Below are 144,179 nucleotides of genomic sequence, written 5' to 3'. Positions count from 1 at the left end.
TTGAAGGTATGAGATGAAAGGAAAGTCTGATTTCATCAAGAGGTTTTGGTTTATTTAATTATGCCTAAGGGAAGGGATGCTTTCGTGGAGGACTTTCTAAGGGAAACTGGCTCGCATACACGTTACATATGGGGAAAACCACGAAAACGCCCATGCAGACAGCCCGTTCGCGGGATTCGAACCTCGGACCGAACTACCAGTGTTCAGCGATTTACGCTCAGCCGCTTCTTTAGGTGACATCCACATACGTCACTGGATAAACTCCTGAATCTTCAAATAATTCGACTGAGAAAATCATGGGATTCTCCATTTATGATACGATATGACGTTCTATAACGTAATTTAAATTTATACAATCATATAGTCTACAACCAGTCGCTCTTCACTTTAATCTGTAATGATATCGTTTTTGTCTTTTCTGTTAACACAAGCTCAATTGATGGTATTTGGTGGTGGTGGTGTACACGTCCAAGTGTTATCTCTTTGAACACCTAAATTCTTTGAGACATCCTGAAGGTATATTCAAAAGCTTCCAACTTTTTGAAACATCTTGGTATGTCTAACAGCCAAATTTCCCTGCAAATTTTTTCTTACATTTCTCCCTAATTTTCTTCTTTCCTTCTACAGTTATTTTCAGCGCTCACACACACAAAAAAAAATATTAAGATTTTTCGATTCCTAGACTTCCACAAATTTTGCATTCTTGTAAATTTTTTTAAAATATCAATTGAATCAACTGTGTTTCAGCTGAAGACAACTTTTCATTTTCTAGACATTTTAACTATAAACAAAGTATAGAGCAAAGTCCAAAGCATAAATATTTTAATTAAAAATTTTTGCTAAGTGACAAAGAAATAAAACAGTCCAGCAGAGCTTATTCTGTACCACCGAGTAACCCGATTCTTATATCGGCTAAAACAATCTAAATCATATTAAAGATCATGTTTTTTTATACAATCAATTACGCGAGAGAAAAATTAGCTTCTTAAAACATTCTTTCTAAGAGGATTAATATAAAATATTATATTTAAATATATATATTTTTAAAGCTTGGACTTGAACCAAACTGTCAGACTTTTAAAGTTTAATTTACATGGTGATTATAATTAAAGTTCCAATTTGAAATGGTCATAAAAGGAAAACTACTGGACCAAATGTTATCAAACTTGGGAATCGTGTAAAGGAGGTTATGGGAATTTATTTTCCGCGGGGAAAAAAAAAAAGTTCAAAAACTCACCACCAGTGGAAAAATGGCGCTGTATACAATATTGGTAAATGAAATAAGACATGAAAACATCTGTTTAAAATGTGTTTAATAGTTTCCGAAATGTGTTACAAAGCATGTTCAATGTAGCGTCCAGCATTTTCCAAGAGCAAGTTAAATCCTGGTACTGCATTCTTAACAGCAGTTCTTAGCATATCAGGAGGAATGTTATGGACATTTTTCATTTCTGCCAAATTGTTTAGAATATCACCATAAACAGTGCTTTTGAGATAACCCCATAGCCATAAGTCACAGAGATTGAGGTCTGGTGGGAAGAGGGGAATTGTCGGCCTATAAGACGTTCATTCGTGAAATGTTTCCTAAGTAACTGTGCGACACACGTGAGGTGAGGCCCAGCCCTGCATAAAAATCGTAATATCTAAAATTCCATGTTACTGCAGTTCCATGCATTTCATGTATCACGAAACATTTTAACATTGACTCTAAGTGAGCTGCAATCACAGTGGTCTAGCTGTCGCATGCTCTTCAGAGAAAAATGGTTCAGTTATAAAACTAGCTGTCATTCAACACTAAACGGTGTGGAATGACTGCTATGCAATCGAATGCAGTAGGAGAATGCAATGGAACTAGATAGATAACATGAGAGATTTCTTTGGACCAAATCGATTAAAGGCGTTTTGAATCAGTATCTTCATGTTTTAGTGCCGAATTCAGGCTTCAAAAATTACAAATTAGCGATCTGTAAGAAAACGATTTCCAGATTATACGCACTTATGCGAGTGATTTGCGATCTCACATTTTCTAATCGCTAATTCGTGGTTTTCACGGACGAATTTCTCACTTACACGGATGGCGCACTCGACTTTTATCGAATTCAACGCTTTTAAATGGTAATTTGCCTACTTCAAAGTTTCTTAAGGGTATGCAACATGTTAAAGCTGTGTAACAAAAGGTTAAGTTAGATTCCGACCCATATTTCGTTTAACAATATTGCATACAGCGCCATTTTCCCCCTGGTGGTGAGTTTTCCAACTTCCTTTTTTTCGCGGAAAATAAATTCCCATGTACTCCTTTACACGATTACCAAGTTGGATAACATTTGATCCAGTAGATTTCCTTTAATGACCGTTTCAATGTGGAACTTTATAACCACTCTGTATATTATTAAATTTAAATTTGAAGCTATGCTTATATGTATATGTAGCTTATATGTATACCAAGCGTAAATTTTTCGCTTTTATGGAAAAAATAAAGAATCAAAGCAAATATACTTAGGATAATGGACCAAAACTGAAAAAATTTCCTCTCCCTCCGAAAATAAAATATTGAAACTTCGACCTTGAATTTATTGGATTATCGAAATATTTAATTTGACTTATCTTCTAAGTCCTAGTTTCGACAACAATTCCGTCAAAACTTCCGAATTGCTTAAGCTAAAGTAAAAGATTTAGTATATATTCACTGTATGTTAATAAAGTAATCAGAGTGGAATAAAAATTGATTATAAAATTTACGCTGATGCAACTTTTCGTCTGACTGCAAACATGTAATGGAAGAGAAGGCTTGTAGAGATCTGTTTTTGACATGCCTCTAAAAGTAGATGTCATACTCCTTTTGTCTCTTCAATGTCAAAGAACTTTCCTTTGAGAGGCAACTTTAATTTTTGGGAAAGAAAAAAATCACAAGAAGACAAATTTGAAGAACATGCAGGACGATTGAGTACACATACTTATTTTCTGAGCACAAGCGGTTCTCCGACTGGTCGTTGAATAATGAAAAGATGCATTGTCATGCAATACAAAACATTCGGAAAGGTTTTCTGACTGAAAACGTAAGATTAAAAGTCATCTGCTTAATTCACAGTCATTTACAAGTCAACTACTCGGGCAATTGCAGAATCGTTTTGATCCTGAGCTTGTAAGACAAACCTAATATCACTGGATTTAAACACTTCTTTAATCTTCCGAGAACGTTCCTTCTTTAGCTCATATTCCAAGAATATTAAGTGAATACAATTATTGCAAAAGCAATTGAATATTCATTTGCACTACGGCTCACCAGTAGTGCCTCACCAGTTGCCTAGCATTTGAAGATTGTTAAATACTAATTGTTTGTTGCGAAGTCTAACCCAGGCTGCATGGTTGGTTTTCGTAGTTTTCTAGGTTCTCTTTACAAAGGTTCTCTATGAAAACATCTTAATCAAATAGCTCCCATGTTCTTTCTATGTTCAAATAACCAACTAACCTAGTTTAAGCGCGATTTCCAAGGGAAGTTACTAGCAAAACCCGAATACTCATTAAAAATCATGTAGCTTGCCAATCGGGAGTAACATGAAAGATGCGGCGCCAATAATTGAATTCCTGCTACGGTACGCTGTTCTTAAACTTAGATGTTCGTTCCTTAATTAAATATCTCACCAGCGGCCGAGCGGTAAAGACGCTGAACACTGGTAGTTCGGTCCAAGGTTCGAATCCCGCGAATGGCTGCATGGGCGTTTTCGTGGTTTTCCCCATGTGTAACGTGTATACGAGCCAGTTTCCCTTAGAAAGTCCTCCACGAAGGAATCCCTTCCTTTAGGCAGATAACCCTCGTGTGCTTTGCGATAATTAAATAATCCAATTCAATCCAATCCAAACCTTAATTAAATGTAATTGATTTGTAACTTCTACTAGAGCTGACGGTTAGAATTGAAGTGTAAATAAATAATATCGTGTGCAATATTTGCAATTTATAAGAAGGATTTATTAATAACCGTAATAATTACTTATTATATTACTAATGATTAGGATTCAGTTCTTGACAATTACATTCTAAATTAGAATTTTAAGAATATAATGAAAATACGCTACGCACAAAAATACATTTTAAGTTAAAAAAATGAGTTGATTTTTTATGTTTTAAAACTTCTTAAATTCATTTAATAAACATCATATCCTCGTTGTTAATTGAAATCCAGAATGCTGTGTGTCGTTTATATAATTATTCTTACTTATCCAGCCATTAAGTAGCTGCAAATCATTTCTACACAATCACCGAACTTTTATTAATTCAGTCTCTAGAGGGTTGTATGTTTATATCATAATTTGACTTTTATAAAAATGATTATTCTAAATCTTATGTTTCTATAAAAATATACTGTGCTTTAAAAATATGTATCAGCCGCTCTTTCAGCCACTTCAAAAGCAACAGTTTGTTTTTAGAAATAAATTATGCAGTTACTGTCGTAAAATTCAAATAAACATCAAACAAAAATTCTCAGTTTTAGACAATTCGATTTAAACGAAGTAAAGCAGCAGACGATAAAACGCCGAAGGTAAAAATTTACTCATACAGAAATTTACTCTTATTTTTAGAAATAAATTATGCAGTTACTGTCATAAAATTCAAATAAACATCAAACAAAAATTCTCAGTTTTAGACAATTCGATTTAAACGAAGTAAAGCAGCAGACGATAAAACGCCGAAGGTAAAAATTTACTCATACAAAAATTTACTCTTATTATTTTTTTTTTTTTATTATTATAGAGAAATTTAAAAAAATAGTTAAAAATTTGAATAATATCATATAGAATTTTAAAAAATAGCTTTAAATATAGTATTAATAAATATTTATTACGCATCATTGAGGGAAAAAAATGTCATATAATTCATTCTCCGTAAAATTTTACTTGAAATTCAAGGTTAAAAATAGCTGTGGCAAAGCAGTGTAACAAAAATCCATAGACCACATTTGGCGTTATTATCGCTCAAAAAAAGCTGCCAAATTTCAAAACGCGAAAATATGTAAATTCGTGTATATCTTAGAAAATTTTGAATAAAAAAGCCTAATTTTTTGCAGATATGCTTAAAAATACACCTACTTTAAGATGATGGTAAAAATTTTATAGGTTATAATTCAAAATGTTTTTCGAAAAATTTATAAAAATTATTTTAAAATAGAAATTTTAAAAATAAAACACAAAAAAAATGGGTAAATTTTATTTGGAATGAACCTAAATTTCGAAATGTGAGAGAAAAAATCAAAAACGTTTAATAAAAAAAGAGGTATTAATAAATATTTGCCAAATTCAATTAACATTGAGGAGCTAAAATTTTGAGAGCTAATATTTTAAAAACTACTCGTACGATTTTTAGAAAACTTGGTATTCTGGCATAATTTGAGTCGTAGAATCGAAATATGGAAAAAAAATTGGTATGTTATTTCAGAAAAAGTCCGATTTTGTGTCAAAATACCTATGTTAGAATAGTGCTATATATAAATCTAATATATATCCTAAGTCGCGCTTTCGAGACATGAAAAACGCAGGTTGAATTTTGTCAATCGGCCCAGTAGAACGGGAGATATAGCACTGTCCCATTTTTTTTTTTTTTTTTTTTTTTGAGCAGTGTACATGTGAGTCTGAATATTTTTCGTTTGCTTCAAATAGAGCAATAGCAACTACATAATGAGAAGTTATAAATATTCAAGCATTTTTAATTTTACTGAATCAAGTCATCTTACGGAAGATCTAAAAGAGCTAGAAAGTAAACTGAAATATATTGTTCTGTTTCCTCTCACACAAAAATCTGTCACTAAAATAAAATATTATAATCACATGCTAGCATCATTACTTAGAGTTTAAGAATTTTAAAACTGGCATTGTAATAAATCGGCGCCTTCTGGACTACAAACGATTTAACTAGCATCATTAATAATGCGCTTGGAAAACGGAAGCGACGGCTTTTCGCACCAAACGTCAGTATTCTAAATATTTTCGTTTGCAAAATATTTCATAACTTAGCCTTTCAGTTTTTTAAAGACTATCTTCGTGACAGATTTTAAAATTATTGAGACAGTAAAACTATGCTTAAAGCAGAGAATTTTGATATGTAACGCTCTTTTAAATTTAAATTGGTGCTTCCTTTGCATTATTCTCTAATTTTAGGCTGTCAGAAGAGATATTTGTATTGTTCAAAAAATTAAATGGAATTAGTTAGGCAAGCGTTCCGACAGTATTTGATGAAATATGATAGAATATGAATTCGTAACTACTGAAACATTATTCAAACAACTAATGAAAACTGTTTATTACCAAATAGTATACTACAAGTAATTAATTATACAGAGTAGCAAAATTTTTTCTAAAGAAATATAATAAAAACAATCTGCTGTATCTTTATTTGCTACGGGGTTGCTGCTTTATAGGCGATAAGAAATTTAGTACCAATGCTCTTCGAGAATTTAGTGTACCACTACATGGCAACGGCGAGGAGGATGGTAAGATAGTTAATGATAGGAAAGAAACACAGGCATTGGTTAGTTCACAAAAGGTCTCGAACTTTAAATGGTCCACACAAGGTTCACAGGTGAGCATGTCTTCATTTAATCAGATTTAACTCCAACTCGCCTTCCCATTACTTCGTTTACCTGAGGGAGGAATAAGATAATATAATGTTTAAATTTCTTTAGACGCGGCTCCAACCAGTTTTGGAATAGTGTTGCATAGCTATTTCAGTTATAAGTTATTTAAATGGTAGTTTAGTTGTACATATACCAACTAATTGCATCACTTCTGTTTTTGGCTACTTCAACGACCAGAATGACTGGACATACGACAAAAGCATTTGAAACGTTTTAATTTAATTGCAAGAACTTATTACTTTAAAGCTATCACGTAGATTTATAAAACAGAATTGGATTAAAATGAGTAGCACCAAATTACAGGACGTAATTCGCAGTGTCACATAGAATGGAAGGATCAGGAATTTGAAAGTTCTGTAAATGGATTGGAAAAAATTAATCTTTTGTTACCAAGGATTACACTAACCGATTACTTCTTATTGCAATGTAAGGGCGTATATGCAATTTAAGAAGGGTATTAGATATACGTATTAAAAAAAGTCTTAAGGTTTATGGATATTTGATCTCAATATGGGCAAAATCTTGCGCTTTTAAGCCTGTGCACTTAGACTAACACATTTTTCACACTAATTAATACGGAATTTGCGCCACTAATGACCGAGTGGTTAATACCGCTGAATACTTGAAGTTCGATCGGGCTTCGATGACAGACGAAATGGCTGGCTCCATAATTTTTTTTCGAGGTACTTTTCAAGTTTTTAGTGACAACGACCTGACGTCCTGAATGCATTCCTCTTCTTAGGCAGCTAACTACCGTGAACTTTGAGCTACAGAGGGAACACTCAGGACTATTGAATATTTTACTTCTGTTCACTAGGGAGGCCAGGCGCTCATATCCAACTGCAAGTCGGAAAGGAAATACCACACTGTGTTGAGGGCACTCTGGTAAATCACAAAAATCGTTCTTCTAGGCTTTGTTTATAATATGATTTTAAAAGATACAGATAAGGGAAATTTTACTTTTTTCTTTATGATCTTGCAAGTTGTACTTGATGCACTTTGAATAATTTTGGTAGTTTTCTTTGCAAGATCATCCGCTACCTCTTTCCCAGGTACTTTCCCTGTATTTAGACTGTAAGGCAAATTTTAATTTTTTAACAGTTACTTTAATTGAATTGTGCTTTCTTATCTTTCCTCATTTTAACTTATAACTCCCTAGCAGAATGAGGTTTTAGAATCGGGATGAATGCAAATGTGCAGGAAGTACTATTTAAGGAAAGTTCAACTTACTTTGAGAGAGAACTAGGAATCCAAAAAAGCGCGTGTTTGCCTCCAGGATATCCGGAGTCTCGTGAGAAGTTATTACGTTCGGCCATATATTACATGCCGTTTTGATATTCGCCGTCTAGTTTAAAATTAAGAGCCAACTACGTTTGATTTTCGTTACCTTCAGCTAAGTCTCTTAGTTAGTGGTAGTTAGTTCTCATTCCTTATTTTTAAGCCCACGTCGAGGCTTTGTTGTAAGCCCGAAGAAAGGGGCCGACAATCTCTCTTTGTAAGTTGAGCAATAAAGAATAAATGTTTAAAGACGTCTAATATATAAATTATTTATTATCAGAGCTCTGGAGGCTAAACTGTCGGCTTATCTCATTTTAACAGTAAAATTACAGCAGAAAATATTCTTCCTATTAAAATTACTGACGCGGCCAGTGTAAATTAATTTGCGTGAAGGTTAAAATGAGTCTTCTGAAAAAGAAGGAAATATGCATAGGTTATTTGCAACATAATCCAAAAATAAGGGTCGCTTCAGCAGTATGTAGCAAGGCAATTGTTGCTGAGTTATAAAAAAATGCGAAGTATGTTTATTTTGCTAACATAACTTTGTAAAGTCACTTACAAATGCCAATTTTAATTAATAACTAAGTGCAAGTGATCACATAAATTTATTTATTTATTTTTCATTGCTAAATTAATTCTTTTAAATATGTTCTTTCCTTCCATTTAAATTTTAGCTGAACACGTGCAGTCAGTTCACTTTAGAAGAAAATGCACAGAAGTTCTCGTGGGGTATGAATATAAGAAAAACCACATATATGATGATGCCACATTTATTTCCATTTAAATTAAGTAATATTACATCGTCCGAATGTATCGTAGTTAAAATTACTCTAACCTTATTGCTAAAATTTTAATGAAATATCGTGATTTTTCGATTGCAAAATTCTGCATAAGCAAAGTGCCATACGGAAACAAAGTGCATAGAATTGGATCAATATAATCGGATCGGTAATAAATGCTCTAAGGGAAGCGAACCGATACCATCGACATAAAATCTATACAATTTCGTGAAAGAGAGAGCAACACCGTAGTTGAAAGTTCCTTATAACATTCGCCATACTGCTCTTTTTTGCTTCTGCCTTCAAAAATCCAGTTCACCACAGTAATAATATTCTGGTAAAACATGTATTTATTTAATTTCTGCATTCAGTTTGCGATTTCATATACATGCAAAGCAGTGGAAATGGGAATCTGTACCGTACGCTGCTGAAAGTTTTCCTCTAAAGCTGAAGTATTACTTTAACTTCGTCGAATGCATCACTTATGCAGAAAATCAACACAAGATCGAACTTAATCGATATGTTGAAAACTTTGGGGTGCATGTAATATCATAGGCGATGTTGTGATCTTGTATCTTGCAGTGGACATTGCAAAATATCATCAAGCTATCATAAATTACAGAACAAAATGTTTGCTTCTGAGTTCTAACAATCTCGTGCCATCACGAAAGTTCAATTTTGGTATTTCCGTGATATGGATATGTTAATTGTAACTGCGGTGAGTTTCCTGACTTGTTCACATATATCACTTGCGCATGTTTCTTTGACATAGCCTTCAAAATTTCGTCTTTTTTCTAGATTCCTCGTTTTCTATGGTTTTATGCCACTTTATTTGTCGATTCTTTTCCTAATTACATTGTATATAATCAGGTAGGTTTGGTTGGTTTATGCGATTACTGCAAAACTTCGAGCTCTTATGCTATTACTCGAGTTATTAGTCTCGAAGGGAGGGATGCCTTCGTGGAAGACTTTCTAAGAGAAATTGGTTCATATACATGTTATAATACATGGTGAAAACCACGAAATCGTACATGGAGTAAAGCGCAGCACTTGTGTTCAGCGACTTTACCGCTCGGCCGCTGGTGGGCCATGTATCTAACAAAAGAGAAGTTTAAAAGTTTAGAAATATATTTGGTAAACACGATGATCCTAATGTCTTTTCCTCATTATAAATATGTATTATTCCTAAACTATTATAATCAGACATATATAGTTTTTGTAATTGGTAATTACAGTAATTGAACGTTTTGATGAAAATCATTAAACCAGTAAATTTTAGCATCTACTTCTTTTATACCTTTTAGAATCTCAAGTTGTTATTTCAGTTCTCGCATTTTTCAGCATTTATTTTTGCAACATTCTACACCACACCTGTTATTCTGGATTTCAAAACATCAAGATCAAGAACTGGCTGAAAAAGACTGTCTTTAATTTATTTCATGTCAGATTCACAAATGCCATAAACAAATTCCTTACTTAAAGTAAGTGTTACTCCTTGCAAGGTTACCAATTTTACTATTTCCTTCAAAACTTTTCACATGACCTCTTAATGATGTTAATATCTAGAGGGTTATGTCCCTACGAATTTTTGAAATGCCGTTGGTAGGCGATTTAGTTTCATTGATACCACGAAAGACACGTAGCTTTTTATAGCGAATTGTTAATAATAAAAGTCATTTCATTATTAACAATTTGCTGCTTGCAACAAATCCCAAACCATTTACTTCAGGGGAAAAACAGAACAAGAACACTATCGTAAGATATAAAAACAGCAGCGTTTACTTAACAACGCCGGCTAGTAGACAACGCTCGTATAATCATCTTTGCATAAAAAATAAATATCTGAAAGCATTCACATTTTACATTTCACCCAAAGGGGCGTTTTTTAACGTTTTGTAAGTTACATTTATTTAGTAAATATCATGCCTTCGAACTTAAACCATATAATTCAATTCGATAGCAATATTACAAAATATTTAAAAGAGCATACCTTTAGAATTTCCAATACACAGTCTCCGCCGCGCGCTGGAGAAAATTCCAAATTTGGGCTTCCAGATGCGCATAATCGGGTGGAGAAGTACATTTCACATGTTATAATTACGCACAAACAGGAGTTATTCGATGTTTTGTGTGCTACCTTTATTTATTAAATATCATGTTCTTCGCGCTTTAACCATAAAGTTCAGTTCAATAGCAGTATCACTAAATAATTTTAAAAGAGCATATCTTTAGAATTTCAAATTCACAATCTCGATAAATCTGTAGATAAAAATGTTTTTTTTTTCTTATAGTGTTGCCATTGCTCGCTTTATAATTATTGAGTTTTTTAATCAAAAATGCGTTAAAGATTCACAAAATATGTAAAAGGCAATAAAGAAAATTTCAAATTCCAAATATGGGCTTTCAGATGCTTATATTCGAATGAAGGACTACGTTATTTAGAATTTAATGTCTATTGATATTGCTGTATTTTACAATGCTATAAACATACATACATTCATGCAGATCCTTCATTATTTAATTTCTTTAAATATAATGCAGGACTCTAATATTTGGTGGCAACAATTGAAAATCGAAACGCCGTTTTAAACTGGTCGATGCAAAATGCCAAAACGACATTAATTGCCCTTCTGAGCAAAGTGTTCCTCTGGGCTAAAAATAGGCTATAAAAATAAGACAAAGCAGAAAAATTCCTATTTCCAATTAATGCGCGATTATTCACAATTTGCACTATTATTACTAAGCGGTTTTTTTTTAATCACAGAAAACATTTATGATCATTTTAACTGTTTTAAATGGCAGAATAAAAAAAAAGAATTCACAAGTTTAAAATTCTATTGTAATTCGTCACAAAAGTTTACTTAAGTTTTTCCTAAGGTATATCTCCCATAATATATATCCTTAAAATTCCTAAGTATTAATAATTTATGACATTTAATAAATTTACGTTTAAAGAATTTACGAAGTTGTAGCTATAATCTTACATATTTGCAATAATTCATTTCAATATTCAAAAATCTGTTTGATTGGAGTGATACAAACTTTTCAAAAATGTCAAGATTAATGAAACTTTGAAACGAAGGCTTCGCGATTTATGATATCCTATTTATTACGAGAGACATCTCAAACGATTTCTGATCTTGAGGGCTAATATTTATGATGCAATATTTAACATTAAAATGGCAAACTTACTTAGCTCTTTTCTTAAATCATTTAATGTACAGGATATATTTTAAATTTGCTGCATATGTTGCCGAACAGTTTCCAAAGATTATTTGAAAAGAGCGGCTTTCCAGGATTAAATGTCATTTCACGAAATATAATAAACAATGAGAAATTTTGAAAGAATAATTTAGATCTGAGCTAGTATATCCCGTTACTTGCTTTCACTGTTTGAATTTACAATTGGTTTCATTATATTTTTGTATGAAGCATGTTTTTACATGTTTACATTTTATGCATTTTTACACCTCAAAGTGATGTGTTATAGAAAAAGCAGAAAAATCATTTTCTCATTGATAAACAGAATTTTAAGCTATTTCCAAATAAGAAATTTTAACTTTCGAATTTCTTAACTTTCTTGTTGATATTGCTCAGGTCTTATTTGATGAGAATTTCAAAAATCATAAGCTGTGCTACCGTAGACAGATAAACGCATAAGCATTTTATAGGCTTTGGCTACTATTAAGACCGGAAGCGGTTGTCTCTATATTATGCAGGCAGCTAACATGTGGACAACTGTTGCTTTCCATGAAGGGACGGAAAAATTGCATTACATGCCTGTTGGATTCTCTGGAATTCAAACTCGGGCCTAATGGCTTACTTAAATCTTGAAATTAGGCAACTCTATAAACATTGGCATATTAATAATTAGATGTATTCAATCGTAAAAATACCCGAGGAAGGTAGTAGTTTAAAACAATTTTCTTCTGACTTTAGTCCAGATCTAATTCTCGGAACAGAATTAAGCTTATAATTCAGGGTTTTAAGTTCACAATCCTTACAGAGAAAGAGGTCCTTATCGGCAGCTAATAATATGTCACAGGGCTCGTTACATACCGCTCGAAGTCGAAAGTTTAGGTTTTACGTTATCTAAGGTCGAAAATTTACGAAATTACACGAAAATAACGAATTTAAAAAAAATCATCTTCTTTGAGGCAGGAGGACTTACACATACTAATATCCAGTACCTCAATATTGCACTAGCATGATCTTTGTTCTTTTCTGTACTAACATTTTCTGTACTAGGAACAGCAAAATAATCATAGGCTTACTTCTTCCCGTAACGTTTTAAAATCATAGTTTAAAGCTGTCCGTATGAAATCTCTCATACGCAAGAACCGTTTCGCTGTTCTTTCAGGAAGCATCATTTAAAAATTCTTCCAATAAATCTCCATAATATGTAAGAAAACATTTCACGATCTGGAAAATGTAATCTCCAGCAATGCAGTACCAAGCTGTTATTCAACATTTTATAGCAATCTAAATTCTGAATCCTAAAAATAGGTTCTATTTTGAAACTTTTAAAATAGCTGCATGTCACAACGTAGTTCAATTTATAACATTCCATAATTATTGTTTTAAGAGAGTTTCTATGAAGTCTTTTAGTAGTACTCACTCCATCCATCAATTAAGCTTGCGTTTCTATTATTTCAAAAATAAGGTAAACTTTCAAGATGTTTGTCTCAAAACTTCATTTTATGAATGTCCCAGTGTTGCAGCCCATGACCAAATATATTTTTAGTATTGCATCAAGAATGTAAAAATTATATTTTATACATATCTTCACTTTTGTGTTATCTTACATTCTTGAATATCTGAGATCACCAATCATTTCTGCTGGAGATTAATTGAAATTATAGTGTATTACAATAAATGTGATAGAAGAGGAGAAAGAAATTTCTTCCATTTTATCAGGCAGCGTTATAAATAAAATTTTTGTTCACTATCATAAAGAAAAAAAAAACATTTAATGTTTCTTAAATAAACATTTTGCTGAAAAATTATTAGTTAGTGTTTTATTAATTCGCCGTCAAAATTAAACTCTGTGTTTACTGCACAAAATTAAAAAATATCTAAATTATGCATTTCAAACATAGTAATATCATACGCAGCATAAATCTGTAAAATTGGTACATATTTAAAGTAGTTAAAAAAGGATAAATTTTTCAATTAATTAATACAGTAAATCACATGCACCATTTGCTTTAAAAAGTAATCTTTGTCCAGAACGGTTTGAAGTTTATTCATCTATGTTTATGTATTGCCTAGTTGATATCACGAAAATTTTCATGGGTAGAAAAATCAGCAAAAATAATGTTCACCTTTCGAGATCTTCCACGAAAGATCGGGAAAAAAAGTAAAAAAGTAACGTTCGCAGATTAATGATACTTAAGTTTGCAGTCAGCAGCTGTAAATATAAAGCCGTATCATGCTTTCCTAACCACACTCCGATAATTCACTCCGAAAAGGATCGTGAGAATAGCGGTTTTTGTAAAGTCAAAATTATAGTATTTCAATCTATTCATCAAGAATATTCTCTAACAAAAAGGGTTTTCTTTCATATATTTATTTTCATGCTTCAAAACAACAACTATGCATCAAGAGTGTTATTCCTAACAAATATTGATTACGGAGAGGAAATTAAATTCGTATGAAGAACTATCACTCAAACTTTATTTTAATATTACCCTAGCTATCTCCTTTCTCAATAATAAAAAAATCTATTTCCGAAATGTTTACGTTGAATAATGATAACAGTTAGCTAATATCCTAAGTTACGACTGTCATTTTAAAAAAACTGTTTTTCTAATCTAGAAGATTAAAGCTTTGTATTTAAGAAATACAAAATTGTAATCTTTATTCAATGGTTTTGCTTTATTATCTATTCATCGGAACACTCATGTAAATGCTGAAACTTTTCTTGAAGAAACTACTGATGGACTAATCGTATGTATATTTTTGATTTGATAAAGGACAAGAGGGAGTAAGTAGCTTTAGTAAATGAAACAATTAAAGAACTAATTAGATTCAAAGCTATAAATAATTGAGTTTATATATAATCTTATGAACGAAAAAGTAATCGTTCTTTTTGAATCCACGGCTACCGTATCAAATTGCATTCTTCTGCCATGAAAGCTGAACATATTGTTGGCCACAGAGGTTAGTGAGATATATTGTTGGCCACAGAGGAGGTTAATCTTAACATACGACAAATGTATCACAAATTAAATTAAATAGGCTGCTTAATAGATACGAATACTACATTAAAAGCAGCAGCTGTTTCGTCTGCCCAAGGCACTAAAATGTCTTCATTCGTTGTCAACTGCAGCTTCCCTGTGGAATGCCTAGTAAAAAATGGTTGTTTTGTTATTCAGCGGCATTAGGCGTTATCTACTCTTTTCCAAGTAATAAAACATTTTAAAGTAAGAGCATTTTTAAAATTCTATAAGACATTTATCACCATCTATATACTGTTAGCTAAATTTAAAAAGAGCAAAATTGGAATTCTAAAAGTTGAATCGTTTTGTAAGGTAGATGCTAATTTCATAAGTCATTTTAACTTCGAAACCCTTTACTCAGTTCTTCTTTCCGCTTCCAAGTTCCTACCAGAAGGAGTGTTTATAATCGCGTTGATTGCAAATGAGTTAGAAGAAGTATTTAAGGAAGGTTCAACTAACTTCGATAGAGACTGCTAGGTGTCCTCAATAGCACGTGTTTGCCTTCTGGCTAAGTCACTCTTGAAGCTGAAGCTGTTACGATCGGCCGTATTATACGAGCCTATTGATATTCGCCGGCTATTGTAATTTAAAGGCCAACTTGTGTTTAGCTTTGGCTAAGTCTCCTTTACTGCTGACCATTAAAATTGCGGCACCATGAAGGAAAGCAAATAGAAAAAAGGTATTTATTGCACGTAAACAGTATGCCAGGAAGACAAAAGGATTAAATTTGTAAGCACTTTGGAGGTTTACAGGGGTGCGAAATTAGCAGAAACAGCTGCCACCCATGGCTGCTAAACCGGCCCTTACCCCAATAGGCATGGAGTCAAACTGGGCTTGGATGTCAGAATGGGCAATTTAATCCATGCTGCTTCAACTCTACGCCACATTTCATCAATCATATTAGCTGGAGATGGGTGGTGAGACAGTCTCTCAGCAACCCATGAGCAGATGTTTTCAATGGGGGACAGATCTGGTAACCGTGTAGGCCAGGACAGCAATCCAATAGTCGAGGAATGTCAGAACACGACGTGAAACATGTGGTCTTGCATTATCTTGTTGGAACAGGGCGTTTGGGGGCCTCCAAGAAAGGCCACAAACACTGGACGTAAGATATTAGAAATGGAGCCATCTCCCTTTAAATAACCGTCGATCCGAACTAAAGATATGAGTATCGTGTACCCAATGCCTGCTTAAACCATTACACCAGGTGCAGGGCCCTTATGCCGATATCGAATGCAAGCAGACGACATGCGGTCTCTTTGGACACTCCAGACACGTATATGGCCATCAAAATATTGCACATTGTTACGAGACTATACTTGAATTTTGTTAATTCAGTCGGTACTCCATTAAAAGAAACTTAAAGAGAGAGTTATAATTAAGTAATACGGGCAATCCACCCAATTCATTAACTATAAAACAGGCAATCCACCTTAATGCAAAATAATGGTGCATTTTTGTATTATTCTAAAACATAAAAACGATACAATGTTGCCAAACCGTAAGACTTAACCTTTAAGAAATTACATTTATACAACCGTTGAGCTGCTCGCGACACACAAAGAACCGGGAATCGCTTGAAAAGGTTACATTGTGCCTCTCCTGTACCCAGCTTTGTCGTTTGGCACACCAGAGTCACCGTCTCTGTCTATGCTGCATTGTCAAAGGAAACCGAAGTAATGGTCACCCTGCTGGTAGTCCACGCTGCTGGTAGTCTGCCTAAAATTTATTCTGCGTTAAACTACTTGCAACTGACCAATATGAAATTCTCTAATAGGCTAAAAGGGTTCATATTTTCAAGTTTTACTGTTACGTTTTTCTACCTTATATCGTCCGTGTGTATCTAGAAAATTCCATGTATCAGCATGCTGCACAACGAAAACATCAGTTAACTAAACAAATCACATTAAAATGCTCTTAAATGCGATAGATTTTAGACAGGTGACAGAAATCCCGTAGGTGCACTTCTTTTTATACGATAAAGGAGGGTTAATATTCAGCAGCACTAAGATTCATATCTGAAAGACATACATTATGATGGGGCAAAATATAAGAGTACAATAGTGGATGCTGCAAATATTTTATAATGCAAAAGCTTAAAAGTGCTATTAAAGATACATTCACATATTAATAATTAAGTTGCCGGTCTCTGAGTAATTTGGGGGAGTTATAATAAGCTGATGTTATTAAAGATGTACTAATTAATATTATCTTTATGTAGTAATTATTGATTGAATAATTAGATTAAAAGTGATTAGTCGTCTTTATAGTAGTTTACTTCTGGACGAAATGTGGTAGACTATGCTGAAAAGAACAACAACAATTATAATTCTCTGATGGGGCTTTTCATGGGTAAACGATGTGATATTGATGTCAGAAATGGGATCGATAGGAACAGTCTTCAATAAATCATATACGAGGCAAATACAGCATTAAATTTCGGGATGTTAATTTTAGGGGATTTGAAGAAGTGTGAATTTTAATACAGTGTACGTGAGATTTAATACAGTATACGTGTGAATTTTAATACAGTGTACGTTTCAGCTAATGATTCATTGACACTTAAGCAAAAAAATATAGATAATTTTGTGAAATAAATCGAGTTTATAAAAATATTAGTTAATAGGCAATATGTTTCAACGAAAAAAAATATGTTTCTCTGATTTTATATCAATTACCTTATAAGTTATTTTCTCCCTTCTTCCAGCATGCCTTGGTGGTATAAAGATGCTACACTCCACGCGTATTCGAGAGTCCAGGTTCGAGTCCAGGCGAGGGCAATGCATTTTGCCCATCTCCTGCATCAAAAAGCCTAATGATTCTACAACCTAGATAAGAGTTTCCTGCTGTATTGCTAGTGCTGTATCACTGCCGTATCACTATCTGTATTGCTATAAGTATTGCTAGTATGACCTAGTAATTTATTAATTTCAATTACGCTCGCATATTTATATGTAAAACTGCACTCATACCTAAACTTCCAAACTTATCTTTAAATGCACGAAATCATGGATTTTTCAGACAGTACAGCATGTAAGTTTAGGAAATTATGTGGAACGATATATAATGTAAGGTTGTGCAAGTCATACCTTTTAAATATTATTAGGCGTAATATTATGCCAACTGTAGTCTCTTCCGAGAAAACAAGTTACCCGCCAGTCAAGTGTACTGTTTCACATCGTTTTCATCTCCCTGCAATTTCATTGAGGAAGAGCAGGAAGCGAATATGATGCAGTGTCTAAAATGCGAAGGATAGGTACACGACTTACTATGTTCTGAAGTTCGCGACCATTATTATAATTAACTATATAAATAAATTAATTAAGAAAAAGAAAATTTAATTATAACTGTCCAATTTTATACATAATACGACTTAAGCTATAGGTGATATGACTTACAATACTGCTTATCTATGTCATATTGAGTTCGTGTTCATAAATTTTCTAAATATTATCTATGAGAGTAGACTATATAGACTTTCATTTTAATAAATATCAGCAGCGACAAAACAAGGTATTATTACCATACATAATTGTGTTTTGTTTTCATTAGAACCTATTATTTAAACTATTTTTTCTTAGAAGGTACGACTTGCGCAACCTTACCCTACCATCACACATAAATTCAAAGAAAAAATTATATGCGTATGATATAAAACTAGCATGGAGCAATTAAAATGGAAATAATATGTTACAAGAAGAGTTAAAAAAGAATAGTTCATAAAAATTTAAAATTGCATGAATTTAATATAAAACCTGATCTTCTTTAGCTTGTACATCCATATGATAACGTAGCCTCATGCTTGAAAGAACATTCTTAACCATACTTTGGGAAGTTAAGTTCCACTGCTCCAGCAATGCTACCTTCAGAACATTTAAATCCCTAAGAGGCAGATGTTTCCTAGCAATTGGTTTTCCAAAGTATTTCTGTTAAGTAACTTTATTTGGTGTAAATCAGGAGATTTTGCTAGCCATTGTATTCGATATATGCTTTACATTCAGGGAATTTGTGAAAGAGCTTTTCCCAATGTGGACGAACATTATCATCTATAAATAAAAGATCAGATCAATATGCCATTTTGAAAAACTTTGCATAAGCTTGTAAGATTTCATCCCAATATCTCAGACCAACCACGAATCCGCCGTAGGGATAGAAGCGTACTTTCATGTATCATTATTACTGTCCAAAATATATTAATAACGTTCGATAATGTTTGAAGTACGATTTAGCGTTCCTAACTTCCTCCAGATATAAACAGACTGATAATTAGGATAAAAGAAAGATAAAAGACAGAGATCCTTCTTTTGTTGTTAACACAATGAAAGATGTACCCTTGGTTTTCTGGTATAAAGAACTTTTCCATTAAACCTTCTGTATACAGTATGACATGATTTAACAGCAGCACAGGCTGCAAACTATTTACTTAACTGCCGAGCAGTAGACTTCCTGTTACTATGGGCAGCTGTTAACAGATATCGATCTTGAAAAGCAGTTGTTATCCATTCAGGACGTTGTTTAACCTCCTTACGATAGTTACAGACTTCGGAAACTGAGAAATTATTCCCATAGCGTAGAGACTGAGTGTCTTAAATGTTCAAGACATCTTACTACTTCAATAATTATTCATGATTTCATGTCCACTACATCCATGCCTATGATACTATAGAACCATAGCGAACTGTATTGAGTCCTTACACACTGAAATGAGATGCCGTACTGCAGGAATTAACTCAGCTGTTAGCTTCGCGCAAAGCATTTAATTCATCATTAGATGACGTAACACTTTGATTTGCGTATCAAAAACCGTTTCATCACGTATGCTTGGGAAGTGCTAATCATACTTGTTTTTCACGCATTCCCCACATCTCAGCTTACACTGAAAGTCTGAAAGTCTTGAAGAATGCTAAAGTTACATTAACGTTTAAAAAATTTCAGATTAAAAAATATAAAACAAATATGCTAAAAATCTTTAAAAAATTACGTAATAAGTACATTATTTACAGATATTAAAATGCATGGTCCTAATATGCTATTCTACTAAAATATTGTTACGAATTTGGTATTTAAAAAGCTAATGTTAGTTCAATTATAAATTAAATGGTTTTATTTCTCGCGCAGTGCAGCGCGTGACGAATATTAAAAGAAAGCTAAGCCGGAAAAATTGAAAATACAAGAGCGCGTGCATTAAATAAATAAATATCTCTTTTTGATTTCGAGAAAGTACTGGAAAATTCTAGCGCGTGATTTTAAAATCTTATAAAAGGAGGAAAACATCTCAGTTTGTAGTAGTTGCTTAGTTTGTTGTTGTTTAGAAAACTACTGTTGTTGATTGTAGCGAATTCGCGGATTAGCGTTCTTTAGCTGTTTTGAATTGCGTTCTATTGGATATTTGAGTAGTTAAAAGATAACTACTGTGAGATATTGTAATACTGCATGATAATTTGAGAAAATTTAAGCATTTTTGTAGTGATAATAATAAATTTTTGTTCCTTTTTCATCGGACTTGTGCATTCATTTCATAGCGAACCCGTACGCACGCAACAATTTTTGGTGTCAGAAGTGGGGTTTGAATGCCAATCACAAGAGCGATGGAAGAGCAATTAAGACAGCTGATATCAGCGTTTGCCTCGTTTAAAGAAGAAATGAAAGCAGAGATGAAATGTAATCAGGAAAATATTGAAGCAGGACAGGAAAAGATTGAAGCAAGACAAGAAGAGATGAAAAGAGAAATTACCAGCGTAATAGAAAACAAATTCGAGGTTATGGAAGGCAGAATTGACGCAGTTGAGAATAAAGTTGGAAACCTTGAAGAAAAAGTTTCTTCGGTAAAAGAAGAAATAGAAGAGAGAGTTTCTGCCGTGGAACAACAAATTAATGATAGAGTTTCTGCGGTCACCAAAGAAGTTGATGATTTAAAGAAATTCGTAGCGACGGCAGGTAGCAATCCGGAAGGTTTCAAATTTTTATCGATGCCTGCTCGTTCCGTTCTGAAACTATCTACATATGATGGGAAGACCTCCTGGCAGGTGTATAGGACACAATTTTCTATCGTTGCGGATGCGAATGGATGGGATTCCCAAGCTAAGGCCTGTCATCTCGCCGCTTCTCTGAGAGCAGACGCAGCGAATATCCTGCAGACGCTTCCCGAAAATCAAAGGCTAGATTTCGAAGCTCTATCCGGCGCTTTGGAGCTGCGCTTCGGCGAGAAATGTTTAAAAGACTACAGCAGGCTCCAATTAAAATCTCGTCAACAGAAGCCTACCGAAACACTTCAGGAGCTCGCCGCGGATGTTGAAAGGCTGTCCCATCTCGCCTTTTCGGAATGCCCGACAGAAACGAGGGAAATCCTGTCCCTGCAATATTTCATCGATGGCATCCGGGACCCTGAAATACAGAAAGCACTGCGAATGGCGGATGTTAAAGATCTGAAAAGCGCTTTAGTGTATGCCATGAAATTTGAGGCAGCCCAGCAAGCAACTCTTAGGGATAGCTACCCAGTCAGAGCTGTGCGAGTCCACGACCCAGGGGACCAATTGATGGCTCGTTTAGATGATTTATCCAGACAAGTCGATGCTTTGATACGGAGTAGCAGTGAGAACAAAGTGGCTGTAAGATGTTGGAGATGTGGTTCTGAAGGCCACCTACGACGGCATTGCAGAACACCCCAGGGCACGGATAATAAAACGGATGAGTTGACAAGACCAGTGAATGCTTTAAGACGGAATAGTGGTGAAACAAAACCGACCCTAAAGTGCTGGAATTGCGGTGTTGAAGGCCACCTACGAAGAAACTGCAGAACTCCCCAGAGCACGGAAAATAAGGCATACGATTTAAACAGACAATTAAATGCCACGGCAAGGAAAAGGACTGACAAGAAACCAAAGTGCTGGAACTGTGGAGCTGAAGGCCACGTACGAAAGAATTGCAGAACACCCCAGGGTACGAAAATTGAGACAATTTCTGAGCAACGACGCAGGAAACAAATTAATGACCATATCAAGGAACGGAGGTTGCCAGATAATGAAAAACCCTGTTTTAAAGCGCTTAAGATCTCTATAGTGAGTGGCAACAATAACGGACTGTCCATCAATGGGAATATCGATGGAGTTCCTTGCAATATGATCATTGACACAGGAGCTAATGTTACCATCATTAGGAAAGATTTAGCTGAACAGTTTAAAGATAAACTTATTTGGACGCCATCCTGTGTTACCCTTCAGACTGCGTCTGGTGACAAGATCGACATAACTGGGAAGTTAAACGTAAACATCACGTTTGGAAGTGCCGCCTACCATCACACGGCATATGTGGCGGATATTACAGATCCATGCATACTCGGATTGGACTTTTTAAGGAAATACAATTTTTCCTTAGATTTCAAAAACAATAAGCTGCTTTCAGCATCTGATGGCATGACTATCCATCCTCAAAAGGGATCCTCGCCTGGAAATGTCGACGCCTTGTCCGAAAGATCGAGCTCGGGAAGCTGCCGAAATCATACCAGGGTCGAAAAGAAACGCAAGACTACCAGCTATTCTCCATCCCAGAAGCTCTTCTGGCGAGACCTTCGTCTGCCTTGTGACCGCCTGTTTAGTCGCCCTACGGATGCGCCTTCATCGCCTGAGGAACACATCCAAGATGCCCAGGCCCGGTTTGAGGGGATGCACCGTTCTGCACGAAAGCGAGTCAACTTGGCGACGGAGAAAATGAAGATCAGATGCGACACAAGAACTACTAGACAGAGATCCAACAAAGGAGACAAGGTGTGGTTGTGGAACCCAATTCAACGAAAAGGACTGAGTCCTAAATTACAGTCACCTTCGGATGGTCCATATACAGTGCTGAACACGAATGACGTCGTGGTTCGGATCCAGGAGTCTTCGAACTCTTACGACAGGTTAGCTTATTACTATGGCCATAGTACGTAATGTAAATAATTGTAAATAGTATCAGACCATGGTCCTTTTTGTTTATAAATGTGTATTTGATTTGATTTGTATTTAGTATTTGATTTGCATTTAGTATTTGATAGCATTTGATTTGTTTAAGTTAGTTATTGCATTTATTGTTTATATTGTTTGATATTGTAATGTAATGTTTATGCCTCAGTTGCATTTATGCCACAGTTGTAAGTTTAGCTTCCTGTCCAGGGACTGTACTGCCCGGGACGTGCAGTCCTTGGGAAGGGGGCAGTGTTACGAATTTGGTATTTAAAAAGCTAATGTTAGTTCAATTATAAATTAAATGGTTTTATTTCTCGCGCAGTGCAGCGCGTGACGAATATTAAAAGAAAGCTAAGCCGGAAAAATTGAAAATACAAGAGCGCGTGCGTTAAATAAATAAATATCTCTTTTTGATTTCGAGAAAGTACTGGAAAATTCTAGCGCGTGATTTTAAAATCTTATAAAAGGAGGAAAACATCTCAGTTTGTAGTAGTTGCTTAGTTTGTTGTTGTTTAGAAAACTACTGTTGTTGATTGTAGCGAATTCGCGGATTAGCGTTCTTTAGCTGTTTTGAATTGCGTTCTATTGGATATTTGAGTAGTTAAAAGATAACTACAGTGAGATATTGTAATACTGCATGATAATTTGAGAAAATTTAAGCATTTTTGTTGTGATAATAATAAATTTTTGTTCCTTTTTCATCGGACTTGTGCATTCATTTCATAGCGAACCCGTACGCACGCAACAATATGTATACACGCATTATTGAACCAGAAAATGCGGCTATTAAACTCAAAGCTGGATTAAAATATACATTAGTTTCATTAAGTATAAAGAAGTTCTTTATTAATGTCACAATGTATGGATCTAATGCCTTATTTCTATACATATTAAGCCCATTGCATTAAATTATTCAAGTTCATTTTTCATAAACCAGAAATTAGAAGAGATATAAAGTTCAAATATGGATGAATTTATGTCTTAGTCTCATTAGGTATTAAGAAATAAAATATTTATCGATATAAACATGAGTAGTTATTTATAATGATCAGAATATGCTATTCATTCCAATAAGGATTATTTTTCATCTTTTATTAGTTTTCATCTGAAAAGAGACTCGAGAAACATTTAGAATTGTGTATTTATTCTCAATAGAAAAATAAGAAAACAGTTACTCAGAGAATAACCGGAAACACGCATTATCTTTAGCTTCTATTCTCTTCCCATCAATTTTAAGTCAGATTGCTTTTGTGTTTCGTTCTCGCTGCAGTCCAAAGAGTGTACTTGAAACGCAATCTTGTGCAGGTTCCTGTAACACTAGCATTCCTTTTCATTAAAGTTCTCAGGGAAAGGTACCACCTGGGAAGCATTCTCGATATCCATTAAGAATCCTTGTAAAATCGTTCTACTCTATTTTAATTTCATTTCCTGTTTTATGTGTATAGTATTGCGTGACTTGGAACTTTTTAATCAAATCTGACTTTGAAATTGACTTTTAAGCTCATGAAAAGAGCTTACACCTTCCCAAACAAGATTAAAAAAAAAGAATCGACTCTTTAGCAACACATTACTTGTGGTAAACGAGATTATAATAAGAATGCTAAGAATGTACATTGTAAAGATGCAGAGAAGAGACAAGTTAGAAATATTTAGTAAGTGGATTTTTCTTAAACTGAAATTGTTTTACTTTGTACTGTAGAGAAATAAGGTAATTTCAAGCAGGAAAGATGAAAAATATGCAAATGCCTTCGCCGGGAATCAAACCACTGACCTCTGGAATACCGGCCCAGCGTGCAGAACCATTAGACCACGAAGGCACTCCAAGAAGGTGGGAGAAATACCTCATAATACATTAAAATTTAAGTACAAGAAAAGAGCAAAACATATTTGGAAGATTTGAGAGTAAAAATTGCTTTTGAAAAGAAACATGTGTAAACACGAAAAATCGTTTTATTTAAGTATAGGGGGAAAATTTATATTAAAACGGTAAACTAAAATTGCTAAGTAAACTTAAATTGTTATAAATAATACTAACTTAAATGAGCATAATTCAAATAGCATTAAACGTGCATTACTAATGTCTCTACTTTTAATTTTGTTATATTGTTTTGGTAGATATTGTCAAATACATATGCATTATATTTTTATCAATATATAAGATATTTCTCCCGCTTTCCCAGCGTGGGTGTATTGGTTCTGCACGCTGGGCCGGTATTTCAGAGGTTCGTGTTTCGATTCCCGGCAAAAGCGTTTGCTCAATTTTCATCTTGCCTGCTTCCAAAAAAAAAAAAAAAAAAAAAAAAAAAAAAACCTTAATGTCTTTACAGTGGGGCCCAAACTAAAAGGGTGTTGAAAGAGGATCCTCCACACCCAGGGTTTGGTGATTGGGTCCCCTAAAAACCCCAGTCGCCGTTTAAAAGGGGGATTATATAAGGTATTTATCTCGCCTTCACAGCGTGCCTTCGTGGTGTAGTGATTCTCCACCCTGGGCCGGTATTCCAGAGGTCCGTAGTTCGATTCCCGGTGAAGGCGTTTGCTCATTTTATATCTTGCATGCTTCCAAAAAATCCTAATGTATCTACAAACATAATAAAACTATTTAAATTTCTGATAAGTTATACTGATTTAAAAATGTATATTAAACTTTTTAAAAAAATATTTGGCTTTTTCATTTTTTGTAGAAGCATATTTTTATCATAATAATATTCTTAATCAAAGATATATATATGTAATAGAAATTAAAGACATTGTAGAAACAGTTGATGACTTTGAAATGTAGATAACCCACGAGCACACGCACCGATCTGACGAACACGAGAACACGCGCCGGGTATGTCATACCCGAATAAAAAGTTTGTAATTAAAAATTTTCCGAATAAAATTAATCGTTTTTTAAAAGAAATTAAAATGTAAAACCAAGTTAATATTTCATTTTACACAAAATATGAAAGAATAAGGAGAGGTAAAATTATTTACTTACAATTTTTTGAACATTGTTTACAAAATCAGGTCATATGTTCCATACATATACTTTCGCTACAATTTTCACAAATGAATCTTTTTTGGGGGCTATCTTTTTCTTTCTAACTTTCTATCTTTTTTTTCGGGGGGGGGGCACTCTGTACACCTTTTGTAAGTAATTTTAGGTTTTGGGGGGGGTTCATTGTTAACATGTTCATCGTGGACAGTGTTTGTCTAGAATCAGGAATTACAGATGCTCGTCGTCGTTCATTTTGAACACTTTCTTATTAGCTGCATCCCTAAGACTTTGAGAAAAGTACGCCTGGTATGGTATTCCGTTGGTGGTTCCTTCTTTGATAGTAGAATTATTCTTGCATTAATGGCAGCCACGTTTAACACTGAAAAGAAAATCACCATACGCCTTCGACGTGCTACTTTTGCTGTAGAATACGCAGCTGGCATCTCATCTACAACATCGACTGCTCCTTTTGTCATGTTATAGAATGTAATGATTTCAGGCTTTTTAGATTCCCCAGTAGATTCATCGATTTGATCGCCGGAATGCATTGCATATAACAGGATCACATTCTTATTTTTTTTTTTTCGGCACATAAGATACAAGTGTTGCTTCTATCTGAAAACCGTAAATTGAATATACTTCTCTTTTCTTTGCCAGAAACTCAGGTGGGATTTCTCTCTTATTTTTACGCATTGTACCTACTATCGTAATTTTCTTCTTTAGGAGACCTTGAGATAATTCATATCCCATATCATTTTACCCATACCAAATTATCAACTGTTAAATTTCGACCAGAGTTGTATAAGGGCCTTATTAAACGTTTGACAACTTCGCTTGTAAAATTTTCAATTTGAAATGGCCCATCTGGTTGTTTACTAGCATAAATTTCCATACTCCAGGTATAAAATATCCTTGCGTCTACAAGAGCAAATATTTTTACGCCAGATTTTGCTGGCTTGTTGGGCATATATTGTTTGAAGGAACAACGACCTCTGAATGATTCCAACTTCTCATCAATGGTCACATACTCTCCTACAGTATAAGCCTTTTGGAAATTTGTGACAAATTTCCAAAAAATTCTCTGATCGGAGCTAATTTATCAACGTCTCTTCTACTGGGACGATCTCTAATGTCATCAAAACGGAGGCATCTTAAAAGAAAGAGGAATCGGTTGACTGACATTGTTTCCCGAAATATGTCCATTCCCGTTCCGTCGGTTGCCCACAAATCTCTTACGTTCACATGGAATAATTTATAAACTCCACATAAATACAGCAATCCAATTAAAGCTTTGATTTCCAACTCATTTGTTGCTTTCGCATTCCGTTCACGAGTGAAATTTTCACGTACTGAATCAATATAAATATTTGTATTTTCGACTACATGTTTTAACATATCTTCATCGATAAGCAGTGATCAGGAATCTAAAGGTGTTGAGACGTCTTTAGAATACTTCGTATTTGCAGGGAGTTTAGTTATAATATTTTTGGCGCCAATTCTAACATTATTCGGAATTTATTTTTGTTCCATTTTCCTCCATTTTTTCCAACATAAAACTCATTGCTACATTCCAAAGTTTCATTTTCTGTTTCTGTATCTGAATCACTACTCTCTATGGATGAATCATGATTACTATTATATTCTTCGTCATCAACATCTTCATCGTCTCACTAAAGGAATCCTCATCAGAAGAAACTGTTTCAAGACGATTTCTCAATTTTTTCATCTCTTCATCGTAAGGAATATACAGCGCCATGCTTACAACTCAAGAAAAGCCTATACTAAAAGCTTGAAAACGAGAAGTGCGAAGTGACTCACTGAGAAACGCGAGTACACGCTCGGGTATGACATGCCCGAACAATGCTGTTCCTAAAAAACCGTGGCACCTGTCACCTCAGGAATTTCCCCCATTTAAGTATGTGACCTTGAACTCAGCTACACCAAGTTTCGTCCTTTTATGAAAGAATGGGTGAGAAATATACAAAAAGAATAATGCACATGTTTATGACACACCCGTTGCGTGTCCTCACGGGATAAAAAAGAATGTAGAATATTAAATCCGTAATGAACAGAAAGTTGGTAGCCGAAGCAGATTGAATCTTCATTTTTTTCAGTAAAAATGTTTCGAGCACAAAGAACGTGCCCCGTTACTTTTGCATAGTTTAAAATAGTGTTACGAAATGTACAAGCCCGGTGAGATAGCTTCCCCGCAAAGCAGTTTTAGGGTTGCCATAAAATAGCATGAGGGCAAGGTTGCCACATTTGGTGAAAAATCGCCCATTTGGCGACAATTGGCGCCAAAATTGGAGATATACCATAGACGGTTGGAGAACCTTCTGGAACGAAAACTTACCGATTTAGTCCAGAATGTCCCGAACACAAGCCGAAGGCTATATAAACCCTGCTGGTTCGCAGTCAGTCAGTGTGCTTCATCGAGAGGGAGTGTGCGTCTCTCATCGAGTGAGTGTGTCTCGTCTAACGAGTGAATCCCTGCGGAAGCGATCGCGTTGACAGCCGGCCAGCGAGTACCGAGTGGGTCGTCGAGTGCACCGAGACTCGTAGAGCATCGCGGTTAGTGCATCGTCGAGAGAGAGTGTTTAGCTCCTGAAACGACTGAACCGAGAGTCAGGAGCTGTGCTCTGTGTGTCGTCGAGTGCATCGCGAGTTGTAGCAAGGAGAGTCTCGAGAGTACGTGGAGTTCCGAGAACGACCAAGCAGAGTCGGGAGCTGTACTCCGAAAAGCAGAGTCGGGAGCTGTACTCCGAAAAGAAGAGTCGGGTGCTTTGCAGGAAGCTTGTCTCCACCGTCATTGCCTGACAGTGTGAAGGAGCCGGCCAGCGAGTGCCGAATGGGTCGTCGAGTGCACCGAAAGAGTCTCGTAGAGCATCGCGATTAGTGCATCGTCGAGAGAGCGTGTTGAGCTCCGGAAACGACTGAACCGAGATTCAGGAGCTGTGCTCTGTGTGTCGTCGAGTGCATCGCGAGTTGTAGCGTGGAGAGTTTCGACAGTACGTGGAGTTCCGAGAACGACCAAGCAGAGTCGGGAGCTGTACTCCGGAAAGCAGAGTCGGTAACTTTGCAGGAAGCTTGTCTCCACCGTCATTGCCTGACAGTGTTAAGGCTGTGTCGCTGATTGTTCCAGCGTGTTTATAGTAGTTCATAGACGACTGTAAAACGTGTTTTGGAGGTGTCCTGACAATACTGACTAATAAAGTGTGTTTCGATACTTCATCAAGTGTCGTCGTTATTCACTCCAAATCTACGAACTCTTTACGAACGTGAATGAAGAAAATAACGTAACAATTGGTGTCAGATGTAAGAAAAAAAAAAGTAACAATATTTAAATATTTTATAGCTTTGTAATAAAAAGAGAGCAGAAGGTAGCAGTGCAACTAGGCTAAAAATGTAAAAGGCAAGAGCGTTGTGTTCAAGATAAAATTTTAATTGAGGCTTAGTTTTAGTTCTCAATGCATTTTGATAGGTTAATTAATACTGGTGCAAAATTATTACTGCCTGTTTGAGATGCCATTTACATCAACAGTGTGATGCAAGAGTCGTGCACTCTTTATGCACTCGAAATGACGCAGTGCACATGAAGTACACTCATGTTTGTTAATTTCTGTAGGTCTTATTAAATAATGTTGTGTTTTTCTGCTTTTATTATCTAAGTTATTATTAAAAGTTGAATAAACTACTCTGGGGTAATAGAATTGCTTGTAGGCAAAGAATCGATTAATCGATTTTTAAAAAGATTGTTTATCGTAAATTCAAATAGCATGTCTCAGACGAAGCACAGTCCACTCAGTGTCTTTAAAGAAATCTTAATCTGAAACGCTTGAGGCGTCTTTCGATTTTAGCGGAATGTTTTTAGCTTGATTGCCAATTAATTGTTGTTTGAAAAGTATCAAACATACCAAATAATACAAATTACTTATTAAAATAACTTTCATTCGAAATTTGTCTTTAGAAAAATAATGCGCGCTAACAACAGATGTATGTAAATAGGTTAGCATTTGAAACTGCTAAAAGAAGGATAAAATATAAACTGGTAGAAAATTATTTATAAGAAGTTATGAAAATATTTAAACCATTTCATTTAAGCTTTTTATAAATTACATAATCGAAATATCTAACATCTTAACGTAACTTTACCAATCTCATTTGCAAATAAATCCTAACAATTAGCTGCAAAGGTAAAATGTTTGTGAGCATTTGAAATAAATTCTTTAGACACTTTTTTTTATTTTATAAAAAAGAATTTTATAACGTACCGTACATCATAACGTTTGATCGATGGACGCTGCTAATTTGACTCCCCCTCAATCCCGACGATCTGAACTAAATTCAGAAGATAAAGTAAATACGATGCTATGATAAAGGTAAAAAATTGACAGTTTAAAAATGAAGAAATAAACAGATGGAAGACAAAATAATAAAAACACCTATGAAATAATGGAAAATCTTTATTAACAGCGTGTTGGACCACACTTTGACTGAAGTACAGATTGAATGCGACATCGCATAGATACATAAAGGTCATGGACAATATTTAAAAGGAATATTAAGTCATTCCTCCTGCAGATCGGTCTCTACTTCTGTATGTCCGGATGGAGGGGGAAATCGGGAACGAAATTTAGACTCCAAATATGACCATAAATGTTCAATAATATTAAATGCGGAGACTGAAGGGGCCAAGCGAGAAGTAGTTCAAATGCATCGTCATGTTCTTCGAATCGTTCTTGAATACACCTAGCAGTGTGGATAGGGGCGTTGTCGTCTTGAAAAAGCGGTCGCTCCCCAGGGAAATCAGTCTGAACAAAAGGATGGACATAATCCCCTAGAATGCTTAGATAGTGATTTGGAAGTGACCCTCCCATGAGAATAACAAATTGCCCAAGCCCGTGCCGAGATGTCATACTGGTGGCCATACCATATTGACGCCATCCCCATGCTTCACTGTTGGCAAGAGGCAGTCAGGATGAAATGCTTCTTTAGGCGTTCTACAGACATAAACGCGTCCGGTCGTCTGAAATTTCCTTTTGACAGTTTTTGTTGAAACGGGATTCTCGAGATGAATGTTTATTTCGGATAATAATTGTTTGTGCTTTCGGGCTACTATGCGCTTCAAGAACCTTCTAACCCTATCAGCCAGCTTTGACTTTCAGCCTCTATTGTGCTTTGAAGTTGTCGTCTTACCCTCTTTCGTGTACGCTGTCCGCTGATACCGTGCATTTTGCACACCCCACAAGGTTTGCTGTTTCCGTAACCGATGCTCCACTTAAACGCGCTCCAACTATCATTCCTCTTTGGAACTCTGACATGTCTGACTTTTCAACTTCTCACAGACAGTTCGATCGAAGCATGCAACGCAGGTAACTGCTGTTGAGAGACTGATACCTTCCTCTTCACTAGGTGGCAAATGTCTGTTGTAGGTGGCGCGGCTGTACTGCAGGTGTGAAATACATCATACTTTTTCACAGTAGTTCGCACTATTTTGTCCTCCATCTGTATATTGCTAATGAAATTAATAGAATTTGCTGTTTGCATATCTCAGTTTTTATAATCCTTAAATGGCGCATATAAAATGAAAGGTAATATGATAAATAAAAGGTAATATGATATGAAATTCAGCTGCAACTGAAATATATTATAAGAATTAAAAGAGGACACACTGTTTAATAATACTTTTCCTCCACCCATTGGTGATTGCAAAAACGTACACGCTGTATTTTACTAAATTGGCAAGATGCAGTCCATATTTTTAGAAATTTGGTGTTCAGTTATGCTTGAATTTTTAAGAGGATGAAATATTTCTGTATCCAGACAACTCCATTAAAATCAGTAGAACAATTTTTCTTATGCAGATAATGTATTTACCCGAGAAAACCATATACGTTTTTTTCTGGAAACAAAACAAAAAATGCATTTATGTAATAAATTCAATGCATGTATGTACATGGCGATGCTAGGCTTTGAAGCCATATCTGAAAATAAATACCATAAGCATACATTTATAATCATATGAAGATAAGAGCATTTCATGAAAACTTTAGGAAAAATGTTGGAAGATTACTTTAAGTGCACATGTCAGACATGACGATATTTTTTCGGTTAGAAATACATACCTACTTACGAAAAACGTCTGATGAAATTTTAAATTTGAGTTTCGAAACCAAAATGTTACACGAGCTCTGAAAATAAAAAGCTCTAAATTAAAGCTTTATAAATGTCTAAGTTAAAATATCATTAGATGAATTCGGGGTTACTAAATAATGTTACGTTATTTTCTTCCTTCACGTTCGCACGGGGTTCGTGTTGATTTGGAGTGAATAACGACGACACTACTTGATGAAGTATCGAAACACACTTTATCAGCCAGTATTATCAGGACAGCTCGAAAACGCGCTTTGCAGTCGTCGATGAACTACTATAAACACGTTGAACGATCAGCGACACAGCCTTAACACTGTCAGGCAATGACGGTGGAGACAAGCTTCCTGCAAATCTACCGACTCTACTTTCCGGAGTAAAGCTCCCGACTCTGTTTGGTCGTTCTCGGAACTCCACGTACTGTCGAGACTCCACACTACGACTCGCGATGCACTCGACGACACACAGAGCACAGCTCCCGACTCTTCGGTTCCGTCGTTCCCGGAGCTTAACACACTCTCTCGATGATGCACTAACTGCGATACACTAAGAGACTCTTCGATGCACTCGACGACCCACTCGGCTCTCGCTGCCCGCTGTAAACTCAATCGACTCCGCACGGACTGACTAACTCGCACTCTAGACGAGGCACACTCACACTGACTGCGGGCCAGCAGGGTTTATATAGCTTTCGGTTTGTCTTCGATAACATTCTGGGCTAAACCGGTAAGAATTCTTTCCAGAAAGTTCTCCATCCGGCCATGGTATATCACCAATTTTGTGGCCAAATGGGCGATTTCTCGCCAAATGTGGCAACACTGCCTTCCCTTGCCATTTTATGGCAACCCTAAACTTTCTTTGCGGGGAAGCTATCTCACCACGCCTGTACATTTCGTAACAATAATAAAAATATTAAGTTTCTTCATATGTTCTTCATATTCTTTTCTGTACTTTTTGTGATTGTTTAACACATTATGCAAATTTTACAAAATTTCTTACAGACTTCCAGCACCCATAATTTAAGGATCTAATAAATTATCATCTATTGTATACAAGCAGCGGAAACTTCAGGATTGGTCGGAATTCTTTTTAGGGCCATTTATTATTTATTATTTAAAATAAGATAATTAACTGGAAACAATGAACTTCTTTCTTTCCCAAATGTACGAGTTTTGATTTTAAAGGGTTCTGTTTGCTTCGTTGGTGATAAATCGGTAAATCATAGCTGATAATATCTGTCCTGATACTTATTCGTTTTGAAAACCTGTATTCTTCCTATTCGTAGTTATGGAATATGAGTTAAAATTGATTTTGACGAAACAATATTTTTGCAGTATTTGGTATTGTTACTGAAATAACCCAAGTAATGCCTATTAATAATGCATTATTAATTTACTCATTAAATCATTTTATTCAGTAAATGCCAATGAGATATCAATCAACCGTTCAATAAGGCAGCATAAAAAATTTTTCAAATGCCCTAAATGCTGCGAATTTAAACAAAATTATGTTTTAAGAATTAAAGGGAAGTTATTTAATTATATTTATTGTAAATTAAATCCTAAATCGAATAATAAAATGTTGAAATTCAAGTCAAAAGCAACATTTCTCGAAGACACAAACATATATTCATTTCTACAGTAAAATGTTGAAATTAAATTCCTAATTGATACTTTCAAGTAAAACAAAATTCCAAGGTTTCTTTCGGAAAGGCATTCACATCAAATGGCATCATCAATTTAATATTATAACTGTATGATGCATGGAGTACGTCGTTTCTGGGAGAAAATATGTAAAATAAACTTCATGATAAAATGTTCTAAAATTCACTTTAACATTACCTAATAATTCACTTCTTTTGACATGTGTAAATACGAAATTTACTAATTTGAAGCTCTTAACAAAGTGAGTTACTTAATTAGTTTTGTAATTAATATATCTAAAGTAATTAAATAATTATTATAACAATATTTAATTTTCTGCAACTGACTTAAGCTTCTCAAATTTCATTATCCATTGTGTCCTGTTTTATAAAATTGTACGACTCTTCTTCAGTATAAATATAGGTATACTTCTTCTATATTTATACTTCTTCAGTATAAATATAGTATAAAAAATAGGCATAATACTATTGATATTCATTTAAAATATTGCAGTTGCAGCTTCTGAAATAGGATAGTTTTTTACTTCCCTACACAAGGTAAAGAGAATATTGTAATCAAGGAAAAATTTTGGGTATTATATTTCATCGAAAATGTTCATTTTGATCGCTCTCGAATAGCTTTAGACTATTCCTTTGCGTGATATCTGCACATATGGACTATCGTTTCCAAACTGAATTGTCAAATGGATTTAAAATTGATTCAGAAGGGAATTTTTCTTGACGTCTGTGTTCTTACGTACGTATGTGCGAGACACATATATACAAACATACGTCATGTATGTACCTCGCATAACTCAAAAATAATTAGCCGTAGAAATATGAAATGAATTTGGCATATGGGACAACTAAAACATCTAATAGTGCTTCTCCATTTTACGTTGCACGGTGAAGTCAGTTTTTTTATACATATACTAGCGGAAGTACCCGATGCCATTAAATTAGATTGAGAATAGTATATCTAACAAGAGAGAGAACGATACCGCTGTAGTCCTTCTCCCATAACGATGCAAAAATACGACTCATAGTCATACATGTTTCAGTCTGATGCAATATGGAACCCACAAAAAACATTTCCATAAAAAACAAACCAATTGTCTCTCATTATATCAGCAACAATGACATGCAGGTTTTAATGATTTTCGTAGTTCTAATCAAATGGTCGTAAAAGCTCACGTTCCGTCCAATATTTCACCTATATTCAATTTTAGTCGATTCAATGTGGCAAAAAAAATTATCATAATTGATCAGAAATCAATAACGCGAACAAGCACACAAACAGGCATTCGTCTTCATATAGGTATATATATACCTTTTGTAAAACTTACAAATTTTTGATTAACAAACTCTACAAGCGAGCAGTAGGAGCACGTTTAGAAATAAAGCATTTTTTATCTCCGACGCACGATACTGTTGCCACTCGGGAAAATTAATGAGAAAGTTAATGTTTTCAGAGTTTTTAATTAATATCTCGGCTGATTAACGCCATACGAAGATGGGGAAAGTTGAAGTGGCTTTCCAAGAATTTTGGGAATGGCGACTAACGTATTTAATGTTTGGCAAAGCTATTTTTATTTAAATGTAAAACTTAAGAATTCTTTTATTAACAAACTCTACGATTTGAAAGCGAGCAGTAACAACACTTCTCGAAAACAAGCAGATTTTTACCTCCAGGGTGCGAGACTGTTACCACGCGGGAAAAATGAGGGCAAATATTAGCGTTTTCAGAGTTTTCAATTAATATCTCTGTATCTTGCTGTAGCAATTTTTGTTTTGAAAAAAGTGAACGTCGTCCTCTCTCAGGACCCAGAAAAGAATTGTAGAAAGTTTGGCGACGATAGCTATAGTAGTGACTGAGTTAATCCCGAACAAACAAACTCACAGACTTTCTTGTTTATATATATATAGATGGTGGTAAATTGTACATTTTGAATTATAGTTTAAAAGTTTAAGTGGAACTAGACTTAATGAGGCCGCCATTTATTTACATTAGTCGAATATTGAATTAAGTCAGTTGGCACATTAACGAACGTGCCTTTTTGCCCATTGGGATCTTTCAGTGGAAACTTTCGATTTTTGTGGACTGAAATTTTTTTCTTCCTACTCGTTGGGCGAATAACTTATTTTGGGGTAGGAACTCTATTTTTAATTGTATTTTTTGTAAACTGTTTTAACCGGGTGTTTTTTTTTTTTTTTTTTTTTATGAAATTGCTTTGATTCTTTATGTATTTTTGCTTTGCTCCGAAGTGAGATCTGAATTGATACAATGAGAAATTTACCTCTTCTAAAATTCCAAGAAATTAGTTTAAACGAAATGAAGCGAAAATTATGTATAATTTAACACCCGTACAAGGAAATCATGTATTGTCCTTATCACATTTCTTTCAGTAAAATAATTCTAAAACTAGATGATTAACTTTTACATGCGTACTTAGCATTTGTTTGAATTACTAAACGTTTTTGCAAAAGTTTAATTATTTTGTAATAAAATTATGATTGCTTAATACATTCATACTAAGATTAGTTATAATTGAGCACGTATAACTACTGCATTTACCCTGGATTACAATTCGTGATTGCACACAAGAATAGAATTATATTTTTATTTGTAGAATAAAAGAGAAATTGGGATTGACAAATTGGGATTTCATCTTTTATAGAAGTAATCCTACTTCTATAAAAGATGAAATCACAATTTGCTTAACAATAAACTTATGAGTTTTTTTCATCGAAAAAATACGAAACTTCGATTATGTCCTCACCGAGATTTAAAACACTGATCTTCGTGTAACTAAATGGGTGCTTTAATATTTACAGCATGCACACAGAATTTCGATAATTCGTTACATTCTCCTTTACATAAACTCATCAGTGTAGTGGCACGAGCGCCAGTCACCAAATCCAAATTTCGATTGGTCATCATCCACAGGATTACAGTTTTAAGAAAGTTATGAATTTGGCTGAATAATACCAGAAAATATAAATAATGAATACCTGAAGGGCATAAACTACGGATCTTGCACCTGCTATATAGACGTGCTACCCATTCACACCAGAAATGCTCTCAAAAGGGAATGCGAAACACGCTGCAGATTTATGAATTGTGGATTTCAATTCACAAGTTATAGAAAATGTATGCTGGATTTTGACAAGAATATTAATAGTTTTATGGGCCCTATCTGGTGCTTACTACTGTTATCAACATCGCATGAAACCTCATTCATACATTTACTTAGGTCTTATTATTTGTAGAGTGATTCTGAAAAATAAAAATATTTTAATTTTGTATTCCTTTTTTTAGCATTTCAAGGTAAGCGAGGTATGCAATTAAACTGCAAAGATGTATAATTTGCTCTTAAATAGTTATATGAAATAATTTCCTAATATTTAATTAGAATTATTGCTTATGTCTTATTCGCAATAAAATTATTTTAAATATAATTATTATACATATGTGATTTTATGTAATTTCAAAACGTCGCTAATTTTAAGTAATCTTAGTAAAAACACGAAGTGGTATTGAATATATTCATTCCTTTAGAAATACATTAAATTCTAATTGAAATGTTCAAGCTAATTCATAAATTATATGCATCGTAGAATAATAGAATAATAAATGCATACCCCGTGAAAATTTTAAATGCTTATTACTGTATTCAAGAGAATACTAAATGCATTCTGTGTTCTATCATAGTAATAGCTATCTAATTCATTCATCGACAGATGAATACATGTTTACAAGTACAAACATGTAAATACATGTTTTACAAGTTCTGGAAAGCAAAAAACTTTAACATTGCAGTTTTTTTTTTCTACAAAGTTTGAAGTTTTTAATTAGATTACGATCTTCCACTGAACACTTTGCTACTCCATGTCTAGGCTCAAATCTACCTATATGAATATATATCGGTAATATGTAAAATGTAAGAAAGCATATTATCGAAATAGTGAACACGGCATGTATATCCTGAACAAGAGCAAATTGTCTGTTTCCTGATTTAAAATCGCAAACCGTTATGAGCATTGATTTCTTATTCATTTTGAATGCATAATTAACAAGAATTCACAGGATTTTGCATGTGTATCCTCCACGATACCACATGAAGCAATATACAGCAAAACTTTATTTCAACGCATATTTCTCTGAGCAGTCAGTCATGATGAAAAGGATAGATTACAACTTCTAGAAGTAGTTGGGGCCGAGTATAAAATAGAGGAATTTATCGGAAGCGCTAAAAATCAACGTTTCGTGAACATTAAATTGCATTTGAAACAAACTAGTCACATTCATGGATAGGAGGAAATGGAGCATGGTAGACTCCCTAAATGCCCGCAAAAGCAGCATTCCATTATTTAGCCTGTTTTATACCCATGTCAGCGAGTTGCTGTAACAGAATGTCCCTTCCCGTGGAAGTTTAAGCAGGAAAACGGAAACGGGAGTCCAGACAGCTAGGAGATACGGATTTGTGGAATAGCTGAGATGATTGATGGACTTTGTAACAGGTCAGCGCCATAGCTCCTGGTTGGGATCTCCTGGCGTAAGTACCAGGATGGGTTTGCACACGGTTTTCTCTCAACAGAAGATGCAGCGGAAGGATATTGACGAAAACCTTTTGCATGGAGTAGGAATCATTTGTCATATGTTTCTTCGGGTTTTAGGAGGCGTTCGATTTTCTGTCGGGGAGGAATTGAAAGTGCGCTTTGCTGTAGCTGAGATCTGTAAATAAGATGCAAAGCTCTAAAAGCAACTGACAGTAAATCCAAGAAGTATTTGAAAGCAAATAAAATGAATAAAATAATTTCACAACATTGCAGTGAACTGTTGAATTATTTTGCTGCTCTGTATTACAGCTATTATTTTTATATAAATTATGCAGATTTTAAATTGCAAAAACTGCAAATCCGAAAATCAGTTAATTAATAATTATTGAACAACATTTTATAAACTAATTTTTATGAGCACAGTATTTAGCAAACATGCAGTTATTGAGAGGAAAAAACACGCCGCATATTGAAATCAAACGATATGAAAGGCAAAAACACTTAAAAGTACATATTTCTGTGAATCCTGTAAGGTTAACCAGAATCAATTTCGATAGCGCTAACACTGACTTCAATTTTTAAGGCTATATTATTCAAATGTCCCAGTAGCCTTTGATTAAATGACATTTATTTAATTATTTTTGAAACCAGATTTTATTGAATGTTGTTATCAATATAATGGATGGTGCACAAATGTACGCGCAAAAATTATTAAATATTTTTTTTAATTTTAAAGGGTATTATGAAATAATATTTGAAATGAATTCAGTGACTACCCTGTTTTAGTAATTTTTAATTTATTATTTATTTCCATAAAAATAAACCAATTTTTAACTGGTGGTTATTAATTTATCCGTACTGCTAATATTAATAAGCAATATTTAATAGCAATAAATTACTAATAAATTTGTTATTTATATTTTCTTTCTATTTACTTAACTTGAAGAAGTGTTATATTAAAAGAGTTTCGACACCATGGTTAAATAGTTTTACTTCTAGGTACCATGTTATATCTGAAATTCCTATATTGTTAAATGTTAAATATGAAACTACTTGCCGTTAAAGGGAGTGATCGTATAGTGAAACGTGTACAGCATTTTTGCGTTGTGAAACAAATGCATTCCGGGACCGCGCCGTGAGAGGATCGAAAACATAAAACATATACAAGATATAAAGGAAAAGTTCATATTAAATATATAAAGAAAACATACTGTAAGAGGTTCCAGATTAAATATCAGTTTATTCAATTACAACACAATAAGAAAGATCTTAACCTCATCTGAGAGTCTGTTCATTTAAATTCATAAAAAAACTTAAGGTTTGTCTGGTGATTTAAAAGAAAGGAAAGGGAAACAATTTATGGCCAGAGAGTTAAATTTTAGATTCGACGTTATTTTTACTGCTAAGGACGTTTTTGAAAAACTTGCCTAAAGTTCAAACACACCAAAAAAAATGATACTTATCTTGAGTGGACATCTTGAAGTGGAGGAGAGCTCATATCTTAGCTCTATCCTTACGTCACTTCGCAAATCCGCAAGACAGAGACTCGAACGGCACGACAATAAATTACATCAGCTATACCGTCAAATCTTACGCCGGCTACTGGTTTCCATAGAAGAAAATTGTTCCCACTGGAAGCAAGAGAACAGCTTACACCGCACGGCTGTCTGCCTAGACTCTCAGCTCCACCAAGGATCACGTAGACAATTAAGCTAGGCATTTTAGAGAACGGCTAACGCAGGCTTCCAGTTGTCTAAGGTGACATAATTCCTTCTGTTTTCAAGTCGGAGTTCAGAGGACATCGTCCTGACTTTTGCCGATACAGATAGAGACCCAAGTCTCTGTTAATTTTTTTGTTATTCGCTCAACAGTTTTTTTTCTTCGCATTTTTGAGAAAACCCGCGGCCGGGGAGCATAATTGCCGCTCCCCGCCGGAAGCACTGTTCGATGCCGACTAAATCTTTTCCTTTCTCCTTCGCAACACCCACAAGTTTTTTTCTCAGTCTCCGTCAACAAGTCCGTCAAGCCCGAAAGTCAGCGAATCCAAGCAGTGAGTGCCTAAGCGAGTCCAGAGTAAATGTGTAAGAGAGTCTCGCCTCTTAACCAAAACGCGGCCGGGGAGCATATTTGCCGCTCCCCGCCGGAAAACACCTCTCGGAGTCACTTACATTTTGTCCAGCAAGCCCAAAAATCAGCGAGTCAGTCCGAGAGTCAGCCAAAAGTAAGTGTGTCCAACTCAAATTTTCTTCTTGTCCTTCACCAAACGGGCTCCCACTATGGCTTCACTTATCGCCCGCTTAATTATGGCAAAATCTTCGTTTTCAACTCCAGAATGCGGAAATAAGGGTGATCGCGCATGCGCGCCCTTCTTCACTTAGCCAACAACCGGACCCTCAATCGCCAAAACCTGAATGACTTACATTGAAAGACAAGTAGCAACCTTTGACCTTTCCATCACGTACTTTCCTCTCTTAAGGTCAACTAACAATGAAAATTCTTTCTCGAACATTCTAAAGCGCGCGAAATCATGACTTGGCGAAAATTGCCTCCCTTTCCCTGCTTCTTTCACAATGAATAAAAGTTTGTACAAGATTTACAAATAGAGGGAAATAAATAATACTCTTTTAAATTAAGTAATATTCCCAGAAGCATCTGTCTTTCCCCAAAAATTAAAGCCTTTAATTCAGAATCAAAATAAAATTTAAATTTCCATAAATCATAAAATCATTCACCTAATTTTTTTATAACGCTATCCGGTAATTTCTCTACATAACATTCCTTTCCCCTAAGGAATTAAATTTTCGTTTACCAAAATTTAGCAGACAGACACTTCTTGAAATACCATGACTCATACTGTGCAATAAGGCTAAAGGATAACATAATGTAACAATATTTCACACGACTCCTTGGTAACAGTGACGTTACTGACACATTAAATTTCAAGTCCAAAATGTGCAAGTAAAACAACAAGATTAATCAAAGCAATTACTAATTAAAATACTCAAAGAAAATTATCAAAAATAATTAATCAAAAAATCAATTAAATCACTTAATTAATTACATAGAAATATTCAGAACACATACAAAAATAAAAATAAAAATAAGGCGCTAATCACCAACAAAATATGTCTAAGATCAATCAATAATGACAAAAAGAATTTCTCTTTTTTTTTTTTTTTCAGTTCATTACATCACACTAGTGTTGCAGTCTCTGTGTGGCCACATTTCTGAACGTTTATTTATCTATTCATTCCTTTTCAGTCCATTAATGTAAACAATTTCACCTGAGGTCGAACACATTCTACTATTGCGACAATTTCTGCTGAGCACAATCATGGAGTACATTAAATGAGTACGGAGTTGTCAATGCAAGCGAGGGAAAACCCTGTAGTTAGAAATCATTGTGTTAACAACTCCCCCCTGCAGCCTTCAACGCGAGAAAATGAAAGCAACCAACCCCGGAATGTGAACTCAGCACCACAATACTCCTTAGTAGAGGAACTTGACCTTAAAAGAAACCAGATTTCACCCTCCTACGTCTCACCTTCGACCAAGGAAGAACAATCACTCTTTCAAAGTTGAAGAAGACTTTATCTTTCAATTTTTGCCTTACAATAGATAAGCCACTGAATGTGTTCGGATACTCACACCCGAAGAAGGAAATAATCTAATCCAATTGTTCACACCAAAAAAATGAAATAAGTAAAAATAAGATAATTAACGCGCCGCAGATACATAAAATAAATTCCTGAGAAAAATAACACACTAATAATTCAAACAATTCCAAATAAAATATGTCACATGAACGTATTCAAATAAGGAGTATAGACCCCTTTTAAGTACTACGAAATTGAATAACTTCCAGGAATGAATCCCAAACAATCACGTCTAAGAACAGAAGCGGCCTGATCAGGGCCAAGCATTAGAAAAGAAAAGAACGTTACAACACAAGGAACCTCGGAACCAGCCGAAAATACCCCACACAAAGAAATCAGAAAGAAGGAAAACGTGATTGTCCAAAAATTCAGTTCAACCAAAATCAATTCCGAGAATGAACATAACGAATACGCTGTGCAAATACCAATTAGAATTTTATCCAATACACACACAAAAATAATACTAATACCCAATGCATGTACAAAATAACGTTTGGCCAAAAATTTACAAATACTACCAACATACGCATATACACATAAAATGAAAATACAATTAAACTGTAAAAATTTCGTACATAATTCAAATGAGCAATGAGATCAGCGATACTTAAAAAAAAATTTTAAACTGCAATACCTAAACAAATACACAAATAGTCATTACGTTAAACCATATCAAGTTAAAAATATTTCACTGTAATTCAAATCAGGCCAAAAAAATCAACCAGCAAGAGTGAAGTGTCGCTAAAAATTTCAAACCTCAAAGTAAACACTAGTGAGTAACAACACCTATTTAAGTCCCCTTAGTTAGACAACAAAAAAAAAAAATTCAGTAATTCTAAAAATCCATTAGGTCCACAAAAAAAATTTCAACTAGTCAAAGAAATCAATCAAAGCTGGACTGAAGCACATTACTAGAACACTAAATAAAATATCACAAATCTAAAAAAAGTGTTCAAAACAAACCCCCAATTTAGGCAAAAACTGAGATCTATTCTGCATCAGACTTTTTCAAAACGTTGTATAGTAACCTAAGTAGCAGCCTTCAGCAACAGCTCCACCCAAACAATAGAAACAAAGTAACTCTTTACCGCGTCCATGTAAGCTGAGAAAAGCGCTGAATTATAAATGACAGACTCAAACTTTACGTATCAAGCAAACCCCCAGACACGTTGAAAGAGAACATAAGATCTCTTATCTCGGAAAGAAAAGTGCGCAGACTGAAACGTTACAATCCTGAACCAACACAATGAAAAAGATACAACAATAGTTTTCTCAAATAACAAGTTCCTGTTTGTCCCCGGTGTAAGAGGTCAAGTGCCACCATGAAGTGCAAGTATTTACAAGAAAACGAGCTTTCAGGACATTACAACTTCACGCAAGACCTAACTGCAAGCAACAAATGAAAAGTTCTCAAAAGTGCTAAACTAAAAAAATACTCAGAACTCAAAATCCCTAAAAATCTCACAATCAAATCCATAACTCAAATTCTACTATTTTCCTATGACCACAGAAATCTCAATTCTTCCACAGAAACTAAACATCAGAGAACTTACATTTTACGGACCTTGGCAGAAACCACCAGAAACAAAACAAAACCTGATACAACTATCTTGATACTACCAATTCAAATACAAAACTTAAGCCAAAACAAGAATTAACCCCAAAATCAGCAACAAGTCCAACCAAGAAAGAAAATTCAATAACTCAAATCAAATCTATTACGATTCACTAGTAAATTCAAGACTAACTACTTGTAATCAACAGAAAATTCCCACACATGAGTACAGAGCATAAGTAACTAATCTTCTCAAACTTATTTCAAACATTTTCACAAAACAAATTCCCGTTGTCACAAAATTCTCATTAAAATTCACTTTCTACAATTCACAAGACTAAATTTCTACTGTTTAAACAATTCTCACCTGACAACTTTTCACAAACTTAAAACTCAGAAGATAACTAATCTCAATTACTCTGACTCATGAAACTAATTAGAACTTCACTCAAGCTGATGAATGCAATACAAAAAAATTAAATAACCAAACATCACTATTGCTGATCTCAGGCAAAAATTCAAATCTAACCCATGTTCACTTTAAAACAGAATTTTGCAATTGCAAAACAACCTTCAATTTTGTTTTTAACTCATTCATTTGTATTATTATGCCTTCAGAACTTATAAAATTCATTGCTCAATACTAAATTAAATTTTCTAACACATTACACAATATACTGGAATTATAACAAAACATTGTAAATCAAAACGCAATAATATACTACGCTAGAGAATCATGAAAACATTACATACATTTCACAAAATATTATTCAATTAAGTCAAAAAAATCAAAATTTCTCTAACGTTACCCTCACAATTATACATTTCACAAGATTCTAGGTTAAATAATTAGCAAAAACACACACAAAAAAAATTTCTAGCTACGCATAGCTATGGCTTGTCTCATTCAGTAAAATAATTAGAGTCTTTAATCTCTTTCTCTTAGAAGTGCTCAAAAAATGAGTCCAGTTTTTACCGACAAGCACTCGAAACTTGATACAAGGATACACAAATAGCATAGGATTATCGTGAAATAATTCATTTTCCATCTTGTATCAGAAATCAGAAATCAAAAGTATACATCCAGAAAACACTCAAGGATTTTCTACAGTAAAAATATACAGTATCTATTCTCCTACATTAAAAATATATATTTTTCTAACTTTAAAGTTCAATTCTGTGTGCCTAACGTTAAAGTCCAAAATTCCTGAAATTCACACACATTTTCAAACTTTATCACTCTCGTATTAACAAATAAGCAAACACAAATCAAAAACTCTAATTAATCCTAGCACCTAAAATTTAACACCACCTTAAAACAGTAAGTTATACGAAATAAATAAATTCACAAAATCAGTTACTGATTCGATCCTTCACTAAGCAGAGGTCACGGCACCAATGTTATATTAAAAGAATTTCGACACCATGGTTAAATAGTTTTACTTCTAGGTACCATGTTATATCTGAAATTCCTATATAGTTAAATGTTAAATATGAAACTACTTGCCGTTAAAGGGAGTGATCGTATAGTGAAACGTGTACAGCATTTTTGCGTTGTGAAAAAAAATGCATTCCGGGACCGCGCCGTGAGAGGATCGAAAACATAAAACATATACAAGATATAAAGGAAAAGTTCATATTAAATATATAAAGAAAACATACTGTAAGAGGTTCCAGATTAAATATCAGTTTATTCAATTACAACACAATAAGAAAGATCTTAACCTCATCTGAGAGTCTGTTCATTTAAATTCATAAAAAAACTTAAGGTTTGTCTGGTGATTTAAAAGAAAGGAAAGGGAAACAATTTATGGCCAGAGAGTTAAATTTTAGATTCGACGTTGTTTTTACTGCTAAGGACGTTTTTGAAAAACTTGCCTAAAGTTCAAACACACCAAAAAAAAATGATACTTATCTTGAGTGGACATCTTGAAGTGGAGGAGAGCTCATATCTTAGCTCTATCCTTACGTCACTTGGCAAATCCGCAAGACAGAGACTCGAACGGCACGACAATAAATTACATCAGCTATACCGTCAAATCTTACGCCGGCTACTGGTTTCCATAGAAGAAAATTGTTCCCACTGGAAGCAAGAGGACAGCTTACACCGCACGGCTGTCTGCCTAGACTCTCAGCTCCACCAAGGAAAACGTAGACAATTAAGCTAGGCATTTTAGAGAACGGCTAACGCAGGCTTCCAGTTGTCTAAGGTGACATAATTCCTTCTGTTTTCAAGTCGGAGTTCAGAGGACATCGTCCTGACTTTTGCCGATACAGATAGAGACCCAAGTCTCTGTTAATTTTTTTGTTATTCGCTCAACAGTTTTTTTTTCTTCGCATTTTTGAGAAAACCCGCGGCCGGGGAGCATAATTGCCGCTCCCCGCCGGAAGCACTGCTCGATGCCGACTAAATCTTTTCCTTTCTCCTTCGCAACACCCACAAGTTTTTTTCTCAGTCTCCGTCAACAAGTCCGTCAAGCCCGAAAGTCAGCGAATCCAAGCAGTGAGTGCCTAAGCGAGTCCAGAGTAAGTGTGTAAGAGAGTCTCGCCTCTTAACCAAAACGCGGCCGGGGAGCATATTTGCCGCTCCCCGCCGGAAAACACCTCTCGGAGTCACTTACATTTTGTCCAGCAAGCCCAAAAATCAGCGAGTCAGTCCGAGAGTCAGCCAAAAGTAAGTGTGTCCAACTCAAATTTTCTTCTTGTCCTTCACCAAACGGGCTCCCACTATGGCTTCACTTATCACCCCCTTAATTATGGCAAAATCTTCGTTTTCAACTCCAGAATGCGGAAATAAGGGTGATCGCGCATGCGCGCCCTTCTTCACTTAGCCAACAACCGGACCCTCAATCGCCAAAACCTGAATGACTTACATTGAAAGACAAGTAGCAACCTTTGACCTTTCCGTCACGTACTTTCCTCTCTTAAGGTCAACTAACAATGAAAATTCTTTCTCGAACATTCTAAAGCGCGCGAAATCATGACTTGGCGAAAATTGCCTCCCTTTCCCTGCTTCTTTCACAATGAATAAAAGTTTGTACAAGATTTACAAATAGAGGAAAATAAATAATACTCTTTTAAATTAAGTAATATTCCCAGAAGCATCTGTCTTTCCCCAAAAATTAAAGCCTTAAATGAAATAATTCAGAATCAAAATAAAATTTAAATTTCCATAAATCATAAAATCATTCACCTAATTTTTTTATAACGCTATCCGGTAATTTCTCTACATAACATTCCTTTCCCCTAAGGAATTAAATTTTGGTTTACCAAAATTTAGCAGACAGACACTTCTTGAAATACCATGACTCATACTGTGCAATAAGGCTAAAGGATAACATAATGTAACAATATATCACACGACTCCTTGGTAACAGTGACGTTACTGACACATTAAATTTCAAGTCCAAAATGTGCAAGTAAAACAACAAGATTAATCAAAGCAATTACTAATTAAAATACTCAAAGAAAATCATCAAAAATAATTAATCAAAAAATCAATTAAATCACTTAATTAATTACATAGAAATATTCAGAACACATACAAAAATAAAAATAAAAATAAGGCGCTAATCACCAACAAAATATGTCTAAGATCAATCAATAATGACAAAAAGAATTTCTCTTCTTTTTTTTTTTTTTCAGTTCATTACATCACACTAGTGTTGCAGTCTCTGTGTGGCCACATTTCTGAACGTTTATTTATCTATTCATTCCTTTTCAGTCCATTAATGTAAACAATTTCACCTGAGGTCGAACACATTCTACTATTGCGACAATTTCTGCTGAGCACAATCATGGAGTACATTAAATGAGTACGGAGTTGTCAATGCAAGCGAGGGAAAACCCTGTAGTTAGAAATCATTGTGTTAACAACTCCCCCCTGCAGCCTTCAACGCGAGAAAATGAAAGCAACCAACCCCGGAATGTGAACTCAGCACCACAATACTCCTTAGTAGAGGAACTCGACCTTAAAAGAAACCAGATTTCACCCTCCTACGTCTCACCTTCGACCAAGGAAGAACAATCACTCTTTCAAAGTTGAAGAAGACTTTATCTTTCAATTTTTGCCTTACAATAGATAAGCCACTGAATGTGTTCGGATACTCACACCCGAAGAAGGAAATAATCTAATCCAATTGTTCACACCAAAAAAATGAAATAAGTAAAAATAAGATAATTAACGCGCCGCAGATACATAAAATAAATTCCTGAGAAAAATAACACACTAATAATTCAAACAATTCCAAATAAAATATGTCACATGAACGTATTCAAATAAGGAGTAAAGACCCCTTTTAAGTACTACGAAATTGAATAACTTCCAGGAATGAATCCCAAACAATCACGTCTAAGAACAGAAGCGGCCTGATCAGGGCCAATCATTAGAAAAGAAAAGAACGTTACAACACAAGGAACCTCGGAACCAGCCGAAAATACCCCACACAAAGAAATCAGAAAGAAGGAAAACGTGATTGTCCAAAAATTCAGTTCAACCAAAATCAATTCCGAGAATGAACATAACGAATACGCTGTGCAAATACCAATTAGAATTTTATCCAATACACACACAAAAATAATACTAATACCCAATGCATGTACAAAATAACGTTTGGCCAAAAATTTACAAATACTACCAACATACGCATATACACATAAAATGAAAATACAATTAAACTGTAAAAATTTCGTACATAATTCAAATGAGCAATGAGATCAGCGATACTTAAAAAAAATTTTAAACTGCAATACCTAAACAAATACACAAATAGTCATTACGTTAAACCATATCAAGTTAAAAATATTTCACTGTAATTCAAATCAAGCCAAAAAAATCAACCAGCAAGAGTGAAGTGTCGCTAAAAATTTCAAACCTCAAAGTAAACACTAGTGAGTAACAACACCTATTTAAGTCCCCTTAGTTAGACAACAAAAAAAAAAAGAATTCAGTAATTCTGAAAATCCATTAGGTCCACAAAAAAAATTTCAACTAGTCAAAGAAATCAATCAAAGCTGGACTGAAGCACATTACTAGAACACTAAATAAAATATCACAAATCTAAAAAAAGTGTTCAAAACAAACCCCCAATTTAGGCAAAAACTGAGATCTATTCTGCATCAGACTTTTTCAAAACGTTGTATAGTAACCTAAGTAGCAGCCTTCAGCAACACCTCCACCCAAACAATAGAAACAAAGTAACTCTTTACCGCGTCCATGTAAGCTGAGAAAAGCGCTGAATTATAAATGACAGACTCAAACTTTGCGTATCAAGCAAACCCCCAGACACGTTGAAAGAGAACATAAGATCTCTTATCTCGGAAAGAAAAGTGCGCAGACTGAAACGTTACAATCCTGAACCAACACAATGAAAAAGATACAACAATAGTTTTCTCAAATAACAAGTTCCTGTTTGTCCCCGGTGTAAGAGGTCAAGTGCCACCATGAAGTGCAAGTATTTACAAGAAAACGAGCTTTCAGGACATTACAACTTCACGCAAGACCTAACTGCAAGCAACAAATGCAAAGTTCTCAAAAGTGCTAAACTAAAAAAATACTCAGAACTCAAAATCCCTAAAAATTTCACAATCAAATCAATAACTCAAATTCTACTATTTTCCTATGACCACAGAAATCTCAATTCTTCCACAGAAACTAAACATCAGAGAACTTACATTTTACGGACCTTGGCAGAAACCACCAGAAACAAAACAAAACCTGATACAACTATCTTGATACTACCAATTCAAATACAAAACTTAAGCCAAAACAAGAATTAACCCCAAAATCAGCAACAAGTCCAACCAAGAAAGAAAATTCAATAACTCAAATCAAATCTATTACGATTCACTAGTAAATTCAAGACTAACTACTTGTAATCAACAGAAAATTCCCACACATGAGTACAGAGCATAAGTAACTAATCTTCTCAAACTTATTTCAAACATTTTCACAAAACAAATTCCCGTTGTCACAAAATTCTCATTAAAATTCACTTTCTACAATTCACAAGACTAAATTTCTACTGTTTAAACAATTCTCACCTGACAACTTTTCACAAACTTAAAACTCAGAAGATAACTAATCTCAATTACTCTGACTCATGAAACTAATTAGAACTTCACTCAAGCTGATGAATGCAATACAAAAAAATTAAATAACCAAACATCACTATTGCTGATCTCAGGCAAAAATTCAAATCTAACCCATGTTCACTTTAAAACAGAATTTTGCAATTGCAAAACAACCTTCAATTTTGTTTTTAACTCATTCATTTGTATTATTATGCCTTCAGAACTTATAAAATTCATTGCTCAATACTAAATTAAATTTTCTAACACATTACACAATATACTGGAATTATAACAAAACATTGTAAATCAAAACGCAATAATATACTACGCTAGAGAATCATGAAAACATTACATACATTTCACAAAATATTATTCAATTAAGTCAAAAAAATCAAAATTTCTCTAACGTTACCCCTCACAATTATACATTTCACAAGATTCTAGGTTAAATAATTAGCAAAAACACACACAAAAAAAATTTCTAGCTACGCATAGCTATGGCTTGTCTCATTCAGTAAAATAATTAGAGTCTTTAATCTCTTTCTCTTAGAAGTGCTCAAAAAATGAGTCCAGTTTTTACCGACAAGCACTCGAAACTTGATACAAGGATACACAAATAGCATAGGATTATCGTGAAATAATTCATTTTCCATCTTGTATCAGAAATCAGAAATCAAAAGTATACATCCAGAAAACACTCAAGGATTTTCTACAGTAAAAATATACAGTATCTATTCTCCTACATTAAAAATATATATTTTTCCTAACTTTAAAGTTCAATTCTGTGTGCCTAACGTTAAAGTCCAAAATTCCTGAAATTCACACACATTTTCAAACTTTATCACTCTCGTATTAACAAATAAGCAAACACAAATCAAAAACTCTAATTAATCCTAGCACCTAAAATTTAACACCACCTTAAAACAGTAAGTTATACGAAATAAATAAATTCACAAAATCAGTTACTGATTCGATCCTTCACTAAGCAGAGGTCACGGCACCAATGTTATATTAAAAGAATTTCGACACCATGGTTAAATAGTTTTACTTCTAGGTACCATGTTATATCTGAAATTCCTATATAGTTAAATGTTAAATATGAAACTACTTGCCGTTAAAGGGAGTGATCGTATAGTGAAACGTGTACAGCATTTTTGCGTTGTGAAAAAAAATGCATTCCGGGACCGCGCCGTGAGAGGATCGAAAACATAAAACATATACAAGATATAAAGGAAAAGTTCATATTAAATATATAAAGAAAACATACTGTAAGAGGTTCCATATTAAATATCAGTTTATTCAATTACAACACAATAAGAAAGATCTTAACCTCATCTGAGAGTCTGTTCATTTAAATTCATAAAAAAACTTAAGGTTTGTCTGGTGATTTAAAAGAAAGGAAAGGGAAACAATTTATGGCCAGAGAGTTAAATTTTAGATTCGACGTTGTTTTTACTGCTAAGGACGTTTTTGAAAAACTTGCCTAAAGTTCAAACACACCAAAAAAAATGATACTTATCTTGAGTGGACATCTTGAAGTGGAGGAGAGCTCATATCTTAGCTCTATCCTTACGTCACTTGGCAAATCCGCAAGACAGAGACTCGAACGGCACGACAATAAATTACATCAGCTATACCGTCAAATCTTACGCCGGCTACTGGTTTCCATAGAAGAAAATTGTTCCCACTGGAAGCAAGAGGACAGCTTACACCGCACGGCTGTCTGCCTAGACTCTCAGCTCCACCAAGGAAAACGTAGACAATTAAGCTAGGCATTTTAGAGAACGGCTAACGCAGGCTTCCAGTTGTCTAAGGTGACATAATTCCTTCTGTTTTCAAGTCGGAGTTCAGAGGACATCGTCCTGACTTTTGCCGATACAGATAGAGACCCAAGTCTCTGTTAATTTTTTTGTTATTCGCTCAACAGTTTTTTTTTCTTCGCATTTTTGAGAAAACCCGCGGCCGGGGAGCATAATTGCCGCTCCCCGCCGGAAGCACTGCTCGATGCCGACTAAATCTTTTCCTTTCTCCTTCGCAACACCCACAAGTTTTTTTCTCAGTCTCCGTCAACAAGTCCGTCAAGCCCGAAAGTCAGCGAATCCAAGCAGTGAGTGCCTAAGCGAGTCCAGAGTAAGTGTGTAAGAGAGTCTCGCCTCTTAACCAAAACGCGGCCGGGGAGCATATTTGCCGCTCCCCGCCGGAAAACACCTCTCGGAGTCACTTACATTTTGTCCAGCAAGCCCAAAAATCAGCGAGTCAGTCCGAGAGTCAGCCAAAAGTAAGTGTGTCCAACTCAAATTTTCTTCTTGTCCTTCACCAAACGGGCTCCCACTATGGCTTCACTTATCACCCCCTTAATTATGGCAAAATCTTCGTTTTCAACTCCAGAATGCGGAAATAAGGGTGATCGCGCATGCGCGCCCTTCTTCACTTAGCCAACAACCGGACCCTCAATCGCCAAAACCTGAATGACTTACATTGAAAGACAAGTAGCAACCTTTGACCTTTCCGTCACGTACTTTCCTCTCTTAAGGTCAACTAACAATGAAAATTCTTTCTCGAACATTCTAAAGCGCGCGAAATCATGACTTGGCGAAAATTGCCTCCCTTTCCCTGCTTCTTTCACAATGAATAAAAGTTTGTACAAGATTTACAAATAGAGGAAAATAAATAATACTCTTTTAAATTAAGTAATATTCCCAGAAGCATCTGTCTTTCCCCAAAAATTAAAGCCTTAAATGAAATAATTCAGAATCAAAATAAAATTTAAATTTCCATAAATCATAAAATCATTCACCTAATTTTTTTATAACGCTATCCGGTAATTTCTCTACATAACATTCCTTTCCCCTAAGGAATTAAATTTTGGTTTACCAAAATTTAGCAGACAGACACTTCTTGAAATACCATGACTCATACTGTGCAATAAGGCTAAAGGATAACATAATGTAACAATATTTCACACGACTCCTTGGTAACAGTGACGTTACTGACACATTAAATTTCAAGTCCAAAATGTGCAAGTAAAACAACAAGATTAATCAAAGCAATTACTAATTAAAATACTCAAAGAAAATCATCAAAAATAATTAATCAAAAAATCAATTAAATCACTTAATTAATTACATAGAAATATTCAGAACACATACAAAAATAAAAATAAAAATAAGGCGCTAATCACCAACAAAATATGTCTAAGATCAATCAATAATGACAAAAAGAATTTCTCTTCTTTTTTTTTTTTTTTCAGTTCATTACATCACACTAGTGTTGCAGTCTCTGTGTGGCCACATTTCTGAACGTTTATTTATCTATTCATTCCTTTTCAGTCCATTAATGTAAACAATTTCACCTGAGGTCGAACACATTCTACTATTGCGACAATTTCTGCTGAGCACAATCATGGAGTACATTAAATGAGTACGGAGTTGTCAATGCAAGCGAGGGAAAACCCTGTAGTTAGAAATCATTGTGTTAACAACTCCCCCCTGCAGCCTTCAACGCGAGAAAATGAAAGCAACCAACCCCGGAATGTGAACTCAGCACCACAATACTCCTTAGTAGAGGAACTCGACCTTAAAAGAAACCAGATTTCACCCTCCTACGTCTCACCTTCGACCAAGGAAGAACAATCACTCTTTCAAAGTTGAAGAAGACTTTATCTTTCAATTTTTGCCTTACAATAGATAAGCCACTGAATGTGTTCGGATACTCACACCCGAAGAAGGAAATAATCTAATCCAATTGTTCACACCAAAAAAATGAAATAAGTAAAAATAAGATAATTAACGCGCCGCAGATACATAAAATAAATTCCTGAGAAAAATAACACACTAATAATTCAAACAATTCCAAATAAAATATGTCACATGAACGTATTCAAATAAGGAGTAAAGACCCCTTTTAAGTACTACGAAATTGAATAACTTCCAGGAATGAATCCCAAACAATCACGTCTAAGAACAGAAGCGGCCTGATCAGGGCCAATCATTAGAAAAGAAAAGAACGTTACAACACAAGGAACCTCGGAACCAGCCGAAAATACCCCACACAAAGAAATCAGAAAGAAGGAAAACGTGATTGTCCAAAAATTCAGTTCAACCAAAATCAATTCCGAGAATGAACATAACGAATACGCTGTGCAAATACCAATTAGAATTTTATCCAATACACACACAAAAATAATACTAATACCCAATGCATGTACAAAATAACGTTTGGCCAAAAATTTACAAATACTACCAACATACGCATATACACATAAAATGAAAATACAATTAAACTGTAAAAATTTCGTACATAATTCAAATGAGCAATGAGATCAGCGATACTTAAAAAAAATTTTAAACTGCAATACCTAAACAAATACACAAATAGTCATTACGTTAAACCATATCAAGTTAAAAATATTTCACTGTAATTCAAATCAAGCCAAAAAAATCAACCAGCAAGAGTGAAGTGTCGCTAAAAATTTCAAACCTCAAAGTAAACACTAGTGAGTAACAACACCTATTTAAGTCCCCTTAGTTAGACAACAAAAAAAAAAAGAATTCAGTAATTCTGAAAATCCATTAGGTCCACAAAAAAAATTTCAACTAGTCAAAGAAATCAATCAAAGCTGGACTGAAGCACATTACTAGAACACTAAATAAAATATCACAAATCTAAAAAAAGTGTTCAAAACAAACCCCCAATTTAGGCAAAAACTGAGATCTATTCTGCATCAGACTTTTTCAAAACGTTGTATAGTAACCTAAGTAGCAGCCTTCAGCAACACCTCCACCCAAACAATAGAAACAAAGTAACTCTTTACCGCGTCCATGTAAGCTGAGAAAAGCGTTGAATTATAAATGACAGACTCAAACTTTGCGTATCAAGCAAACCCCCAGACACGTTGAAAGAGAACATAAGATCTCTTATCTCGGAAAGAAAAGTGCGCAGACTGAAACGTTACAATCCTGAACCAACACAATGAAAAAGATACAACAATAGTTTTCTCAAATAACAAGTTCCTGTTTGTCCCCGGTGTAAGAGGTCAAGTGCCACCATGAAGTGCAAGTATTTACAAGAAAACGAGCTTTCAGGACATTACAACTTCACGCAAGACCTAACTGCAAGCAACAAATGCAAAGTTCTCAAAAGTGCTAAACTAAAAAAATACTCAGAACTCAAAATCCCTAAAAATTTCACAATCAAATCAATAACTCAAATTCTACTATTTTCCTATGACCACAGAAATCTCAATTCTTCCACAGAAACTAAACATCAGAGAACTTACATTTTACGGACCTTGGCAGAAACCACCAGAAACAAAACAAAACCTGATACAACTATCTTGATACTACCAATTCAAATACAAAACTTAAGCCAAAACAAGAATTAACCCCAAAATCAGCAACAAGTCCAACCAAGAAAGAAAATTCAATAACTCAAATCAAATCTATTACGATTCACTAGTAAATTCAAGACTAACTACTTGTAATCAACAGAAAATTCCCACACATGAGTACAGAGCATAAGTAACTAATCTTCTCAAACTTATTTCAAACATTTTCACAAAACAAATTCCCGTTGTCACAAAATTCTCATTAAAATCCACTTTCTACAATTCACAAGACTAAATTTCTACTGTTTAAACAATTCTCACCTGACAACTTTTCACAAACTTAAAACTCAGAAGATAACTAATCTCAATTACTCTGACTCATTAAACTAATTAGAACTTCACTCAAGCTGATGAATGCAATACAAAAAAATTAAATAACCAAACATCACTATTGCTGATCTCAGGCAAAAATTCAAATCTAACCCATGTTCACTTTATAACAGAATTTTGCAATTGCAAAACAACCTTCAATTTTGTTTTTAACTCATTCATTTGTATTATTATGCCTTCAGAACTTATAAAATTCATTGCTCAATACTAAATTAAATTTTCTAACACATTACACAATATACTGGAATTATAACAAAACATTGTAAATCAAAACGCAATAATATACTACGCTAGAGAATCATGAAAACATTACATACATTTCACAAAATATTATTCAATTAAGTCAAAAAAATCAAAATTTATTTCTCTAACGTTACCCCTCACAATTATACATTTCACAAGATTCTAGGTTAAATAATTAGCAAAAACACACACAAAAAAAATTTCTAGCTACGCATAGCTATGGCTTGTCTCATCCAGTAAAATAATTAGAGTCTTTAATCTCTTTCTCTTAGAAGTGCTCAAAAAATGAGTCCAGTTTTTACCGACAAGCACTCGAAACTTGTTACAAGGATACACATATAGCATAGGATTATCGTGAAATAATTCATTTTCCATCTTGTATCAGAAATCAGAAATCAAAAGTATACATCCAGAAAACACTCAAGGATTTTCTACAGTAAAAATATACAGTATCTATTCTCCTCATTAAAAATATATATTTTTCCTAACTTTAAAGTTCAATTCTGTGTGCCTAACGTTAAAGTCCAAAATTCCTGAAATTCACACACATTTTCAAACTTGATCACTCTCGTATTAACAAATAAGCAAACACAAATCAAAAACTCTAATTAATCCTAGCACCTAAAATTTAACACCTTCTTAAAACAGTATGTTATACGAAATAAATAAATTCACAAAATCAGTTACTGATTCGATCCTTCACTAAGCAGAGGTCACGGCACCAATGTTATATTAAAAGAGTTTCGACACCATGGTTAAATAGTTTTACTTCTAGGTACCATGTTATATCTGAAATTCCTATATTGTTAAATGTTAAATATGAAACTACTTGCCGTTAAAGGGAGTGATCGTATAGTGAAACGTGTACAGCATTTTTGCGTTGTGAAAAAAATGCATTCCGGGACCGCGCCGTGAGAGGATCGAAAACATAAAACATATACAAGATATAAAGGAAAAGTTCATATTAAATATATAAAGAAAACATACTGTAAGAGGTTCCAGATTAAATATCAGTTTATTCAATTACAACACAATAAGAAAGATCTTAACCTCATCTGAGAGTCTGTTCATTTAAATTCATAAAAAAACTTAAGGTTTGTCTGGTGATTTAAAAGAAAGGAAAGGGAAACAATTTATGGCCAGAGAGTTAAATTTTAGATTCGACGTTGTTTTTACTGCTAAGGACGTTTTTGAAAAACATGCCTAAAGTTCAAACACACCAAAAAAAAATGATACTTATCTTGAGTGGACATCTTGAAGTGGAGGAGAGCTCATATCTTAGCTCTATCCTTACGTCACTTGGCAAATCCGCAAGACAGAGACTCGAACGGCACGACAATAAATTACATCAGCTATACCGTCAAATCTTACGCCGGCTACTGGTTTCCATAGAAGAAAATTGTTCCCACTGGAAGCAAGAGAACAGCTTACACCGCACGGCTGTCTGCCTAGACTCTCAGCTCCACCCAGGAAAACGTAGACAATTAAGCTAGGCATTTTAGAGAACGGCTAACGCAGGCTTCCAGTTGTCTAAGGTGACATAATTCCTTCTGTTTTCAAGTCGGAGTTCAGAGGACATCGTCCTGACTTTTGCCGATACAGATAGAGACCCAAGTCTCTGTTAATTTTTTTGTTATTCGCTCAACAGTTTTTTTTTCTTCGCATTTTTGAGAAAACCCGCGGCCGGGGAGCATAATTGCCGCTCCCCGCCGGAAGCACTGCTCGATGCCGACTAAATCTTTTCCTTTCTCCTTCGCAACACCCACAAGTTTTTTCTCAGTCTCCGTCAACAAGTCCGTCAAGCCCGAAAGTCAGCGAATCCAAGCAGTGAGTGCCTAAGCGAGTCCAGAGTAAGTGTGTAAGAGAGTCTCGCCTCTTAACCAAAACGCGGCCGGGGAGCATATTTGCCGCTCCCCGCCGGAAAACACCTCTCGGAGTCACTTACATTTTGTCCAGCAAGCCCAAAAATCAGCGAGTCAGTCCGAGAGTCAGCCAAAAGTAAGTGTGTCCAACTCAAATTTTCTTCTTGTCCTTCACCAAACGGGCTCCCACTATGGCTTCACTTATCGCCCCCTTACTTATGGCAAAATCTTCGTTTTCAACTCCAGAATGCGGAAATAAGGGTGATCGCGCATGCGCGCCCTTCTTCACTTAGCCAACAACCGGACCCTCAATCGCCAAAACCTGAATGACTTACATTGAAAGACAAGTAGCAACCTTTGACCTTTCCGTCACGTACTTTCCTCTCTTAAGGTCAACTAACAATGAAAATTCTTTCTCGAACATTCTAAAGCGCGCGAAATCATGACTTGGCGAAAATTGCCTCCCTTTCCCTGCTTCTTTCACAATGAATAAAAGTTTGTACAAGATTTACAAATAGAGGAAAATAAATAATACTCTTTTAAATTAAGTAATATTCCCAGAAGCATCTGTCTTTCCCCAAAAATTAAAGCCTTAAATGAAATAATTCAGAATCAAAATAAAATTTAAATTTCCATAAATCATAAAATCATTCACCTAATTTTTTTATAACGCTATCCGGTAATTTCTCTACATAACATTCCTTTCCCCTAAGGAATTAAATTTTGGTTTACCAAAATTTAGCAGACAGACACTTCTTGAAATACCATGACTCATACTGTGCAATAAGGCTAAAGGATAACATAATGTAACAATATTTCACACGACTCCTTGGTAACAGTGACGTTACTGACACATTAAATTTCAAGTCCAAAATGTGCAAGTAAAACAACAAGATTAATCAAAGCAATTACTAATTAAAATACTCAAAGAAAATCATCAAAAATAATTAATCAAAAAATCAATTAAATCACTTAATTAATTAATTACATAGAAATATTCAGAACACATACAAAAATAAAAATAAAAATAAGGCGCTAATCACCAACAAAATATGTCTAAGATCAATCAATAATGACAAAAAGAATTTCTCTTCTTTTTTTTTTTTTTTCAGTTCATTACATCACACTAGTGTTGCAGTCTCTGTGTGGCCACATTTCTGAACGTTTATTTATCTATTCATTCCTTTTCAGTCCATTAATGTAAACAATTTCACCTGAGGTCGAACACATTCTACTATTGCGACAATTTCTGCTGAGCACAATCATGGAGTACATTAAATGAGTACGGAGTTGTCAATGCAAGCGAGGGAAAACCCTGTAGTTAGAAATCATTGTGTTAACAACTCCCCCCTGCAGCCTTCAACGCGAGAAAATGAAAGCAACCAACCCCGGAATGTGAACTCAGCACCACAATACTCCTTAGTAGAGGAACTTGACCTTAAAAGAAACCAGATTTCACCCTCCTACGTCTCACCTTCGACCAAGGAAGAACAATCACTCTTTCAAAGTTGAAGAAGACTTTATCTTTCAATTTTTGCCTTACAATAGATAAGCCACTGAATGTGTTCGGATACTCACACCCGAAGAAGGAAATAATCTAATCCAATTGTTCACACCAAAAAAATGAAATAAGTAAAAATAAGATAATTAACGCGCCGCAGATACATAAAATAAATTCCTGAGAAAAATAACACACTAATAATTCAAACAATTCCAAATAAAATATGTCACATGAACGTATTCAAATAAGGAGTAAAGACCCCTTTTAAGTACTACGAAATTGAATAACTTCCAGGAATGAATCCCAAACAATCACGTCTAAGAACAGAAGCGGCCTGATCAGGGCCAATCATTAGAAAAGAAAAGAACGTTACAACACAAGGAACCTCGGAACCAGCCGAAAATACCCCACACAAAGAAATCAGAAAGAAGGAAAACGTGATTGTCCAAAAATTCAGTTCAACCAAAATCAATTCCGAGAATGAACATAACGAATACGCTGTGCAAATACCAATTAGAATTTTATCCAATACACACACAAAAATAATACTAATACCCAATGCATGTACAAAATAACGTTTGGCCAAAAATTTACAAATACTACCAACATACGCATATACACATAAAATGAAAATACAATTAAACTGTAAAAATTTCGTACATAATTCAAATAAGCAATGAGATCAGCGATACTTAAAAAAAAATTTAAACTGCAATACCTAAACAAATACACAAATAGTCATTACGTTAAACCATATCAAGTTAAAAATATTTCACTGTAATTCAAATCAAGCCAAAAAAATCAACCAGCAAGAGTGAAGTGTCGCTAAAAATTTCAAACCTCAAAGTAAACACTAGTGAGTAACAACACCTATTTAAGTCCCCTTAGTTAGACAACGAAAAAAAAAAAGAATTCAGTAATTCTAAAAATCCATTAGGTCCACAAAAAAAATTTCAACTAGTCAAAGAAATCAATCAAAGCTGGACTGAAGCACATTACTAGAACACTAAATAAAATATCACAAATCAAAAAAAGTGTTCAAAACAAACCCCCAATTTAGGCAAAAACTGAGATCTATTCTGCATCAGACTTTTTCAAAACGTTGTATAGTAACCTAAGTAGCAGCCTTCAGCAACACCTCCACCCAAACAATAGAAACAAAGTAACTCTTTACCGCGTCCATGTAAGCTGAGAAAAGCGCTGAATTATAAATGACAGACTCAAACTTTACGTATCAAGCAAACCCCCAGACACGTTGAAAGAGAACATAAGATCTCTTATCTCGGAAAAAAAAGTGCGCAGACTGAAACGTTACAATCCTGAACCAACACAATGAAAAAGATACAACAATAGTTTTCTCAAATAACAAGTTCCTGTTTGTCCCCGGTGTAAGAGGTCAAGTGCCACCATGAAGTGCAAGTATTTACAAGAAAACGAGCTTTCAGGACATTACAACTTCACGCAAGACCTAACTGCAAGCAACAAATGCAAAGTTCTCAAAAGTGCTAAACTAAAAAAATACTCAGAACTCAAAATCCCTAAAAATCTCACAATCAAATCCATAACTCAAATTCTACTATTTTCCTATGACCACAGAAATCTAAATTCTTCCACAGAAACTAAACATCAGAGAACTTACATTTTACGGACCTTGGCAGAAACCACCAGAAACAAAACAAAACCTGATACAACTATCTTGATACTACCAATTCAAATACAAAACTTAAGCCAAAACAAGAATTAACCCCAAAATCAGCAACAAGTCCAACCAAGAAAGAAAATTCAATAACTCAAATCAAATCTATTACGTTTCACTAGTAAATTCAAGACTAACTACTTGTAATCAACAGAAAATTCCCACACATGAGTACAGAGCATAAGTAACTAATCTTCTCAAACTTATTTCAAACATTTTCACAAAACAAATTCCCGTTGTCACAAATTTCTCATTAAAATTCACTTTCTACAATTCACAAGACTAAATTTCTACTGTTTAAACAATTCTCACCTGACAACTTTTCACAAACTTAAAACTCAGAAGATAACTAATCTCAATTACTCTGACTCATTAAACTAATTAGAACTTCACTCAAGCTGATGAATGCAATACAAAAAAATTAAATAACCAAACATCACTATTGCTGATCTCAGGCAAAAATTCAAATCTAACCCATGTTCACTTTAAAACAGAATTTTGCAATTGCAAAACAACCTTCAATTTTGTTTTTAACTCATTCATTTGTATTATTATGCCTTCAGAACTTATAAAATTCATTGCTCAATACTAAATTAAATTTTCTAACACATTACACAATATACTGGAATTATAACAAAACATTGTAAATCAAAACGCAATAATATACTACGCTAGAGAATCATGAAAACATTACATACATTTCACAAAATATTATTCAATTAAGTCAAAAAAATCAAAATTTCTCTAAAGTTACCCCTCACAATTATACATTTCACAAGATTCTAGGTTAAATAATTAGCAAAAACACACACAAAAAAAATTTCTAGCTACGCATAGCTATGGCTTGTCTCATTCAGTAAAATAATTAGAGCCTTTAATCTCTTTCTCTTAGAAGTGCTCAAAAAATGAGTCCAGTTTTTACCGACAAGCACTCGAAACTTGTTACAAGGATACACAAATAGCATAGGATTATCGTGAAATAATTCATTTTCCATCTTGTATCAGAAATCAGAAATCAAAAGTATACATCCAGAAAACACTCAAGGATTTTCTACAGTAAAAATATACAGTATCTATTCTCCTACATTAAAAATATATATTTTTCCTAACTTTAAAGTTCAATTCTGTGTGCCTAACGTTAAAGTCTAAAATTCCTGAAATTCACACACATTTTCAAACTTTATCACTCTCGTATTAACAAATAAGCAAACACAAATCAAAAACTCTAATTAATCCTAGCACCTAAAATTTAACACCTTCTTAAAACAGTAAGTTATACGAAATAAATAAATTCACAAAATCAGTTACTGATTCGATCCTTCACTAAGCAGAGGTCACGGCACCAATGTTATATTAAAAGAGTTTCGACACCATGGTTAAATAGTTTTACTTCTAGGTACCATGTTATATCTGAAATTCCTATATTGTTAAATGTTAAATATGAAACTACTTGCCGTTAAAGGGAGTGATCGTATAGTGAAACGTGTACAGCATTTTTGCGTTGTGAAAAAAATGCATTCCGGGACCGCGCCGTGAGAGGATCGAAAACATAAAACATATACAAGATATAAAGGAAACGTTCATATTAAATATATAAAGAAAACATACTGTAAGAGGTTCCAGATTAAATATCAGTTTATTCAATTACAACACAATAAGAAAGATCTTAACCTCATCTGAGAGTCTGTTCATTTAAATTCATAAAAAAACTTAAGGTTTGTCTGGTGATTTAAAAGAAAGGAAAGGGAAACAATTTATGGCCAGAGAGTTAAATTTTAGATTCGACGTTGTTTTTACTGCTAAGGACGTTTTTGAAAAACTTGCCTAAAGTTCAAACACACCAAAAAAAAATGATACTTATCTTGAGTGGACATCTTGAAGTGGAGGAGAGCTCATATCTTAGCTCTATCCTTACGTCACTTGGCAAATCCGCAAGACAGAGACTCGAACGGCACGACAATAAATTACATCAGCTATACCGTCAAATCTTACGCCGGCTACTGGTTTCCATAGAAGAAAATTGTTCCCACTGGAAGCAAGAGAACAGCTTACACCGCACGGCTGTCTGCCTAGACTCTCAGCTCCACCAAGGAAAACGTAGACAATTAAGCTAGGCATTTTAGAGAACGGCTAACGCAGGCTTCCAGTTGTCTAAGGTGACATAATTCCTTCTGTTTTCAAGTCGGAGTTCAGAGGACATCGTCCTGACTTTTGCCGATACAGATAGAGACCCAAGTCTCTGTTAATTTTTTTGTTATTCGCTCAACAGTTTTTTTTTCTTCCCATTTTTGAGAAAACCCGCGGCCGGGGAGCATAATTGCCGCTCCCCGCCGGAAGCACTGCTCGATGCCGACTAAATCTTTTCCTTTCTCCTTCGCAACACCCACAAGTTTTTTTCTCAGTCTCCGTCAACAAGTCCGTCAAGCCCGAAAGTCAGCGAATCCAAGCAGTGAGTGCCTAAGCGAGTCCAGAGTAAGTGTGTAAGAGAGTCTCGCCTCTTAACCAAAACGCGGCCGGGGAGCATATTTGCCGCTCCCCGCCGGAAAACACCTCTCGGAGTCACTTACATTTTGTCCAGCAAGCCCAAAAATCAGCGAGTCAGTCCGAGAGTCAGCCAAAAGTAAGTGTGTCCAACTCAAATTTTCTTCTTGTCCTTCACCAAACGGGCTCCCACTATGGCTTCACTTATCGCCCCCTTAATTATGGCAAAATCTTCGTTTTCAACTCCAGAATGCGGAAATAAGGGTGATCGCGCATGCGCGCCCTTCTTCACTTAGCCAACAACCGGACCCTCAATCGCCAAAACCTGAATGACTTACATTGAAAGACAAGTAGCAACCTTTGACCTTTCCGTCACGTACTTTCCTCTCTTAAGGTCAACTAACAATGAAAATTCTTTCTCGAACATTCTAAAGCGCGCGAAATCATGACTTGGCGAAAATTGCCTCCCTTTCCCTGCTTCTTTCACAATGAATAAAAGTTTGTACAAGATTTACAAATAGAGGAAAATAAATAATACTCTTTTAAATTAAGTAATATTCCCAGAAGCATCTGTCTTTCCCCAAAAATTAAAGCCTTAAATGAAATAATTCAGAATCAAAATAAAATTTAAATTTCCATAAATCATAAAATCATTCACCTAATTTTTTTATAACGCTATCCGGTAATTTCTCTACATAACATTCCTTTCCCCTAAGGAATTAAATTTTGGTTTACCAAAATTTAGCAGACAGACACTTCTTGAAATACCATGACTCATACTGTGCAATAAGGCTAAAGGATAACATAATGTAACAATATTTCACACGACTCCTTGGTAACAGTGACGTTACTGACACATTAAATTTCAAGTCCAAAATGTGCAAGTAAAACAACAAGATTAATCAAAGCAATTACTAATTAAAATACTCAAAGAAAATCATCAAAAATAATTAATCAAAAAATCAATTAAATCACTTAATTAATTACATAGAAATATTCAGAACACATACAAAAATAAAAATAAAAATAAGGCGCTAATCACCAACAAAATATGTCTAAGATCAATCAATAATGACAAAAAGAATTTCTCTTCTTTTTTTTTTTTTTCAGTTCATTACATCACACTAGTGTTGCAGTCTCTGTGTGGCCACATTACTGAACGTTTATTTATCTATTCATTCCTTTTCAGTCCATTAATGTAAACAATTTCACCTGAGGTCGAACACATTCTACTATTGCGACAATTTCTGCTGAGCACAATCATGGAGTACATTAAATGAGTACGGAGTTGTCAATGCAAGCGAGGGAAAACCCTGTAGTTAGAAATCATTGTGTTAACAACTCCCCCCTGCAGCCTTCAACGCGAGAAAATGAAAGCAACCAACCCCGGAATGTGAACTCAGCACCACAATACTCCTTAGTAGAGGAACTCGACCTTAAAAGAAACCAGATTTCACCCTCCTACGTCTCACCTTCGACCAAGGAAGAACAATCACTCTTTCAAAGTTGAAGAAGACTTTATCTTTCAATTTTTGCCTTACAATAGATAAGCCACTGAATGTGTTCGGATACTCACACCCGAAGAAGGAAATAATCTAATCCAATTGTTCACACCAAAAAAATGAAATAAGTAAAAATAAGATAATTAACGCGCCGCAGATACATAAAATAAATTCCTGAGAAAAATAACACACTAATAATTCAAACAATTCCAAATAAAATATGTCACATGAACGTATTCAAATAAGGAGTAAAGACCCCTTTTAAGTACTACGAAATTGAATAACTTCCAGGAATGAATCCCAAACAATCACGTCTAAGAACAGAAGCGGCCTGATCAGGGCCAATCATTAGAAAAGAAAAGAACGTTACAACACAAGGAACCTCGGAACCAGCCGAAAATACCCCACACAAAGAAATCAGAAAGAAGGAAAACGTGATTGTCCAAAAATTCAGTTCAACCAAAATCAATTCCGAGAATGAACATAACGAATACGCTGTGCAAATACCAATTAGAATTTTATCCAATACACACACAAAAATAATACTAATACCCAATGCATGTACAAAATAACGTTTGGCCAAAAATTTACAAATACTACCAACATACGCATATACACATAAAATGAAAATACAATTAAACTGTAAAAATTTCGTACATAATTCAAATGAGCAATGAGATCAGCGATACTTAAAAAAAATTTTAAACTGCAATACCTAAACAAATACACAAATAGTCATTACGTTAAACCATATCAAGTTAAAAATATTTCACTGTAATTCAAATCAAGCCAAAAAAATCAACCAGCAAGAGTGAAGTGTCGCTAAAAATTTCAAACCTCAAAGTAAACACTAGTGAGTAACAACACCTATTTAAGTCCCCTTAGTTAGACAACAAAAAAAAAAAAGAATTCCGTAATTCTGAAAATCCATTAGGTCCACAAAAAAAATTTCAACTAGTCAAAGAAATCAATCAAAGCTGGACTGAAGCACATTACTAGAACACTAAATAAAATATCACAAATCTAAAAAAAGTGTTCAAAACAAACCCCCAATTTAGGCAAAAACTGAGATCTATTCTGCATCAGACTTTTTCAAAACGTTGTATAGTAACCTAAGTAGCAGCCTTCAGCAACACCTCCACCCAAACAATAGAAACAAAGTAACTCTTTACCGCGTCCATGTAAGCTGAGAAAAGCGCTGAATTATAAATGACAGACTCAAACTTTGCGTATCAAGCAAACCCCCAGACACGTTGAAAGAGAACATAAGATCTCTTATCTCGGAAAGAAAAGTGCGCAGACTGAAACGTTACAATCCTGAACCAACACAATGAAAAAGATACAACAATAGTTTTCTCAAATAACAAGTTCCTGTTTGTCCCCGGTGTAAGAGGTCAAGTGCCACCATGAAGTGCAAGTATTTACAAGAAAACGAGCTTTCAGGACATTACAACTTCACGCAAGACCTAACTGCAAGCAACAAATGCAAAGTTCTCAAAAGTGCTAAACTAAAAAAATACTCAGAACTCAAAATCCCTAAAAATTTCACAATCAAATCAATAACTCAAATTCTACTATTTTCCTATGACCACAGAAATCTCAATTCTTCCACAGAAACTAAACATCAGAGAACTTACATTTTACGGACCTTGGCAGAAACCACCAGAAACAAAACAAAACCTGATACAACTATCTTGATACTACCAATTCAAATACAAAACTTAAGCCAAAACAAGAATTAACCCCAAAATCAGCAACAAGTCCAACCAAGAAAGAAAATTCAATAACTCAAATCAAATCTATTACGATTCACTAGTAAATTCAAGACTAACTACTTGTAATCAACAGAAAATTCCCACACATGAGTACAGAGCATAAGTAACTAATCTTCTCAAACTTATTTCAAACATTTTCACAAAACAAATTCCCGTTGTCACAAAATTCTCATTAAAATCCACTTTCTACAATTCACAAGACTAAATTTCTACTGTTTAAACAATTCTCACCTGACAACTTTTCACAAACTTAAAACTCAGAAGATAACTAATCTCAATTACTCTGACTCATTAAACTAATTAGAACTTCACTCAAGCTGATGAATGCAATACAAAAAAATTAAATAACCAAACATCACTATTGCTGATCTCAGGCAAAAATTCAAATCTAACCCATGTTCACTTTAAAACAGAATTTTGCAATTGCAAAACAACCTTCAATTTTGTTTTTAACTCATTCATTTGTATTATTATGCCTTCAGAACTTATAAAATTCATTGCTCAATACTAAATTAAATTTTCTAACACATTACACAATATACTGGAATTATAACAAAACATTGTAAATCAAAACGCAATAATATACTACGCTAGAGAATCATGAAAACATTACATACATTTCACAAAATATTATTCAATTAAGTCAAAAAAATCAAAATTTCTCTAACGTTACCCTCACAATTATACATTTCACAAGATTCTAGGTTAAATAATTAGCAAAAACACACACAAAAAAAATTTCTAGCTACGCATAGCTATGGCTTGTCTCATTCAGTAAAATAATTAGAGTCTTTAATCTCTTTCTCTTAGAAGTGCTCAAAAAATGAGTCCAGTTTTTACCGACAAGCACTCGAAACTTGATACAAGGATACACAAATAGCATAGGATTATCGTGAAATAATTCATTTTCCATCTTGTATCAGAAATCAGAAATCAAAAGTATACATCCAGAAAACACTCAAGGATTTTCTACAGTAAAAATATACAGTATCTATTCTCCTACATTAAAAATATATATTTTTCCTAACTTTAAAGTTCAATTCTGTGTGCCTAACGTTAAAGTCCAAAATTCCTGAAATTCACACACATTTTCAAACTTTATCACTCTCGTATTAACAAATAAGCAAACACAAATCAAAAACTCTAATTAATCCTAGCACCTAAAATTTAACACCACCTTAAAACAGTAAGTTATACGAAATAAATAAATTCACAAAATCAGTTACTGATTCGATCCTTCACTAAGCAGAGGTCACGGCACCAATGTTATATTAAAAGAATTTCGACACCATGGTTAAATAGTTTTACTTCTAGGTACCATGTTATATCTGAAATTCCTATATAGTTAAATGTTAAATATGAAACTACTTGCCGTTAAAGGGAGTGATCGTATAGTGAAACGTGTACAGCATTTTTGCGTTGTGAAAAAAAATGCATTCCGGGACCGCGCCGTGAGAGGATCGAAAACATAAAACATATACAAGATATAAAGGAAAAGTTCATATTAAATATATAAAGAAAACATACTGTAAGAGGTTCCATATTAAATATCAGTTTATTCAATTACAACACAATAAGAAAGATCTTAACCTCATCTGAGAGTCTGTTCATTTAAATTCATAAAAAAACTTAAGGTTTGTCTGGTGATTTAAAAGAAAGGAAAGGGAAACAATTTATGGCCAGAGAGTTAAATTTTAGATTCGACGTTGTTTTTACTGCTAAGGACGTTTTTGAAAAACTTGCCTAAAGTTCAAACACACCAAAAAAAATGATACTTATCTTGAGTGGACATCTTGAAGTGGAGGAGAGCTCATATCTTAGCTCTATCCTTACGTCACTTGGCAAATCCGCAAGACAGAGACTCGAACGGCACGACAATAAATTACATCAGCTATACCGTCAAATCTTACGCCGGCTACTGGTTTCCATAGAAGAAAATTGTTCCCACTGGAAGCAAGAGGACAGCTTACACCGCACGGCTGTCTGCCTAGACTCTCAGCTCCACCAAGGAAAACGTAGACAATTAAGCTAGGCATTTTAGAGAACGGCTAACGCAGGCTTCCAGTTGTCTAAGGTGACATAATTCCTTCTGTTTTCAAGTCGGAGTTCAGAGGACATCGTCCTGACTTTTGCCGATACAGATAGAGACCCAAGTCTGTGTTAATTTTTTTGTTATTCGCTCAACAGTTTTTTTTTCTTCGCATTTTTGAGAAAACCCGCGGCCGGGGAGCATAATTGCCGCTCCCCGCCGGAAGCACTGCTCGATGCCGACTAAATCTTTTCCTTTCTCCTTCGCAACACCCACAAGTTTTTTTCTCAGTCTCCGTCAACAAGTCCGTCAAGCCCGAAAGTCAGCGAATCCAAGCAGTGAGTGCCTAAGCGAGTCCAGAGTAAGTGTGTAAGAGAGTCTCGCCTCTTAACCAAAACGCGGCCGGGGAGCATATTTGCCGCTCCCCGCCGGAAAACACCTCTCGGAGTCACTTACATTTTGTCCAGCAAGCCCAAAAATCAGCGAGTCAGTCCGAGAGTCAGCCAAAAGTAAGTGTGTCCAACTCAAATTTTCTTCTTGTCCTTCACCAAACGGGCTCCCACTATGGCTTCACTTATCGCCCCCTTAATTATGGCAAAATCTTCGTTTTCAACTCCAGAATGCGGAAATAAGGGTGATCGCGCATGCGCGCCCTTCTTCACTTAGCCAACAACCGGACCCTCAATCGCCAAAACCTGAATGACTTACATTGAAAGACAAGTAGCAACCTTTGACCTTTCCGTCACGTACTTTCCTCTCTTAAGGTCAACTAACAATGAAAATTCTTTCTCGAACATTCTAAAGCGCGCGAAATCATGACTTGGCGAAAATTGCCTCCCTTTCCCTGCTTCTTTCACAATGAATAAAAGTTTGTACAAGATTTACAAATAGAGGAAAATAAATAATACTCTTTTAAATTAAGTAATATTCCCAGAAGCATCTGTCTTTCCCCAAAAATTAAAGCCTTAAATGAAATAATTCAGAATCAAAATAAAATTTAAATTTCCATAAATCATAAAATCATTCACCTAATTTTTTTATAACGCTATCCGGTAATTTCTCTACATAACATTCCTTTCCCCTAAGGAATTAAATTTTGGTTTACCAAAATTTAGCAGACAGACACTTCTTGAAATACCATGACTCATACTGTGCAATAAGGCTAAAGGATAACATAATGTAACAATATTTCACACGACTCCTTGGTAACAGTGACGTTACTGACACATTAAATTTCAAGTCCAAAATGTGCAAGTAAAACAACAAGATTAATCAAAGCAATTACTAATTAAAATACTCAAAGAAAATCATCAAAAATAATTAATCAAAAAATCAATTAAATCACTTAATTAATTACATAGAAATATTCAGAACACATACAAAAATAAAAATAAAAATAAGGCGCTAATCACCAACAAAATATGTCTAAGATCAATCAATAATGACAAAAAGAATTTCTCTTCTTTTTTTTTTTTTCAGTTCATTACATCACACTAGTGTTGCAGTCTCTGTGTGGCCACATTTCTGAACGTTTATTTATCTATTCATTCCTTTTCAGTCCATTAATGTAAACAATTTCACCTGAGGTCGAACACATTCTACTATTGCGACAATTTCTGCTGAGCACAATCATGGAGTACATTAAATGAGTACGGAGTTGTCAATGCAAGCGAGGGAAAACCCTGTAGTTAGAAATCATTGTGTTAACAACTCCCCCCTGCAGCCTTCAACGCGAGAAAATGAAAGCAACCAACCCCGGAATGTGAACTCAGCACCACAATACTCCTTAGTAGAGGAACTCGACCTTAAAAGAAACCAGATTTCACCCTCCTACGTCTCACCTTCGACCAAGGAAGAACAATCACTCTTTCAAAGTTGAAGAAGACTTTATCTTTCAATTTTTGCCTTACAATAGATAAGCCACTGAATGTGTTCGGATACTCACACCCGAAGAAGGAAATAATCTAATCCAATTGTTCACACCAAAAAAATGAAATAAGTAAAAATAAGATAATTAACGCGCCGCAGATACATAAAATAAATTCCTGAGAAAAATAACACACTAATAATTCAAACAATTCCAAATAAAATATGTCACATGAACGTATTCAAATAAGGAGTAAAGACCCCTTTTAAGTACTACGAAATTGAATAACTTCCAGGAATGAATCCCAAACAATCACGTCTAAGAACAGAAGCGGCCTGATCAGGGCCAATCATTAGAAAAGAAAAGAACGTTACAACACAAGGAACCTCGGAACCAGCCGAAAATACCCCACACAAAGAAATCAGAAAGAAGGAAAACGTGATTGTCCAAAAATTCAGTTCAACCAAAATCAATTCCGAGAATGAACATAACGAATACGCTGTGCAAATACCAATTAGAATTTTATCCAATACACACACAAAAATAATACTAATACCCAATGCATGTACAAAATAACGTTTGGCCAAAAATTTACAAATACTACCAACATACGCATATACACATAAAATGAAAATACAATTAAACTGTAAAAATTTCGTACATAATTCAAATGAGCAATGAGATCAGCGATACTTAAAAAAAATTTTAAACTGCAATACCTAAACAAATACACAAATAGTCATTACGTTAAACCATATCAAGTTAAAAATATTTCACTGTAATTCAAATCAAGCCAAAAAAATCAACCAGCAAGAGTGAAGTGTCGCTAAAAATTTCAAACCTCAAAGTAAACACTAGTGAGTAACAACACCTATTTAAGTCCCCTTAGTTAGACAACAAAAAAAAAAAAGAATTCCGTAATTCTGAAAATCCATTAGGTCCACAAAAAAAATTTCAACTAGTCAAAGAAATCAATCAAAGCTGGACTGAAGCACATTACTAGAACACTAAATAAAATATCACAAATCTAAAAAAAGTGTTCAAAACAAACCCCCAATTTAGGCAAAAACTGAGATCTATTCTGCATCAGACTTTTTCAAAACGTTGTATAGTAACCTAAGTAGCAGCCTTCAGCAACACCTCCACCCAAACAATAGAAACAAAGTAACTCTTTACCGCGTCCATGTAAGCTGAGAAAAGCGCTGAATTATAAATGACAGACTCAAACTTTGCGTATCAAGCAAACCCCCAGACACGTTGAAAGAGAACATAAGATCTCTTATCTCGGAAAGAAAAGTGCGCAGACTGAAACGTTACAATCCTGAACCAACACAATGAAAAAGATACAACAATAGTTTTCTCAAATAACAAGTTCCTGTTTGTCCCCGGTGTAAGAGGTCAAGTGCCACCATGAAGTGCAAGTATTTACAAGAAAACGAGCTTTCAGGACATTACAACTTCACGCAAGACCTAACTGCAAGCAACAAATGCAAAGTTCTCAAAAGTGCTAAACTAAAAAAATACTCAGAACTCAAAATCCCTAAAAATTTCACAATCAAATCAATAACTCAAATTCTACTATTTTCCTATGACCACAGAAATCTCAATTCTTCCACAGAAACTAAACATCAGAGAACTTACATTTTACGGACCTTGGCAGAAACCACCAGAAACAAAACAAAACCTGATACAACTATCTTGATACTACCAATTCAAATACAAAACTTAAGCCAAAACAAGAATTAACCCCAAAATCAGCAACAAGTCCAACCAAGAAAGAAAATTCAATAACTCAAATAAAATCTATTACGATTCACTAGTAAATTCAAGACTAACTACTTGTAATCAAGAGAAAATTCCCACACATGAGTACAGAGCATAAGTAACTAATCTTCTCAAACTTATTTCAAACATTTTCACAAAACAAATTCCCGTTGTCACAAAATTCTCATTAAAATCCACTTTCTACAATTCACAAGACTAAATTTCTACTGTTTAAACAATTCTCACCTGACAACTTTTCACAAACTTAAAACTCAGAAGATAACTAATCTCAATTACTCTGACTCATTAAACTAATTAGAACTTCACTCAAGCTGATGAATGCAATACAAAAAAATTAAATAACCAAACATCACTATTGCTGATCTCAGGCAAAAATTCAAATCTAACCCATGTTCACTTTAAAACAGAATTTTGCAATTGCAAAACAACCTTCAATTTTGTTTTTAACTCATTCATTTGTATTATTATGCCTTCAGAACTTATAAAATTCATTGCTCAATACTAAATTAAATTTTCTAACACATTACACAATATACTGGAATTATAACAAAACATTGTAAATCAAAACGCAATAATATACTACGCTAGAGAATCATGAAAACATTACATACATTTCACAAAATATTATTCAATTAAGTCAAAAAAATCAAAATTTCTCTAACGTTACCCCTCACAATTATACATTTCACAAGATTCTAGGTTAAATAATTAGCAAAAACACACACAAAAAAAATTTCTAGCTACGCATAGCTATGGCTTGTCTCATCCAGTAAAATAATTAGAGTCTTTAATCTCTTTCTCTTAGAAGTGCTCAAAAAATGAGTCCAGTTTTTACCGACAAGCACTCGAAACTTGTTACAAGGATACACATATAGCATAGGATTATCGTGAAATAATTCATTTTCCATCTTGTATCAGAAATCAGAAATCAAAAGTATACATCCAGAAAACACTCAAGGATTTTCTACAGTAAAAATATACAGTATCTATTCTCCTCATTAAAAATATATATTTTTCCTAACTTTAAAGTTCAATTCTGTGTGCCTAACGTTAAAGTCCAAAATTCCTGAAATTCACACACATTTTCAAACTTGATCACTCTCGTATTAACAAATAAGCAAACACAAATCAAAAACTCTAATTAATCCTAGCACCTAAAATTTAACACCTTCTTAAAACAGTATGTTATACGAAATAAATAAATTCACAAAATCAGTTACTGATTCGATCCTTCACTAAGCAGAGGTCACGGCACCAATGTTATATTAAAAGAGTTTCGACACCATGGTTAAATAGTTTTACTTCTAGGTACCATGTTATATCTGAAATTCCTATATTGTTAAATGTTAAATATGAAACTACTTGCCGTTAAAGGGAGTGATCGTATAGTGAAACGTGTACAGCATTTTTGCGTTGTGAAAAAAATGCATTCCGGGACCGCGCCGTGAGAGGATCGAAAACATAAAACATATACAAGATATAAAGGAAAAGTTCATATTAAATATATAAAGAAAACATACTGTAAGAGGTTCCAGATTAAATATCAGTTTATTCAATTACAACACAATAAGAAAGATCTTAACCTCATCTGAGAGTCTGTTCATTTAAATTCATAAAAAAACTTAAGGTTTGTCTGGTGATTTAAAAGAAAGGAAAGGGAAACAATTTATGGCCAGAGAGTTAAATTTTAGATTCGACGTTGTTTTTACTGCTAAGGACGTTTTTGAAAAACTTGCCTAAAGTTCAAACACACCAAAAAAAAATGATACTTATCTTGAGTGGACATCTTGAAGTGGAGGAGAGCTCATATCTTAGCTCTATCCTTACGTCACTTGGCAAATCCGCAAGACAGAGACTCGAACGGCACGACAATAAATTACATCAGCTATACCGTCAAATCTTACGCCGGCTACTGGTTTCCATAGAAGAAAATTGTTCCCACTGGAAGCAAGAGAACAGCTTACACCGCACGGCTGTCTGCCTAGACTCTCAGCTCCACCAAGGAAAACGTAGACAATTAAGCTAGGCATTTTAGAGAACGGCTAACGCAGGCTTCCAGTTGTCTAAGGTGACATAATTCCTTCTGTTTTCAAGTCGGAGTTCAGAGGACATCGTCCTGACTTTTGCCGATACAGATAGAGACCCAAGTCTGTGTTAATTTTTTTGTTATTCGCTCAACAGTTTTTTTTTCTTCGCATTTTTGAGAAAACCCGCGGCCGGGGAGCATAATTGCCGCTCCCCGCCGGAAGCACTGCTCGATGCCGACTAAATCTTTTCCTTTCTCCTTCGCAACACCCACAAGTTTTTTTCTCAGTCTCCGTCAACAAGTCCGTCAAGCCCGAAAGTCAGCGAATCCAAGCAGTGAGTGCCTAAGCGAGTCCAGAGTAAGTGTGTAAGAGAGTCTCGCCTCTTAACCAAAACGCGGCCGGGGAGCATATTTGCCGCTCCCCGCCGGAAAACACCTCTCGGAGTCACTTACATTTTGTCCAGCAAGCCCAAAAATCAGCGAGTCAGTCCGAGAGTCAGCCAAAAGTAAGTGTGTCCAACTCAAATTTTCTTCTTGTCCTTCACCAAACGGGCTCCCACTATGGCTTCACTTATCGCCCCCTTAATTATGGCAAAATCTTCGTTTTCAACTCCAGAATGCGGAAATAAGGGTGATCGCGCATGCGCGCCCTTCTTCACTTAGCCAACAACCGGACCCTCAATCGCCAAAACCTGAATGACTTACATTGAAAGACAAGTAGCAACCTTTGACCTTTCCGTCACGTACTTTCCTCTCTTAAGGTCAACTAACAATGAAAATTCTTTCTCGAACATTCTAAAGCGCGCGAAATCATGACTTGGCGAAAATTGCCTCCCTTTCCCTGCTTCTTTCACAATGAATAAAAGTTTGTACAAGATTTACAAATAGAGGAAAATAAATAATACTCTTTTAAATTAAGTAATATTCCCAGAAGCATCTGTCTTTCCCCAAAAATTAAAGCCTTAAATGAAATAATTCAGAATCAAAATAAAATTTAAATTTCCATAAATCATAAAATCATTCACCTAATTTTTTTATAACGCTATCCGGTAATTTCTCTACATAACATTCCTTTCCCCTAAGGAATTAAATTTTGGTTTACCAAAATTTAGCAGACAGACACTTCTTGAAATACCATGACTCATACTGTGCAATAAGGCTAAAGGATAACATAATGTAACAATATTTCACACGACTCCTTGGTAACAGTGACGTTACTGACACATTAAATTTCAAGTCCAAAATGTGCAAGTAAAACAACAAGATTAATCAAAGCAATTACTAATTAAAATACTCAAAGAAAATCATCAAAAATAATTAATCAAAAAATCAATTAAATCACTTAATTAATTAATTACATAGAAATATTCAGAACACATACAAAAATAAAAATAAAAATAAGGCGCTAATCACCAACAAAATATGTCTAAGATCAATCAATAATGACAAAAAGAATTTCTCTTCTTTTTTTTTTTTTTTTCAGTTCATTACATCACACTAGTGTTGCAGTCTCTGTGTGGCCACATTTCTGAACGTTTATTTATCTATTCATTCCTTTTCAGTCCATTAATGTAAACAATTTCACCTGAGGTCGAACACATTCTACTATTGCGACAATTTCTGCTGAGCACAATCATGGAGTACATTAAATGAGTACGGAGTTGTCAATGCAAGCGAGGGAAAACCCTGTAGTTAGAAATCATTGTGTTAACAACTCCCCCCTGCAGCCTTCAACGCGAGAAAATGAAAGCAACCAACCCCGGAATGTGAACTCAGCACCACAATACTCCTTAGTAGAGGAACTTGACCTTAAAAGAAACCAGATTTCACCCTCCTACGTCTCACCTTCGACCAAGGAAGAACAATCACTCTTTCAAAGTTGAAGAAGACTTTATCTTTCAATTTTTGCCTTACAATAGATAAGCCACTGAATGTGTTCGGATACTCACACCCGAAGAAGGAAATAATCTAATCCAATTGTTCACACCAAAAAAATGAAATAAGTAAAAATAAGATAATTAACGCGCCGCAGATACATAAAATAAATTCCTGAGAAAAATAACACACTAATAATTCAAACAATTCCAAATAAAATATGTCACATGAACGTATTCAAATAAGGAGTAAAGACCCCTTTTAAGTACTACGAAATTGAATAACTTCCAGGAATGAATCCCAAACAATCACGTCTAAGAACAGAAGCGGCCTGATCAGGGCCAATCATTAGAAAAGAAAAGAACGTTACAACACAAGGAACCTCGGAACCAGCCGAAAATACCCCACACAAAGAAATCAGAAAGAAGGAAAACGTGATTGTCCAAAAATTCAGTTCAACCAAAATCAATTCCGAGAATGAACATAACGAATACGCTGTGCAAATACCAATTAGAATTTTATCCAATACACACACAAAAATAATACTAATACCCAATGCATGTACAAAATAACGTTTGGCCAAAAATTTACAAATACTACCAACATACGCATATACACATAAAATGAAAATACAATTAAACTGTAAAAATTTCGTACATAATTCAAATGAGCAATGAGATCAGCGATACTTAAAAAAAAAATTTAAACTGCAATACCTAAACAAATACACAAATAGTCATTACGTTAAACCATATCAAGTTAAAAATATTTCACTGTAATTCAAATCAAGCCAAAAAAATCAACCAGCAAGAGTGAAGTGTCGCTAAAAATTTCAAACCTCAAAGTAAACACTAGTGAGTAACAACACCTATTTAAGTCCCCTTAGTTAGACAACAAAAAAAAAAAAGAATTCAGTAATTCTAAAAATCCATTAGGTCCACAAAAAAAATTTCAACTAGTCAAAGAAATCAATCAAAGCTGGACTGAAGCACATTACTAGAACACTAAATAAAATATCACAAATCAAAAAAAGTGTTCAAAACAAAACCCCAATTTAGGCAAAAACTGAGATCTATTCTGCATCAGACTTTTTCAAAACGTTGTATAGTAACCTAAGTAGCAGCCTTCAGCAACACCTCCACCCAAACAATAGAAACAAAGTAACTCTTTACCGCGTCCATGTAAGCTGAGAAAAGCGCTGAATTATAAATGACAGACTCAAACTTTACGTATCAAGCAAACCCCCAGACACGTTGAAAGAGAACATAAGATCTCTTATCTCGGAAAAAAAAGTGCGCAGACTGAAACGTTACAATCCTGAACCAACACAATGAAAAAGATACAACAATAGTTTTCTCAAATAACAAGTTCCTGTTTGTCCCCGGTGTAAGAGGTCAAGTGCCACCATGAAGTGCAAGTATTTACAAGAAAACGAGCTTTCAGGACATTACAACTTCACGCAAGACCTAACTGCAAGCAACAAATGCAAAGTTCTCAAAAGTGCTAAACTAAAAAAATACTCAGAACTCAAAATCCCTAAAAATCTCACAATCAAATCCATAACTCAAATTCTACTATTTTCCTATGACCACAGAAATCTCAATTCTTCCACAGAAACTAAACATCAGAGAACTTACATTTTACGGACCTTGGCAGAAACCACCAGAAACAAAACAAAACCTGATACAACTATCTTGATACTACCAATTCAAATACAAAACTTAAGCCAAAACAAGAATTAACCCCAAAATCAGCAACAAGTCCAACCAAGAAAGAAAATTCAATAACTCAAATCAAATCTATTACGTTTCACTAGTAAATTCAAGACTAACTACTTGTAATCAACAGAAAATTCCCACACATGAGTACAGAGCATAAGTAACTAATCTTCTCAAACTTATTTCAAACATTTTCACAAAACAAATTCCCGTTGTCACAAATTTCTCATTAAAATTCACTTTCTACAATTCACAAGACTAAATTTCTACTGTTTAAACAATTCTCACCTGACAACTTTTCACAAACTTAAAACTCAGAAGATAACTAATCTCAATTACTCTGACTCATTAAACTAATTAGAACTTCACTCAAGCTGATGAATGCAATACAAAAAAATTAAATAACCAAACATCACTATTGCTGATCTCAGGCAAAAATTCAAATCTAACCCATGTTCACTTTAAAACAGAATTTTGCAATTGCAAAACAACCTTCAATTTTGTTTTTAACTCATTCATTTGTATTATTATGCCTTCAGAACTTATAAAATTCATTGCTCAATACTAAATTAAATTTTCTAACACATTACACAATATACTGGAATTATAACAAAACATTGTAAATCAAAACGCAATAATATACTACGCTAGAGAATCATGAAAACATTACATACATTTCACAAAATATTATTCAATTAAGTCAAAAAAATCAAAATTTCTCTAAAGTTACCCCTCACAATTATACATTTCACAAGATTCTAGGTTAAATAATTAGCAAAAACACACACAAAAAAAATTTCTAGCTACGCATAGCTATGGCTTGTCTCATTCAGTAAAATAATTAGAGCCTTTAATCTCTTTCTCTTAGAAGTGCTCAAAAAATGAGTCCAGATTTTACCGACAAGCACTCGAAACTTGTTACAAGGATACACAAATAGCATAGGATTATCGTGAAATAATTCATTTTCCATCTTGTATCAGAAATCAGAAATCAAAAGTATACATCCAGAAAACACTCAAGGATTTTCTACAGTAAAAATATACAGTATCTATTCTCCTACATTAAAAATATATATTTTTCCTAACTTTAAAGTTCAATTCTGTGTGCCTAACGTTAAAGTCCAAAATTCCTGAAATTCACACACATTTTCAAACTTTATCACTCTCGTATTAACAAATAAGCAAACACAAATCAAAAACTCTAATTAATCCTAGCACCTAAAATTTAACACCTTCTTAAAACAGTAAGTTATACGAAATAAATAAATTCACAAAATCAGTTACTGATTCGATCCTTCACTAAGCAGAGGTCACGGCACCAATGTTATATTAAAAGAGTTTCGACACCATGGTTAAATAGTTTTACTTCTAGGTACCATGTTATATCTGAAATTCCTATATTGTTAAATGTTAAATATGAAACTACTTGCCGTTAAAGGGAGTGATCGTATAGTGAAACGTGTACAGCATTTTTGCGTTGTGAAAAAAATGCATTCCGGGACCGCGCCGTGAGAGGATCGAAAACATAAAACATATACAAGATATAAAGGAAAAGTTCATATTAAATATATAAAGAAAACATACTGTAAGAGGTTCCAGATTAAATATCAGTTTATTCAATTACAACACAATAAGAAAGATCTTAACCTCATCTGAGAGTCTGTTCATTTAAATTCATAAAAAAACTTAAGGTTTGTCTGGTGATTTAAAAGAAAGGAAAGGGAAACAATTTATGGCCAGAGAGTTAAATTTTAGATTCGACGTTGTTTTTACTGCTAAGGACGTTTTTGAAAAACTTGCCTAAAGTTCAAACACACCAAAAAAAATGATACTTATCTTGAGTGGACATCTTGAAGTGGAGGAGAGCTCATATCTTAGCTCTATCCTTACGTCACTTGGCAAATCCGCAAGACAGAGACTCGAACGGCACGACAATAAATTACATCAGCTATACCGTCAAATCTTACGCCGGCTACTGGTTTCCATAGAAGAAAATTGTTCCCACTGGAAGCAAGAGAACAGCTTACACCGCACGGCTGTCTGCCTAGACTCTCAGCTCCACCAAGGAAAACGTAGACAATTAAGCTAGGCATTTTAGAGAACGGCTAACGCAGGCTTCCAGTTGTCTAAGGTGACATAATTCCTTCTGTTTTCAAGTCGGAGTTCAGAGGACATCGTCCTGACTTTTGCCGATACAGATAGAGACCCAAGTCTCTGTTAATTTTTTTGTTATTCGCTCAACAGTTTTTTTTTCTTCGCATTTTTGAGAAAACCCGCGGCCGGGGAGCATAATTGCCGCTCCCCGCCGGAAGCACTGCTCGATGCCGACTAAATCTTTTCCTTTCTCCTTCGCAACACCCACAAGTTTTTTTCTCAGTCTCCGTCAACAAGTCCGTCAAGCCCGAAAGTCAGCGAATCCAAGCAGTGAGTGCCTAAGCGAGTCCAGAGTAAGTGTGTAAGAGAGTCTCGCCTCTTAACCAAAACGCGGCCGGGGAGCATATTTGCCGCTCCCCGCCGGAAAACACCTCTCGGAGTCACTTACATTTTGTCCAGCAAGCCCAAAAATCAGCGAGTCAGTCCGAGAGTCAGCCAAAAGTAAGTGTGTCCAACTCAAATTTTCTTCTTGTCCTTCACCAAACGGGCTCCCACTATGGCTTCACTTATCGCCCCCTTAATTATGGCAAAATCTTCGTTTTCAACTCCAGAATGCGGAAATAAGGGTGATCGCGCATGCGCGCCCTTCTTCACTTAGCCAACAACCGGACCCTCAATCGCCAAAACCTGAATGACTTACATTGAAAGACAAGTAGCAACCTTTGACCTTTCCGTCACGTACTTTCCTCTCTTAAGGTCAACTAACAATGAAAATTCTTTCTCGAACATTCTAAAGCGCGCGAAATCATGACTTGGCGAAAATTGCCTCCCTTTCCCTGCTTCTTTCACAATGAATAAAAGTTTGTACAAGATTTACAAATAGAGGAAAATAAATAATACTCTTTTAAATTAAGTAATATTCCCAGAAGCATCTGTCTTTCCCCAAAAATTAAAGCCTTAAATGAAATAATTCAGAATCAAAATAAAATTTAAATTTCCATAAATCATAAAATCATTCACCTAATTTTTTTATAACGCTATCCGGTAATTTCTCTACATAACAGAAGTAAGATCCATTATTTAGCCTATATACTATGGTGATTACTTAACCTTTGTGCATCCATTAATAATAAGACAGAATGAACACGAGTCTTTGTTGCTCAAAGACAGTTTTTCTATTACTAATAAGAAATAATGTGCATGAGTCTTTGTCGCTAAAACACAGTCTTTCCATCTACGGTGATATTAGCATTTCGCTTTATATTTGATTTTAGACTATTTAGCTTCAGCTGAAATATTGCCTTCATTGAAAGCATGAATTTAGACTACTTAGCTTCAGTTGAAGTTTTGCAGGTATTTAACTCTGATTTGCGTTTTGTAACTGAAGATGGTTCCGTTTGAAGTGATACTGATACAGTAGGTTTGGCTATTGTTGAAATGTATGACACGTTAGGAAATTTGAGCTTGAATTATATTACGAGACTTTATGTATGAAATTTTCCTCTATTCTCACTGTCATAGATCCATCGAGGGCATATTCTTGTAAATTATAGTTTTCCCCCTTTGTTGTTAATAAACGATAAAGGAGAATTGCACATTTCACTAACAATGGTCGGCTTTTAGAGTCGGGCACATACAAGAGAGCCTCTACAAGATAGTTTCGAACGCCCAAAGCATTGACATTGAAAACATCTAAATTAACTAGGAGTATACGGTTGTACAGAGCAGCGGGAATAACGAGATATGATATAGGGAACTCAGGTGTGTTAAACATCAAGATCAGGTGTTTAATAAAGAGAATTTCATCATTTTGCCCTACAGTAATAATTTTTTGAATTAACGACTTATTTTATTTCATATTTTCAAATTTCTTATGTTGGTGTGCAGAGAAGGTCCAGTTTCAGATATATAACTCTACGTGGAAAGTATAACGACGTTTAGGGTGCTATAGTCACATCATACCTGTCTAAATCCAGAAATATATGAGCTGATGTTGCTTCTTTTTACTTCCTTGTACGAAGTAAAAAGACGTATTGTAATCGCGAAAAGTTTCAGGCAGCATATTTCAACGAAAATATCCATTTTGACCGCTATCGAATGCAATTTAACGATGTTTTTGCGTGATATCTGTACGTAAGGACAGAATAAAATACTCTTTTCCTTCAAAAAAGTTATAAAACTGCCTTAAAATTAATTCTGAAGAGACTTTTTCGTGGCGTCTGTACGAACGTATGCAGGTACGTGCGTGCGTACGTACGTATCTCGCATAACTCAAAAACGAGTAGCCTCAAAACGTTGAAATTTTGTATATAGGACTGCTATTACATGTAGATGTGCACCTCGTATTTTGGTTGCAATCGGCCGCACCAAACGTATGTAAATATATTTATACAATAAGACCCCGCTTAACGCGGGGCATACGTTCCATCAAAGTAGAGCGTAATGCGAAACAGCGCTAAGCGAGGCTATCTTAACATGTAAATAATGGGGTTAGGAGAAGACGGATAAAAAATGGTTATGCATTAAATAATGTTTTTTTTAATAAAAATAAAATCAAGCATTTATTTCTTACAAAAATAAAAACAATATAAACGCATATACTTTTAAAAACAAATAAAATTCTCAGTCAGATCATTCAGTCTATTCTGGGTTTCCAATTTTCTGCCTTTTTGTCAAGAAGGCATTATGATAGATTGGCTTAATGGCACATTGCGTTCAATTTCGTCGTCAATCCATATAGACAGTCGTTTTCCCATTTCCTCTATAATGTTATTTCTAGAACGGGTAATTCTAGTTGCAGAGCTTGACGTAGTTGTAGTTGCCGATGACAGTATTTTTTCTTTATTCTTAAGAATTGTCCTTATTTGTTGAAGTTGCCAAAATCAATGCAGAACTAATTTGAGATTGACGTTCACCAGAATCTAATCTAATCACTTGCATTTGAGTTTCCAGTGAAATGCTTTTTCTGGTTGCTTTCTTTTCTTGTTTTTTATTATCATCCATGATAAAAACTAAAGATCATAATATTTGTCACTGTATTAATCGTTATAGTATTATACAAATTTAAACTTACAATAATGTCAACAAATGTTTCAAATGATAAAAATGCGTCCACAAAGCAAGAAACACAACTACACTGTTTCGGATATGTTATTTGGAAACCTAGCGCTGCGCACCTATTCGGAGAATCCCCGGGTTGAAATAAAAGAGCGCTAAACCGAAACAGCGCTAAACGAAACAGCGTTAAGCGGGGTCTTACTGTGTATATATATATATATATCCACTCTATTACCCGGCTCAGTGATCTCAGTTTCTTTACTCTTATATGTTTGTAAATTGTACATTGTTTGCTTTAAAAATGATTGAATTATTTTGTTTTTATCTTCCGGTTAAGGATTTTATGCCTTTAGTAAATCTGTGTGCAGTATGCTTAGAATTATCAGCAATTTTAAAGTTGTTTAATTGCCGCTAAGCCTTTTTTTAATGGCGTCCATTGATGTTTACATTTGAAACAGGAGACTAGTGGATTTATTGCCAATCTAGAGAAACTTAGCTTCGCAACAACAAAGATAACGCATTCATTTATTATTGCCAATTAACTCATGCTTAATTCTTTCTGGAATTTTTTCGAGGAAATAAGCGTTTGAGATTTACTTCGTAATTTTTAATATAGATATTTTGAGTTTTTATGTATTTTTGCCTTCTCGCGATGTGAGAGCTGAATTAATTAAATGAGAAATACTTAGTCGTCTGTGAAAAACTGTTTCTTTTTTGTTTTGTTTGCTTAATTTCTTTTATACATAGTTCTAGCTTTATTATAGTATTTGAATAGAACATGTGGCAGCGATTAGATAATTCTTTAAATGATATACATTTTGTGCATTCTGAGTTATAATATGAATGAACTATAATACTGTTAAGTAAATCTAGCGCCAGAGTGTCGCTATGGTAAACAAAGTGAATTTTAAAGAATGCATTTATTCTATTGTGGTTTATGCGCTGTCGGCGAAGTAGGTTTAATTCAATCCAATAAGTTTAAATAAAATGCAAGAAAAAATGGGTATAATTTAATATTCCGTACAAGGAAGTCATGTGGTGCACACATCAGATTTTTTATTTCTATAAACAGCTCAACAGACAGTAAATTTAAAAAAAAAAATGCATTTACAAGTGGATGTGATGCTTTTCTAAATACGAAATGGAGATGAATGATGCAGCAGCATTTTTCAGGATAAATTTTGCAAATTTAAAGCAGCACAGCAAATTTTTTTATTTATTTATTTAAAACGGCTAGACAAAAAGTTACAAAGGTTGTGGTGTAGGTGGGCGGAAAGGTAATCATGCCCTGTAGACAGACAGGAAGCCGCAACTGCATTGCGCCTTAGGCTATCGGGAGTAAGAGAACGACTTATCATTCTCCAAATGTTTAAGGCTATACGACTATAAAGATCTCGTAAGATATTAGACGTAAATAAACATTTTAAAAACAGTTTAGTCCTCCAATAAGAAATGGCAATATTAGGACGTTGTAGTAAGCTGGCACATCTTTTTGCAAGTAATCCGCTTGTTCATGGCTCCAAAGGCCTCAATAGCCAGGCACTTACTGGAGAACGCTAAAAGTAGCAGATATACTTGGAAATGTCCATCTAATTATACAAAGTAAAACCTATTTGGGACAAGACCTCGCCACCCATCATAGAAAATGCAGATACCTATATAAATGTTAATGATGTCTATGCAGTCTAAAGCATTCAGAAAGAAACGTCTGTTTTTAGCAACATGCCTTGCGGATGCTTTGCTTGCGTAGCTCTAAGACAAAGTATAATTTGTCCTGCTGATTGATACATACAAGACCTGCGTCTACTTAACTGAAAGCAACTGAAGCAGATGCTAAAGCAGTGCATTCAAGTCAGTTTCTGACTCCTCAACTAATATTTATTACTTTAAATAAGCACTTGAATGAGGCAGCGACCCTCCCCTCACTTATGATCGTAAAATATTTAGTAATAATGCACAAATGTACTAAGGAGATTTTAGAAAATTAGAAGATTCGACTTTTCTCTTCAACAGTTGTTGCATTGGTTACGAGTCATCGCTTGAAGAAGGGAGAAATGACTCTAAAATGTTAAAAAAATATGAAAGTTTGTTCGAAAGCTACAAAATAGTACATCACTTGAAGCTCAACCTAAGAAAAAAAGCCAAAAGGTTGAAAAATACGAAAAGACAAGAAAAAGGGAAAAGAAATGAGGAGATATCATTAAAGATCCAGGGATCGTGACACCTGTGCTCCCCTCTCCGAAAAAAAAAACGATCTTTATAATTAAGGTGTGAACATTCGTATATTTAACATCATGTATGATAAAATTATTTTTATGAATTCTAAAGTAACTACTAAATGAGATATATTGGATCAGTTTTTATTTTATTTATTTATTTATTTTTCATTGACGATTTGTAATCTATGTAGTTTATTTAGTACTTTTAGATTCGCATTGAAGAAATTTCCAAATTTATACATTTTTATGGAACAAATATATTTCCATTGGAAATTTACATTAAAGATTTTAAAATATTTTGTTTAAAAATAGAAACTGATAACATATTCTTTAATTCATAAACACGACTACAATTTTTTTGACAATTGTTTCTTTCAATCTCTTCAAATAACAATCATTTAAGCAAGAATACAATAACAGACATGAATAGAGATAAGTTGTTTTCATTAACAATCCAATAAGTCATTAACTGCCTGCTTACTATAATGTTAGTTATTGTGTGTTTAGTTTTGTTTCGTTTTACGTGTAATGTAATAAATGAATAGAAAAAAAAAAACATATTTCTCTAAATCGTTTACAAGATTTGTGCTTTTCGAAAAACTCTTTACTAGAGCAGTGAAAAATCTTGATTAAAATCTGATTGAATATTTTTCTTCAGTTTAAAACTATCGGAATTAAAATTTCCCACGCACGCTCTTGATCAAAAAGAGAACAAAAAAGTGCATAAAAAATAATTCTTCCTTTTATTCCTTTTAATACGAACTAGCATAGATGCCTGACGAAGAGTTTCGCAACAAGTGACTATTTTAATTAATTTTCCGAGTAACATGAACGTAAAGGAGGAACTCCATGTAATATGAGATGAGGAAGATGTAATCAATATTTTCAAACTTTTATTCGCCGACATACACCACTTTGGATGTAATGTATTTTAAATAATACGTCGCGTTTCTCTTTTATTATAGGACGCTCTAATTTTTGAAGACATTGCTAACAACTAAAGGAATTGCTTTGTACGATATAATCGTTTTACTTCAGTTTATTAAATATCGCGTATTTAAAAAAATACAATAAAACTTTTAATTTAAATATGCTATTGTAACCATCTATCTAAATGAAAGCTGCCACGAGTGTTCTTTGAAAATCTGATTAGAGAATTCGAAAAATAACCATTTAAGTTAGTTCACTTTTTTTTTCTTTTCTTAGAAATGTGCTTTAATTCCTTGTCATTCTATTTCAGAAAACTATAACTTATCGGACTTCAAATCAGGAAGGATTGTTAAGACGTATTAAATATAATAAATACTAGATTATTGAATAAATAATGAGATCTCACAATTGAATGAATTCTATATTTAACACTTAATTCCCTGATTCTCTGAAAAATCGAATAATGTTTTAAATGAAAATGATCAACCAATGTACTGTCCAACGTTCAACCCTTGTTTTTGATCCCCAATAATCTGTCTCGAGTAACTTTTTCAATGTATTAATAGTGTTAACTTGTCGACTATATAGAGAGCAGTTATATTTCTTGGCTGTTCAAGTTGATGTTAATCGTCAAATGCACGGGTTGAACTAAAATATTTTGACCTCTTAATAATCTCTTTTGCATTACTCTAATTTTCAAAACTGTTACTTTTAAATGTAACATTGATCAGCTGATTGGGCCCACGCCATACACATTTTTATTTCTCTTCGCTTTTATGTATCATATTAATTAAGATGCTGAGTCACTGTTAACGCTGGAATTAATAGCCAAAAACCAGTAAGTAATAAAAAAATAGGCAGTTCGTGCCTTAAAGCATCTCGTCATATCTTAACACAAACATCAAAATAATTCGTAGAATACAAATAATAAATTTAAGTTATAGTAAGGATTATAGCATTATTGGAATTCTAAATTTCCTATTTTTATTATAAAAAATGTCTTACTTTTTTTTTCTAAAATAAACGCTTTAAAACTTAGGATTCCATTTTAAATTCCGTTAAAAATAGTTGTCATTCACAGTTTCAAAACGAAGAATAATCAAATTAAATATTGTGAAAGTATTAGCGTTTTCAAATACTTTGTTGTCATTTTTATGGCTAAATAGTTCGTATATACTTTGTGAGTAAACATGTGAGAAGAAAAAAGTAAAGAAAATCTGGAAAGTATTTAACAACTCCAACCAGCAGGAAATTTTACCAATAAACATATCCTAAGCAAATCCGGATACCTTCATCATCCGTGTACTTTCATCAGTTTAGATACCAAATATAAATGCAATAGCGAATATTAAAACCGTAGGACAACATTTAACACTCTGTAAGCCTGAATAGTGATCAGCTGACTGAGTCCAAGATGCACACATTACTTTCTCTTCGCCTTTCCTAACACAAGATTGCAAACAACAAAACTGGACTGTTGCATTACTTTAGTTTGTGCAAATATAGGAAAATATTAATAAATGTAATGTAACATTTTTTGCCCTAATTTGTCAAGGAAAGAAAATAGAATGTTTCCTTGTATTGTGCGAAAACAGTTACATAAAATCTTCAAACTTTTTATAAGAAGTTTTATTTTTCACATAATGAAATTGTTTCTCATCGTCACACACCTTTATAGCCACGGTGCTGCTTTAGATTCTGTAGTTCATATTTAATCTTATGTATCTGTTTCCATGCCACCCCAAGAAGGTGAAACAGTTTACAAACTTGGCAAACTATTTCAAAACAAAGAAAATCCCCCCTTTCCTGCGAAAGCCTAAATCTGCGCCACGCCCTATTATTCGTTCAAAAAATATTTTTTATAATCCATAATTTTTTCAGAATTCTGTACATTACTTTGCGTAGAAATGTCTCGTTATTCTTAGCTTTTCAATGAAACAGAGCATATGGAATCCGTCTCTCTACGCTGATAAACAAGGAAACAATAAAGACTGCACAAAAATGATTTATATGTAATAAATATTTCAGTTATTATAATTCAATTCCTGCAAGAAAACTTATATTCATTAAAACTATATTGTCAGGATGAATTAAATCATATTATTTTGTCAGTAAAGGAAAGGAAATCAAAGAAAGGTTTGTCATAAAATATTTGATTAAGTGCACAAAAGCGTTTATTGATATCATTTAAAAGAAATTCATAAACTTATTGACTTCTCAAAACTGACTAAAAGTCAGAAATTACGATAATATCCATTTCAGAAACTACGGTATTCATTGGTCTTTCATGAGTGGCCTTTGCAAATCGTTTATCTTCAAGAAGCCGTTCGGACACCAACGCCTTCTCAAAAATGTCTAATCTAAATATTTCCTTTTGACATGAGTTTGACATATTTGATAATGTAGCAGCTTCTCGAATCAAAAGATGAATATACAAATAAGATTTTTTTTTAAATTTTAGTCAACAAATCGAAAATATACAGCGATATTACGACTAATAAAATGTTAGAACGTTTTAAAGCAAGTCACGAACGCTTGCTTGAAAATAAAATAAATAAATACAGCTCAATACGGCATTGGCTTTTGCTTCCATTTCCCGTAAGCTGATTAGATTTGTAAGAAACATTTTAACTAAAATCATGGTTTTAATTTTAGGATAATAAAATTAATTCATTTATAAATCAAAATTTCATTTTCTTTGCCTTAAAAATTCAACTTATATCAGCTGATTTCTTATTAAATCTCGTTTAAAAAGTCTTCAATACATACTTGGATTTCCAGCCTGTTCTGTTTGTACGCTTGAGGAGCATTATCACAGAATATCATGCACATACTGAAAGTCAAGCACACTGTCACATGCTCACAGCATTATTTAAGTGAGCATTTTACTTTTAAAGAATTAAAAATTAATATTATGTTAGCACTTAAGGTTTCTAGTTTCTCACTATCTGTTACGTTCATTGTGTTGCTGTCCGCCGAAAGAGGCTACTTTTAAATAAATGAAGTTACCTGTGATTTTGTTTCAGCGATGTGGCAGCATGAGATTTATTTATTATAAGGTGTTTTAAAGATGTAATGTTATGTTGTGTTTGCATTTGGTATATTAGAGTAATGTAAAACATTTATGTTATTTGTTGTATAGAATTTTCCATTCCCCTGTAAAAAGAGATGAACAGTATGCGAGAAATGTGCTTAAAATTGTACAGTTAATTTGCATTTAAAAGTAAGAACTTTCCTGTTGCAATCCAATTGAGGGATAAATCTTTACGAAAAAGGAACTCTTTTTTTCTGTTTGTTGCTTAATACGAGCTGCATGCCCATTTCAGCTCATATAAAAATTTAAAATTTATCAAAGAGGTAATACTCTTTCTAACAGAATCAGAACTGAGAAGAAAGATTAATCAATTATTTATTTAAAGGATGATTGTCCCTAGAGAGAAAAACAGTTTTGTTTAGAATTATTTTTATCATAAAATCGGTTATTTGATGCTTCTAACGAAATTCCGAATTCAACTTTCGATCTCTAAAGGCCATTAGGACACTAAAGGACACTAGATAATTAATTAGCTTAGTAGCAGGTTTGCTTGACAGGTCAAAAATTATTATTCACATATTTCACATAACTAATTATTCACTTTATGTATACATAACGCTGCATACTATGAACTGTATTGATATTTGATACTTACTATGCTATATTTAACAGTCCATTTGTAAAACAATAGTGACTTAACAAGTATAAACCAAAAGAAAATTCTCCTTTCTCTATTTAGGATTTTTTTTGAGCAGAAGACGTAAAAAATGTGCAGTGCTTTCGCCGGGGCTCGAACCTTGACCTCTGGAATAGCGCCAAGTGGGCTACCATTACACCACGAAACCATGCTGAAAGAATAAAGAAAATAACCTTTTATACGTACTGTACAAGTTGTAAAGTTGCTTTTAGGATACTTAGTATTACATTAAATACGTTGTAAGGAATGCATCATATTTCTGAAGAATGAGAAACTGTTTGGGTAATATCTATGGGTGACACAGTTTAGTACTATAAGACTGGAAAAGAATCATTACTATTTGAGCTATTTTGCATTTCATCTGCTTGGCGTGTATTAGGTACTGCTGTAGAGACTTTATTTTATTCTAACCAATTATGTTTAAGACACAATAACATGCCGAACAAATACTAATTCAGAAGTCAAACAAAAATCAGCGTTACATTTTAAAATTTTCACAGGACTAGTTTCGATGGTTTTACCGAACCACCATCCTGAGCTGCAAAAGCGCAAAATGAGTCAAGCGAAAAGGAAAATCAAACTAATTATGCTTAGTTTGACTTTTCTTTTCTCCTGATTTCAGTTTACTGCCGGAATATAAAATTTTAATACGTAATATGCTAATCTAAACGTTATTTAGAAGCAGTATTTAAGGCTTCGTTTCAAGAGTTCGAGAAGAGTAGAAGAGTTTTCAAGGCCGATCAGCAAACAACAAGGTTACCACTAGCGGTCGGCGGGAGGAAAGCCACAACGCTCAACGAAGCAGCCACGACGACCAGACTACTAGCAGAGGTCAGCAGGAACGAATCAACCACAGCTGGTGAAAGGCACAAGAGGTTTCTTCGGCAAGCGGCAGAAGCTGAATGATGGGGAACAAAAAAGCCAAACGAACGGTATTCCACCGTAGTCAAAGAACACCATGCCCCGAAGGAAGAAAAAGACCATCTCCAGGGGATAGCTTCCCTAGGAAGTCAAGGAGAATAGAGGAGCGTGCCAGGAAAAGGAATTTCGAATCCGTGCCTGAAGAGCAACGAAACCACGAAACCCCAGAGGTCAGCGGGTAGCATCGACAGCCACATACCATGCTTGGAACCAGTTCGTGGAGAAATGCATGACAGACTACGCCCGTTGGGAAAAGATAAGTAACTTTTGATTTCATTTTGAAGTATTCAGTACTGCTATGTTTAAAAATACATAAAGTGCTTTTTAAAAGTTATTTAAATTGTTTTTTGCCTCAGGCCACGTTTTATTAGTTGCTGCAGCAAGCAGACGAAAATTGTATTTTCTGTAAAACTTTTGTTCGCTTCAAGAATTACACCGTTCAGTGGAAAGACTGTTTCATGCAATTTAACGAGATAAAATGATTTATTTCTAGCAACTTTGTTTAATTTTGATGTAACAAACTGGAAACTTGCATATATATACATATAATATTTTGCAACTGTAATGTTTTCAATTGTCAAGGTTTAATGTATTTTCGTCTTTCTAAATATAAAGAATGTGTAACTTTGTAAAATTAGATGTAAATTTATTCAGCAATTTAAACTTAAATATATCGAAATTTAAAAGCTAGCGGGAGTATGTTAAATGATAGGCTTTCCTGCCGAACACAGAGTTAATACATGTTGAATAAGTATTTTACAGTAAGTTTGAATATAGAAAGTGTGTTGAAGTCTAGTGTGTCTGAGATTATAAACATGCAGGCTGTCGGTCAGAGGCAGAAGTTGTTTTAAACACACCACTTTTACTTGATACTTTACTGTTAAATATTTCAATGCACGCATATGCTGGAGAGCTAGGGGCGGAAAAATTAAACTTCTGAAAGAGAAAAAAAAGTTCATTAATTGTCTAGTGGCATGCATGTATTACCTAGAATTTCCACTAATATTATTTTCTTTCCAGATCCACTGGAAGGACATGAGAGTCAACGAAAAACTTATTAGTCAAGATTTGAAGATGGGTTACTTGAAACTGAATTGCAAAAATTTAAACATTTAGTATCAATATATTGTAAGGCTGACTATTCAAGTTTAAGTTAGAATTAAAATTTTTTGAACAGGTCATTTAAAAAACCTTATATTCAAATATATAAATTCTGGCGGGAAATATTTTAAAGACTTCATTTTATTCTAACCAATTATTTTTAGTTTGACTTTCCTTTCCCTCCTGATTTCAATTTGCTGCCGGAATGTGAATTTTAATAACGTATTATGCTAATCTAAATGTGTTTCAAAAGCAGCATCTAAGCAGCGTTCGTGAGTAGTAGCGGAGTATAGAACTAGTCGTTAGCTTTTCAAATTTATAAGTCATTTGTTACATTTTATTTTCTGCTAAAATTTAAATAGCCACAAGTGGCATTGAATTGTCAGCACCAAGCGCGCGCATCTATTTATTTTAGTTCGAATAAAAACGTTATTTAAAACCTTCTGCAGGAATTATTCAAAGATACAGCGAGTTATTCGGTACATCCTCTTTTATGTAGAGTCCACTTTGCATGCTCCCAAAATGAGCACAACGACTATATACACCTTGAAAGTTAATAAAACTGTCGCTGGGAGCTTGATGTGATATGCAGCCATTAAAAGACAATTGAAAATATGGTGATTCGGATGCTTTCTTTCCTTGCATAAGCATTTGTTATTAAAAGAGACATTCTTTTTGTAAAAATATGTAGGGAAGATGTGCAAAGAAGATGCTTACAGTTATATTCAATGTAAGTACTCTTTCTTATTTCTCGTTAGACAAACGTTTCAATATAGCAATATAAAAATAGACGTAATAAACACCTGTTCTTAAAATATGCATCGGTATCGATGCAATTCTGAGATACTTTGGTAGGATAAAACAGTAGCAGTTTCAGAAGAAAAATAAAAGCATAAACGTGATGCAGTCGGAACGAAAGCCTGGGACAGAGAAAACGTTAGAGTTCTCAAATGAATTAACTTCGATTTTGATGAATTGTGATGTGCCTAACGTTTAAAATTTTATATTTGCTAAATGTCTATGCAATTTATCTGCGCCAGAGCTTTACGTATGAGTCGCATGATGACTGTTAATTTTCAAATGAAGCAGCTTAGAGAAGTTTATTACAAGCAATGACTTTTTTTGCTACAGAAAGAGACAATTTTCAAATTGGACTGGTTTACTTAATGATGGCAAAGTACTTAAAGACTATCTGTCTAAAGGGAGGGATGCCTTCTTGAAATACTTTTTTTCAAAGAGAAACTAGCTAGTATTCACTTTATACATGGTAAATCTTCCGAAAACGCCCATGCAAGCTGCCTGTTTTCCAGGTTTCAAACCCCAGATTAAGCTGCCAGTGTTAGCGCCAGACCAAGCTGCCAGTGTTAACAACATTACCGCGCAGCCGCTAGTGGGCTCTATTCAAACTAGAATAGAATGTTAAGGGTTCATTGCAAGTTAATGCTAGGACTTTGCTTTACATACTTTTAGCTTACATATGCAGTAAAAGGAATGGAAATTCTGAAAGTTTAAGTAATGCAGACCAAATCAGCGCTTTTTATTTGCTATAATTTTCCTTCTTAAATAGTTTTCTACCTTTCTTAACTTTTTCAACGTAATGCTGAAATTTTTAATTTATGTATTTATGTACAGTACTCTGAAATAATACTAATGAAAATTACTGAGCTGTGCTAAAAACATATATTTTTATATTGTAAACTCAAATACAGCATCCTTAAATATACGATAGTAAATAACCCAGAAAAGATCAAGTTTCCAGATTTTCTAAACTTATGTAACAAATGTTTGCATAGAAAAAAATTTGATGTGAACACCACATGACTTCCTTCTACGGAATATTAAATTATACGCATTTTTTCTTGCATTTCATTTAAACTTATTGGATTGAATTAAATCTACTTCGCCGACAGCGCATAAACCACAATAGAATAAATGCATTCTTTAAAATTCACTCTAGTATTTGCTTACCATAGCGACACTCTGGCGCTAGATTCACTTAACAGTATTATATTTTGTTCATATTATTATAACTCATAATGCACAACATTTATATCACATAAAGAATAGAATTATCTAATCGTTGCCACATGATCTATTCAAATACTATAATAAAGCTAGAATGGTGTATAAAAGAAATTAACAAAACAAAAAGAAACAGTTTTTCACAGACAATTGAGTACGATTGAATATTTCTCATACAATTAATTCAGTTCTCACTTCACGAGAAGGAAAAAATACATAAAAACTCAAAATATGTATATTAAAAATTACGAAGTATAATATAGATATTCCAGAAAGGATTAAGCACGGTTTAATTGGCAATACTAAATGAAGGCGTTATCTTTGTTGTTGCGAAGCTAAGTTTCTTTAGATTGGCAACAAATCCACTAGTCTGCTGTTTCAAATCTAAACAATCAATAACCACCGTCAAAAAAAAAAAAAAAAAAGTCTTAGCGGCACTTAAACAACTTTAAAATTAAGACACAATAACACGCCGAATAAATACTAATTCAGAAGTCAAACAACAAAAATCAGCGTTAATTTACAAAATTTTCACAGGACTAGTTTCGATGGTTTTACCGAACCATCATCTTCAGCTGCAAAACCGCAAATGAACAAAATAGGAAATAATGTTTAGATAAGATAAGAAAGCCTGGACAAGAATAAGTAAGTGGCGCCATCTGTTGGCGAAACCAGAACTAAAACATAATTTCTCTAAAAGCCGAAGGCAAATTTGGATTGGAATTAGGATCGTTAACTAGAACAGAAAGATTTTTATGAATGTGAAATGCCTCTAGAAAATCCAGTTCTCCAATGAAAGATGTTTTTTGAATAATTTTGGCAGCAGAAAAATTGAAAGTGTGATTTTCGGACCAACAATGTTGAGCAACAGAAGACTTCTGTGTTTCCTTTTTTCTAACATATGCCTCATGTTCTTTGACGCGGAATTTTAAGTCTCTCTTAGTTTGGCCAATGTAAATTAAACCGCACTGGCAAGGAATCCTATAAATACCCCAGGAATTCATATCCGGAATGGGGTCCTTGAGTATAGAAGTTGGAATTTTATTGATGGGAGAGTAAACAACCCGAAAGTTAAATTTCTGCAAAATATGTGCAACTTTATAGCTAATTGATGGAAAGAAGGGAATGACAACAGAATTTTTATAATCTCCTAAAATAAGAGTGTGGCTTTTAGTGTGTTGAGATGAGAATTTTTTAACTGCTTGATTAATAATGTTGGGTGAAAAGCCCCTGTCAATAGCTATTGCTTTTAAATAATTTAGTTCTTCATCAAGGGCTAGTTTGGAGGAGCAAACTTGAAGAGCACGGAAAACATAGGAATAAAATGAAGCTAACTTTTGTTTAGTCGGATGACATGATTTAAAGTGTGGTGGAAGGCAAACCGATGAAGGTTTACGGTAAACTGTAGTACTGAAGTTGGATGTGTTACGTGTGACCATAATGTCGAGAAACGGAAGAGAATTGCAAGTCTCAAGTTCAAAAGTGAACTGAATAGCAGGATCAATAGAATTCATTGTTGAAAGAACTCTATTTAAATCATCTTTATTACCCTTCAAACAGGGTAAAAGTATCGTCTACGTAGCGGAACCATGCCGGGAAGTTTAAAGTTTCAAACAATTTTGATTCATAATAATGCATGTAGATATCAGCCAGGATGGGACTGAGGGGGCTTCCCATGGCTAATCCCTCAGTTTGCTTGTAATATTTATTTTGGAAAACAAAATGTGTTTGTTTCAAACAGAGTTGAGTGAGAGAAATTAGCTCATCAATTTCGATGCAAGAGAAATGAAATTCGCGAAGTCTGGTTTCTAGACATCTTAATGCACCCTCCACTGGGACATTGGTGAATAATGATTTTACATCAAAAGAAACCATGAGTAAATTACGAGGAGAAATGTTTTTAACCTTTTTTACAAACTCTATTGAATTTTTTATGGTGTAAATGTTATTGTCCAATAGAGTGGAAAATCTAGAAACTAAATATTCAGCTAATGGATACGAGGCAGTACCTAAATTTGATGCAATAGGGCGGAAAGGAATACCACTTTTATGAATTTTGGGAAGAGCATATAATCTGGCACAATTCGCAACAGATGGGATAAGCGAATGTTTTAAGTTGCTTGAAATGATTTGCGAAGATTTGATCGCAGTTTTTATTTTGGATAAGTCCGAAGGTGAAGGATCTTTAAGGATCGGATTATATGGTCCTTCGTTTAAGAGTTTAGTGACACCATCGATGTAAGCGTTCTTATCCATGACGACTATTTGGCCACCTTTGTCGGCCTTTGAAACGACAATATCCGGGTTAGAATGAATCTCGCGCATTGTAGCTCTTTCTCTCGCAGTTAAATTTGGATTCAAAGGTTTATTATTGAATTTCACATTATGAGCGATAAGATGCCTAATCATTTCTTTCTGTGAATCTGAAACTTTACTGAACTAGAAAGCTTTTTCGATAGGAGCCAAAATCTTTGGAATCGAGGGTTTACAGGTTTGTGAGAAGTTAAAATTATATTTTAGAATTCTCTCTTGTTCTTCTGAAAGACTAACATTAGAAATATTAACTATTGGCTTGATGTTTACAATGGGAAGATTTTTTGAACTACTTGAACTGGAAGACTGTAAAAGAAGTTTTTCGAATTTAACTGCAAGTGTGTCTTTATGACGGTTAACTGCATTCTCCGTTTTAGACCAAGACTTTTGTTCAAGGGCAGTGAATTTTGGATATGTTCTAGCGAGTTCCAGATGAAGCTTATAGAGTTCATGTTCAATTTTGGACAATTGTTGACGTGTATCCCTTATCACGGACCGAAGTAAGGCAAGTTTGCAATTTAACAGAATTCTTGAAATACGACTCGAAGGTTTTTGATTAGATTTGATTTGAATAAAATTGGGGATCAATTTTTTACATTTACATTTAAGTAAAAAGTCAAGATGATTCAGGAATTTTTGCCGTTTCAGGAGTAATTTAGTGAAACGATTAACGGATGAAGGCATGATAAACAATGCAGAAAATCAAACTAAATTAACTGAGCAATAATAAAGTACACACAAAATAGCAGAAAAATCCCTCACTGAAATGAATAGAAAACAAAATGTTTGTAAGCAAAATGCATGAAATGAGACAAGCAAAGCACAATATCCAAATGTACAAAACATAAACATAACTTGAAAATTGTAAAAATGTACTCACCGAAACTCCTACAATCACAAAATGGCGGCCACACCACGTGCAAAAAAGAAAGCAAAATGTAAGCCTGTTTTGGGCTTCTATAATTAAGACACAATAACACGCCGAATAAATACTAATTCAGAAGTCAAACAACAAAAATCAGCGTTAATTTACAAAATTTTCACAGGACTAGTTTCGATGGTTTTACCGAACCATCATCTTCAGCTGCAAAACCGCAAATGAACAAGATAGGAAATAATGTTTAGATAAGATAAGAAAGCCTGGACAAGAATAAGCAAGTGGCGCCATCTGTTGGCGAAACCAGAACTAAAACATAATTTCTCTAAAAGCCGAAGGCAAATTTGGATTGGAATTAGGATCGTTAACTAGAACAGAAAGATTTTTATGAATGTGAAATGCCTCTAGAAAATCCAGTTCTCCAATGGAAGATGTTTTTTGAATAATTTTGGCAGCAGAAAAATTGAAAGTGTGATTTTCGGACCAACAATGTTGAGCAACAGAAGACTTCTGTGTTTCCTTTTTTCTAACATATGCCTCATGTTCTTTGACGCGAAATTTTAAGGCTCTCTTAGTTTGGCCAATGTAAATTAAACCGCACTGGCAAGGAATCCTATAAATACCTCAGGAATTCATATCCGGAATGAGGTCCTTGAGTACAGAAGTTGGAATTTTATTGATGGGAGAGTAAACAACCCGAAAGTTAAATTTCTGCAAAATATGTGCAACTTTATAGCTAATTGATGGAAAGAAGGGAATGACAACAGAATTTTTATAATCTCCTAAAATAAGAGTGTGGCTTTTAGTGTGTTGAGATGAGAATTTTTTAACTGCTTGATTAATAATGTTGGGTGAAAAGCCAAAATAAAAACTGCGATCAAATCTTCACAAATCATTTCAAGCAACTTAAAACATTCGCTTATCCCATCTGTTGCGAATTGTGCCAGATTATATGCTCTTCCCAAAATTCATAAAAGTGGTATTCCTTTCCGCCCTATTGTATCAAATTTAGGTACTGCCTCGTATCCATTAGCTAAATATTTAGTTTCTAGATTTTCCACTCTATTAGACAATAACATTTACACCATAAAAAATTCAATAGAGTTTGTAGAAAAGGTTAAAAACATTTCTCCTCGTAATTTACTCATGGTTTCTTTTGATGTAAAATCATTATTCACCAATGTCCCAGTGGAGGGTGCATTAAGATGTCTAGAAACCAGACTTCGCGAATTTCATTTCTCTTGCATCGAAATTGATGAGCTAATTTCTCTCACTCAACTCTGTTTGAAACAAACACATTTTGTTTTCCAAAATAAATATTACAAGCAAACTGAGGGATTAGCCATGGGAAGCCCCCTCAGTCCCATCCTGGCTGATATCTACATGCATTATTATGAATCAAAATTGTTTGAAACTTTAAACTTCCCGGCATGGTTCCGCTACGTAGACGATACTTTTACCCTGTTTGAAGGTAATAAAGATGATTTAAATAGAGTTCTTTCAACAATGAATTCTATTGATCCTGCTATTCAGTTCACTTTTGAACTTGAGACTTGCAATTCTCTTCCGTTTCTCGACATTCTGGTCACACGTAACACATCCAACTTCAGTACTACAGTTTACCGTAAACCTTCATCGGTTTGCCTTCCACCACACTTTAAATCATGTCATCCGACTAAGCAAAAGTTAGCTTCATTTTATTCCTATGTTTTCCGTGCTCTTCAAGTTTGCTCCTCCAAACTAGCCCTTGATGAAGAACTAAATTATTTAAATGCAATAGCTATTGACAGGGGCTTTTCACCCAACATTATTAATCAAGCAGTTAAAAAATTCTCATCTCAACACACTAAAAGCCACACTCTTATTTTAGGAGATTATAAAAATTCTGTTGTCATTCCCTTCTTTCCATCAATTAGCTATAAAGTTGCACATATTTTGCAGAAATTTAACTTTCGGGTTGTTTACTCTCCCATCAATAAAATTCCAACTTCTATACTCAAGGACCCCATTCCGGATATGAATTCCTGGGGTATTTATAGGATTCCTTGCCAGTGCGGTTTAATTTACATTGGCCAAACTAAGAGAGCCTTAAAATTTCGCGTCAAAGAACATGAGGCATATGTTAGAAAAAAGGAAACACAGAAGTCTTCTGTTGCTCAACATTGTTGGTCCGAAAATCACACTTTCAATTTTTCTGCTGCCAAAAAAAATTATTCAAAAAACATCTTCCATTGGAGAACTGGATTTTCTAGAGGCATTTCACATTCATAAAAATCTTTCTGTTCTAGTTAACGATCCTAATTCCAATCCAAATTTGCCTTCGGCTTTTAGAGAAATTATGTTTTAGTTCTGGTTTCGCCAACAGATGGCGCCACTTACTTATTCTTGTCCAGGCTTTCTTATCTTATCTAAACATTATTTCCTATTTTGTTCATTTGCGGTTTTGCAGCTGAAGATGATGGTTCGGTAAAACCATCGAAACTAGTCCTGTGAAAATTTTGTAAATTAACGCTGATTTTTGTTGTTTGACTTCTGAATTAACTTTAAAATTGTTGATAATTCTAAAATATTTCACACAGAGTTACTAAAGGCATAAAAACGTACATAATTCATTCATTTTTAAAGCAAAAAGTGTACAATTTGCAAACATATAAGAGTAAAGAAACTGAGATCACTGAGCCGGGAAACAGAGTGGATATATATATAAATATATTTATCTACGTTTGTTGGGGTCGATTGCAACCAAAATACGAGGTGCACATCTACATGTTATAGCAGTCCTATATACAAAATTTCAACGTTTTGAGGCTACTCGTTTTTGAGTTATGCGAGATACGTACGTACGCACTTACGTACATACGTTCATACAGACGCCAGGAAAAATTCTCTTCAGAATTAATTTTAAAGCAGTTTTATAATTTTTTTCTAGGAAACGAGTCTTATATTCTGTTCCGTACGTACAGATATTACGCAAAAACATCGTTTAATTGCATTCGATAGCGGTCAAAATGGATATTTTCGTTAAAATATGCTGCCTGAAACTTTTCGCGATTACAATACTTCCTTTCTACTTCGTACGAGAAAGTAAAAACATATAAAAGTTCATATGAGGATTCAAATAATCTAAAAATAAAATGCACGAATATCACAATCAATATATTCAAGAACAGGTCATATTTGTACTGAAAATATTAAAATAGAAGGGCATCATATGATAATAATAAAACCTAAATACAAATATTAATTTTACGTTATGCAAAGCAAAGAAGAATAAGATGCAGTTGTTCCCTTGGTATCGAATATATGAAAGGTTTTAAACTTGCAATTATGTTATATATTTAAATATGTTTAATTCAAACATAAACTGAAAAGAGATGCGCTTTAACAAAGTTTTTCTGAATAATTTTATTAGTAAAGCTTATATTTAATTCCTTTGAGATGGTCTAATAACAAAAAAGACAAAATTAAAGCTTTCTAATTAAGAAGGATAGCTATATTACTGAATGCATAAAATCTTTTAAAGCGTTACAAAATTTTTTTTTGTGTTGTTAAAGGTAAATAAATACTTAAATAAAAGTATTCATCTAAAGCTTTTTCTTAATAAAATACGAATAGAAAAGATTATTTTTTCGTGTTTAAATACCGCACTTAGAAATAGAGAAATAATAAAAATATATGTGTACACTGTTTTTTCCTCTAATGAATTGTTTTAGAGCCAAACAAAAATTTTGTTTTTACACTAATTTCCTGTTTTCATAGTAATAAAGTAAACTCAGGCGGATATAATTTTTCTGTTGGCAGAAGAGAATAACCGAAATACGTACAGACGGTTGCATATTAAAATTTTCGTAATTAGTTCATTTCCTTGGCAATACTGAACGCAAACAGCCTGTGAATTGTGCTAAGAATACTGTAATTAGAAGGAAATTAGAGCGCTTCCCTTTGCTACTATGAAAGAAGGAAAATGAAAATGAATAATTTTCTTCTCCATTTTGAACAGAACAACTTCTTTGTTTACTACCTTCTACATCCGGCAGGATATTTGTAACGTATTATGTGGCAGAAAAGGTTTCATGCTATTAGAGTAAAAAGCAACCATAAGCTAATCTGATGCAAAACAAAAGAGCAACATCAATCTTTCTCTCGAGTTTCGTATATGCATGTCCTAAATGTAGTTCTTCCAAGTAATGGAAACTATTTCCGTAACATGTATGGCGGATTCCAGAGTTATCCATAAAATGGTACTGTAATAAAATGGAATTATTAAAACTTAATTAAATTATTTAAAATTCTGTATACAAAACTGGTAACGATAACATTACAAAAGAAATGGATAATCACTTTTTGAAAAAAAAAAAAAAAAAAAATAGATTATGTGGGAATGCGCTCCAGACTTCTTTCCACGTGGCAGAGAAGACTGATTGTACCATTTCCTATTGGGTTGTGACTTGTAAATTAAAAAAAAAAAATGCTAAATATCCTTTAGAATATCCTCTACGAAAGCAACCCGTGTTTTAGGAAGATAGTCATTGTGTATTTTATCATAATTATTATTAAACTCCAACTATGATCTTCGTTACGTGAATGTTCTCTATACCACTTGTATACAGAGAAGAGAAGAATACTGAGAATCGCATGTTGCTTCAAAACATCATAGTTACTATGTACTGAATGTAATATGTGATGTTAATGATGTTACGCGATGTAAATGTTAATACATAAACGTACTGAAGACATTGGATTATGTACCAATATTGGCATTCAGTGTCTTTCATTTTCAGTATCTTTTATCTTGTAATGCCCCTCATTTCTTCAGAGCTGCCGCCCAGATGGAAACGTGGTTAGTGACTTTGATTTCCGTAGGGCCCGGGCTCGAATCCCGGAGAAAGCATTAATATAAATTGTCTGTTCCTTCATAGTAGGTAACGGAGACCGCCTATTAGGTTCCTCCATAATAAGATGGCCACCGATTATGGTCCAAAACCTAAAATGGTTAGTGCCCGTACTAAAAAAATTCTTAGAAATTCGTAAATTGCTTGTTCCCACTATCAAAGATCTTTTCAGGATGGTAGGTAATTATAGTAAGGTATTGTTAGTTTCTATGTTAAAGATAGAATTACAATTCGTTAATCGATATAGGCTTCCAATCGACTAGATGTATTTTAATTTACTTGTAAAATATACATTACTAAAGTATGTAATTTTGAATATCTGAAATGGATCTATATGTACGACGTAATCCATTTTTAATGATAAATGATTTTAGCCTAGATTTTATTTTCAATTGGAAAATATTATGGGTTAAAAATATCACTTTTATTGCCATTACATCTCTTTCAATGAATTCTTATGCTTTTTGTGGCACAACGTATTTATTTTATTGATGGGTTACACCTCCATAAGCATCTTCAAAATCTCTAGAGATTATATGTAAGTTAGAAATGAAATAAAGGTATTTCAGAAAATATTAAATTTAATTAGACTAATTCAATTAGTGTATATTTAAGTAGAATGAGGTACAACTGGCCATTTCATATGGGAAGCCAATCAATAGTAGCCAACCAATTCAAGTGAGAAGGTAATTCCTTTAGTAGCTCATCGCTGGGATCCAAAGCAAGGATAACAACAATGCTAAATTTGGCGACAATTCTACGACTCCCAGAGACAGATCAGACTTTTTTTATGCTTCACTGGTTACTTTCGAAAACTGGCTTGTCAGTTCTTTTCATTGGTTTCGCAATAACAGAATGTGCTACCTGTTAGCTTGATTTAGAGTAACTGAGCATATTTGTGTCTTTTTCAAAACGCGTTGGACTAAAGCATTTACCATGAACCGAATATGGTTATTTGCATCTCTACATTAAATTAACTACGCAAAATTGGTGGAATAATTTTTATTTCACGAATGTTGCCAATTATGTGAAAAATTTATTACAAGTCTACAAAATTTACTCTAACGCAGTTTCCTGTAGGTTTGCTAATTTACCCCTTCTAACTGAAATATTACCATAAAGATTTCATGCTGTAGATATTGTTGTGGTAAAAAAGTAAATACTCATTTCCGTACTCATGATAAATATTCTTATACTAATGCAGAGAACATATTCTAATGTTTATATTCGATCCATTTACACGTACGTGCAAAATGGTCGGAAGTGAAAAATAAGCTGTCACGTAGCATTATTGTTCCTTCAGCTATCGGTAGTACTGATAATATACAATTTATGTTTGTAATGAAGATATATACTTTAACAATTCTATCTGCCAAAGAATTTACTTCTTCATCTCCTCTTCGAAAGTCAATGTTAAGTTTTATATTAAATCAAGATTTTACTTTATTTTTCTAAAAAAAGGATGATAAAAAAGAAAATATTGAGACAAACATCGATTAATGTGCATATTAATCTTGGCTGTTAGAAATAAAATACATTTCTGACTATAATTTGTAATTTTTTTTATTTTATTCATATGTGGTTCAATGTGTTTTTCGTAATAGGATTTCAATCTGAACACAATGAACTTGCTTTATACCCTTCGGCTTAGATACTGCTGCTTGCTGCTTAGCGCAAAGCTATCCAAAATGTAAAGTGTTCTCGAAAAGGCATGAGTAGTGTGCCAATTTCTTTTGTGGCCCCAAAATGTTACTGAAATAAAAATGGATATTTAACCTGCTTGAATGCCGCGTTGCTCTTCATTGTGGACCAGCATTCAGCACTGTAATTCTATCACTTATTCTACAGTATTATTTCATCGAAGTCACTTTATTACAATGAGTCGACAGGATTGAAAAATACCTAAATATAAATTAAAATTTAATTTAGCAATAGCCTCTTAATGCTTACATTTAATTTGTTTATTTCCCCCTTCTATTCTATAAATAGCAATCTTTTTATGCACTCCGTTACTTTGAGACTAAGCCATGTTATCTGAATCTTACATAATACTGGTGAAGTGGAACTAAAACATAAACAGCCAATAATTATTTTTAAACAATATTAATTATTCAACCAAATTCATAGAGAACAAAAACTAAATAATTCTGAGTAAAGATTTTAAACTGACTCACTATCTACACAACTCACTTACTATCTACACTTCGGGCTATCTTGAGTGCTGCTTGCTGTTCTCTTCTTACCGCAAAGGCCTCCAAAATGTAAATGTACCTGAAAAGAATCGTGTAATGTGTAAATTTTGTGTGGCCACAAAATGTTACCCAAATAAAAAGCGTTGTTTAATGTGCTTCAGCTGCTAAGTTGCTGTACAGTATGGATCAACATTCTATACCGTCGCTAATTTTTACAATATTATTACGTCTTATTACGTCTAACTTTGCTTTACTACATATATATATATATATATATATAATTAAAAAATAAAAAAAAACTAAAGAAAATTCAGGAAATATTTTCAGGTTCAGAGAAGTAGAATCAAATCGAAAATAGTTCAATGGACTAGAAATAATCATTTTATAAAATTGATGTATGTGAATATATTTTTAAAAGTTAAAAATTTTGTATATAATTTATAATGATATTTAAAACCAAGAGTGATTTCAAAAAATATACTCCAAGTCAAGCAGAATAAGAAATAAAATTAGATCAAAATAGTGTAAACATTTCCATCAAAATTTCGAAAAAGAGAACATTTTCTAAAAAATTAAACAATTAATTCTTTTTACGTAATCTGCGATATCAATATGCATGTACAATCCTGAAAATCAATTAAAATTTTTTATTAGGAAAAAACCAAATTAAATGTTCAATAACGTATACTTGCCTATTGCTGCATGTGGTCAAGCTAAAGCTAAAGGAGAATGCAATGAGTAGAAAAAAAAAAAGTATATTTTGTTAAAATGTTTGTAGCTAAAAACCTATAATGAGGAATAATAAAAACGTTTGTACATAAATATCTATAACTTAAAATTATAGTTATAATGTTGAAATTTCTAGCTAAATCTTTCAGTAAATTAGTCATGTGCATGGATCCTATTACAACAATATGCAAAGTTTGAATTAATGACGGTAGTTAAATAAAATAACATAATCCAAATTAAGAACTTATTGTGCAACTTCATTTGTCAAGTGAAAGTTTTGATTTTATTTATTAATCAAATTTAATACATAACAATTATGAAAAGAAACAAAAGTGAATCCTTTTAAAACAATGTATCCTTAACTTGTGCTATTCGGTGGAAAGAAATAAGTAGCAACTAAAATCTATCTAAGTATTAAAACATGGGAATTAATAATTTAGTTTCTAATGTAACTAACCCAAAATTAATAATGTAATATAAAATACCTAGCGTATATGCTATCTAGTTAATATATTACCGTGTATCTCTAATTAATATATTTCTGCAGACACATTAGACACCTTACAAACCTCCATTTTTTTTCCTGCACGGATGAAATTTAATAAACCGCGTTTATAAAGAAGCTTCTTGAAATATGAATATTAGTTTCATAAAGATGCATAGTTAGCATGAATAAACATTTACATGACGGAGTTTGATTAATTCTGGAATGATTATAAATTTAAATGAGTTTTTTTTAATTGAATTAATTTTTTTTATTATTAAATGAATTAAATTTATAAATGGAATATTTTATTTAAACAAAAGAAAATTTTAATATGCCTAGTTTATTCGTTAAATGAAGATACGTGAGTAAAATAGCTTAAACATCATATAAAAGTCTAAACCGAATTTTGAGAAAAGTTCCTTCGTTACATTGCATTCTCATCGACCAACAGTGTGCATAAAGAGATTGAACTTGGTAGTTTATCATAAAGTAGGTTAAAAATCGATGATAAAATTCCTCTCACCATGAGTGAAGTAAATAAAAGCTTGTAAAAAGGCTTAATTCTTTACATTAAACTACACCAGCAAAATGATGGTAAGTTTCTTAAGATTATACATAATTACCAGCCGTTATGCAAAATGCGCTGCAAACTATTTGAGCAAAATGATTTTATATTTAATCGAATAATGTATCCTAAGTGCCCAAGCTATAAATATTAAAGATTTTGAAGCATTTCTAAAAGCAAGTATTCCATGATTAAAGTAGATTTTTAAAGAAACAGTGGACATGTCCTCCAACAGGAAAGAAAGTATTTTATAACTCTGCAAAAAGACACTGAAGTTGGTGAAGAAATTGAGTTCACTATGCTACAAAGTTTCAAATGTAAACACATAGCGGCGCCGTTAGGCTTAGTGGAACTTACACAACTTTTAAACTGTTGATAATCCTAAAAATACGGCATGCAGATTAACTAAAGGTATAAAAACCTTAACCAGAACAAGAGAACAGTTTAATTCAATCACTTTTAAAACAAAAAATGCACAATTTACCAACATATAAGAATATAAAATTTAGCTCACTCAACCGGGTAACAGAGGAGTATACATATATTTATATATGCTAGGAGGGGCCGATTGTAACCAAACAGGGAGGCGCACATCTGCATATTATAGCAGTCCTGTATACAAAATTTCAACGTTCGGAGACTACTCGTTTTGGAGAATACTCGTTATGCGAGACTACGAGAGACTACTTATTATACCAGATACATTCATACGTATGTACGTAGGTACATATGTAATGGCATCACGAAAAAATATCTTTTGAATCCATTTATATCCATTTTATAATCCGTTTTGATAAAAAGGGTCCTTTATTTTGTCCTTACGTACAGATGTTATGCAAAAACATTCTTAAATTGCATTCAATAGCGGTCAAAATGAATATTTTCGTTGAAATATGATACTCGAAATTTTTCGCAATTAAAATACTTCCTTTCCTTCGTATAAGGAAATAATAACTAACAGACTAATATTTTGATGTAAGTTTCAATTTTAGAAAAATTTCCACATAACTTCCAAAAAATATCAATTCGATTTTATCCTCATGCGGAACGCTCTGTAAATAATTTATTTTAAAAAGCAGCAAACAAACACCAAGGTCGAACGAAAGTTTAGATCTAGCATTTAATACTTTTAGAAATGTAAATGATGTGAAGGACATCTTCAAGCATCGAACAAATTCTTAGTTTAAATTGTATTCTCCGTTCATCTGGAACAAAGTCGGAGATTAAATTGTGTTTTCCATTCATCTAAGTATTGCAGTGCGTTAATACATCAGATTTGCACAATTTATACAGTGAGCATAGAAGATATATATTTCTAAAGCCTTTAATGTCCCACTGGAATTTGGTTGGATAATTAGCTTAGCACGCAAGAAGAAAATTCAGAAAATTGTTGTGAATTCAATTCGCTTAGGATAATAATAAATTAGAATAATTGCTAAGACATTGAAACAAATAAACCAGTTTCCAGAATTACTCTGAAGAATGTTTCTTTCCTAGAGCACTTGAACCAGGAAAGCACTGATTGCACACATTTTTTCTCATTGAGCTGAGAATAAGCTTACTCATTCTGTAGTACTGGCAGAATTCAATTATTTTTTCTTCCAAAGACTCCAACTTTTTAGTTCGTTCGGAAACAATTAATATAATTAGGGAAATCGATGACTTCCGAGAAGCTAATGGAGTTTTTTTTTCCTGGCAGTAGTTCGAATATAAAAAGGTATCTTTATTCTATCTGCTAAAGGTCACGGAAATAAGCATATTGAATAAGTAACGAGGAAAATATAATATTTTTCTATTTTAAAAACTGTTCTTAAAAATGCAAATGTGAGTTTCTTCTTGTTTTTACAATTACTATCATTAATATTATTTTCGTTTTCTTAACATCAGAGATTGAAATGAAAGGTAGTTAAAGAAATAAACATTTTATTGAAATATTTAGGTAAAATAAAAATTTTAATTACGCATAAAACTTTCAAGATTTTGAACAAATTTGAGATTACTTATAATTGAGTTTTCAGTAAAGTATACGTTGCTTTAAGTCAGGCTGGAAAATTCCTTTAAGAGATAATTCATAAAAAAAAGAACACACGTTTCGTTATTTTTCAGACGGAAAAATGAAATGCTAAGAAAAACCTCTTTGTAAAATGATAACTCATAAAATGCAAAACTTAATGCTGAACAGTTTTGAAATCGATTTAGTTTGTGAAATCGAACAGAAAAAGTGTTAAATATTAAGTATTAAATAAGAATGCCTACATAGAAATTTACAAAAACATAAAAAAAAAATTTAAAAAAAAATGAATTTGGATGTTAGTTCTTTTGAGAAAAACACAAAGTTGGTAATTGTTGATTCCTTTTTTGTGAGATTGGGAACAATTTTACTGAAGCAAGTTTTGTTTTTCCTTTAGTGAAAATGTTTCTTACTGACCGTCCATGCATATAGTTATAAATCTGAAATGCTGTGCCTGAAATAGAAATCCAGTAGGATATAGATGTTGCATGTCATCTGTAAGATTTGCATCCAGAAAAATGCTAAGGCAAAACAATTCTCTAGATAATTTTTAGCCCACCAGCGACCGAGCGGTAAAAGCCACTGAACACTGGTAGTTTGTTCCGGGGTTAAAGTTTTGGTGAACGGGCCGGCTTTTGGATGGACGTTTTCGTGGTTTTCCCCACATGCAACGTTGATACTAAAAGAATACCTCCACAAGGCATCCCTCCCTTTCCTTGTAGTGCCTTAGGGCGGAATACGTAATAATTAAAAAATAGATACTTTTGAAATCATAACGACGGAAGTTTGATGAAATCTTGCATTATCGTTCATTGAGGGAAATCAATTCCTGAAAATTCATTCATAAAATGCAACAAACTATAGATTTGAGACTTTCCCTATAGATCTCTATTTCGGAATATTTTAAAACGCTCTCTGAAGTAGATCAAAGACTAAGCCGCAGTTTGATATCTTTGTACTCCAAACCGTGATTCTACCACTATTAAGTCCATGTCTGTGTAGGAAATGACGAGAATAGGGGTGTAACTAGTAGCAAGTGTCGGTAGCTTCACAGGGTTCGAATTTTCAATCCCCGACGAGGGCATACTTGATTGGTTCATCATTCTCTCTCCAAATAAATACAAAAGAAAATCTTTACAAGTGGAGCCCAAAGTAAAATATGGTGGACGATAATTCACCACAATAATTTGCTTTTTGGGACCCCTCTTCAATAGTTACTCTTTAAATAGTAGACAATGTAAAGTATTTTCTCCCTGCTTAATATGTTCACTCATAGTGCAACTGGAAACATATCCAGCTAGCATCAGGATATCAGGAGCATGAATCCCGGAGAAGGCATTGTTAAATTTTCTCGTAACCTGCTCCGCTAAACCTAATAACTCATCTCATTAAATATTTGAAACAAAATCATCCTTCAAATAATTTGACGCGCCGTTTAAACGATTTTAGCTACATTCTTGTCAAAGTGAACACTATACGTTTGCAAACCTGCATCTTTTGCGTCTGAAATGATAGGATTAAAAACCCTATACGTTCTTACTTAGAGCAATCTTCCAAACAACTCAGGAATTACAATGTATTCCTTACATACAACATGATTATAATGTTTCTGGTTCGAATACGGGGACAAAAGACATTTTTTCTAATTCTTTGCATGTACTAAATTAGGTAAGTTTCAAATTATTTTGAATTATATATATAAATTCAAAATGAATTAAAATAATAAGTTTAAAATCCATCTCATATTCAATTTCGAACAACTCATATGCAGAAAAAAATCAAAAACCAAAAGGACAGAGACAAACTGCATCTTAGAAGAGGGAAAAATGCCAAAATCAAAAATCAAACACAAAGAACTTTACATCCTTCTCTGCATCGTCGTCAGGGTTTCGTACAACAAAAACGAAATACATCACCCTGTTTCTGAACCAACAGAGACGCAAATTAAAATTTAATACTTAAAATAATCTCAGAATATTAATGAAAGTAATTTGGGGTTTTATCAGTAAAAATCAGTTTTATCACTAAACGAAACCTGGATTGATTATAATTAATAGTGCCGTTAATTTCCTAATTCGCAATTTCATTTCCTTTAAAATTCTTTTATTCTTTAGCTAAACTGAGGGCGCAAACTGATTAAAGTGTTTATTGAAAATGTATATTCTTGTAATTCTAAAATGTAATTTTTGACTGCGTATTTTAATGAAAATTTCTATTTTATCGCCAGAAACAATCTAATTTATAGCAAAAAATCAAATGCATTTTTTTTCCTTGCACTGGACAATTTCTCTTGTTTATTGATATTAAAATTAATTATTCATATAACTTTATGTACTACTTTAAACAACGAATACCATCTGATTGCTTCGTTGATTAACATGTGTAATCACTAATATCATAAGTCTGGGGGTAGCATTTTGTAGAATATATTGGTCTTTCTGATGGCCATAAGAAACATGTGTCACCATCTGTCACAAATGTCAAATAAAAAGCAAATCATCTGGTGCGTCTGATAGATGAAAACTGTTAGAATACTATCAGCAGTTTGAATACCTTCCCTAGTGGTTGACTGATAAGGATGTTTGAGCTACTTGACCTGTAAACAAATGCAATGCTTAGGGTACCAAAGTTTCCACTTAATCCGATCAACCAATGGTAAGTGATAGCAATTATGTAAAAGAGACACAATTGTGATTTAAATTTTTCACTTTGTATGGGATTTTGAACAAATAAGTAAACCTTTTATACATGCAATAAAGCATGATTTTTTGTAATTATTAATAAAAATATAAAAAGTCAAATGAAATTAGTTTTAAGTTGTAATACATGAGTAGGAAATCAAAATATTACCTACATAAAGGCTGTAAAAGTACAACAGGCTTTTAATAACGCACTGTTTACGTGTCCAAGGCTCCCCAGCAGCAGAGCGGTAAAGGCGCTGAAAACAGGTAGTTCGGTCCGAGGTCCGATTCCCGGTGAACGAGCTGATTGCAGAGGTGTTTTCAAGATTTTCCCCATGTGTAACGTGTATACGAGCCAGGTTCTATTAGAAAGTCCTCCACGAAGCATCCCTCTCCTTAGGCAGGTAGATCTCCAGTACTTTGCCAAAATTAAATAAACCAAACATAAATTTACTTGCACAAGCTATTTTATTGTTCATAATATAGAAATACCTTAAACCATTTAAGAACATTATACATTTTCGAAGATGTTTACAAGGAAAGTGGGGGTAAACAAATAAGATGAAGTTCAGTATATAAATTTAAAGTCCGAGTGTATTTTACATGGTCGATAATTAATTGCTAAAAATAAATTATTTATGGTAAAACTATGTAAAGTTCCAACCTAGAATTTACTGCTAAATGTGTGGAACCTTAAGAACTGATTAGCGAATAATCGTTTAGCTCAGAAAGATAGACACTTAAACGTACAAAGGGATAATTACCCTTTATTATTCAAAATAAATTTAACAGATGGTCCTTTCTCAGGGCGTACAGAAAAGCCTCTAATTGTGCTTGAACTCAGGAATGCTAAGAAATAAAACTTAACTAAAGAAATATAGCCGAAGCTATCACAAATCTACAGGAGTTGGCTTTTTAACGCTAATAAACGGCGGTGCTATCAAGGGTCTGAAATACCGCCGAGCTTACAAATAGCTTAGAGAGAGAGTAGCCTAAAATACGAACACTCTATGGTCAGAATCTCTGGCTCTCTAACGAAGTCAGTAGAACTTCAACTTTAAAAACTTACTCTTCCTTCATTTGCATTTAACCGCGATTCTGAAAGCACGTTCTGGCAGGAAAGTGTAAGCTGAGTTTAAGGAACGAAAGTGGCCTTAACTCAAAATTAACTACTGAACACTTGGGGTAAACCTTGCAACTAAATAACCCCGTTTTCTCTTGAAATAAATTTAAATTAGCAAATATTTTCTAAATGTCACTTTCAGCATATAAGGCATATTTGATTTTCAAGGAAACGCAAATGCATTGGCCTACATTCATGCTTGTACAGTATTACTTTGAAATAAGATCTAAATAGCTGCAAACAATTTTTAACAAATAGATGCAGATAAATTTAAACGGCTAAAAATTCGTATAATTTCTGTTTTAAATGAATTGAGTGAAGTTTAATAGCTACTGGTTGAAGTCAAATGTTTTAATCTCAGAACTGAAACTCAGCAGGATAATAATTTTAAAAAGAGCATATCATTATAATTTCTGATACCGCTGGAGATAAAAAGGTTTTTTCCCCTGTATAGTGTTACCATTGCTCGCTTTGAAATCCTTGAATTTGTTAATCAAAAATTCATTAAAATTTTACAAAATATGAAATCGATAATAAAACAAATTCCAAATTTCAAATTTGATCTTCCACATGCCCATATTCGTAGGAGAATTACATCATTCAAAATTCGATGGCTCTATGTACCGTTGTTTTATGAAATATACATACATTTATGCAGATTTTTCATTTTCTTATTTCTTCAAATATGATGCAGAATTTGGTGGCAACAGTCTGAAAAGTGAAACGGTCATTTATAGTGATTCAACGCAAAATCCTAAAACGAAAACAGTAGTCTTTCAAGGACAAAGCCCTTTTGGACTAATAATATAAAATGAGCATATCTTCAGCATTTTCGATACACTGTCTCCTGCCCTAGAGATAAAATTGTTCTTTTTTCGTACAGTGTTGCCATTGCTCTCTTCATACGTTGCTGTGTCTGAAATCGTTGAGCTTATATTAACAAAAAATTCGTTAAAGTTTTATAAGATATGAAATAGATGATACATTCCAAACTCGGGCTTCCAGATGTCCATATTCGAGTGGAGGACTACGTTAATAAAAATATACCGTTTTTTTACAGTCCGAGAAACATACATACATTCATGCAGATTCTTCATAATTTAATTTCTTTAAATATAATTCAGGGCTCTAATATTTGATGGCAACAATTTGAAATGTGAAATACGGTTTACAGTGAACCAGCGCAAAATGACAAAACGAAATTTTAATAGCCTCTCTGGGTTAATAAATTATTGTTATACTAAGTCATTGTTCAATTATAATTATTGCGAATTTTAATTACTATTTATACGCAGGCAATGTTTTAAAATTTTCTAATTCTATATTAGTAGAAGTAATTGCAATAGCAGTAGTAGTAGTAGTAACAACAGAAGCAACAGTTTAGCAGGTAACAAGTAATAGTAATAGTAATATAGCATGCAGTCGGTAGTAGTATTAATAGTAGTACAGCCTGCAATAAGTAGTAGTTCAGCAGCAGTGCAGCCTGCAATTAGTAGTAGTAGAAAATAGAAGTATATGATAATAGTTGGGTAGTATAAGTAACGTTAGTGCTAACAGATAAAATACGTAGTAATTGAAAAATTAAGAAAGTGAAATTCTTTCCTTAAAGCAAATGTATTTCTGATTTCGAAATATATTAATTACAGTGAAAATTCTGTAAATAGATAATAAATTAAATTATTTAGTTCTAAAGTCCATTAGGTTACTCTGAAGCACAGGAGACATGAAATATGATTAATGCCCTTACCAGGACTCGAGCCTGGACCTCTCGAATACGCGCCGAGAGTAATACCGTTACACCACGAAGGCAAGCAGAAGGGAGAGAGAAAGTAGTAATGTATGATGTATGTAGTAACTATCAAATACTTCTTAATTTAAATTAATTTGATTCATTACAGTTTACGTAATCAGCATAAATATGCACTTGTTATTTCGTTTTATATCACGAACAAAGTTAAAAGCAACTTTACGCTTAGACGTTAGATTTTTTTCAAGCAGCAAGAAATGCATCATTGTCTTGCATTTTCAATAAGCTAGTTAACATTAAAGCAAAGTCAACGTGTGTGACCACCCATAACATCACATTAAAGCTCGAACTTACACTTGATGGAGTTAAGTGTCAGAGCATTAACAGCTCGACTACTAATCCAGGTTTATAAAAAAATGCTTCTTCTTTGAAGGGAAGAAGATGTGAAGTTTTCGCTAGAAATATATAAAGCTATACAGCGGAAACTTATTGGATAACTCCCTACGCTTGAAGAAATGCAGTAGTTAGATAAAACGTAAGAAGCTTCTTATATGGATTTTTTGGGGAAGGAACGTAAACATGTCTTCATCGGAGGTTTTGTGAAGTATGTTATGATGGATGACTGTGCTTTTTTTTCCATTGCGAAGAGTGGTACGGATTAATATCCATGTTAAGGGGAGATTAGTTGCTGACTAATGACTACTTTTCGATAAACTGAGCCGAAATAATTCAGTTATCAGATTGAAACTAAAGTGATGAACGCAGATATGTAATTTCACTTAGCTATGAAAAATCGAATATTCATGTAAAAGTTCAAATGAGAAATAACTACAATACTCCTAATCGATATATTTAGCTCCAAAGCACTTATTATGCAGCTAAAGATATTCTAAACGCCCGAGAAGCATTGATAACCTTTAATAATTTATAAACTAATATAGCTTTACGAAAATCAAAATGTAATTACGTAACATTAGAACGAATATGGATTTGAGTTTTATCTTTGAATAGGCTAGCTAAATTAAACCAGACTGAAATTAACGAAAAGGGTTTTGCTTTTGTTATGAAATACAAAACTTTAAATACGAGTGCATACTTAGGTGATGTTTGTTTTAATGTCGTTCAAAATTTGGAGGGGTATTTAAGTACGTATTAAGAATATTATAATATAATTGATAAATACAGTTGAATACTTATAAAGTATTTCTCCCGCCTTCTTAGCATGCCTTCGTGGTGTAGTGGTCAGCATGCTCGGCCCGTATTCGAGAGGTCCGTAGAGTCCCGGCGAAGGCATTACTCATTTTTCATCTTTCCTGCTTTCAGAAAATACCTAATGTCTCTACAACTTGATTTAATTTGTATTGAAGCTTTATTGTGACTTCTTTCTTTTATTTTTCCCACCAGAACGCAAATTAGCTCGCAAGTGTTTAAGTAAAGGTTTTACATAGTGTAGACAGAGCGTATTTTTTCTAGTGAACGCCACGTTGCTAAGTGTTCTATTCTCGAATAAGATTTCCTGTCTTAAGCCGTATATTATAATTGCCAATAGTGTTTCACTTCGGTGAAGCTTTAAAGTTCAACTTCGAGATTAATTTACGCTATGTGGGCATTTGGATGTTATCAATTTAGATTTAGATTTACATTAAATTTAAATTTTGAGTTCTCGCTCTGAATGCTGGCTGATTGCTAAGCACCAGGTGTGCCTTCATCTTATTTAGTTTTAAAATGAAGGGTCTTTTAAAACCTTCTGAGGTTTCTGTAGATCTTTTAAGATATATATGTAAACGATGATAAGATAAGGATAATTAGACATAGCAGTAAGATAATAAGGTTAGTAAGACTTAGTATTAAGCGATAGTAAGATAGACTGTAAGCGATTCTTCATTTATAGATTTACTAAGGTTTAGTCACAAGTTACATTTCTTAAAGTCTAATATTTTACAAAGTGATATATTTCTATTACTTATTAATCCAAAGTGATATATTTCTATTACTTATAAATCCAAACTGGTATATTTCTGGTTTTAAATAAAAGATAACAGTTTAAAAAATTAGTTTTTTTCTGGTATAAAATAGTGCAAATCATTATAAAGCAATATCAGTGTATATTAGTTTTCAAAACATAATTTATAATTTTAATTTAATGAACTTTAATTGATCTCAAATAATATAGTCACAAATAAATGTCATATTTTATCAACTACATACGCTCTTCTAAAATGGCTCTTCTATTGGAAATTCTATCGAATTTAATTGTTTGGTTTTGCATATGACTTACAGAAAAGTGCTTTACGGAGGACAAGAGTGTGTCTTGTTTATCATTTAGCAAAATTGATTTACTTTCTATGAAGTAATAAAAGCAGCATTTAAAACACAGGTCACAATGCATTAAGTAATAAAATTTATAGATACGTTATGAATAGTCGGTAAAAAAAAGAAGGGAGCAGCGTAAATAAACAAAATTAAAAGTTTTGTGAGCATTTAATTTTATACAAACGAATCAAATGTGTTTTAAAGTAAAGCCAAAGTTCACGAAAATTCACTAATCATTAATTCATGAAATATGACTCACTTGTAATTCATTGACAAAATATTGTAATAAATAATTTTATTCCTTACTTATATTTTATTGCTGAAAATCTAAATAAAGGATACTCTTAATTTAAATAATAGAAATTATCAAATGGAGATAGTTTACCATTAAAATGGTTAGTGTCTAATAGCATACCAGTTTTAGGGGATAAAAGACCTACAAAAATCTTTGGAGATGATACTAAGAGTAATTGCAAACATTTCCCATTTCGTACACATGCACAATATTATGCAATTAACCTAATTTATTGCCCAAAGAGGCGTTAGTCCAGAAGAGCTATTAGTTTAGAAACTGCTTTTTGCGTCGAATCACGAAATAAACATTTGTATCACTTTTCATCTTGCTGCCGTCAAATATCACTGCTCTGTATTATGAGAATTTAAGTTATGACGATCTGTATGAATACGTGTATTTTCATGTATTGTGAAAAAAACAACTGTACCTAGAGCCAGGAAATTCTGAATATGGGCAGTTGGAAGCCCGAATTTGGAATTTGTTTTCTATATCTATTTCATTTTTGTGAACTTTAAGGAATCTTTGATTAGGAAACTGAATAATTTATAAAGCAAGCAGTGGCAACACATTGTGCGAATTAAAATATTTTTATCTCCATCGCGTGAGACTATATATCGAAAATTCTAAAGCTATTCTGTTTTTAAATATGTTGAGCCAAAGGGGCGTTATCAGAAATGCTCTCGAAACGTTATGTAGATGCAAATTTAAAGTACTTGAAAATTCGGCGCATTGAAGTCACAATACAGCCAAAGTGACTTGAGTAACTCAGCAGAGGACAGCAAGTGTTCATCACAAAATTCTTCTTTAGATTCTACGTTGTGGAACTTAGTGCGGAGCTTATGGTTTTGGACTTACCATACAGAATTATTCATAGGTATTCTATAATAAAAAGGATTTCGTTATTTCGACTGTAAATTCGTTTCCTCAATCAAGGTATCATAGGCATTACTACGCGGCATATTTTCATTAAGTTGCTTGCCACATTTGATTGATTTTCTTGTAATTATTAATGTGAGAATGCTTATTAAAATGAAAACAACCTTACTGAACTGACGGCAGAACAGAAAACGGGTTGAAATTCTATCTGCCACAATGTGATCTTAATGTCAAATATTAATTCTGATTTCAAATAAATTCTATTTGCAGACGAAATTTTTCCATTTTTTGTTATGAACCTGAAGCAAAGCGGCAATTATATACACAGAAGATTAGTTACAAAACTATAGTTACCGTGGTTACAAAATTTTGCCTTTTAGATATCTCGAGTAAAGACCATACTGATGATCTTTTTTATTAGAAAAATAAAATTAAAAAAAAAAAAAAATTGGGGGAAAAATCATTCGTATCTCAGGGACAGAAGATGAACTCCATATTTTATTAAGAAGGAGTTATAAACGTTTCTTAAAAATACATTGCAATAACTTCGATAAATCGCAGTCGAATGACTGATTTCTGCTGTGGAATATTACGCTATTACTGGATTATATTCTTTTCAAGAAATGTCCAAACAAAAAGTGTCATAATTTTCCTCCACTCCTTATCCATCAGATTTGGACCTTGCAGATTAACGTTTCATCTTAAAGTCAAATGATACCTCCGATATGTTTAATTTAATACCACTTAAGAGGTACATAAAAATATAACCAATGATTAAATGTTATTATAAAAGATCAGTTCTACAACGGAAATGGAAGCAAAGTAGTAATAATAGTAAAGTAGATTTAGAAAGACTGCATATTAAAAGCTAGGAGGTAAGAATTTTTGTTTTTTCAGGTTTTGGTTTTATATGAATTTTAACACCCTGATATCATGACCAAATAAAGACCGCCTTTATTTTATGATGACAATTTTTATCATTTTAATATATATTAGATGCTGATGAACTGCGTTTGTATAGAATGTTTCTCAGAAAATGAAAACGGAGCTAAAAGGGTTCTTAAAAATGTGTAGAATAACTTCCAAATCTGAAGAAAAAATTATAATCAATATTAGCTATAGTATTTCTATACTGAATTTTCTAATATTTGTATTATTAATTTTAATAATTTAAATTAGTATTTGCACCACATAGTATTCGTGGAATATGAGCATCGGTTTCTAAGTTACCGAGAACTGTCAGACTAAAATTTCATACTAAAAACTTGTGTTATATACGATATATAACTCTTTATTCCGGATGATTTATATACAAAAACTTCTAAAGGAAGTTCTCATCCGCTCAGTTATGAATCCCGATTTCAGCCGAAACTGTAAAAGAAAAATAATTCTGCAGATTTCAAATAGATTTGAAATGGAAGAAATCCAAAAGGAATCTCTTATAACAGATGAAATTTCCGCAAAACATCTGACAACTCACTTTCAACAGAGAAATAAAGTTTCTGCGAAACTTTTCCTTCAAAATATTAAAAGAAAATTCCTAACCTGCATGGCCTCTCAAATCCGCAGAGCTTTGCGGAATTTGAAAAGAGCATTTATCTAAAATAAACATCATCTTAAATTTCGCCGCCCGCCAATTTTCTCGGATTTGTGGTTTCGAAGGAGAATGTTTAGAAAGAAAAATAGCAATTTTCTTCTTGCCAGAAATCTTAACACTATAGTAAAACTCCTAACCTGAAATGCCTGTTTAATGTTAAAATATTTTATAGAGGATTTGTTTTAAGAAGGCCAAATTCTGTGTTCCCTAATAAACACATTGCTCATAAATGAGCCAAAAGAATGGACCAATTTAATTAATTATGTTCATGAATATGACATGGTTTTCTTAGTAAAATTTTAACAATAAAATGAGTATAATGTATTTTTGTTTGCTCCGTTAAATGTTTGATTCTGGTTATCAGTTAAAATGGTCTCAAAATTAAAATGAAACATATTGTGTCTACATTCAGAAATCATTCAGCATGAGATGCAATGTAACATTGTAACCACTGTAGTAACCAATGTGAACTAACAACGTTTATTTAATTACTGCCATTTAATAATCTGAAGCTTGTTATTGTGCTTGAAAGTAAATTAAAGCCATTCTATTTTTTATATTTCAGTACTGTTAAATTCAAAGTTGTTGTTACATATCTGTAACTTGAATTTCAATAATTCTGACTAAGCAATGATTCGACAGCTAAAACTGAAGCCTCTAAAGTCACTAAGTTTGAGAAGCCAGAAACGTGAAAAACATAGTGTCCAGGATTGGATTTGTTATAAATTAATATTTCGCGCCATTGGGTGGCGCTCCGATCGTCTTGTCTCTGTTGATAGTCTATAACTTAGTTTTAGTTTGATGGATGAACGAAAGTGTTAAGCCTAATAATGATGAAAGCTTTTGCCTAATAATAATGCTTGTAACCAATGTATTATATTGTAAATAAAATGCGTGCGTATTAATAACGAAGCGGATTATCACTTACCTCTGGAATTAATGCTATCTGATGGTAACGGAATTAGTTACTACACATTTCTGATGCTAGTAAACCCGGGGTTCCAGTGAAAGAACAGGTAAGTGAAAATTTCGTATGTGATAATGAATAGACTTAAGAAAAATATAAAGAAGCACACGGCGCTAAGAACAGCAACAACGAGAATTATTAAAAAATTAGAAACAGTAATAAATGTTATTCCTCCGAATATTGAACTGATTGAAGAATTGCTTTCAATGTTAACAGAGAAAAAACACGATATGTTAGAATTAAATAAAGAAATAGAAGATTATATATCAGACGCGAATCAATTAGAAAAGGACATCTACTGACGTCTACTGAAAATTATAAAGAAGAGATTTGAATTTGCAAAACACACGCAAATAGATATTTAAAACAGATACGTGAAAATAAAGTGCAGAATAATTCTACGCATTCTAAATTTATAATGTCGGGTTTGAATTCTACTCATGTTAAAATTCCACGATTCATAATCGAAAAATTCAATGGCAAAATACTAAAATGGCCAAATTTCTGGTCACAGTTTAAAACTACTATTCATGATAACGAATCGCTAAATGATGTAGAAAAGTTTAATTATTTAAAATCGTACTTAACAAGTGATGCCGAAACTTCCATAGGAGGTCTATCATTGACTTCAGAAAATTATAATACGGCAATCGAGATATTAAAATCGAGCTTTGGTAGAAAAGAATTACAGATAGATATCCGCGTATGTCTAGATTACTCAATCTGACGCCATGTAAGTACTCGAAAGACATAACGTCATTAAGAAGAATTTCCGACCACATTAACATCGAAATACATGCGTTAGCGAGCCTTGGCATTGAGCCAAACTCTTATGGAGCACTTCTTTTCACCATTTTAATTGGTGCCTCACCAACTGTATAGCTTTAGAATTTAACCGACTGCATGATGCCGAAGGAAATAAAATAACGGATTTATTAAAGAAAGAAATCGAATCTAGAGAACATACATTTCTTTTAGCTGAATCAATGGATTGCGGTAATATTTGTAGGGTTTATATTTATTTTAACTAACATTTATTTTAAGTTTAAACTATCTTTCCTGTCAATCCTTACTTTCCCCTGGAACTGCCAATGCCAGAATATGTAAATTTGAGTAGAACGCGCAAGCATTCAAATTATCAGCGGAAGTAGTATGATTTAAATAGAAGGAAACGAGTTCGGTAAGAGAGTTATTCTTACTTAGCGAGCGCGGAGGTAGAAATCGAGAATTGAAAAACCCCGCGTTGCGGCCTATGTGCTTGGCGGGAAGTAGTTGCAATTGTTCCAGTGAGCTTCAAGTCTGCTGAATTAGCTGCGGTATTTGTAAAACGCGGTGAGTTAGTTATTTTAGAGAGCCTCGTAGTTAGAATATTGTCTTTACTTTCTTTTCAGGTTCTTATTTTTATTTGACTGCCTAGTGGGCACAGTCTGTAAGTGTCAAGAGGACGCCATTGTAATTTATTACGTTGAATAAAAAGGGACTTAAACCCTTTATAAGACTCTGTGGTTTATACAAGCTTTCACAGTCACTTCTTGGTTGCGTGCTAGTTAGAGGCGCGCAACGTTATATATTTATTCAAAAAATACACATAAATATGTTCGCCCAAATAAACAAAATAAAGAAAAGTTGGTATCATACGAAAATAAAAATAAAAATCCAAGAAAACAGTCTACAGCTGCGGCTTTAAACTCAAAAAACACATAAAACAATTTATGTGTTTTTTTTTGTGATAAAAAACACATAAATTGTTTTGTCACAAAAAAAAACACATAAAATAATTTATGTGTTTTTTTTTGTGATAAAGTAACAGATCATTTATCAGACGATTGTAATAAATTTAAAATAGCACAAAAGAATTATATTCTGAAAGGAAATGGCAGATGTTTCTTGTGTTATAAAAGGTTCCATACTAAAAAATTATGCAGAATTTAAAGTGAATGTAATGTATGTCACAAAAGGAAACAACACAGAAAGGTCTATCCAGTTGTAAATGATTCTTTATATGAACAGGTTAATTCTATTAAAAACTCTGAAACAGTATTGACGTAAGTAATGCCAGAAAAGAAATTATAAATGGTAAACAAATTGTTTTTCTACAGACATTTCGAGCCATTGTTCATGGCAGAGGAATGAAAACGAAAGTTCGATGTTTACTTGATTCAGGAAGTCAATGAACATTTATTCATGAAAGAAGTATGGAAGAAATTAAATTTGCCAGTCGTAGATAAAAAAAAAAAAAAAAAATACACACCTTTGGTAATAATACTGCAGTGAACACTACAAGATGTAGAAATTCCTGTTATGTAATATCGAAAACGAAATTAAACATTTGACTATTGAAGCATTAGAATACCCAGAAGTTTGTAATGCTTTAATTGAAATTCCTAGCCAAGAACTGTACGACCAGATCCAATCTTTAAATATTAAATTATCGGATTTTGATGATGGTCAAAGTAATCACCATAAAATTGACATTCTAATTGGATCAGATTATTTTTGCGAAAAATTTCTGGTAAAACCAAACGTTTAATTTCATCCGTGAGGTTAATAGATACACGGATAGGATGGTCAATTCAAGGTCCAGTTACACATTCGTCTTTAAACATAAAACCGTCATCCATTGGAGTTTTAAACGTTGTTCTTATGAAGGATTTGGATGAGGATCACTTAACGTCGTCTCAGTTAAAAGCCTTTTGAGAATTCCTAGGTATCCATTATGACTTAAAAGTGTCCACTTCTGATGAAGAAGCTCTTCGAAGTTTCGAATGAAGTTTGACCTTTAAAGAAGGCCGTTTTTGAAGTACAACCTCCTTTGAAACATATCAGTGATAATTTGGAAAATAATTACGATAATGCTAAGAAAAGACTTGTTTTGTTGGTTCAAAGATTTTATAAGGATCCATTCTTGTATGTTGACTATAAATCTGTGACAGAAGAATACTGTAAGTTGGAAATCGTAGAATCAGTAACTGAACAAAATGAAAGAGGTCAGAATCCGATATATTATTTACCACATCACCCTGTAATTCGAATGGATAGAAATACAGCGAAATTAAGGATTGTTCTTTATGCTTCACCGCATCCTAATCATGCTCCTTCGCTAAACGAATTGTTACATCCTGGACCAAACTTAAACACAGATCTTTTAAAACTTATAATTAAATTTCGAATTAACCGAATCGCATTTATTGCTAATATTGAGAAGGCATTTCTGCAAATTAGTTTAATAGAGACTGATCCTGATGTTGTACGATTTCTGTGAATAGACGATTTTCCAGATAATGTATCTCATATTCAACCAAAACTTCTACGAATGCCTGGAGTCCTGTTTTGTATTACCTTCACTCCCTTTCTTTTAGCTGCTGTAATTAAATTACACTTGAAGCAGTATTCCACTATGTATTCAGATACTTGTTTGATGTTAAATGAATCGATGTACGTCGACGATTTGTTATCAGGAGCTCCGAATGAAGAAGAAGCTTTCAGAAGATCTAAAGAAGCACAGTCTACATAATCAAAGAAGAAAGAATGAAACTTCGAAAATGGAGAAGTAATTCTGTAGAGCTTGAAAACCTATGGTCTGATTATGCATTTGAACCTTATACACCAGATGATACATATACTTCATCAAAGGTATCGGAAATGCTATGAGATACTCATAAGGATGTTTTTAAATCTGATGTCAAAAACCTATTACCCTTTGTTTTGAATTCTGGTGATACTAAAAGTACAATAATAAGAAGTGCTGGAAGAATATTTGACCCAGTGGGTTTTCTTTCTCCCTTTACTGTTAGGCTGAAAATAATTTTCCAAGAATTGTGGGAATGAGGAATTCATTGGGATGAAGAATTACTTCAAGTACTGAAGGAAACCTGGAAGAGCTGGCGCTCTGAAGTAGAACTCCTGAAGGAATTATCAGTTCGAAGGAAATACTTTCCGACTAATGTAGAGATGAGTGGAGATACATTGCAGTTATACATATTTTGCGATGCCAATCCTAGAGCATACGGTGCAGTAGCGTATCTCAGATTTCAAGAACGAGAGAACATCAGTACTAGTTTTGTGATGGCTAAAACCGGAGTTTTTCCTCTAAAGAAACCGAGATTAGAATTAATGAGTTCGGTGATTGCACCCAGAATTGCCGATTACCTGAAAGATGCATTCGAAGTGAACAATATTTAACTTTGGTCAGACAAATCCATTACACTGCATTGGATAAAAGGAATGGTGAAGAATTGGAAACCATTTGTATCCAATAGGATAGCTGAAATAAAGAACTATACCGATACTCAAAACTGGAATCATTGCAAGGGTACGGACAACCCAGCCGATATACTCACGAAAGGAAAAAATGTTTCAAATTTAATAAAAGACGTTAAATGGTGGGAAGGTCCTCCATGGTTAATGCTACCAGATTGTTCATGGCCTCGAATGATGTGAGTGAAGTTAATTCTGAAGACTTGAAAACTGAAAAGAAAATTACAGTGTAGTTTGCATGTAATGTCACACCGACATCAGAGCTAGTTCCCGATATAGAAAAATATAGCAAATTGTCAAGATTGTATCGAATTACAGCTTGGATAAAACGCTTTATACATAATACGAGAAAATTTGGTGAGAAGAAAGAAGGTCCTCTAACAGCTTTAGAACTGTCTGAAGCAGAAATGTATTGGGTGAAAACAATCCAATCAAAGTATTTTGAAGAAAGAAATCACCTACTTAGTGATCACGCAATAGCACGTGTATCGAAACTTATTGAGTTTGATCCAGAATTAAATAAAAACAAAGTGATATACTTAAAAGGAAGACTACAATTTTCCAAATGTGAAATGAAAGAAAAACACCCATGTTTAATTGCTGGAGGAAGCATGTATGCAGAACTCTTAATTATGGACGCGCACAATACGGTACTACATTCAGGAATAGCTGACACACTGGCTGAACTACGGAACAAATTTTGGATTCTCAGAGGAAGGCAGAACGTTAACTCTGTGCTCAATAAATGTTTAATATGCAGGTGATATATGGTTCGCACTGCAGTGGAAGTCACTGCTCCGCTTTCAGCAGATCGTGTTCAAGAATGTCCTCCATTCGACGCGATTGGAATTGACTTCGCTGGACCCTTGTTTACAAGGGAAAACAAAGAAAAGCACTATATTTTATTATATACGTGTGCATTCACAAGAGCCATTCATTTAGAACTAGATCCTAATTTAAGTACAAAAACGTTTTTACTTGCATTTCGAAGATTCGTTTCACGACGCCTAGTATGTTCTACTATGATACTACGAAAAATTTCAAAAGAGCAAATCTGGAACTGAAAAAAAAATATGGAAGAAAATTAACCACCAAGAAGTTAGAGGATTTTTCAGGAGAACTGGAATTCAGTGGAAATTTATCATTGAAAAGGGAGCCTGGTGGAACGGCTTTTTTGAACATATAGTGAGAACAGTGAAAACAGACATGTCTCAAGGAAATAATTGGGAAATCGTCTCTTTCAACCGGAGAAATGTCTCAACAGAAATAGTAGCCGTGATAAATTCAAGACCGATTACCTATGTGTACAATAATTCACAGGAGTTACCTCCTTCAAGTTTTTCGCATTTTTTTGTAGGAAAACGTTTGATTTCTTTACCACCGGTAAAATATTGTTACGAAATGTACAGGCACGGTAAGATGACTTCCCCGCAAACCAGTTTTAGGGTTGCCATAAAATGGTAAAGGAGGGCAGGGTTGCCACATTTGGCGAGAAATCGTCCATTTGGCAATATGCCATCGACGGATGGAGAAACTTCTGGAACGAATTCTTACCGGTTTAGTCTAGAATGTGGCAGAACACAAGCCGAAAGCTATATAAAACCTGCTGGTCCGCAGTCAGTTAGTATGTGATTCATCGAGAGGGCGAGTCAGAGTGCCTCATCTGTAGTGTGTGAGTGAGCCTCGTCTAGCGAGCTGATCATCAGTCATTGACAGAGAGTCTACCGCCAAGTGCATCGAAGAGTCTCTTAGTGTATCGCGGTTAGTGCATCGTCGAGAGAGTGTGTTTAGCTCCGGGAACGACTGAACCGAAGAGTCGGGAGCTGTGCTCTGTGTGTCGTCGAGTGCATCTCGTGTTGTAGCATAAAGAGTTTCGAGAGTACGTGGAGTTCCGAGAACGACCGAGCAGAATCGGGAGTTGTACTCTGGTGATTTGAAGTGAACCTGTCTCCACCATTATTGCCTGACAGTGTGGGCTGCGTCCCTGAACTTGTCAGAGTGCTTATAATAGTTCGAAGACTGTAAAAGTGATTTTGGAGCTATCTGAATAATATTGGTAAATAAAGTGTGTTTCGATACTTCATCAAGTAGTCTCGTCGTTATTCACTCCAAAACCACACGAATCCCGTACGCACGTGAAGGAAGAAATAACATAACAACAGAAAAGAAAAACGCAACATGATGCAAATGCTAATGTAGATAGAAATAATATAAAGCGATACAACCTTCGACAAAATTTGTTAGATCATTACTGCAAATGATGGAAAGGCGAATATTTACAAGACTTAAAATTTGCAAACTGTAAAGCGCCAACAAAGTTCAAAGGAGACCTTAAGGTGAAGGATGTAGTATTGGTCGGAGACAACAAGTTGCCTAGAAATATGTGGAATTTAGGCAAAATTGTGGAAACGTATATTGGACGCGACGGTAAGATACGATCGTGCATGTAAAACTTAAAACCTGGTATAGTGAAACGATCAATACAACTTTTGTATCCGTTGAAACTTTCAGAATAGACTATATGCTGAGAAAATAAGAGAATTTGAACTATAACATTTCCTTTAGAATTCTATACATTATTTTCATTATTATTAGTATTATTAGTTATCAGCACATTAAGAGGCATCGTTCGTATCATGGATTTCTCCAAAAGGGGAACAGCGGGAAATGCGAGTGCTTCTGAAATCTATCACCGAATGCAAACTGTGTATGGCGTGGTGTGTATGAAACGCAGATCGGTATTCCGATGGTGTAGGGATTTTCGTAGTGGAAGAAGCATTGCTGAGGACGGGCTACAATCAGGTAAATCACATATGGTGATCACCCTGGAAGCAGTTGCAGGTGTGGACAGTTTCGAGAAAAATGAATCGGCGAATTACCACTCGAGACATAACGGAGGAAATGTCTATGAGCATAGGAAGTGTGCACACAATACTGCTTCCTGGGTGATCACCGCATGCACTTGACCATGTTGTGGCCTATCGTCAATACTGCGTGTTCCATTACGAAATACCCTACACGATCGGAATACCGATTTGCGTTTAATACACTCCATACCATACATAGTTTGCATTCAACGATAGATTTCAGAAGCACTCGCATTTCCCGTTGTTAAAAATTGCCTGATTGCGCGTTGACACCATTTGGAGGCATCTGTAATGCGAACGATGCTCCTTAAATGTGCTCCGATGCTGTCACACACTCATCTGTCGGGATATGAAGATATCCCATGTAGTCACAAGATTCAGCGCCCTCTACAGGTGCATGCGCAGCCATCTTTCTCTTCAAATGGCGGAGTTATTACAGCAATGCCACTTTCATTTGAACGAACATTATACATTTTTATTTGATTAAGGCGAAGAAGCTGGCAAGCGGGATATCTGCCAAGCGAGGGATGTTTCGTGAAGAACTTCTCAGAGATACTGACTTGTATCCACGTTACACATAGGAATAAACATGAAGATATCCATACGGTTGGGCCATTCGCTGAGATTCGAATTTTATATCGAATACCGAAGTACCAGTGTTCATTGGCTTTACTACTCAGTACTAGGAGCGTCAATTTTGTATTGACAGCTAAATATTTGGAAAGAGCGATTTGTCCACAAACTTGTTCAAATACCACTGTTATTTCCCATTAGTTTGTAAGGTCAGTTTACAGTTACTACAGCGCCACAGTCGAGTTTAGGAGAAAATTCTGAGTCTCATCTGCATTTTCATTCTGCAAATATTTCCTTTATAGATACACATTAATCAGGACATATGTTACTATTTTTTACTTGAATAATTTAGTGTTTAATTTTTCTGTCAACAATTTGTTTAATCAATTTATTGATAGTCAGTTGTATATTTGGTCAAACACACGGAAAGGCGCCTAATATGCACATTTGCAGCAGAGTATAAATACACGTTTGGATCAGTTTTGTGGAAACTAAGAACTGTACACACAGCAATGCTATGCACAACATTCCTTTTCACCAAGGCCGTAGTTCCTCCGTAATGGTTGGTGTCTATAGAAATGCCAATAAAACGGTTTCTGTCAATTGTTACATACCTTCTCTGTCTCGGTCTCCATCGGAGTTCCCATCCCGATATCATTTGTTGTTTCGAAATACGTATTCATTAGGATTTCTGCATTGAATTTATCTTTCATCTTATAATTAAATGTTTTGAAATCTACATCCATTGGGGTTACTGCATTGCATTTATGTTGAACTTGAGAGTTTTCCTCGAAACGCTTCATGAAAGAAAGCAGGTGCTTAAGGACAAGATTTATGGCCCTATACTTTGTTTGTATTCTCATTCAGAAATTCCATCAGTGATGGTTTCATTAATCTATCATTACAATAGCTAGGTAATTTTCTGCGGCCTCTTCCGATTCTCAAACAGGTTACTTGTCCTTTAAAATTATCTTTCCGCTTGTTTTAAGAAATGATGTTTCGATGTTCTTTCCAAGGACAAATATTTAGGGCATGATATTTAAAGAAATAGGGAGTACTTTTTAAAACTCACTACTAAATTTAAAATATGAAATTTGTAACTTGCATGCACAATGAATTGCTATCTCGCAATCATGTTGCTTTTTAGTTCATGTGGAAATTCCAACGTGAGAATTTTCAAGAATTCAAGGTGAAGAAATTTTGCTAACCACAGTATGACTGACCGTCTAGACATATCGTTCCCTTTAAACATTTATCTTGGATAAGCTTCATTCTGTTGCTTTTGTTGTTGTTGCTTATCCTCGAATGATCTGACATCTCCAGAAGGTTGTTGACTGTCAAAAGATCAATACGTGAGGGGATCGGAAGTTAAGTCCTCCTTAGAAAGTCCGATGCAGACTAGTATGTGATCCGGTGAAGCCGGATGGTCACAGCTTTTTTTTACAAGCGGGGTGGAAATTTCCGCCACTGTCAAAAGAAAGGCATTTAAGGTGGCCACTTGTTAGTCTAGCCAGAGCAGACTGGGAGCCATGGTCACATTTGATTTCCAGTAAGGAGCCAAAGGATTTTCCTATGTACCATTGGTTCGTAGGTGGAATACGCCATATTATATTTAAGTTTTTCATTTGAGTAAAGTTCTTAGTAAGTAAGTGAGGGGCCAGCGACCGTTTCATTTTCACTACCCTCTTTTGCCATTTTATCAGCGACCTCATTACCACTAATATTAACATTTGATGGGATCCACGAGAGGTGGATGTCGGGGGTTTGAGAGATCCTCTGCCGTTTGAGCAGAACAGATTTGCTAGTTTCATTGAATGCGGACGACCAACCACTAAGAAGTTGTAGTGCCCTGTGGCTGTCCGATAAAATCCATAATTCCCCAAAATCACAGTCAAAAGCCAAAATGGCATCAAGCCCCATATTAATCGCAACTATCTCGCTCCTTAAGACAGAGCAAATGTCAGGGTTGCGTTGCTTTATTGTAGTATCAAAATGATTTGTTAGTCCCACTGAAGGAATATCAGTGGGACTGACTGAGGGAATCTCAGGGAATCTCAGTGGGACTCAATCTAGGAAGGATCTTAGAGATAGAAGTACAACCTCTTGAGAGATCAGTTTCTGAGTTTCTGCCAAGCTAAAAAGGCTGCATTTCTTGAGTCTTTGATTGCTGTGCCAAGTAAAGAGATACAACGAAGTATGATGTTGGTGGCTGTAGCTGTATATTTTATTGAAAAAATTACCAAAATTTGCTCTTCTTTCTAATATGTAGTGACTTTAAGTTTATCTCGAATTAGGCTATACCACAAGGGCAGCTATTTCTGAGTCAAGAATAATTCGAGCGGTAGTCAATTGTACACGTTTTAATTTCTGAAGACTGGTTTTAGACGAGCAGGAATAAATTGGGTAGCCATATTCTAGAATAGGCCTTTTTATCGAAGAGGGCCCTCTGCCTAAATCCCGAACGCGTCCCTGATTATTCAGCACAACGGACGCTGCAGCATCATCTGCGGTAGTCAATAAAATCATAAGGAGGAGGAAGTGAGCAGTTTCTGTTGGTCTAAAATCCTAGAGCCCCCATGTGTGAAGTCCAAAGCAAGAGGTTTGACTTTGCTCCATTGCCTGCAGATCTTAGCTGAGCATAGTGGAACGGCATTCACGCCTTGGGTGACCCTTCCAGGAGATTAATCTCCCGACGTACTTCTTCTGTTCCGCCCAGTTTATAGAATGATTATAATTAGCTTGAAAAATACAGTCTCTCCTGGATATACCCCCTACTCGAATCCATCATCAATACTTCAAAACTTCCAGTAAATTTCCTAGTATGAGCTGTAGCTGAATACGTAGTTCAAGTAATGTTAAATTAAGTATTTCTAGTAAGAGCTTTGCTACAAAATATCGCAGTTAAATTTCCAGAAAAGCCGTACTTCTTATATGCACATACGTCAAACTCTCAAAATCCAGATTCTTCAAAGATGAATTGGTAACATACATTTTTCGAAACGTAAAAAGTATAGCCTGGTTCTTCTCGAAATTCTTCGTAGAACTAACCTAGGCAGAACTAAATTACGAAAAACGATTGTTTACTTTTCAATAGTTAAATCTGTAATTTGCAGATTTTCCCGATAATCCATTTGACTGTTGCACAGTCCTCTTCAGATTTGTTAAAGCAACACAGACGAACATCTGCAAAATAGTATCTATAAGCGATAAGCAACGGAGGACGTGGGCACTGTCCCTTTACCAAAAGGTTAATCGGTATAGCACCACGTCCACCTATATCTAGAGCCTAAAGAGGAATTACAAGACGCCACGCGCCGGGCGCCCAAACCCAGAGCCAAATTCAACCCGGGGGCAGTCCAACAGACCAATTGCCCACGAAAGACAGTCCCAACAACCGCCCAGGCCCCACATTTATTAAATAAAATAACAAAAGCATGCAGGGCCAAAAAGGGCGAGTTTGGACAATAAGCAAAAATTTTACAAAGGTGTAATACACACAAATATAGAATATACATAAGCTAAAGTACAGTCTGATGTTGGGCAGCCCAATAATATACAATGAATAAATATAGACAGTAGAATTAGACTTAATGACAATATAACATAAAAATAGAAAACATAGTGAAATAATGAATGTAAATGATTACAGCAATACACAGAGGATATACCAAAAGAAATAAAAATAAAAGAATACAATGTAACAGAATGCAATAGCGGTACACTTGATCACGTGGTATTGTGGGAAAAACATGCAATAAGGCTAATTATACGATTATGAGGAATAAAAATAACATATTTAGCCTGCATAAAAGTTAACGAATATAAGATACTATACAATACTATACAATATTACAATACAATACAATACAAAAAAAATTAACATATTTAACCTGTACTAAAAGCCAACTGATATAAGATACTATACAATACTATACAATACCACAATACAATACGATACAGTAGATACAATACCACAATATAATAATAGCCCACCAGCGGCCGAGCGGTAAAGACGCTGAACACTGGTAGTTCGGTCCGAGGTTCGAATCCCGCGAACGGGCTGGCTGCATGGGCGTTTTCGTGGTTTTCCCCATGTGTAACGTGTATACGAGCCAGTTTCCCTTAGAAAGTCCTCCACGAAAGGCATCCCTCCCCTTAGGCAGATAGCCCTAGTGTGCTTTGCCATAATTAAATACACCACACCACACCACACCACAATATAATATGATACAGTAGATGCTATACAATACTATACAATGAAAATACAAAATACATTCAGTGTTGGTGACACAAAAATACATTTAAAATTGTCATGACACTAGTGATGAAAATACAAAATACATTCAGTGTTGGTGACACAAAAATACATTTAAAATTGTCATGACACTAGTGATGAAAATACAAAATACATTCAGTGTTGGTGACACAAAAATACATTTAAAATTGTCATGATACCAGTGATCCTAATGCAGCAAATAAATTGATGCAGTTACCTGCATAAAAGATAACTTATATAAGGTACCATACAATACTATACAATACTACAATACAATACAATACAAAAGCTAATTAAACGATTATAATGAATAAAAATTAACATATTTAACCTGTATAAAGCCAACTGATATAAGATACTATACAATACAAAACAATACCATAATACGATACGATACAGTAGATACTATACAATACTATACAATAGAAATATAAAATACATTCAGTGTTGGTAACACAAATATACATTTAAAATTATCATGACACTTGTGATCCTTATGCAGCAAATAAATTGATGCAGACAGTTAAATGTGTTACTATACATTTGCAAAGGATGAAATATAGACTTAAGTATGCCACAAATTATGAACATATATTATACCGTGAAAAACACAAAATACATTCAATGTTGGTATAAATACAATGGATATATTTAAAACAATGGATAATGGTTGGATATATTATACAATGAAAATCTCTAGTGACCCCAATACATTCAGTGTTATTATTACACAGAGAATTAAATGTATGATATTACATGGGCAATTGATGAAAAGAAGACAGTAACAGTATAATGTATAGCCAAATATGCAAGTATATGGTATACTGATGTTTAACAGCAACTGGCAAACAATGTACCATTAATACGCCCAATATAGCAGGAACTCTCTATATTTAAATTTTGCTGCGTATTTGTCAACGATTATCAAATGTAATTATTGGAACTTGGTTTATTCCTTACGGCTTAAATGCAGTGTTAGTTTGCAATCGCAAATAAATGAACTTTACACATTTCTGTATTCACTGCAAACGTGTTGAAGATACCTTAAAGAAACGTTGTTCCTCTTTGCTAGAATCAATGGCATCCGAGGCGCTTCTGTCTTATGTGAAAACTATTAAAGCATCTTGAATCACATCATATGAAAACAGATTTACCTCATTTTGAGTCAAGGACACTATGTTGCGTAACGTGCAAGTATGAACCGGAGTATAAATGCATACTTTTATCAGTATTGTGGAGATTAACAGCCGTGCACACGGCAATGTTTTGCACAACGTTCTTTTCCACCGAGTCTATAGTTTCTCCGTAAAGGTCGGTGTCCATATATGTGTCAATAAAGTTGTTTCTTTCATTTGTAATTTCCATCTCTGTATGGGTCTCTGTCGGAGTTTCTATGTCGACAACCTTCATTACTTCGAAATCCGTATCCATTGGGATTTCTGTACTGAAGTTTTCTTCCATCTTTTAATTTTGATTAACTGTTTCGAAATCTACATCCATAGGGATTGCTTCATTCCATTTGTGTTCAATTTTATAGTTTTCTTGGAAACGCTAGTTAGGTGTCTTGGAAGTCAGGTGGTATGACCAAACCTTAGCAATAAAAATGACTAAAGCATCATGCTAAATTATCTGAAATATGCGCATAAAAAATATCGATAGCATTTATATTATCCGATATTACAAGACAAATAATTAGTGTGTTTCAATGAAATTTATCGAAACAATTCTTAACGTGGATTTTCATAACTTTAATATTTGCTCGTAGTAACCAAATGATTTTGTATACATATGAGCCCATTATATTTGAAAATATATTTTGAATGAATTAGAAATTCTTTGTACACCTCCGCTAAGGTGTATGGATACTTTTCTGTCGACCAATCAGATTCTTTGAAATATGACCTCACCGCCTCATAACCAATCACCGTTCAGATGAAATAAAGAGTTCCTGCCCGATATAAGGCTATCTCGAGCAACGTTCCGCATTTCTTTCCTGCTGTCGCCCTGAGTGTACCTGCTTTTGCTTTGACAATCATTCTTCACCGCTTCGAATGGAACAGGCACGAAACCACAAAGCAGCAGAAGTAAGTAATTTTTTGAAATATACTGTTTTTTAGATTTTTAATCTTCAAAAATAGTTGAATTTGCAATATGTGCTTAATTTGTCTTTACTTTTTTCAGATGGAAAACCTATTTGAGAAAGAACCTACGCCTTTGAACGATAAAATGTTGAGCCATGAAGACCGCACCCAAGATGTTCCAAGAGAATCAGCTAGCTCTTGTACCAAAAGAAAGCAGAAGAAACATCCCATTTCGAGAAAAAGTACGTATTTTCGAAAAGTAGTTTATATGTCAAAGTTGATATTGTATATGACACCATTTTTTATGTATTATATACTAACCGATTTATTTTTTTTTCAGCGCAGAGGACTCTTCACCGAAGAGGCTATTCCAGAGGAGCTCACTCACATGGGAAACAATGTCTTTGTGGGACCCAGCATTTACAAGGGAAAAGTGACTTCACTCTGAAATAACTTTCTGCTCAAGGAGATGAAAAAAGTAGCCTCAGCATTACAACTACGCAGTGGGAAAAACTGATGACATATTTTAGCCGTATCAGTGACATTGTCACCAACCTCGTTTATCAAAACATGAAATTTTGTGAAGCCTACGAAAGCATATCCGACAAACCTGTTAAGGAGGAAAATCTGCCCCAATCTTTTGACATTTCTATAGGAAGAGCACGTCTCCAAATTTTTCTAAAGATGTCGCTTGAAGGGCTTCTTAACCAACAAGAAGAACTAAAATATCTCAAGCGCATACACTGTGAAGAACTTGTTCATAAAACAGAAACTGTGAATGCTATTGCTCTGAGATTCAATGCTGTTGACATCGCCAGACAAATTTATGGAAATATTTGGGGTGAAGAATCCTATTTAATGTTACTGAAACGTGCTCACTACATTACAAAGGACTTTTTAAAATCTGTTTGTTTAAACCATGTACTCGATGAAGTAAGAAACACATTTTGTACTACCACTGGTGTCTTAGGTATTGAATAGTATGAATATTTGTAAATTAATTAGGATATTCAATAAAATTGTATTTTACTTTACAATGATCTCATGACTGTCTCCAGGTTCAGACCTTATTTAAAAGAATTAATCTGTAATGAACACTTCCATAAATTTTAAATATACCTATTGAATACAAACCTATTGATTTTATAGACTATAGATATGGTTGTTCTTAAGTATATATATCATTACTTGTTCAACCTTTGAGATGTTAAGTAACATTCATTTTCTCTCTTGTACATGTGTTAGACCTATTTTCTAAAATCTTTATATAGGCAAGTTATTAGAAACGTTGGTATTATTTCCGTGTTCTAGTTAAATATATATAAATGAATATCAGTGTACGTTTAGATCATAACAACTGTTGCAATGCATGCAGCTCTGTCTCAGACCTATCGGGATCCACAGGTCCCCGCAAGTTTCGGGGGTGTTGCTGCTTTGCATCGTGCTTTAAAAGGTCGCGTAAAAGTATAGCCTGGTTCTTCTCGAAATTTTTAGTAGAACTAACCTAGGCAGAACTAAATTACGAAAAACGATTGTTTACTTTTCAATAGTTAAATCTGTAATTTGCGGATTTTCCCGATATGATGGTGACATCTAGAAATGGTTGCAAACCAAGGATTCTTATACTTTGCACAAGCCTTTGAGGCACAAGTTTCCCAGGAACAGAGTCATCGTAGAAGGCTTAAACGAGCAATTTCAATCTGATTTAGTGGATATGCAATCCCTGGCGTCTTTTAATGATGGATATAAATATTTGCTGACTTGTATAGACATCCTTTCGAAATACGCTTGCGCTATCCCTCTCAAAGATAAAACATCCATCTGTATCCATCAAATCCGCTTTCGAATAGATATTTTCGGGACGTACATCCGAATCATTACAAACAGATGCAGGGAAAGAGTTTACTAATAAATAATTTCAAAATTTTTTGAAAAAGAGAAACGTTCACTTTTTCACGACACATAATACAACCAAAGCTTCTGTCGTAGAACGATTTAATCGAACTCTAAAAACAAAAATGTGGAAATATTTTACCGAAATGAATACACGAAAGTACATTGATATGATAGATAAATTGATATCCAATTATAACCATACATGGCATCGTAGTATTAAGAAAGAACCTGTATCCGTTACGTTACAAATTCAAGAAAAAAAATCTGGAAAAACGTTGTACGGTCAGCAACCAGTACAAAACCCTGTTTCTTAAGATTTAAAGATTGGAGATACGGTACGCATCAGCCGAGAAGAAATGCTCTTTGAGAAAGGATACGAACAAAATTGGACACGAGAAATTTTTACAATCTATAAAACTCTTTTACGAATTCGTTTGGTCTATAAACTGAAAGATTTTGCAGGAGAACTTATACAAGGAACGTTTTACAAACAAATTGCTGCCGTAGAAGGACATGATGGTGACATCATAAACGCTCATTACCCCCGGCCGTTTTACTTGCCAGTTATCCGTCAACATTTTCAAACTATACATATTGACATAAGACTTCACTCTGGAGATTTAATACCATTCGAAAGAGGCAAAGTATTTCTTGTATTGCATTTTCGTCTGAGACAAATTCTATAAAAGAAGCCTTCATCTGCAAATTTATTTCATTTGGATTGTGTATGCAAGATTAGAAGCATCAAACATGCGGGTGCTTTATACGTTTTTCACGAAAAAATTTGAAGATTATTATTTAGCTCAAACTGGAAATGGATCACCTTACTATCAAGGAACCATTTTACAGAAAGGTTATGGTATTGGTGGATTTTGTGCAAAGCTGTTTCACAGTGCTATGCTTTTTTTGATGAGTGGAGCCAAAACAGTTGGAAAAGAAGCTTTGCAGACTGGAACACAAATTGCAAACGACGTATTGTCGGGAAAATTTTAAAGTCTCCCTCAAAACCAGATCTAAAGAAGCTGGCAAAAAATTAGCGAGGCAAGCAGTTCAGAAAGCAGACGAGATGATTGGTCACGGAAGGTTTAAAAGGAAGCGCAAAACCCCCAAACGTTTCATTTCGTCTAAAGCCAGGAAGGGGCAACGACGTGATAGTTTTGACTCGTAATGCCTTTTCTGCTAAAAGATTCTCCAGAATGTGCAAAATCCGAATTCGGTACCTCCCACACAAACAGTTATCGAAAAAGGTTAGTGGGTTGAATTTCATCCATTAGCCAATGTATCGAAAGGAAGTCCTGTCGAGTTCAATGTTTCTGGAAGCGGAGACGACTACCACAGACACAACTCTATGCCAAAGTGAAAATTGCAGGTAGTGCAGTAGTATTTGCTGGCGAAAAATCCTTTCAAGGATTTAATCACATCGTAATGTCCATCTTGGAGCCATAAATTGATCAGCTGAGACCTCTCCTGTCCTTTATAGACCACCTAAAACACAGAAAGACAAAAATTTTCTCTTGAATTCCAAAATCAAACACTTTTAGATATATTTTTAACATCGAAATGCCTAAAGTTAATCATCTAAAAATTACTTGTGCATTAAGCATCTAAACTAATTACATGCCTAATCATCTGAAAATTCATTGTGCATTTAACTTCAAAACATCAAAACGAATTGCATATAAAAATAATCTAAACAAGTTAATGTAACCTAAAAGTAAAAATTTTCACAAGTTATATTTTTAACATCTAAACAGAAAAACTTTTCCCTAAATAATCGAATAATCTAAAACTTTCGATTTTATGCACCCTAAATTTTGAATATCTAAACAAATTTCCTACGTGCATGCATTTTATGCGTGAATATGCATAAAATACAATCTTAAAAGTTAAAGTAGTTTAAAAAATTCACTAGGCATTTTTAACGTCTAGAGAAATAGCATGCATGCATAAAATATAAAAGAAGCTAAAAATTCCACCATGCGTTTTTACAAGTTATCTTTTTTTTAACATCAAAGCTAATTGCTTACATGCATAAAATATAAAGTTAATCTAACAATTTAAATTAATTTAAAAGTAAAGATTCACGTTATATTTTAAAATTCTAAGCGAAAAACGTTTCTCTAAAAATAAATTCTAAAATCGAACAATTTAGAAAAAGAATACATTCAGTTTTTCCCCCCTTTATATTTTTAACGTAGAAATTAATTAAAAGTATTCTGAAAAGTTAAAATTCTCTAAAAATAAAAATTCACCATGCGTTCAGTTTTTAAGTACATTTTGTTTAAATATGGAAACGAATTTCGTAAAGCTAATCTAAAAAATTCGCTATGCATTTTCACAAGATACATTTCTTAACATGGAAACAAAATGATCATAAACTCTAAAGGTAGTCACTTAATGTTTCAGTCTATTAGCAACTGTTTAATGTTAACACTACTTTTAAAAATTATTCATGTACCCAAATAAATTTTTATCATAAACATAGTATGGAACCACAAAATAAAAAAGAAACCAAAATTAAGTTGCAATTAAAAAAAAGCCTTTAAATGCAAAATCTCATTTATAAACATAGTATGAAACCACAAAATAGAAAAGAACTAAAATCAAGCTACGATATGAAAACATATAGAAAAGATATCTTTGAGTATGAACATTTAAAAACAGAAATATCTTGAGATAAAAATAATGACTTACTCGGTTCAAGTTTTCCGAAGAAAAGACGGCAATTTGAGTATCTAGGTGGTCTTCAAATATGGCAATTTATGAAAATGTGCAGGAGCCTAGAGGCACGTTCGCGGCCATATGAAGTTCCTTGGCACGATTCACAAGAGCTGGTTGGCGACGATCTTTCATGGCATTGATGGCAGTCGTATCCTTATGTAAATGGGCCAACGCATAAACAATTGCTTTGGCACAACACAGTCCTTCGTCGTCATAGGCAATAACCAAGATGGATTTTTTATCCAGTCTGTCCATGGAGATATTCACTACTTTCCTGTTTCGTCTAGCATCGACAGGTCGTCTGATAGTAATTACGTCCACCGAGAATCCCGTATCCATTTCGAACTTGTCTTTGGACTGCAACACTTTCATCACGGCAGCCAGAATCTTTTCAACTGTTAAAGTCGAAACTGCCATGAGGGAAGTACTTATCGGCTTGTCCAACCCTTTTGCTTGGTACAAAATCGGATGAGGTCCGAGGGACCCAAATCGGCTGTCGTTCGGCGAATGAGCTGCTCAAACAGTTCCTGCTCGGTGTCCGGAATTCGTACCATCGGAACCCCTTGTACGTTCAAAAGCAGCGGTTCCATGTCTATACTAGCTCGAAAGGTCTCCTCGGCCTGATATTTATGGTTTCGGTGACGAGACTTTTCAGTGAGCACAATCGCCTCATCGATCTGAAAAGTAAAAATAAAGATAAGTTTTCAGTAAGAATCAAACATTTTCAAAAAAGACATTCATGTAAATAGAAAAATACACACCGAACGTTCATCGGTACGAGCCATATACACAGGGCAACGAGTTGATGATAGAGAAGTCTATAAGTTAACACATTCATTTTTAATACTGAGAAAAAATATTCTAATAGAATCTAAAAGTAAAGAAAATACTTAAATATTTACCTCAAATCCGGAACGCACTTGATAATACAAGGGCGAAACCAAAGGTTTTTCCATAAAGATTTGAACAACTTCATCAATTAACTATCAAAATAAAATAAAATACGTTTAAAAATATGATCAAACAGAAAAATACATTCAGAAAATACGTGTAAAATAATTTAAACTTACATCGTCATCCGAATCACGGAAAGGACAATCAGAATCTTCAAATAACACTTAACAATTCAAAATTAGAATAAATAACATATTCAAAAAAATTCGTGTTTAAAAATAGTAATCTAAAACCGAATAGAAGCGAAAATGTACTTACATTAGGTGCAGAAAAAACTTGTTTAGCAGACATCGTATAGATAAAATGAAAATGGCGCAAAAGAAAATCTCAAAAAGGCAAGAAAACGTTCACTCAGCAAAAACCAGAGTAGAAATGATCGCAATCGTCCACGCGAACGAATATATAGGCGATGTATAAGAATGCAATACGCTGATTGGCTGAAATAAGATAGATATTGTTAGCGAAATGCTGATTGGTTGTTAAGATTGTATACGTTCGCCAGACCGGATGTAGAAAGCGTGAAGCGGTTTCGGCATGCTGCAATGTGAAAGAGATGACGTTTGCCTGTTTCCTCCAGCCTAGTAACGTCATGGCGATCTTCGCTCCAAACGGAAAAATAACAGGTTTGATAACATGAAGGGGGTAGCCGAGCGGTAAAGCGCTAGACTCCCATCCCAGAGATAGCGAGTTCGAATCTCGGCCGTGGAGTTATTTTTAAAAATTCATTAAAAATTGATTAAAATATAATGGAATCTATTAAAACTAATTAAAAATAATGACGGATTAAATAATTAGAAAGGATGATTCATAATTAAATAATGAAACATAGTTAACAAATAATTAATAAAAAAGATTAAATTAGTAAAATAATAAAAATTGGTAAATAAGGAAAATAATAAATTTGACGTCACGTGGTTTTAAGCGACCGTTGCCACAAAAATAAAATTTTGAAAAAATAGAGTTGTTGCCACAAAAAATAAAAACTTTGAAAAATCGTTGCCACACCGTAGAAAATGAAAGTTTGATGATGTCATTCCATCACGTGATGCACGATGGCGCTGGTGTCGTCACTTCCGGAGAAATTCAAAATGGAGGAGGCCACGCCCCCTTTTCTGTGACGTCACTTCCGCCTACCGAGTACGGCACTTACTACTATGGTTGTCTGTGGATGTCAGTGTGGACGATTTCCTAAATTAAATTAATTTAATTTTATGTATATGTTACCGTGAAGGACCAAAATTGGAGAATGTGGACTTTCACCGGAGAATGTTAACATTCACCAAATACGTTGGTGAAAGATCCAATATTGCACTACATTCTCGTACATTCGGATCTTCACCGGTGTATGTCGACAATCACAGATATGCTCTGGTGTAAGTCGAAAAGAGAGATCATAAAGTGCCACAATAGTTTAAGTTGTTGCAATAAATAAGATTTGAATCACATAATTTAGTAAGTTTTTTATTACTGTTATTTTATTTTCTCATTTAGAACGTACTGTATAATTAAGTAAGTTTTTAACTTCTATTATTTTCCTTTCTCATTTTGAAAGTATTGTGTGTTTTAGGTTCTCATGTTCTTAAGTTCTTATTTCAAGTTTCAAGTGCGTTTATTCGCGACTGAATTACGGAGAAGAAAATATAATATTATTATATGCTCAACATTCACCATTAGTACATGGTGAATGTCGACATTGACCGGTGTAAGTCAGAAATACGAGTATTTGGAAAATATATCGGACATACACCAAGAGACTATGTGAATGTTGGCATTCACCGGTGAAAGTCGACATTCTCCAGATTTCGGTGTTTCACCGTAACATATACATAAGGAAAACCACGGGTGCGTTTATGTAGTCAACCCGTTAACAGGAAATTTAATTCGAGGTAAATTTGTAATGTTTTGCTTGTCAGCGGTGATCCCTTCCTCTAGATATGCAGAAGACGGAATTCTAGCAACAAACGTATGTGCGAGAGGATGAAGGAAAAAGATTCTTAAATTGTAAAGTACATGTAGTTTAAAAATTTGCATTTAGAAATTCCCATATCACTCAGAAGCGACTTTAAATACATTGATCATATGCAATTATCATTGTCACAGGAAAAAGAGAATATATTTAAAGTTATAATTCACAGATGTTTAAGAAACTGCACTATTTATTAAACTGAAAAGAATTCTGGATATATATAAACAAAGGTCACTCAATAAGACAACGTGGCCAAGAAGATACTCGTACATTGGGATATAGCATTAGTAAGAATACGAACATCATATTCGCCGTGGATAAAAATTAATGCATAGCGTATTAAGACCATGCTTTCAGTATCTGAATTTAGTTTTTAAAATCAGTTTCTATAATGATGACTTTCAAATAGTCTAGATTAGATTTAGGAAATCCTCTCCGGAATTGATTCAAAGAACTGCTTCACTTTATTTAGGGAATTTACTCCGACTCTAGGAACTGTAGCTCTTTTATAGTTCACAGATAGCTCCTTTTGGAAGTGTGCCAGGCATAGAGATCTTCAGTCTGATTCGCGAAAAAAGAGAGGACTTTCCTGTTGGAAGGATACTAAGAAAGTGCGATTCTTATTTTAGAGGAGAAAAAGAACGATTCTTTTCCCATGTTAAAAGAGAGTTTAATTTTTTCGTTTCATAGCTTTTTTAAAATTTTTATCGTAGAACTATATTGCTAGTTCTTTGTAGAACGTAGGTTTTTTAGGGACTTTTGAGACTGCACATGAAATAAATCAGTTCAGGGAGTTAGCGCTTGCTTGAGTTGATTGTTTTCGATCCTACGGCTGGTTCGATTCTTTTGTCTCTTCGCTCCAGTCTCGCTAACTGTTAGATTTCTTTCACTATCTAATCGCTAAACTGTGTTGACTACTTCCTTTTCGTCATTCATTGTTTGTGAGCGTTAAGTCATAAAAAAAGAACAGATTCAGTCCCATAAAAGAGTGTTTTTGCTCATCTGTTGTCTAGATGACGCATCTCTGCAGATGCACTCCATCTTAACATGACATCAAAGCTCCCATGATTCGGCTTTGAAGTAAACAATGATCAGCGTAATTTAAACAAGAGATATCAACTTATTCTGAAAGAATATATGTACCAGAATCTCCGTCATAAGCATTTAAAGATTGGAAGTAGAGTTAATTCAGTCAATTCAATTGCACATCTGGAATAACGCCACGTAATTCTATGCAGATGCATATCTCGAATGCGTTTTGCGCGTTGTGATAACTTTTAACGGGATGTAGTGACAACGAAAATCATTCATCCATATGCCTTTAATCGTTTTCACATAGCAAATTGCTATGACCGTGTGAAGTTCCTTCCCCTAGCGGGAAGACTTTTCCGAAACTCTTTCTCCGCGAGGCTGAAAGAAGATTACGAGAAGTGACGTAGCTACCCGGAAAAACCGGCAGACTGGTCGGGTGAATAAGGACTTGTGAGTGGACCGGCAAGCATGCCGTTGGAAAGGAGATAATTAAAACATGTTTTATATTGTTTAATCGCTTTATATTGTCTATAGTATTTTTTAATGTATAACAGTGTATTCGTTTTGTGGGATATTGTGTATCGTTATGTGTAATAAATTAGTGGATAAAATTTCAAAGATAATGAAGATTATTTTCCTGTTATAGTGAGTGCACGAAAAGAACTCTCCTCGTGTCTAAACGGGCGCGAGATGTGAGAGACCGCCTAAAATATTAATCATAAAAAGGAAAAAAATATTAATGATTCCATCTAGTGAACTTTCAAAGAAAAATATATTCTTTTAATTAGACGTCTCGTGATTTAAATGCAGTTTTACTAAAGTCAATCGGATTAAAAAATTTAAAATATATTCTTAAGAACTGTTTTTATTGTTTTTATATTCTTGGATTTTTGTAATCAGTAACAGATAAAGTTAAATATGCTATGCTTCGCCTACCGGCAATACCCTTATGTGAGGAAGTTAAGAGTATTTCATCTTAGAAAGTGATAACAGTTGCTTTTAAATAACCAAGTGTGTTAGTTAAAATTAAGAATAATAGATATGTTACTTTTCTGTTGAACAGTAAATAACTAGAGCCCTGGAAAGATAAATGTTTGATTTCGAGCAGTGTTGTCATTCATAGCTTTTAAATTGCTGATTTTGTTAATAAATAATTCATTAAATTCACACAAAATGTAAAATAAATTTTAAAAAATCAATATTTGTGTTTCGAAGTACAAATTTTCACATGAAGGACTACGTGTTTTACATTCAATTAAAATTCAGTGACGCTTCATTTCAACTTTTCTCCACAATATAAAGAACATACATACATGCATACACACTGTTACGTGCGTATGCGTTCGTAATGAACTGAGCAAACACAGGACCGATGATAGCTTGATAAAAATCAATTTTCCCAAAAGAAACACTTTACAGCTCTGGAACGTTTCACAAATATACTCGTATAAGTCTTCTCAGTATCAAAGAACACAGTCTGTATTTGTACTTCAAACTACTAAGAACGTTAAACACAAAAAATATAAAAACCTCAAATGCGTAAACTCCAATTATCTCTCAATACTCTGAACTCAACTAAACTTCGTAAGCTCAACTAAACTTCGTAAGTTTCGTAAGTTGCCGCGATTTACGTGTTAAATGCATCTTGTTTTCCGGCTGTCTTGATGTGGTTGCCTCCGTAGGAGTTTGAAGTAGAGTCAATACATGGTCGATAGATCCAGGAGGACAGCTAGTACGGATGGGTTCAACTAAACTGATGCACTATCCGATCTTGTATAGTTTTCCTACTTCCGCCGAAACAATTCCAGTACCTTCAATTACTCGAAATTGCTGGAAAGCATTCACAGTTACCGTTACGTAACGCCGTGTGCGTTTACAGTTACATAAGGTTCCGATAAGCTACAGCTATACAGGAGTCGGACCAAAATGACGTCGATTGGTATCAATTTAACGACATTTGACATTTCTCGCCAAGTTTGGTGATAAAAATTAGTTGCCAAGAACATCGCCAAATTGGCAAGACAGCCATTTTCTTAATATTAAATGGAACTGTTTTTGTAATCTTATATATTCAAGGGAAGCTTCGCTTTTTGAGGCCTTTTGTGTCACATTACACATGAGATACTACAAGTTTCATGTAATTTCACTAAAATTATTGGCATATATATAAAATTCTTAGCAGTACAAACTCTCCATTATTTAAAAATAGCGATAAACTCTGAGTTCATTGAAATGTTAACTCTAAAGGCCTTACCCGTAATATTACTTTAGAAAGCAG

The sequence above is a fragment of the Stegodyphus dumicola genome, chromosome 3 (genome assembly GCF_044657685.1).
Source record: "Stegodyphus dumicola isolate Sdum_Otavi_A_Nest chromosome 3, ASM4465768v1".
Taxonomy (NCBI): Eukaryota; Metazoa; Arthropoda; class Arachnida; order Araneae; family Eresidae; genus Stegodyphus; species Stegodyphus dumicola.
This window is presented reverse-complemented; position numbering follows the sequence as displayed.